The sequence below is a fragment of the Lynx canadensis genome, chromosome B1, assembly GCF_007474595.2.
Source record: "Lynx canadensis isolate LIC74 chromosome B1, mLynCan4.pri.v2, whole genome shotgun sequence".
NCBI classification, from domain to species: Eukaryota; Metazoa; Chordata; class Mammalia; order Carnivora; family Felidae; genus Lynx; species Lynx canadensis.
The window spans coordinates 127,905,945-128,050,123 of NC_044306.2; the positions used below are offsets into that span (position 1 = coordinate 127,905,945).

Sequence of the window (144,179 nt, forward strand, 5' to 3'; positions counted from 1 at the left end):
TGCCCCAGTCAATTGGAATGGTCAAAGTCCAAAGAGGACTGTACTGGCTTGGGGTGACTCATTCTGCCACCTCAGAAAGTCTGTATCTTGCATGTTGATGTGGGACAAGGAAAGGAGCTGGGCGGTAGAACACATCCAGACCCATTTTGAGACATATATATTCATGTGAGCCATGTGCAATTGCTTAGCACGGTGCCTTTCACATAACAGGTTTTCAGCAAACACTAATAGTATTGAATTAAATCTATCAAATATAAGAAAATTTATTTCTAATTTTTCAATGGCAGGTAAGTGGTTTCCACCCAAGGGATCTCATACAGTCCTTCATGAGAGGGCATTTACTAAAATTTGTTGAAATGGTAACTATGGTCATACTTGCTAGCCATTTATTAACATCTGGTCACAAAGACTGGAAACAGGATTTGTTTTTAGAAATAAAAACTTCTAGAAGGAAGTCAATTTTTAGTGAGGCCATTGTATTTTATCAATTATCATGAGATGTGTGCATAAGGATAACACGTACGTTTACCTGTACAAAAGTTCTTAGCTCTGCCTTATTTACTATACTCATAATCCAGAATGTGTTTTTCCACTCCAAATGTCTGATTATAAAGTAGTAATAATTTGTTATCCAATTTTGTGGCTTGTAAGGTATTATGTAGGGTAAATGGATCTTCTCATCTTTTTTTTTTCTTTTTAATTGATGAAGCAAAGTACCATTCAGCAAAGTCTATTTTTAAAAGTATTTATTCAGTTGACAACCAATCCCAAATTAAAAGAGATGAAAAATAACATAATTAAGAAAACAACAAATTGCCTGTAGCTTGATATGTATGAGAGAAGAAAGGAGGTCTTACAATTTTCTAATGTTTCATTGACCCAAAACCTGTGCATAAATTCTGAGGTGGTTGAAAGTGACAACCGGTTCTTTTAATGATTCACCAAAGGAAAAAAAAAATCAACATCTGAAAAGAATAAAATTATGTGGATATAAGGTATTTGTCTTGTTTTGAAATAGCAAGGTTGTTGTAAGTGGTGCGAACCAAGCAAACAATGGGGTAAATGAAGTACCACTGGACAGAAGCTGGGTCTGGCATGAATTCAGCCTCAAGCTATGACCTTGGGGAAGTAGCCTGAGGTGTTCACTTTCCCATCTGTAAAAGGAGCAGTGATTCAGGTGTTCTAAGTGGCCCCAGGCAGGAGGGAAAGTTCCTAGAGATTTGCATCCTAGGCTTGAGCAGAGGACTCCTTGGAGGCATTGTCTCTGAGCCGTCCCTGAACTTACAACCCATGATGACCTGTGGCTATAACTGAAGCATGGCAGAGTTAAATAATAAGACCCAATATTAAGCCTTAGATTTGTCAAACCTTTGGGCAAGTCACAGCTTCTCAGCATCTTATATTGCGAAACCAGAGAGTCTAGCTCTGTATAGTTCCTCATAATCCCAACATCAAAAAAAATCACTTTTAATAGAAATTTAGAGCAGCAAAGATTTTGGTCTAATTAGATATGTTTTCAGATATATATTCATTGAGTGAGTTAAATGCTAGACAAAAATATTGTTGTTCAAATGAGGAAAATAACACTGTATTAGAAATAATCTTGGAGTCAATTTTCAAATTAATAGATTCAGCACGATGAATATTTCCCTAACAGCAAAGCAATTATTAATACATAAATTCTAAGTTTAATAATTACCCTGTCTTTTCTCTCTCTCTCTCTCTCTTTCTTTCTTTTTCCTTCTTTTTCTCTATTTTCTTTCTTTCTTTCTTTCTCCTTCTTTTTCTTTCTTTCTTTCCTTTCATGTGACAAACCATCATCCTGCTATTATTATAATGGTTACGTTGTTTACATGGCCCAGGATAAATCTCTCCCCAAAACGTGCTCACAGAGACATCACAAATAGAAATATATGTGAAGAAAAACAAATATACTGTCTGTTCAAATTGTCTCAAATAGCAGAAAGGCAGTCCTTTATCGGTTTAGGACATCACATAGTGTTGTTTCTAGAGAGCCATTCATTTTGGCATAGTACTGGTAGTAAAGCTTAACGTGTTTTATGCTTGAATTAACTCAAGATAAGTGTTTAGAAAACTTCAGGTTGATCTGTGAGAGAGCAGGCATTTTCTAATCTTATAGTTAAGACTTCAATGGTATGAGAGCAAGTTTAGAAAACGTTTTTATTAGACAAATTATTTAGACAAATTATACACAGAAAGCTCTGCCACTCATAACCGAGGCCTCCAAAAAGTGTCTTGTGTATTTGTATAATAGGCAATACATCAAAATAGGCCTATTTTAAATATTGTACATGGTTAACAGTTTGTCGATAGCTAAAAATCACTGCAACATCTGGTATGCCCCTATATAGCTTGTTGTAAAGTATCATTTTGTTTTGTTTTGTTTTCAAATCAGAGTTGGGAATGAGATCATGAACGTTACAAGGGAAAACAAGTTGTGCATGCACTTAGGTACTTGTCACCCTGGAAACAAAATGGTTTTTGCATGATAAGAAATTTTTCTGCCTTACACAGTAGACAATATTTGAAGATTTAGTACAAAAACAGTGACAGTACAAGATGCTCCCCAGAACAGAATTAGCATCAAAATATAATATACCTTAAGAATATACCTTTTAATTTCTCCTAAAGCAAATCACATAGGTTGGTTCCTATATCAATCCTAGCTACGGAATGAATTAGATTAAAATAAGTGTATGGCTGCGTAAAAACACAGGATAAGTTCTTGCTTCCTACTTACCACATTTTAATGTAAGGATTACAAACAAAGTTCATTCTATAGTTCTAACAGGTAAGAATGCTACTTTAAAAGGGTTGTGCACAAAGAGGCACTGTTTTTGCTGTCATCCTTCTATACACTTGGCACTAATGTAAAAAATACATAACTCCTCCAAATAGAACTGAATAAAAAGGGGGGTTAAGTCGAGAGCCCGGTATGGTCATTATATTTTCTTCTTTAGGATAATGTAGGACAGTAATTAAGGCCACATCAATATTTCTTAAGGGCTCCCACCTCTCCCCAACTACAGTTGTATTGATTGGCTTTCTGCTTTGGAAGAGGATTTATTAACCTTCGATGATCTACGTTTAAACTCTTATAGAGCTCTATGTGCTGCTGTGGACGTGGTCCAGCTAATAGCATTTTCCATTGAGATAATTAATTAAAAGTAAAATTATCAAGGTTAGCTTTATACACTGCTGAATAACAAATGCAAAACCTATTCAAATGAGTTACATCTAGGAACAAATAGTAAATCGCCCTGGATGTTTTAATAACAAAAGTATAAAATATTCTCTGTTGGCAAACAATGCGAGTCAGAATAACATTAAAGCAACCTGCCTTTTCTAACTGAAAAGACCCCCTGCACTATACATAGTTCCTGTATACAATACTGTTTTTTTTTTCAAACTAAAGCTTTATTAAATGAATTGCAATAGCAATGGCCGCCCTTTAATATATATACACATTATATAGGTGCATATATATGTATATATATATGAGATACTAATTTATTTAACACAATAGAGGCTTCTGCCATATGATAAAGTGTACTGTACATAAGAAAAAACTTGTAATACTGTACAATCACATAAAGGTCATATGCACTGTTGCAGTGCGAGAGTAGTTTTAACTGTAGTCTTGACTGGCATATTAATGGCTTTTTTTGTAATCCTACAAAATTGCATTCTCATATTATGTGGCCTGAATGGTCTTTAAGTTATTTTATAAACACTGCAGGGGTTGCCTTTGGTCCACAGTTAAAGGACACTCAACAGCAGTGGAGCATTGTATGGATGCAGCAGAAGAATGTAAAAAGACTGAAGTTATTGCAATTATATTTTTAAAAATAGAGAAATGTTACGTAAGAGGCCTTTATGTGAAATTAATCCTGCATATGCTTTTAGTATACTCAGTGCACATTTCCTATACTTGAAGTACAGTATATGAAAAGCGGACTAATAGGATCCTAGTATACTATATTCTGGGGGAACAAGTTGAGTAATGAAAAAAAGTGGAGGGAAATGTACAGAAAGAGAGGACAAAGGAGAAAGAAATAGAAGAGAGAGAAGAGGGAGAAGGTGGCGAGAAAGAACTATAATTGTTACTAATAATCCTGATTTTTCTCAAAAAATAATGTTACATCCATGTTAGTCCCACAATATTACAGTCGCTCCTTGCAAAGGGAGTCCTACAAAAGAAACAGTGAAGAGATTCTGTTTGATGCTCATATGGAGGTGCCTCGGTCTGGATCATTACCCAGATTGAGCCCCAGGGTAGGAGTTGGTTGATAAGGAATAGATGACATTGTTTTTATAGGACTCCTGAAAAAGCCCCCGTTAGGTGCCCTGTGCCTAAAAGGGCCAGTTCGGTGCTCAGGCACGTTGCCAAAAGCGAAACCAGAGGCAGCTTTAGCTGATAGTGTGCGGCTAAGAGTCTGGATCTGCTCTGGGATAAAGGTTGTTGTGGTAATATGAGTGTTCCTGAAATCACTGATTTGCTCCAGTGCTTGTCGTGTTGGCAAAGTGTCAATGTCCAGAGGGGTCAAGTCAATTGACGAGGTGGAAAACTGTTTATGGGGGCTGTCGTCATCTGTGCACAAGCTATTTACACGTCTATGGAGGTGCTCCAGGTCAATTTCCTTGTCATCCTGGAGATGAAGAAAAAGAAGATAAGGTTCTCATCAGTACTAGCTTCCATGGTTAAAAAAAAAAAAAAAAAAAAAAAGTAGTTCAGCAAACATGATATGTAATTAACTGAACTTCGGGGTTTATTCATTTAACATATATCTATTGAGCACCTAATATGAGCCAGGCATTGTGCTAGATTCTGGGGGTACAAATATGACTCTGAGATAAGGTTACCTATCATAAATCTTTTTCTTTCATTGGAAGTTCTATAAATGTCACATGCAACTACAAAACTATGGGAACAGTAGATGGGTGATTGCATTCTATAAGATCAGGGACAGACCCAGGCAAAATACAAATAAGAAGTATGGTTTTCACAACTCACTTCCCCACCACACCTCTTCTTTCCACATGCTTCCTCCTTTTTCAGGGTGTCTTATTTCAAGCTGGATTTTTGTTCTTTTCCACTATTCACTCCTAATCTTAACTTTCCTTTCTTGGAGCTAAGTGATACGATACGCTAGTTCAAACTAAAGTGTTAGTGACTGTTAACATGTTATTTCTCTTTAGGCCAGAGAGATGTGAGATTATTTAGAAAGAGCAACATTCAACACAAAAGAATCAATTTCTCGATTCATACCACGCTCAAGCTATCTAGCACCTGAATGAGGCAATATTGTGAGGTCAGTGAGACCTTTAGAGACACCTTCAAGTCATGAGGTGTGAATGACAGCTTTGGTTTTGGGCCAAGTTTTTGCTAAATGGCCTCTAGATCAAAGATGCTTTGAGCTAACCTAATGGAGTCTTAGTAAGAAGGTACTTAATAAGAAAAAGGAAGTAAAAATCTCATTATTTCTGATGTTGAAAGCAATTCATAAATCCTTTAGGATTTTCGCTAAAAGTGAGCATTAAAGCCCAATGTTTGAAAAATAAAACTGGCAAGAAAAAAAAATTGTCTTTTATCAGTCTTGTTTATAGCCAAGTTCAATAAATTAATTTCGTGAGGGTTTAAAAATACCTATTAATCATAAGAAGAGAAAATATTTGTTCATAGATCTGGATTAGCTGTCATGAGTTAGAATGGAGTATGTATTTTTTTCATTGTGCTATTATAGTGCTCCTCAGTGAAAAATATTTTGATGTGCATCACTGTTTTTCCTTCTCCTTTCTCATTTCAAAATCCAATAAAAATATCTATTAATGCAATATTATCACTGAGACTTTAGAGGGTTGGAGATATAATTTTATGGTTCCCACAGCAACTATAATGTAGTCATCCATCAACAGATATAATAATGCAAAAATTTAATATTATATATAGTAATTCAAAATATAAGGAGCTTGGGGAGTCCTTAATTTCCAGATTTTTGAGAATATGAAATCTCAGCTATAATGTTGCATTAATGTGGTCTTTTGCATTGAATCAATGTCAATAGAGATACCAGAAGCTTATTCCATAAAGAAAACACTACAATAAAACCTGATTAATTTTTAGTTCATATTCCACTAACTGAGAACGTATGATCATTTGGATAGGTAGGAAGCTAAGTTTTATCTTTGGTAAGTCAAGCTTTTCCTTATAAATGGTGCTGATCAATTTTGCCTATAAAGTGGTAGAAAGGAATTCTCAGACTACTTTAGAAAAAAATCTGTTTGAAAGAATACACTAACATGTAAACATTCATATGCAAATTGGAAGTCATTTTTATTTGTGCATTAAAGCAGATCTTCTCAAGATTCGCTCTAACCATCAATTAGTCAAAGTCTAGTTACAGAAAGTTTAAAAATGTCCTTTGAAACTATCCAGCAAATCAAACCATGCAGCAAACTCAGGTTATTTTTCATTTCAATTTGTGAAACTTTAGTGAATATAATTTCATTATTTAAAAATTTTTCACCTTTTACATCCAGTGGAAATATGATAAATTAATCAAGCAATTTATTTTAACTTCCTAGTTTCTCTGATCATTTATAAATTCCATAATTTTTGATTTAAACAAGGCACATGCCACTTTCAAAGAGATACTGTGTATAACTCTGCAATTATTCTTTCAGATCTCTGAAAAAATTTTAATTTTATTTTATTAAAAATTTAATTCTAGGTGATCCACAAAATGGATTTATTAAGCTTAGAGCCATCAAAGAGTTAAAAGCATATGATCATTTCTATAGGTCTATATACAGACAGAGAGAAGGAGTCACTGGTGGTGAAGAGACAAATTACGATTATTTTGCTGTGGCGCTGTATTTCTTACGCTGAATCTTAGAGACACAAGTAATTTACCTATAAGTTCCACAACCTATTGAGATAAAATGTTAAGCATCTTTGTGAACTGGCCAAGGGAATCACAACCTTTAAGAAAATCACTGAATTAAAGTCTATCTTGAGATTTGGCAGAATGTTAAAGCCTTTCATGGCACATGAAATTGTCAGTCTTTCAAACACTAAGCCTCCTTTTCATTTATCTGGGATGTCCTAAAACGGAAATTGGTATTGGCATCACCACTTTTTATATTTCATAAATTTATTTTCAATATTCAAAGAAAGAAGAAATAAGGACCGCCCCCAACCCATTACCCTCTCCCTGGTGATTAATCCTGCCTGGAAAGACAACCTGCTTGTTGGCTCAACTTAGTGCTGAAGCTCTCAGTCAAGTACCTCTTTTGATGGGACCCGGGAGCCTTTCCTCTTGTTCCACCACGTCTCCAGCATAGCTATAAAGCAGGAGAGGACAATTCCAGCAGCCAGGATACAAAAAACTCCTGCAAAGCTCTTTATGTCCAGGGCGCCTCCTTTCTGCTTTGTGTCCACTGAGGAATACAGGTCACACTGGCCATTCTTTGGCCACCATTTGTGCTTCAGGATGTCCATGTCACCATTCTGCTGAAGCTCCAGGATCCTTGGGGTAAAGAGCACAGTCATGTGTTACTGCAGACATGGTTATTGCTTCGGTCCACAACACATCCATTTATAACCCCACCTCTAAAGGATGGTGGTTGTCAAGGGGAAATGAATGTATAGAATAGCCTGCAGAAGGAACGTCAGGACACTGAAAACGTTATTGCTTTGATTTTATAGACCGAGTTGGGCCACAGGCGTTCCTCTCTCCCCTCTCTCCCCTCCCTTCCTCTCCCCAACCTTCTTCTTTTTTTGGTTTTATTCTATAAGTCTAAATATTCCCCTCCTGCTTTGTTGCAATGTGTTTTTACAATTACATTTCAGAGGCACTGTTTTTATGTGGTTTCAAGCTGCTGCAGTTCTGTGTCCCTTCCCTACATGCAGAATGACGCTTTGGATCTTAATGCTTTTATGAAGAACGTTTTGCTGCTTAGAGCAAGATGCTGGCATAATGTCGCCCGGCATATGCTACACACAAAGAAATTCAATTAAAAAGTCTTCTATTATTTAACACAGTGTGGGAGAAAGCCTTGGGACAAGTTTGAAGTTGATAAAATACATCATTTTTGGGTTTTCACACAACTGATGTAGTTTCCCTTTCAATGCCAAAGGGGAAAATAATCTTACCTTGGAGAACAAGAAGAAAAGATGACCAGAGGCTTTTAGAAGTAGTTAAATTCAGATAAGAAATACCCTTCTTCGTCTTCCCCCCCCCCCCCCCCCCCCAGAATCTGGGGCTAGCTGCAAACACTGAGGCTTTTTTTCAAGTGTGATTTTCATAGAGGTTTTATTCTCATTTCCAAATACTCTTGCCTACCTCTGGCCTTTCTCCAACTGTGTCCCCTCTCACAGGGTGAGAATGGTCAGGGCCAAGGCCATGAGCTGGTCGAGCGTGTGTACCATCCTCACGGTTGCTAGATTTCCCACCCAAACAGTTCAGAGTGCTTCTCCAGGAGCTGGGAAGGTTTGTCCCAATATTTCCTCCTGAGAGCGAATCTCATAGCCACAAGGGTATCATCGGTCTATAGAGTGGTGTTTAGAGAGTGTGGACTGAGTTTGGATGTACAAACTCAGGGTTATATACCTTTGTGTGGGCGATCCTTCACTGTGCAGGACAGAGCTGGAGGTGGAAGAGAGGGGGCCAGGGACCAACTCCCTGGGCCACTGGGTCAGTGTAGTATAACTAGCTAGCCACAAACTAGAAATTCAAACCTGGCCTCCTAAGGGCCATGGAGGTGTATTTATCAAGGTAAGAGGATTGAACATATTTTATCTAAGCATTTTTAGCTCAATTTATAATTTTTATATAGTTAGCCTTAGGATATGTGGACCTAAATAGTACTCTTGCCTTGGGTCTTGGTCATTTGGGGAAAGACATCTTAAAACTTTAAAGAGAAAAATGATGTCTGTCTGGAAGGAGTAAATGCTCTTTTGGTGACACATTGCCTTTTTATTGGTTTCATGTCATCCAGGGGTTTTTAAGAATGAGCTAAAAGATAATGGTTGGGGTGGAGTCAACATTCCACTCGAGTCAAACAAGAGTAAAACCAGTCCGAAGGGCTGTGATGGAGACATGGTCTTATCATTCACCTTTGGCTGTTCCCATAGCCTCACCCCCAGCACCCCCAGGTGACACTCCAGGATCGACACTGCTCTGGAGTTTCCTTCACAACCTGGACTTCTCCTTTTTTATGATACTGATCTGTCTAAAGGTCTGTTGCTTCAGGGTGTTGCTCAAAAAGTGCAGTTAATTTGATTCATTGAATTTACTAAAATGATTGTGAATACTAATGGATTACATTTTCATCCTTATTCTTCCCTCTTTTCAGAGTCATTTGTATTTTCCAGACTCTACAAATGTGTTCTATGGGACACTAGTACCTAGAGGGGTTTCTGCAAGAAAAGGGTTCTGTGGTCACTAACTTTGAGAAACACCCTCTCAGCAACTTACAGAGAAGTCAGTCTATTAAAGGTTCTAGGAAGACCCGTAGAAAAGAAAACTTGAATGATTTTGTTTAATTTAGCATTTCCCAAAGTTCTCTGACTTTCCTTCTTTTTTTCCTCATTGTATTCTTCCCTAATAATATATATTAATAATTTGTGGAGCTAGAGTTTTACGGAATACACTTGAGAAACAGTGCTTTCACCCAAAGAAACAACTACTCATGGGAACTGGTAGCATTGTGTGAGGTATCACACACATCTGCAATGACAGCATCAAATTTGCTTGCTTGGCCTATCCACAAAATACATTCAAATAATGTTGGCAAACCCATTAGCTATTTGCCTACCTAAAGATGCTAGGTAGTCAAACACCATTGAATACTTTGAGGGAAAAATTTAGTCATCTCTAACAAAAATATTCTTAACTTTGACATTAGAGGTATCTGTAGATACCTTCCTATTCATCTATCTCTTCAGTAAGTATTTAAAGAATGATCTCACACCAGGTATTTCTTTGGGTCAAAATTTATATTAAACCACAACTGCACATTCAGCCAGAATGGCCTGAACAACATTGTGATATTGTTTCTTTTCAATGCCCTCAATTCATGTTAATTTATCTTTTCATGCAGTCACATGTTCATTCGGGAACCAATGATTGCCTACTCTTTCTCCTCAGTGGTATCTTTATCACAACGTGTCCTTATTATTTGCACACCTAAAAAATAATTTGGTTTTAAACATAATCATTGAAGTATACATGAAGTATACTCTATGACACCCATTTTGGTGGTAATGGGGCAAAAGGCCTTAAATCCAAAGAATGTGTTTAATTATAGAACTTTTAGGTTCAGCAAGCTGGGTGGTAAGGATTACCGTGGGCAAAGAGTGAGCAGACTCCTCTACTTGCCTTCAAGGATGATCACACCACAAAGATCTCTTTATCTGGTTGATACCAGGAAGCACAGGTAACTGAGGCATTTCATGGACACCCCGTTTTGGGGGATAGACAGAACGACTGGATAATAGGACCCCTCAGTTAAGCCCACAACAGATTCTAGGATTATAGGCTGGCATGGAATAGAAATGTTGGGAAGGAAGGAAAGTGTTTTCTAAGCTCAGGGTTCTGCCATAAATTCTTGCTACATAATCTGATGCTCCTGGAAATTCCATTAGAAAAGTGTAACTATACCTTTCTTTTTGTTATTTAACAAAAGTCCATTTAAGGATTAAAGAAAGTTTAGCAAAATCTAATGCATTGCCTTAAAGACAAATTGGATGAGCCCGTTAATAAATGAGGAATATATATATATATATATATATAATATTCAAAGGCACTGGCATCTTTAAATGAAACTTGAATCACACATAAAGGAAAGTTTTGTATTTAATTATAATTAGCATTGATGTGTGTGTGTGTGTGTGTGTGTGTGTGTGTGTATGGGTGTGTATAACAATGCAAGAATCTAGCTGCACAATCCTTAACATGTTCAGATCTTTAGTCCCACGGAATAATTGTTTTTGTTGTATTTGTAATTTCCACAAGATGGCAGTCTTTGCTCACAGACAGCAATGTGTTCTTGTCATTCTAGTTAATTGGTGGGTTTGAAAGGTGTCAAGTATAAACTTAAACTATTAGAAAGAAAGTTGGATAATAGACCATGATGAACAACTGGATAAGTAAAACCTCTTCTTGGGAGTGTAGTCCAAAAAATTCCTGCCATTTTTACCCCAGAGTGATGAGAGCAGTACTTCGCACTTTTGAGAGTTGTTATGGTGAAAACTCATGAAGCCATAAACAAAAGCATTTTGCTTGTTGTTTGGCACTTAGTAGGCTACCACAACTCAAATGCTAGAATTATTATTATCCGCATGTGTGACAGCCATTCTTTCTTTGGACCTGTTCCGGTACATATTTCTTAATGGAGAGTTATATTCCCAGATGAATCAGTGAATGATTGATTCACTGACAAGAACATTGCATTCCTTTCTTTTGTCCAAAAGTATTAAAACATTTGTCATCCCCTTGAACAGAAAAATTTTAGCAGTCCATAAAACCGAGCTTCAACTTGAAAATGGTTAATAGATCAATTCTGCATGCACTGAGTTCTTTATTGGTATAAATGAGCAAATTTCAGGAGACATGAGTGGGGAAGCAGAAGATTCTTCTTTCATATTCAAATAAAAATATTCAACAAATTCGAGGTGTTCATCTTGAAAAGCTTTTTACTTACTTTGAAGATACAACAGCCTCATTTGTGTGTGAGAATTACACTAATTATTGATCACTTACAATTCTTAATCACTGCTCTAGAAATTGATTTTCAAATTATTTATAATGAAACAGGTTGCTGAAAGATGAATGCAAATTTCTGATCTCACGTAAGTAGCTTTGATTTTGCCTTTGAATACCATAGCAGTCTGTGGATTCCTTTCTAATTTTCTTACCCGTGGGTAAATTCCTGCTGAGCTGTACAAAGATACTGGTTATCTGAGAAAAAGGACACCTGACTTTTCAGTTGTTTCTGCTGGGAACAAATTTAGAGGTCATCAGAGAGTTTAAAAAATTAAGTGCAGGAATTTTGATTTCAGGCCATATGTGTGTGCTCTGACTGGCATATCCAATACCAGTCTTTGAACATAAGAGTTGTGAAAACGAATTTTATCAACTTCCTGCGAACTAGGCATCAGTCGTTTTTATTTTCTTATTCTCCTCCTGTGATTCTTCTTGCAATTAGAATTTTCTCCCTACGTTCATAGATGCATAAACTACTAGAACAGAAGTGAGAGAGGACATCATCTATTCTCTTCACTTCCCCCTCCACTCACTCTATGGAGGAGAAACTGAGTCACTTAGAACAACAATTCCCCCAAATTATCACACTCAACACACAAAAAACCAATTTATATAGCACACTGGAGTAGCCTGAGATGAAAGGTAGGGGGACATGCCTTGTCTGTTTTGAGGGCTGAAGGGATCAATATTTTAGCAATATTCTAGTACATCATCTAAGATACACCAATTGGGAAGCACTGTTGTAGAGATGGGATGACTTTTTTTTTGTGACTAACATAGAGTAAATTGTTGAGTGAGGGCTACAATTCAGGTCTGTCTTCCAGCACATTTCCCCCTACACAGCCTCTGATATGTAACTATTTAGAGAAGAACGCTGTCAGTTTCAGAGATTTGTTAGACCTTAAGTAAAATTGTCACCAATAGGTTTCTTCTAAATCTATTGAAAATGTAGCTTTTCTCCAGAACTTCATCGATCTTCCTCAGGAGGAGTAGGCCTGCTGAGCAGTGGGAACAAAACTAAAATTAGCTCAATATGATTTAAAATTTAATCTGATCTAATAAGTTAACATGACTCTAGCTTTAGCTCAATTTACTTGAGAGAATTACTCAATCCTTCCGTTTCCTCCCCTTTTCCTTGCTTTTTTCCAAGATGGCATCAGGGTTTTTAAAGAATGACATTATATCCCTTACATTGGAGGCTTGGGAGGAGGGAGCTGCTGGCTTCTTGTTGGTCCTTGGCTTTGCTCTGGCAGCAATCCTTTTAGGTATGATGGGCCTGGGTTCAGTCCTTAGATATGAACTGGTGACGACTGGTGAAGCGGGCAGAGGCTTTAAGTCCGCCAATGTTGGCTAACGTCTTTCTTAGTTCCTTTAAGGCATGTGGGCTCCTCTCTGCTGACTCAGCCTCTGGGGTGCTATACACCTTTCTCAGCTTCTGCCATTTTGTTCATGCAGCCCCTAACTATTCTTTAGCTTTCAGATAGCATTGTCATCTTGTCATCTTGTCACTTCACTGTGGAGGGCTCCAAAGGTGCTCCATGTGCTCTAACTCAACATTCACACCACGTGGGAGCAAGAGAGGCCTGGGAATAAAGACCTAACCCTTGTTTTTTCCTGACCGCAGCTCTGGCTTTTCCCACCACCCGAGGTCTCCTCTGCTGGTGAAGAGCTTGGTAGGCCCCATGACTCCTGTCAGAGACTCTAAGGTAAGGAACCCTCTACCCCCTGTGGGCATGCATTCCGGTCCAGCTAACGCCCCTTCACCTGCCCATCTCCTGCCCCCTGCCCCGTGCTGGAAACTTCTGGCTAGAGGAGGTATAGCTTTCCTTTTCTCTTCTGGATATCCCTCTTATACCCAGGGTCTTCAGACTTCTTGGCCTGTCATAGTGGAAGGGAATTGAAGCTACATAATGACAGAAAATCTATGATCTGAGACCTCCAGCTGGCATTTCTTCAATCTGAAGTGTTGAGGCAATGTGACACTAGAAGTTGGTGAGGGTGAAAAACATCATTTTAATATCTTAAAAACATTGATCTGACCTGTTTGTTATATGCTTATGCGCTGTATGTAACCAAAATTTAAAAAAGATATGTAGGATAGAGTCTCATTACTTATTAATGTTTAATGTCACTTAACACTGAGAAAGAAATTTGGGAATAACTGAACAGAAGTATTTTTGACACTGAGCGGATCTATTTTGGCCCAGAGTACCCACATTATTAAATTCATTTGCTGGGTTCTCACGAAAATGTCTCTCCATGGTTACTGAGAAAGAATTAATAATAGCATGCACACGATTTTCAGAAAAATGTCAGCTCAATACGTTTTTCATTCATTTGTCCTTTCTTTCATTCTGGGCTGAAGAAATGCTGGTAAACTTGGATTGAAGCAAAAGCATTTCTCAAAGATTCAGGTTTACTATTCAATTAAGTGTAGTGGTGCTCTGACTGGCATATCCAATACCAGTCTTTGAACATCAGAGTTGTGAAAACGAATTTTATCAACTTCCTGCGAACTGGGCATCAGTCGTTTTTTATTTTCTTAAGCAAAATGTCTTAATGTCTGGTTAGTAGCATTAGATACAACAGATATTTCTTGATAACATGTAATACCTCAGTAATACCAAATAACTGAAGACAGACTATTAGAAGCTATTTCCTTTGTTTAAATTGGACTTTTAACTAATTAATTCTTCCAGTTAGTTGAGCCAGACGCCGTTGTTTCGATCCGGTCCACTAACATTATCTACCATCTCACATAGATGAATATGGCATTTCAAATAAGCTTATAAATATCATTCTTTAGGCCAGAGGACCTTTTTATAAAGGTTTAGGCAATAACAAACCTTTTTGTTAAGGGCCAGACACTGTTGCAACCATGTGACTCTGCCTTTATAGTTACCAAAACAGGCCTGAGCCAGCTTTGGCCTGTTGGCTGTAGTTGCTGATGTGTGGAGCCCCATAGCAAAAACTCTATGAAGTCAACAAATTTCCATTTCATTGACAAAGATATTGAAGTTCAGAGGGCTTAAATGACTTGGCCGAAGTCACATCATGAGAAAGCATCAGAGTCTGTTTTAAAACCAAAGATTTTGACTGTCATACCAGTGCTTTTGACCATGTATTAATAATATATAATAATTAATATGTAGTAATGCCTGTTGTTAATATGTGTGTGCCTTTAAGTGAGTACAGAGATGAATTTGAGGTAATACTCTATATTCATGATGGCACTATAATAGTTCAAGTGAGTTTTGGATTTCCTTGGTTTTCTGATTATCCTGGAATAGACATCTGGAACCTATACCCCGAGACTGGGACCACCCATGTTACAAATGAATGACTGCCTTGATTATTTGAGATCAGATTGTATTTGTCTTCTGAGGTCTGTATTTGCTGAATCGTTTTCTAGGCAATGGAGGCTTTATCTTGAGATAAAAGGGAGGTGAACAAATATTATACTAAGAGAATTTCAGGCAGTGACTATGATTTACTGAGAATGGGTAACACAATAGATTGAAGCAGAAAAGGCAGGTTTGTTTTAATCAAAATATATGAAAATGGTTTCTAACAACCTGTGACTGGAAGTACTATAAACTAACGAGAAGTTTTTCAGGGTTGGTAGAAATTACTATGGACGATTTATGGGCATGACAGCATGTTGGTACTGGAAGGGGTCTGGGAGATGAGATCATATTTGATTCCTGCTTAGTGATGTGGAGTGACTTGCCTGGCTCCCCACCACAGGGCGCAATCAACAGACCTGGACTTAATTATACATTCAGTTATTATTGAGGACTGCTGTATGTCATAGACCTGCATGAAAAAGACGAGTTTCCTGCATGGCTTCAAACCTGGTCTCTCACTTTCAAATTTAAAGGAAAGACAATTCAGTAACATCTTTAATTGGTCACATCTGCTTTTCTTATTAAGAAAACAGTGTCCATCCTTGTGTAGTAAGTAATGTCTTCTTAAGGCACCCATTTTTCTGTGTAGGGGAAATAAGCTGTAAACTTTCTCCAGACAATCTATTTTCCACAGGAATAGCAATAGTAAAGGCATGTATAATGCTGCAAAGTTCATGAAGCACTTATCAAAAACATTACATATCATGTGATTTACTGCTTAAAATAATTTCGTGAGGGAGGAATTATATTGATTGATTGATTGGATGACTGATTGATCACACCCCTCTCCTTATTCCTATAAGAGGCTTAAGAGGGCTGATGTTATTAAATTCTCATTTTAAAGCTGAGGAGATTGAGGCTAAGAGGTGAAGTGAAATTTCCCAAGGTCACAAGGCTGGTGATTGATCTGGCCAGCTCTCAAACCAGGTCTTTTGGCTTCTGCTCTTTTTTTTTTTTTTTTTGAATACATTGTCAAGATCTTTATTATCCTCCCCAAAACCCCCCATGATAATGGAAGCTGCCTCCTTATTTCCCGCTGCTTTATTAACTGAGGATTTGATGACTCAAGTTCCTTGGCTAACACATATTCCATTGTATCCATTTACAAACATTACACTTTGTGTTACACATCCTGATGTCTCCAGAGAGCCACATGAATATCGCATGAGTTCATTAATCTCTGTGCGATTAGAATAAACGTCAGATGAATTCATTCTCATGAGGCACTCAGGGGACTTTGCCAATGTTATCAAAACAAGGCAGTGTGTTCAAAATAAGGAAGTGGTGTTTCAAAACCTTATCCTTACTCAGTGTATGTCAACCTATTGTGAAGTTTCAATCTATGTGATGCAAACTTCCATAGTTATCCTAATGAAAATTTTCCTTAGAGTTTAAACAGTAGCCCATAAAAGGTAAATATTTATTTATTAGATAACACTTAACTATTTTGAAAAATGTGTGACACTTAAAACAATTTTTATGTTCCAAGTTTGATGACAGTTTTTGTTGGCTCTAAGAATCGTTATACTTTACAGATATGTCATTCTTTGAAGATGAACCTGAAAGCTGCAGTGAATGGTACCCAATCAGATCAGTCCTTCTAGGTCAGAGTCAGCCTCTTGCACCACAGTCTCGCTTTGCCTCAGGGGGCAAAATCAACCTCTTTCACAGAGAAGCAATTGCTTGAAAAATCAAATTAGCAACATGATGGATCTCAAGACTTTGGTGACTAGTGAACTTTAATTATTATATATTTTATGTGTTTATGCTGGCAGTAAAAGTCAAGCACTCATTATAGAAATGGCAGACATGATCTTTCATAAAATGAGTGCTGGGCGGCAAATGAAGAGATAATCAGGATAATGAAGGCAAGCCAGAAAGATGCTGGAGAGTTGAAAAGACCCTGACAATGGCTCCCACTGAGATGGAGGGCATAATTGCAATTGGAAAGAGAACACTTTTGGTGATCTTTAAAAATGTCAGCTTCATCCTTAAGCTCAGTGTGATATTTGGGTTATAGGGTAAAGGGGAAAAATTCTTTCATTCTGCAGTGAGAAACTGGCAGTGACCATCTGGGCTTACAGTCACCCTTCAAACAATACAAGATCTTCTCGTGCAGACCTTTCAAATGCATGTTTATGAAAAAGGGTCATAAAGTCAAACTTACTTCGCTTAGCATGTTATATGCATTTTATGATTTTAATATCTTTGAGTCTGACAACTAAACCTTAAAATAAGTGGGATCTTGAAGTGTGTACTATGTGTAAATGGATAATGATTGTGATATGTATCTTTGGCACAGCGTTAGGAGACAGAAGATTATGGAGAAGGAAACTTTTGAATGCAAATATATTCTCATGAACATCTGCATAAACACTGAAGTTTTCATAAGTTGACTAACAGTTTAAATATGTGGAAGGAATTTATTATTTCTAAAAGCTGCTACAGTAGTAGGTACTTCACAATGAGAATTCTTTCATAATGCAAACATCTTCTAGATTAGAGGATGTATATTGATACATGTTTTAAAAAAAACCCTCCAGGTATACTTATACTAAAGATGGTGGACAAATTCGGTGTAATTATTTAAAATTCTCAAGCAAGAGTTAGATCATTTGATAATAGTACAACTTTATGAAAACAATTTTACTTTGCTTAACCCATATTTTCATAGATGGTCAGTGTAAAGTACTTTAAAAGTTATATTCTAACTTTTTAGGTATATTGCATTATATTTAGTATTATTCCACTTCTGCTGGAAAAGTGTTTCAAAAAATTTCTGAGGTGCAGAGAGAGAGAGAGAGAGAGAGAGAGAACCCCAAGCAGACTCTGCCCTGTCAGTGCAGAGCCTGATGCGGGACTCGAACTTAAGATCCATGAGATCATGACCTGAACCAAAGTCAGACATTTAACTGACCGAACCCCTAAGGTGCCCCTCAAATTTTTTAATATAGATGGTAACATAACGTAAACTTTCCTTGAAGTGACTAGAATCATTCAAAAACAGAGTTTCATTTTAGACATTTTAAAAAGTGAATTCAACTTTCTAACTTCTTTCTATTATGAATCTGAACATGCTATATTTCTCTCTCCTTAAAAAAATTTTTTTTTAACATTTTCATTCGTTTTTGAGAGGCAGAGCATGAGCAGGTGAGGGGCCAAGAAAGAGGCAGAGCCCAGCGTGGGGCTCGAACCCACCAGCTGTGAGATCACGACCTGAGCCTAAGTCAGATGCTTAACCGACTGAGCCACCCAGGTGCCCCTGAACAAGCTATGTTTCTATAAATGGGGGGAAAAACCCAAATGGTCTCTTGGACGATTATCTGCAATTACGTTACTGTGTAATTCTACTGCAGTGTGATGATGTGTTCTGCCAGGGGCCGTGCAATGAAAGGCGCAAAGGGTCACCAAACCTTGGATTTGGAACGATGGACAGTTTAGGAAAGGTTTTTGGTGTAAGTGTTGACATAGTTGCCTCCTAATGAAACTTACCTTCTGGATTCTTGATTTTAGACTTGTGGCCTCAGCACTGTGTGAACTAAATGTCTGTGGTTTAGGCCACCCAGGCTGCGGTACCGTGTTATAGCAGCCCGAGCTGATGGATATACACGGACTGCGAAACACAGAGCACAGCAGCAAGTGTCGTGGTTTGCGTATAGCTGTCATTTAGGAGTCATTTTCCTGTTCAGTACTTTTCCAAACCTGGAATGTCTCTTCTGAATGTCTTCTTTCTCCCTCTGGATCATGTTTGGGATAGAACTGGTCTTAGACTCAGAACCTGCAGAATTTATGCTTCTTCTCTTCCTTACCAGTATTTAGGATGTTCTTAAAAACTAGGATGCATACAAATATAACATCTTTCTTTTTAGGATGTCACTTTATAATTTGCAAAGCATTTTATTGTCATTGTCTTGTTTTTATTACACAGTCCACAAATTAAACCAAGAATCCTTTACTTTATCATTTACTTTAATAAGCAAAGTCTTCATTTATAAACTTCATTAATTTAACTCCTGTCATGTGAAATTTCTATAGTTGGCATGTTACAGCCATATAAAAACTTTTTCTAATAAAAATTAATTATGCAAACGAGAATGTGGGAGAGATGTTTAAACTACTTAAGAAATGAAATTGTTTCCAAACACTTCACATATGATAACCTGATACAATAACCTACTTGAAGTAAACTGATTACGAATCATTATTTAACACAAGATCTCCAATGCTAATAGTTAGCATTGGATTATGAATGCTAATAGTTAGCTTTACTTTCATTGGTAGGACCCAATCTTCATTAAAAGTGTAATATTGTCAGATGCGTAGCATTCGTGTTTAGGCTAATACCAAACACCCACTCTTTGGGCATATGTTAATAAGTAGGAACATAAGGTTTAAATAGAGTACCTGGATTCCTTAAGTAGTTAAAAGAATAGGTCTCACTTGGCAATGAAATATTGGCTGTCTTTTTTTTTTTTTTATGAGGCAGCAAACTGAGGTACTCTGACATAAATGATTATTTATAAAAAATGACATAATGTGGTATAAAGTAGCAGTGAGACTTATCTAATTCCATGCAGAAAAGATAATTGATGTGTTACTGCTGTACTTCACAATTTAGTTTTCCCACGCATGGGAGATATGCTGGGAATTAGTCTATTCCATCTTCTTAATGAGACTTATCTATTACTTCAGATAATGTATCTATTTTCTTCAACCAGCAGGACTAACTGCTTACTGGAGTGAAGTTTTCAACAATTATTAGAAAGGAACTTTACCAATAGACATAAAGGGGAATAGTTTATCTTTCCATGTATCTATGTGTTGAGATAAAATGAACTGGTACGGCCATGCTGCTGTTATGAAGGGGATGTTGACTCCCATAGTTCCTGTGCAAGCTCATGCAAGCTGCTTGCTATTTTCTATGATAATAGCAATAGCTATATGCACGGCAATGTTTACTTACTTGATGATATGGTGGGAGGCTTCAATAACTCGAGAAAAGGCTTGATAAAAATTGAGTGTCATTCAGCCCTGATAACAATTGTCAGAGGGACTGAGTGGCTAGTTTCTTTATTCAGAAATAGGTCTGATGATACCATATACGTTTACGTACCAAACGGAGGCATTTGCAAAGCCTGCTATTTCTCTGCTTTACCCCAAACCTGACATAATCAGCATTTCAAATCTGTTCCAAATCTTGATAAATTAGAAATACAAGCAATCTAGCTAAGTGATCAGATATATTTATAAGAGCCTTGATGAATAATTGTAGGAGAGCAATTTGCCCATGTTTAGATAGCCAGTTATATTTTTCAGTAACTGAATTGTCCAAAATATTGGTAAACTATGAAGAATCTTTACCTTGTATACGGTGGTAAACAATAGTGGACACTGTGCTCTATTTGTTTCTAGGTGAGTAAAAAAGGATGAAACCCTCTAATAAAAGTAGCACTGAAGTAAAACTCAAGTTTTACTTGAGTTGCTTCCAGTAATGGCATATTCCATACACAATAATTAGGCACACTACCTTAACAATAAGGGTCATGTAAGAAATAGATCCGCCTTATAGCAAGAGTAACATTCCCCATGTTCGCTTACTTTCTAGAAGAGACTACAATCTAGGATACTATAGTGAATGTGCTTTGAAGTGATATTCCTTTAGTTGTAATGAAAAAAAAAAAAAAAGGACTTATGCTCTTATCCAGTTCTTGCAGTGCGGCATGACTTGCAACATGAATCAGAGGAAATTAAAATATAAGGATTGCTTCTAGATTCTTTGTCATGTTAAGCATCAAATTATTTCTCAGTGAGTCTCAGTGATGGTCCACAGAGCTCTGGAGATCCCCAGGATATTTCATATGCAAGAATTGGTCTGGGGCACCTGGTTCAGTCGGTTAAGCGTCCAACTTTGGTTCAGGTCATGATCTCACGGCTCGTGAGTTCAAGCCACGCATCAGGCTCTGTGCTGACAGCTCTGGGCCTGGAGCCTACATTGGATTCTGTGTCTGTGTCTGTCTCTACTTCTCCCCTGCTCACACTGTCTCTGTCTCTTTCTCAAAAATAAACATTAAAAAAATAAAAAAAAAAAAAGAATCGATCTAAGACATATGAACAGGATATGCTGGAACTGGGGTGAACATCTCTGGTGGAGTGTGCAACAAAAAAGAGAGAGGGTGGTACTGTGTAATGCCAATAATCACAGCCTGAGAACAGTGGACAGAGTTCCTAAGTTTCTGAATTTTTTAACTTTTTAACATTTGGATTCCCTTTTCCTTTAGTTCTAGGCAGTGGATGTCTGGAGCCATGCAGCTGGGAAACATGGCAAACAAGGTCAATAGAGATCATATCTAGTAATTGATGACAGGGCCACTTAAGTCCTAGCAGCCCCTACTGAGAATCAAAGGCAACTATTCGGTTTCTCTTCCATCATCTTCTCTTACCCTATGTTACTCTTACCACTTTCACTTATTATAAATCAAGATATGATCCATATAGGAAATTAAGGACACAAAGGGTCAAAGGCACAACCCCAACATCTTAGGTGTTTTAGTGAGCAAAATATAGATGATGTGAATTCCACTTACTCACAAAACTATTTGCAAGTATGTGGGTGGATGGAAGGCATTGACATAATAAATGATGATCAAAGAGAAGTCAAAGAATGACGGTGAGGTACAGATAAGGGGAAATAGTTTAAGGATTGAGGTTTTTGGAAGGGGAGAGTATAGCAGTTAAGAATGTGAATATAGAGTTAGACAAACTTGGGTGGAATCCTCATGGCATTACTTCCTGAGTCTGTAGTGACAAAGGAACATGACCTTCTGAGCTTCATTTTTTTCTAATCCATGAAATGGGATCATACTGATTTTCAATTGTAGCATGCCTTCAAAGAGCTCAGCATGATATCTGACTTACATGAGGTTCTCAGTACCAGGTAGCTATTATAATCATTATAAAGATTAATGTGGTGCATCCATGATGAGATGGTAGAGTCCATTTGCTTACAGGTTTCCAGTTTCTCTTTTCAGAACTAAATACGGACATAGACATGGGCTAAGTCCAAACCCATGATGCTGCCTAAGGGAAAATGTCCATTCTGATAGTTTAGTCAAGAAAATAGAGTGTTAGACTGTGGAGTATTGAGACTGTGGTGGTGGTGGTGGGGGGAAGCAGACAGCTGTGAAAAGCCTAGGAAAACATCATGAAGCTTTTAGGAGGCCATGCCAGGGGCCAGAAGCCTTATGAAGACAGCAGAACAGCCTCCATTTCAGTGTCATCATTTACTATCTTCTTAACCATGACCTCTCACTGACCTGGATTTACTTTGAGGGACAGAATACGATTTGGGGTGAGGACACTACATTTCAATAGAGCTAGCTCCTTCTCCAGATTTCTTGTCAAGTTGAGACTGAGAAGGCCACCGAAGGACCTGTCACTGTACAGCAAATTCACAGCTGCCCAGGAAGCAACACAGTCAATCACTGTCTTTCCCATGAAGGCTGCAATCAATAATGCCACAGGAGCATTTCCCCCCGAGAACCAATAACTGCCTGGAACTGTGGGAGCCCCATTACAACCCTGAGAATGTGATGTGGAAAAATGAGACAAATAAAATAGTTTACTCACCAAAAAGAAAAATGCAAGAAAAGCAACACCAACATAAGTTTAATTATGAAGTCTTATTCTCACCGTAGGGGAGTTCCTATGTTCAGAACCAGCCACAGATCAAACAAGAGCACAATGGGTAGATTTGTTGTTATTTATGAGAGTCTGACTCCTAGACATTTCATGAGATCAAATTTTAAATTTTGTATCAGGCAGAGGAAACAAGGGTGTCAGCTGGTACCCAGAATTTACCTTCGTTGATTTTGTTACGAATAACATTAAAAATTTTCTTTTACTGATAGTATCAGTGCATTTTCAATTATATGAACTTTTGGGGACTTGAGAATGACCTGAACTCAGGTATAAACTGGACTTGGAAATTCCAGCAAGAACTACTGATTGCAGCATAATGGACCCTCAGTTTAAGTCACCTCTAGTTTATCCGTGTAACACATCACCATAGCAACTCTTCTGATGTTCTCTACGGTTCCCAACTTTTGCACTGTACTTCCGCCTGTCTCATTCTTAGCAGAGGATCTTATTTCCTACTTTACTGAGAAGATTAAGCCACTGGGTAGAAACTCCCTTATGTCTTTTAAATGACATCATTCTTTCTTTTATCCTAATTCTTGCAAAAACCGTGCCCACTCCTGGTCAAAATTAGCTTTTAACAGAAAGCCTTTATCCTCAACTATATGTAACTATTCCAGGGACTTCCCCACTCGAGTGGTTATCAGCATCACTTGCGTTTCCTTGGCTATAAACCAGAGATTCTGACTTACTAGTTCAGAATCCTCTCCCCCAGGGGATCCTAATAATCAAGCTGGTTTGGTGAAACTATAGATATCTATCTTTAAACTCTCTCCAGGAATTCACTTATAGTTTTGTAATAACTGTTTTGTTCCTTCACCAAAGTGATTGGTTTGACCTCTTCCAAAGGATTGGGAGCTCCTAGGGTCAGGGAATGTTGTCTTAGGGATCTATGTGTGCTCTGCGGTACTTACCATAGTAGTTTGCTCATAGGGTGACATCAATGTGCAGAAGGTGGAGCTTAGGAAAGGAAACTAATATGTGCTCACTAGGTGGCAGTAGGGAGTAACAATACCTAATAGTTTCTGACATTTATTGAGCACCTACCTATCTTTTCACCTGTATTAACTCACTTTCGGTGATTCACTTACGTAATTCTCAAAACCACTCTGTGACTTTACTCATTTTATCTCCTTTTTAAAAATATATTTAAAAACTCGGGAACAGAGAAGTGAAGTAGTTTGTGTAAGATCATATGGCTAAAGAGTATTGTTTTTTGGTTTGTTTTATTTTTGGCAGGGAGAGGGAGAACAGAAAGCCTAGACAAATAGAGCATTGCAGAGATTCATGAAAGAAACATTACTTAGTTCTGGAGAAGGAGGGTGAGATCACTTTGTGAAAGTGATCAAAGAAAGTGTTACAAAGGAGGCAGCTGTTCGAATCGAGGCTTTGAGATATAGACCCAGAGTGCACAGCCGTTTCAGGAAAAGGAATAGTACGCATGGGTGTGTGGTGGTGGTCGGATAGAAGCTTCGGGGTGCCTCGAAGCCCCTCGTCATCTGAAGGAAGCTCAGTGTCGTACCTGTCTCCTCCCTATATACTCAATTCCAAGGGTGAGAAGGACAGAGAGTTGATGGACAGGCCAGTTCTATGAAGCATGGAGAGGAATTGTGGTAGTTTTCCCATCAGTCACTGAACTTTCATTTTCCCCTCGAAAATCATCCCAACCACATTTCTCCCTCCTTCCTAACCCATACCTTATTTTGCAAATGATCATTTCCCTTGTATCTTGCAACTTTGATAAGCTGTCTTTTAACTGAACTTTCTAAAAGCCCTTGTGTCTTAGAGGATACTAGTACATTTTGAACACCAAAACTTAAACTTACAACAAAACTGAAAACAATTTTTAAAGTTTACCAATCTCTCTGTCTCTGGTTTTGTCTCTGTCTCTCTCTGTCTCACACACACACACACACACACACACACACAGTGAAGGAAGAATAACAGTTTGGCACCACCAACCCCTTGCCCATCCAATTTACCTGACCTACTTAATAGAATGAAAAAAATCACCAAGACAAAAGTAATACTTTCTGTTGAAACCAAATGTGACTACAGCTGAAGTATACCTGTACCCATCCAATTGTTGCTCTGCTTTACTCAACATTTATGACTTGGCAAGAATTCTGACAACCACAATGAAATATGAAGATACAACACATTTATCACGATGATCTATGTTTCCTTTTGGCCTTATCTTTAACATGAAAAAAAAAGCAAGAAAAGTAATTCAGTGCTCCTCCTGCCTGTGTCCTTATCTCCATCAGCTTCCTCGTCATGTTAGACCTTGCAAGTAGGGCGGATCATTTGGCACGCATTAAAGTTGTTTTTTAGGGTTAAAAATAATAGAAATGGAAAAACTCTAGGGCATTTTGATGGGAGTATGCTTGCTATCTTATGTACATGCCTTTAAACAAAATCCTGGTTTAGATTCCTATAATCATTTGGTGCCCTTAGACGTTTTTCTCACTAGTGGAAGTGGCTCCGGACTCCCTTTCAGGGATAAGTTCCAACTAATTAGTCCTGGCCTCCTCCAAACTCTCCTAGGAGTCATCTGAATGATGCAGAGAGGTTCTTGTTCCAAAATTCTATCCTGCCTTTAGTCTGTAGAGTCTTATGGAATTTTTCTGGGTAAAAAACAAACAAACAAAACAAAACCAAAACCCCAAATCCCTATATTCTACAGGTGTTACTGTTCACAGGGGTAATTTACATTAAAAAAAATCACACACAAATTAACTGTTGACCACACTTACAACTTATGGGGTTTTCAGAATGACTGTCCATCCTACTTTATATGTAGATATTTACCAAGTTCTTAGATGACCACTTACTCTTGGACCCACACAGCATCTCTATACAATGTCTCAACTCAGTTAGACTTCAGAATACACTCAAAACCTTTTTAGGTGAAATTTTGATTAATTTTATAGATCATGTTTTCTTGATGATAAGTAAATAATGTGTTTTTGGATTTAACACTTTTTATACTTATTAATCTTTCTAAACACTAATCAAAAATGTCCTTGATTTGGTAGGCATCACACACCCAAGGAAACCTACTAACCCCAAAACCAATATAGCCAGTCTTTTCTTTTGGGTAGAGAAGGTTTCCTCTGCAGCTTAAAAAAAACGTACTTACCTCATGGTGACATTGTGAGAATGAAGACATCCTAATTTTTTGAGTGTCTTTAAGATAAATGATTTCAAATACCAGAGAGTATTTAATTAATTAATTTTGCCCTTGATAATCTAACAAATTAGCTTTTATAATTAGTATGCTATTTCTCTGAATGACTCAAAACATTTTACATATAATACTTGACTTGACAAACAAATAGGTACTGCAGTGTTTTTTGTATATAAGGTGATTAGTCTTTATAAAAAGAATAAACCTGCATCATAGGGTGATTACTTACTTTTTCCAAAGTGCCTTCTATGGCATAAGAAACAATTATTGCTCAACAAACAATTATTGAGCAGTTACTATATGCCGGGCAGTCAGCTGGTGCTGAGAACAAATTTCAAGCCATAGGAGATGATCCTTTTCCTCACCAGTGAGGCACACCGGCATTAATGAAATAATCACATGAATGTAATATTACAGCTAAGAGAAGAGCTATACTGTGGAGTCTATAATAATGAGACTTGATTCATCCAGAAAATGACAGGGGTCAGAAGGGGATACATATATGCTTTGGAAGAGCTTTCCAAGTCTTTAAAAATGAATTGTCCTTTTTAAAATTAAAATTAAAATTAAAATTTATTATTATTATTGTTATTTTCAGAGAGAGAGAGCAAGCATGAGTGGGATGGGGGCAGAGACAGAGGATAGGGAATTACAAGCAGGCTCTATGCTGTCAGCACAGAGCCAGATGCAGGGCTCGACTCACAAACTGTGAGATCATGACCTGAGCCAAGATCAAGAGTCTGACACTTAACTGACTGAGCCACCCAGGCGCCCCAAAAATGAATTGCTTTTATCGTGAAACTAAACAAAGCAGAATGGAAGAAGAAAGTTACTTATAGACAGGCATTTTTTGACTTTGTATTAAGTTACATGTGCTTCAGTGGTTTTATTTATTTATTTATTTATTTATTTATTTATTTATTTTTAGGGTGAGAGAGAGAGAGAGAGAGAGTTGAGGAGGAAAAGAGAGAGAGAGGTAGAGAGAGAGAATCCCAAATAGACTCTGTGCTGTCAGTGCAAAGCCCAGTGATGTGGGGTGGCCTCAAACTCATGAAAACCATAACATCATGACTTGAGCCAAAATCAGGAGTTGGACGCTTAACCAGCTGAACTACTCAGGCACCCCAAATTACATTTACTTTAAAACAATTCCTTTCAAATTTGTTTCAGTGGAGTAAGAGGACAGCAAGTGTTATGATCAGTTCTAATGGATGTCATGCCACTGTTTTTTTTTTTTTTCAAAGTATTATGTATCTTTTGCTAGATGTAGTTTGAGATGGAATACACTCTAATCTTATGTACTATGCATACATACACGCAAACAAGGTAAGAGTGAAGAATGTTCTCTTTCATCTCCTTGTAAAAAAATCTGTGACTTTTTGTCAATACTTGCAAACACTTGCTTCTATTGAAGAGAATTGTATTTTGGGGGAAAGTTTCAAGTGAGAAACAGAGTTGACCAATTAGAATAATCACAATGAACATAACCACCAGAGCTACAAGTCCATTTTAATGACTAGACTAAGCAAATGAAATAGCCACACTGTGTTACAGAAGAGGTCTGAAAAAAATGTTCTTTTAAAATGACACATTGCAGAGGCGCCTGGGTGGCTCAGTCGGTTAAGCAGCCGACTTAGGCCTAGGTCACGATCTCGAGGTCCGTGAGTTCGAGCCCTGCGTCGGGCTATGCGCTGACAGCTCAGAGCCTGGAGCCTGTTTCAGATTCTGTGTCTCCCTCTCTCTGACTCTCCCCCGTTCATGCTCTGTCTCTCTCTGTCTCAAAAATAAATAAACGTTAAAAAAAAATAAAATGACACATTGCAGGGGCACCTGTGTGGCTCAGTTGGTTAAGTGACCGACTTGGGCTCTGGCCATGATATCACAGTTCATGAGTTCGAGCCCCCGTGTCAGGCTCAGTGCTGGCTGATGGCTCAGAGCCTGGAGACTGCTTTGGATTTTGTGTGTGTGTCTCTCTCTTTCTGCCCCTCCCCTGCTAGCACTCCATCTCTCTCTGTCTCTTAAAAATAAATAAAAAATGTTGGGGAAAAAAAAAAGAATTCAGCCTTCTTTGGGGAATTAAAAAAAAAAATGGCATGTTGCTGGGCGGGGAGGGGGTGGAGGGTAGATTAGGCAAGATAACAGAGCAGCATGGAAGTTCTTAGCTTGTCTCATTCCTGAAATGCAGCTAGATCAGCACCAAACCATTTTGCACACCTAGAAAATTGACCTGAGGATTAACACAACAATCTGCATAACTTGAGCCACAGAATTTGGCAGGTATACTGTGCGGAGAAGTCAAGTGACACATTGCAATATACTATAGTGATTGGCTTAAATCACTACCACAGTAGGCATGACTACCAAAATGTTTTGGATCTTTTTTTTTTTTCATTCAATATTTCATACTTTGTCACATCTTGGTAGTCCTGTTGAGACCAAATCCACGAGTGACAACATGCCCTGAAATAATTATTCCTGAGAAAGAGTGCAACCCGAATGTTCAACAGAAGTTCAAGAATTTGTAGAAAATAAGGTATATTGGCTTGAATATGCTGGGAGAGTTGACCATCCTGCTTTTGTGACTGGTATTTAACCACATTGCCAGAGTAGCCCAGCTGGTTTCCATACATAAAGTATGAAATAAAGTATTCTTATGCCATAGTGTTGTGTGGCCACAACAGCACTATTCTTGAAGAGCAGGTACCGCATTGTGTTCACTTCTGTAGCTTTTTCCTGGCACAAGCACTAGGCACATTGTTACACAACACACATTTGTTAAATGAGTATTTGGTAACTTCCCCTTTCCACCACAACATGATTTTTATGATTCATGACCTTGGGATATTGCTTGCCCTTTATTCTTTCTCAATTAAAAAAAAATAGCTTTTAGAATATATCAAAGACCTATATATTTACATGGAGAATTTTCTGGTTCTTTGCCATAGAATCACCTGTTGCTCATTGTTACACAATCTGTAGTAGTTCTGTTTACCTTGGGGTTTCTTTTAGAGCTAACAGAATCAGACAACCAAGCCCTGCTGCAAGCACAGGGTGAAGCTAACTGGGGACCACTTCAGGGAGTCCACTAATAATCATTGTTCAGTTTTTTTCCCTTTGCTGAAAGAATTAACTCTGCAGCAACAGCAAAAACAAAGAAAAAAGAAAAAGAAACATACCATAACTAAAGCAATTGCAATTTTCATCTTCCTAATAATTGAAAATATAATTAATTTCATTTTTAAACAATATATTTAATTGGATAGTTAAGCCTGGCTCCATATTTAGCTTCTGAGTCAATACAAAAAAGAAAAAAAAAGAAAAGAAAAAGAAGCTCAAACCGACTTAGCTCATGTTTTGCACTATTTAAGATCAAGTGCAAATGTAAAGACAAGTCCATTTCCCAAGCTTCCTAAACTGTGGGTTCCACTCATAGGAGTATCTGCTATTGGGATTAGGGGCCACTCACTGCCCTTTGATAATCTTATCTCCAAAAGAAATTCCTCATGCTCATTGACATGAACAAAATGTTGTGTATTTTTATGTGTATTAGCCTCTGCTGTGTAATCTATTTTGTTAAACCTAGGAAATTAGAGATCTGTGGCTGAGGGAGTATTAAATAACCAGGAGACAATATTCTTCCTTTTATTGATTTGACTCTACTCTTTTTTTCTCTACTTAAGATGAAATTTAGTTTCTGTAGGTTTTTTTTTTACCCCCAGAAAATTCACATTGGATCAAGCAGTTGTTCATGACAAAATGATGATGATGATAATAATAAAAGTTATTGCAGCTTAGAGTTTCTGAGCACTTCTATGATACTAGACTATGCTGAGGGCGTTACACACATTATTTTATTTCATCCTTAGATAACCCTATAAGAAAGTAACTAATGTTATATCCATTTTACAGATACAGGACTGAGGCTAGGACAGTTAGGATGCTAACTCCAAGAGGCCAAGGTTTGTAGCCTAGTTTGTTGTCAGTGCCTGGAATCATGCTTGGTACCTGCTGGGCACTTCTGAATGCTCAAAAGCACTCAGTATATATTCATAGACTAGATGAATGAATGAATTAGTAGTTAGGATATATATTGGAAGAGACTAGATGAATGAATGAATTAGTAGTTAAGATATATATTGGAAGAAAATTCAGGAAGATTCTAAATGATGAAATTGACAATGAAAAAATGTAGAATATCATATATAATAGCTTTAAAAGTTAACTATAAGAGTAGTAACGAAGAAGGCCAGATAGAGGAAATTAACGTATTTCTTAATCAGTCATTGTTTTGGACATGACTGCTCATCAGAATCACTTGGGGATCATCTTTGAAAAAAGTGAGATACATTTATGCTATAAGAAAAAAAAAACCACTGTAAAAAGAAACGTGTAAATTAAAAAGCTCCACATTTCCTTTTTTCTTACTCTTTCCCAACCCTATTTCTCAGATTTGCCCACAGTTCAGGGTGTGTCTTTTACCCACTCACACATGAATACACATTACTTTTTACTTTTCACTAACAAGACCATATCATTAAACTTATGTATGATTTGCTTTTTTTAAATTAAAAAATAATGTATGCAATCGATACTTGTCAATATCAATATTACATTCAACTGTATAGACACACCATCGTTTATTTAGTCTCCTACTGATTGTACATCCAAATGTTTTTTTAAAATATTAACAGAGCTGCAGTAAAAATCCTTGTATGTATATCTTTCTACACCTAGAAGTAAAATGACCAAGTCTAAAGGATAAAATGTTAACACCCATTGCCAACTTCCTCCAGAAAAGCTGTAGCAATTTACTTGAGAAGCTTTTACAAAATGCAGTCTCCTGGGCTGATATCCACATCCACTGAATCAAAGCCTTGGTAAGTAGAGCTTGAGAATCTCTCTATACATTTTAAAGCTTTCCAGGGGAAATCAGTCAGGTGTGAGAACCACTGATCTAGATCATTCTCTTCTTTTTGGGCCAAGTGTGCTTGAGAAAGGAACTAAACTCAGTGTTAGCATAATAGATGTAGTTTGTTGAAATTATGTAATCTTTCAATGATCAACAATCAGATATAAGTGATAATTTTCTTTTTTTTCACCCTTATTTACTATTGAGAGACAGAGAGAGTCTGAGCATGAGCATGGGAGGGGCAGAGAGTGGGGGAGACACAGAATCTGAAGCAGGCTCCAGGCTGTGAGCTATCAGCACAGAGCCCGACGCAGGACTTAAAACCACGACCATGAGACCATGACCTGAGCTGAAGTTGGACACTTAACCGACTGAGCCACCCAGGCAACCCTATAAATGATAATTTTCATTGCTTTCAAAGGTGATATCTCAATTCAGGCTTATAATCACTCCTTTTGAGTAAGTAGAACAGAAGAGAAAAATGAACCAAAGTCCAGAAACTGAAAAGACCATTCACATATGATATGATAAAACCAAGTATGGAATTCAGGTCCTTAAACTTTAAATCTTTTCCCCCGTGACCCCTCCCATTATACTTTATGGCAAAGTGGATTATCACTGTATTGTTCTATACGATTAGAAATATATGTGTGATGACTCTGTGGAAATGGGATTTTAGATTTTAAGAAGAAATTTCAAGTATCATTTTGGGTTGTGTCTTGCAGTTCTGTAAAAGACAAGGAGACAAGCAGCTGTCCGATGTAACAAAAGTAATCAACATCTGTATCTAAACATGTCTGAAAAGATCTGAGGTTAGGACTATAGCAACTTCAGCACACAGATTGGTCCTGATAATATCTCTAAATCTTTTTCTTAAAGATAAATGATTGGGACCATAGAAGTGACCAAAGGAAGCAGCTGTTCTGCATGGATTAGAGAACTAAGTCTAACCAGGATGCACAGAATGAAGAAGCCAGTTCCCAACAGCTCCCCAGGGTTCTGTCTAGCTTATTGCACAGTGGGGCTGCTGCCCTGGGCTCTGAAGTATTTCAATCAACAAAATTCTGTATCAAGAGTAACTTAAAACTTACCTCTCAAGACAATTCCTGCCTATACAAAGGGTAGAATGGCATTTTCATGATGATGAATTTTATAGTTATTATTCTTTAAAAAATTTTTATAATTAAAAAAAAATTTTAAATCTATATTTTTGAAAGACAGAGAGACAGAGTGTGAGCGGGGGAGGAACAGAGGGAGAGGGAGACACAGAATCTGAAGCAGGCTCCAGGTTCTGAGCTGTCAGCACAGAGCCCAACATGGGCTGGAACTCATGAACTTCAAGTTCATGACCTGAGCTGAAGTCGGACACTCAACCGACTGAGCCACCCAGGCGCCCCACAGATATTATTACTCATAAATGAAATGGTGGATATAAGAATGGCCCTTATTACTACAATGTAAAATGGGCTCAGAATTAGGAAAGTAATCAGGTCAACCAGAACCTGAGATCCAGGCTTGTGGATAGGAAGAAAAGGAAGGAACTAATATCTATTGATCTCTTGGAATTTATTAGATACTATGACTTTGACTCTCTGTGGTTCTTGGTTAGGGCTAGAGGTGAGGGCAGACTGTGGCAGAGAAATGAGTCAGTATAGCCAAGGGAAAATTGTAAGTATTCATGCAGTATCAGATAGGCAATCACCAATGTATTTCCTAAAGGGTGAGTTCCCTAAAATAAGTTTGTTACCAGATGCTGCCACCTTAGGTGAGTGGGGTGGAGAGGTGGCATCATTTTGGGGAACACTGACTACTTTTCCTCCAAATTAGGAGTCCTTGAAAGGATGTACTCTATATCAAGTTGGGGACAGTTAAGTGGCCAGACCAGAAACAATGTGTCTAATTTGTTGCCCTGTAAAAATGTGATAATCCCAAGTGTTTTCTCCCCCTTCAGGAATTTTTACACTCTTACTGGGAGGGCCATTCTGCAACTATAAGTAGTACAGTGCCTGCAGTTTGAGGAAGGCAAAAGCACCCGCCTCCATGTGGAATTAAGAGGGAAAAGGTAAGATGATTTCTATATGGAGATTGGGATTGCTTTTTGGACCATGGGTCTGTAGTTGAAGAAATGGTACCTACTTGGTCGAAGTGACCCAAAGTGCAGGTGTAGCTACTAGAAGGAGATAAACAGAATTTAAGCATACTAGTGTGTTAAATACAAACATACAGAGTGGCAGTCAATGCTTTTGTACAGAAGAAGCATCATGGGAAATAAAGATGGGGAGGAGCAGAGAGAAAGGGAGACACAGAATCTGAAGCAGGCTCCAGATGTGGGGCTTGAACTCACTGACCACGAGATCATGACCTGAGCTGAAGTCAGATGCTTAACCGACTGAGCCACCCAGGCCCCCTATACTTTCTTCCTAAATAATCTCACTCATTCTTATGGCTTTAAGTACCACCTACGTGTTGATAAATCCCAAGTTTATGCCACCTGTACAGATTGTTTCTCAAAGCACCAACTTCCCAGTGGGCTCTCCACATTATGTCCACAGTCTAAATATATTTGCTCTTGTTCTCCAACTGGGCACATCTGCAAGTTATTCCCTTCACCATGGATGGAGTCTCTTTTCATCTGATTGCTTAATCCATAACCCCAAAGGCATCCTTCACTTCTTCCATCTCCACATTCTATCATTAACCTGTTAGGCAAAAAAATACATTCTGCATCTGTGAAGTCTGTCCTTGTGTGTATTTAAAATCCATCCACTTCTTGCATCTCCAGAGCCACTGTTCTGGGTTAAACCATTATCAATTCCAGCCTGGATTATCACGTTAGCTTTACATCTGGTCTAAAAGTTTCCATTATCTCCCTTTCCCATTTGTTCTGCACACAAAATCCTGAGAGCTCTTAACATGTCTAAATCCTATCATGTCATTTCCATGTTTCTATCCCTTATATGCACACTGCACTTGGCATAAAATATAAAATCCTCGGTATGACCAACAGGCTTGTGCAATCTGACTGACCTCTCTTCCTACCAAAGTAGCCTTACCCCTCATTGCTCTCCAACTGACTTTCTACACTCTAATTACACTGATGTAGAGGTTTGAATTTTACATTCTCTTTCCATAGGCTTAGTACATGCTATTTCTCTGTATATAATAGGTTCTCTCCACTCTTTGCTTGGCTTTTATCTACCAATTCTCTGGGTTTCAGTTCAAGGTACTTGTCTGGAAGCTTCCACCTGGAATTGTCACACTCCAGTCTGTTCATATTTTTGGCCAAAGCAAGTCACAAACTGAGGCTTCCTACGTTTAACAGGACTGAAATGTATAATCGTCCCTTAGGGATATTAATGTTGATAAATACTAATACAGTCTACAACAATTAACTGCAAGAAGACTATAAAGTCTTGATACTTGATACTATACTATAAATGTATCAAGTTTCTTTGTTTTTTATTGGAATTGTATCAACTAAGTGTGGGAACATTAGTGGCTTCATGTTGATAAGAAACTTGACTATATGTATATACAATTTCAATATAGGAAAATGAGAACTAAATTAAGTACTACTGGATAAATTCAGTTTTCCTGAGAGATAAAATCTTTCAAAACAAAGGCCAATGGTGGGGGAACATTAATAAAAAGTAACTTTGTAGGGTGACATTTACTATTTACTGAACTAAATAATCTGAAATGTTTCACTAATGTTTAATATGCTAATGGAAATTCAAACATTTTACATGTGACCTGCTGGTGATAATGCCATTTATATTTTTGTCTAATTCAAATCTATTGGTGGAGATTTGTTTTTAAATTTAAATCCAAGTTAGTTAACATATAGTGCAATAATGATTTCAGAAATAAAATTTAGTCATTCATCACTTACATATAACACTTACATACAACACTTACATATAACACTTACATATAACATCACTTACATATAACACCATTCATCACTTACATATAACACCATTCATCACTTACATATAACATATAACATATAACATAACATATAACATAGCTCATACCCACAAGTGCCCTCCTTAATGCCCATCACCCAGCTAGCCCATCCCCCCACCCAACACCCCACCAGCAACCCTCAGTTTGTTCTCTGTATTTAAGAATCTCTTATGATTTGTCTCCCTCTCTGTTTTTATCTATTTTTCCTTCCCTTCCTCCATGTTCATCTGTTTTGTATCTTAAATTCCACATATGAGTGAAATCATATGATATTTCTCTTTCTCTGACTGATTTATTTCGCTTAGCATAATACACTAGTTCCACCCACATTGTTGCAAATGGCAGGATTTCATTATTTTTTATTGCTGAGTAATGTTCCATTATATCTATATCTATAGGTATCTGTATATGTATATGTATCTATGTATCTATCTATCTAGTGGTGGAGATTTAAGATGTAGAAGGTAGAATCATGACATACTACTCTGTCCCCTCTCTATATATGGAAAACACACACACACACACACACACACACACACACACAAATCAAATCAAATATCCTTTCCATTGGCAGAGAGAATCAGGTGAAAGGGGAGATAGAAATCCACTGTTATTTTAGAATCTCCACTAGACTATCTCAAATTTTGAGCAACTACCAATATAATTTTAGGGAGCCTAGTATAAGTAAATCAAACTGAAATCTGAGCAAGATTAACTCCTGCAAAACACCACACGGAGGTAGCATAGTTAATGGAGATTAATGCATGGGGTCAAGAATCAGAATTCCTGGTTTCAAAGTCTGGCTCCATTATTGTCAGTTGTGTGGCTTGGGACAAACTTCTCTTTGCTCTAACTTCCTTACCTGTAAGATGAAGATAACAATAGAATGAATCTGCTGTGGTTGTTACAGGGATGATGAGTTAAAATTCATAGAGTGCTTAGCGCAGTGCCTAGCACCAAAGTAAGTGCTATGTTAATATATTAGGTCTTGAAAAATAAGCAACCTTTCTATTAAGCCATGTTCACTGATTAATTTATTGAGTATCTACTGTGTGCTAATCATTGTTATGTGTAACTCTGGCCAAAATAGAGAATTCCAGGAATTTCTTAAAAAGGTAATTTTTGGAGATATAATTATGCATGTTTAACAAACATGGAAGTTTTCCCGAGACAACCAATGCCTTTCATCTTTTTTTAAAAATAAAACAAATATGATTTCAGCACTCGTGATATACTACATTGCAAAAGGATTTTTCTACCCTTTCTTTTTCCTATTCTTTGCTGAGTTTTGTTCTTTCCATGCATAGTACACACATGGTAGGTGTATATCAGTGGATGTCATTATGAACAACAACAAAAAAGAAAAATGGAAAAGGAAAAAGTTATTGTTCCTCAATACTTACTTGAGAACACAGTAACAAATTTTAAGTTTTCACTATAGTGGTCATGCGGGTTGGCCCATCTGAAACTTGTTTCTACCAAATGAGTTAATAGAGAAGAAAACATTATTTTATTGACCAGACAATGACAGCATTGCTCTGAAGAAAATGTGCCTATGTTCTCTAATGGGAACCTATCATTTAATGCCTTTTATATTTTAAATCATAATTTGAGCTGGGAACATTTCCATCATTTTTATAAAGAACCCAAGTTATACTGACATAGGAAATGTTACATTAACATAGGAAAAAGTGTATTTCCCAAAGGAGGACTATCAGGTGTTTTTTTTTTTTTTTTTTCACTACAGGGTCCTAGATAAGAAATAAAAGGACTTAAATAGATGGTGATTTTCTTCTTCCAACAGTAGATTTAATTTTTAAATGAAAAAAAAAAAGTTATATGTGGAAGTAAGTTGTTGTTTATATATATAACACTTTCTGCAGGGTGTCTAAAGCATTGGAGCTTGAGATAATGACTGAAAGGCAAAGATTCTATTTGAATCACTAACGCTCAAGATTACCAAAAAACACAGGATGAACACAGTGACTCCTTTGAATGTGTACCTAGAAAAATGCTGGCTTGGTACACTGCTTCGATCTGCTTTGTTAGAGATCAACATTCGTTTTTCTTTGGTTTTCTTTTCTTTTTTTTTTCCTTCCCAATTCATTATTCAGGCTTTGTCCCTTACTGAGTCAGTAGACCTGGATTCCGAGGTGGCAATGCTTGCTTACAGTTTGATAATGCATCTTGGACTCAAGAGTCCAAATACACGGGAGTATTCATGAACTCAGACTTTATTGGTATTTCTAAAAGTTATATGTACACCTGCATATTGTAGCATCATTGTACTTGGATGAGTATAGTTCAAAATGGGTTCGTCTATTTACCTTTAGTGTTGCTTTTGTAGCCACACAAAATTTTTTTTTAAAAAGCTTCAAATTTATCCTGGTACCTTCTGAGGTTGAAGGTTTCTTTGTCAGGACAAATATTAATGGTTTGCGATGTTTTCTGTTGAATCCTCCTCTGAAGCCTGCCTTAAAAAAAGATTTAAAGGATACTTTTCCTGTAGAATATTCTGACATCTTTATTCGTTACAGTTTGTGTTTTCTTACTAGCCTGATACATTCCCATCACTGAGATAAAAAAAGGTCAGGTCATAGTCATTGGTATGGGCTGTCAGTGATGGGATTCTCTAAATTCATTCCTCTGCTGAAACTTGGTGAACCAGTTCAAAAAGGAAATATGGTGTTTTGTGACTTCAAGTTTAATTTTATGTGGGAGAGACTGAGGGATTTTTATGGTAGTGATCTTATGCATATTATCAAATTTTATAATATTTGATTTGATTAAGGGAAACCAAAACCTTACACTGACAATTTTGCAGTGTCTAGTTCCACTTGTTTCACCTTTAGCAGAAAGCAAATAATTGTACACATTTTCAAAACTGGTTTATAAAATAGATGCTCAAATGAGGAATGTGAGCCTTATCTCGTGACTCCAGAACAAGAAGAGAGAATCAGAAATGATGGGGAACATGGGAAAAACCATTCATGAGTAATTTGGTTTCTTCCAGTTGCAGAGCTGGGTGTTCTCATATGTGTTAAGCCAACTCTTCTTCCCAGCTGTCCCCTGAGGGAGAACTATTATCAGTCTGGTTTTACAAATTAATGCCTTGAGATTAAGTTAGTTTGAGTAACTTGCCCACCTTTTCCCAGCAGAAAGAAACAGAGCTTTGATGCAAATCTTAGGAGGTTTAACTCTTAAGCCTATCCATATGATTAGAGAACTTCTGTAGAGAGAAAATACCTTAGGGAAAAGTTAAAAAAAAAAAAAACAACAAATAATTTTGGGCAAAGTAAAATTTAAATGGTTAGTGGAAATTAACTTTTCTGCTTACTCTATGGGCTGGGATATTCCTAGTCTTATGTCAGCCCTATATGGACCATTTAATTCTGAATACCTCAGAGGGAGATGATTATATCTACATTGATGAAATGTACCTGATGTCAGTGTTGAAGGCATCAACAAATCCTGCCATACTTGGAAACCTTATGTGGGGTTCTTTTTTTTAAATTTTGCATATAATATCTTTATATTTTACATTTACATAACAGCTTTACAACATTTTATTTTTATGCTTTGCTTCTTTCTTTTGAGTTATCGTTTTCACACATTTTACTTCTATACCTGTTATGTGCTTCATAGAACACTGTTATTATTTTTACCTTAATTATTTTTCTTTTTTAAAAATTTTATTTAAATCCAAGTTTGTTAACATATAGTGTAACAATGGTTTCAGGAGTAGAATTTAGTGATTCATCACTTACATGTAACACCTAGTGCTCATCCCAACATGCCCTCCTTAGTACCCATCACCCATTTAACCCACCCCCCTCCCCCCAACTCCCCTTCAGCAGCCCTTGGTTTGTTCTCTGTATTTAAGAATCTCTTATGGTTTGCCTCCTCTGTTTTTGTCTTATTTTTCCTTCCCTTCCCCATGTTTATCTGTTTTCTTAAATTTCACATATAAGTCAGATCATATGGTATTTGTCTTTCTCTGACTGACTTATTTAGCTTAGCATAATACACTCAACAATAGTCAAATTATGGAAAGACCCCAAATGTTCATCAACTGATGAATGGATAAAGATGTGGTATATGTATATACACACACACACACATATATACATATATATATATATATATACACATATATTCCATATATACAATATTCCATTATATATATATATATATATATATATACACACACACACACACACACACACATACATACAGTGGAATATTACTTAGCAACAAAAAAGAATGAAATCTTGCCATTTGCAACTACATGGATGGAACTGATGTGGGGTTCTAATCTGTGCTTACTTAAGTGATCACTATTGATAATTGAAGGTACATCAAAAAGGAAAACAAAATCTTCAAGCTTTGAGTTCTCTGAGATATGGGGAAGTTCCTTTTAATAAATATATATTTATAAACAGGTAGATAAATAGGTAGGTAGATATGTCTGTTATTTCCTTAACAAGAATTTAAATTAGAGGGGCACCTGGGTGGCTCAGTTGGTTAAAACGTCTGACTCTAGATTTCGGCTCAGATCATCATCTCCTGGTTCTGGAGTTTGAGCTCCGTGTGGGGATCTTCACTGCAGTGTGAAGCCTGCTTGTGATTCTTTCTCTCTCTCCCTCTCTTTGACCCTCCCCGGCATTCTCTCTCTCTCTCTCTCTCTCTCTCTCTAAGTAATTAAATAAACTTAAAAAAAAGTAGAAAACATCTTCCTTTGTTTAATAGGCGGGCTGCTCCAGAAGCAGACACCCAGGGAAAGTTTCTACCATGGAAACTAATTTTGGTCTACCTTATGAACAAGACAGCCAGAGCATGTTTGAGTGTCTGATAGCAGGGCTCAGGCATGAATTCCTGTCACTTGGCACATGGGGGGATGCACATAAGGAGGGCTGAAGGATCCACATGCTGATCCTGCTCGGGGGTTCTTTCAAGGGTATACGGGAGAGTATAAAAGTGTCTGTCTTCTGGAAACAACATAAATGCATATAGCTGCATTTCCTAAATGTGACCAATTATTCAGAGAGATTAATACTATGAAACTGAAAGCAAGCATTCTAGAAAACCTCCCTGGTTGACAGTGGTGGAATAACTGCAATAAAAATTCTCAAATTCTTAAGCAATAACGACATTGATTTGAGCTGTAAAAAGAGTAAAAATATGTTGTTAATGCTGCTAAGCCAGCAGCATCTTTCCCCAATTTAATGCTATGCTTTCTCTTTTATTTGTAATTTCTCTTCTACTTTCTTGATTTTTTTTAAAGTGGTCCCACATGTGCACCACAAAACAAATGTTTGCTTGGGATGTGTTGTTTTCTTAGCATCGTTATGGAGAAAAGGTAAGAAAAGGACATTTGTACTGCAGCCGTGTGAGAAGCTGTCCTTTTCAAAAGCATTTTTGCAATGTGGCCATTAGCTGCTGATGGAGTTGCCATGGTTATAAGAGGTCCACTGTGGGAGAAATCTTCATTTATTATCAGATTTTGACAGCAGCGGTCAGAATGCTTGATGTGGGGAAAAATAAGAACAACAACATAAAAGAGGCTTGGCCATTTTAGCCACACAAAGAGTTGAGTTATAACATTAAAAAATATTCAACGAATAGTCATGGGTGAGTTGAGTGCCAAGAAAAATCTTGCTTTTGAAATAAAATGTATTCCTGTAAACAGCAGAGGCAGAAAATGATAGTCTACTAAAGAAACAGGAAAGAAACGGCAGCAGGCATAAACCTACTGAGTTGAACGTGATTAAATTATTGCATGTAATGGTTTCCAGCCATTGTGCTGTTTTCTTATGCACTCCTTCTCATGCAAAAATCTGGGTGATCTAAGCTACAACTTTAAGGGTAACTGAGCTTCCTGTGTCTCGGTGCTTTAGTACATGGAAAAGCCTTTTTGCTAAATGTACCTGAAAGCCCTGGAAATATTCTCACATAAAAAGTATAATAAATCCCATTACATGGGTCTCACTCTGCTATGGCTTCACATCCTCCATGGAAAGTCTATGGTATGCATATTAGCTTTCTTCTTTAGTCTTAGCACTATAATATGAATTTGATGTTTTTTGCTGCTTTGGAATAACAGCTGATTTCTCTTGATGGGTCAGTGTTTAGAGATAAAACACAGCGTGTCCCTAGTCTCAGAGAAATATAAACATGTAATAGATTACGTTGAGTTTACTTCTGGCTAGGGCAGGAGGAGAGGAGAGACCATTCCCCTGTTGGACTGCGATGTGAACACCAGTCTGTGATGTCTCTGGTCTGCTGAGCAGAGGCGAAGCTTGCTTATTCGAGAAGGTGAGCTGACAGGGATGAGGATTTGGCTCAGGCTTTGGGGATAAAAGTCGGAAGACGCACAGAAAGAGGGCTAGTGGCAATGGGCGGTGCATGGTCCTTCAGGCAGCATAAGGGCTCAGTGAGGGATCCTGAGCGGGAGGCTGCACATCTGGCAGGTGTCTTCGTGTGGCAGGCTCAGCGTTTATACCTGGAGCTGTTGCTTCTGCAGGACTCAGAGCTGCCGCCACCCAGGCTTCCTCTCGGCAGGCCTCAACCTCAGTCCTGGGCTTTTTCTCTTCCCTGCCCTGCCACACTCACCCTCTTCTCTGAAACGATGCACTCCATCAGCTTTAGAACCCATCCTAAGAATCTTATTGTGGGTTTAAGGCGTTCAGGAAACGAACTCCTTACAAATTAGAAGGCAGCGCGTGTATCGGCTGCACACAGGTCCTCACTGTCATCGGAAGCTTCACAGACTAGTGGATACCTGCTGTCTCCTCTCCCTTACCTTGGGTTTGCTGGCACTGTTTCCCACTGTGATTTTCATCATCTTTACTCCATGGAAACTACTCTCCTGAGGTCACTGATGATTTAGTTGTTGACTGCGACAGATAGTTTTCAGGCGTGACCTTCTTTTTTTTTTTTTTTTAATTTTTTTTTCAACGTTTATTTATTTTTGGGACAGAGAGAGACAGAGCATGAACGGGGGAGGGGCAGAGAGAGGGAGACACAGAATCGGAAACAGGCTCCAGGCTCTGAGCCATCAGCCCAGAGCCTGACGTGGGGCTCGAACTCACGGACCGTGAGATCGTGACCTGGCTGAAGTCGGACGCTTAACCGACTGCGCCACCCAGGCGCCCCTCAGGCGTGACCTTCTTGACAGCTTCTCTCTGAGCCCAAGTGGCGTTCCTCCCATCGAACCTGCTCCTGTGAAGCTGTCATTGATGGAGCACTGCATATACGTCAAGCATGTAGCTAAGTTTTTGTAACAACTCATGAGGTAGGCATAGGTCAGGAAATCGAGATTTAGAATTCAAGTAGCTTCCTTGAGGAGTCTGGCTCCTGACACGATGAGTGACTTTTTTGGGGCCAACCATAGGACATTACAAAGGCCTTACCTCACAGGCCTCACCTAGGAGAGCTGCTCTCCCCACCCCAGACTTGGTGCGCAGCCGATAGGCTGTAGTCTCTGAGGGCAGCTGCTCTCAACGACTCCGGCCCCCTCCGGCCGGCCATGTTCTTAGGCATGTTTGCATTCTTAGCCCAAATGCTAATGACTGGCCGTCAGTGGAGGCCTTCTTCAGGCTCCTGTGCTGGAAGCCTTTTTTTTAGGGAAGAAAAGGAAAACTTAAAGACATTTTTCCCTACTCTAACTCACCACTCTGCTTTTCCACTGCTAGCCCTTTCCCCTTGTCCCCTCCCAGCATCCCTCAGGTGTATAAAACTGCAGCAGTCTTTTATCTGTGGATCCCTCAGCAGTAATTGGATCCGAACGACGTCTGTGCTGATCTATCTGATCCTTGACCAGTGTGCCACTCCACGAGGGAAAGTGGGACAGAGCCCAGGATGGGGGAGGGTGTAGTATTTTCTCCAGCTTAGCCTCTTGCTTATACAGTTGCTGTAAGTGCTTTTAAAGGCTTGACTACTTGACTGTTACTTTCGTTTTTGGCTCGTTGCTTCAACCAGCTATTCCAACAACTGGCAGCTCAACTCCCTCCCACTCACTGAGCTCCTGACACCTATCTGGTTCACACAGTAAGAATCGGGGCTGAAATTAAAAGCCAGCCTGTCTGACTAAAACAATCTGAGCTCTTAACCACTATCCAGACTGCACCATACTTCCTGAGCAAGTTTTCTGAATTACTTCCATGGGCTCCACATCCCTTGTTTGTCTTCAGTCTTGTGCAATTTTACTCTTCCTGGGAGATTTATTCTCTCCTATGAATTTCATCAGCACTCGTGAGCTGGTGTCTCTTCAATCTTTAGTGCCAGCCCTAATCTTTCTTCTGAACTCAGAATGATAATTCTAACTATCCACGAGATATATCCTCTTGGATGTTCCAGAGGCAATTCGTTCATTTATTCTTTCATTCATTCATCATTCATATATTTAATAGACATTTCTGGAGTACTTCCTACGTGCCAGGCTCTGTATTATTCCTTAGAGATATGGAGGTGAATAAGAAAGCACACTCTCTGCTGTCCCGGAACTTGCTCACATACAGTTGTGGAGAAAGATGTCGGACATGAACCCTGACTTATACATGCATGTGTTGAGCGCCAGGAACCCAAATGCAGGGTGTTATAGAGTGTGTACAAAAGAAGCCCATAACCTAGCTTTGCGCTTCGGAAAATGCTTCTCTGAGAAAGTGATATTAATAGAAGTCACCAGGAAGGGGGAGGGGAGGAGGAAAGAGTGTCCCAGGCAGCAGAAATGGTATTGAAGGAAAGAACACGGTTGCATTACAGAGATAGTGTGATTCTGGCAATACCTGGAAATCCAGAGGTGTTTTTCATTCCTTTTCGAAACCCTAGCTTGAACTAACAGGTGGTCGGTCTCGTTCCATCCTGGACCTTTAGCCTATAGATTGAATCCACCAATACATCTTGATATTTTACTCAGTGGATTTTTAAGCCTGTGGCTGCCTAAAATGCCCTCTGCTTTAGCTCTCAGACATTTATACTGGGGACCCTGTAACATCCTCCAGTGATGACTTCTCTCTCCCCACTGAGAACTAGACAAACAGCAACTCTTCTGTCTTCACCTGTTCCTCTCTCAGCTTCTTCTTTCCTCTCCTGGTAATTACAAGGCTTTGATTAAAGGATTAACAGACAACCCAGTATGGCCTATAGAATACAGAAATGACATATAATTTTGGATTGTTTTGATGGTTTACAAATAATGTATTTCACAAGTTAGCTATATAATCTTTAAAAAATAGTTATTATACAATCTTTGATTCCTACAAAAGAATATGTACGTGTATTTAACTTAAAAAGCATAGTAAGTAGCCACCTCTGACCATCTACCACCCAATCTAAAAATTGTAGGCCAAGTCATGATTTTAGTTCCGTAAGGGAGGCTGGCTGCCTAGTCTGCATTCCTTCCCATTGCAGGGATGGTCTTTATGCTACCTCCAGAGATGGCAATCAAGCATCTTCCCGAACACTTTACCTAGCAGACATGCTTCTTGGAAGTAGCATGAGGGCTTTAAAGTCAGGGGGTATCTGCCCTTTTTGAATATCACAGAAGTTTGAGAACAAAGTGAATTTGGATGATAGCCAAACCTCCATAGGGCCCATTTTGGTTCCTTTAAAATATACCTTGTCCTTACTGTTCACATTTCAACAGTAACTCCTCTTACTACTGAAACCACTTTTAACAAGGTGGCTTATTCTAGCAGTGAGAATATTTATCTATTGATAGAATGTCTTGGAAGTGGTGGCAGTAAGTTTTTATAAACAGACTTTCCCTTCGAAGAGACAAGTCAAATCACAGATGTTGCGAAGAAGGTGGCCTGTCTTCAATTGGTTGCCAGAATTATTTTACTTGATAGAATAAAAATTGAGAAGATTCGGCACAGCTGAGTGGCTCGGTCAGTTGAGTGACTGACCTTGGTTCAGGTTATGATCTCATGGTTCGTGAGTTCAAGCCCCACGTCAGGTCGTGCACATTGGGCTTTGTGCTGACAGTGTGGAGCCCGCTTTGGATTATCTGCCTCCCTCTCTCTCTGCCCTTTCTCTGCTTGCATGTGCATGTGTGCTTTCTCTCAAAAATAAATGAACATTAAACAAATTTTAAAAATTGAGAAGATGCTATAGTTTATGATTCCTGGAAGACACTATTTATATCTTGTTCAGCGACGAATCCCTGGTATTTCAGAGAGTGCTTGACAAGTAGGGGGCAGGTAGTAAACATTTGCTGTTGTTAAGTTGATCCACTAGCCAAACTACCTAATTTACTCAAATGGTACATATTGAGGGTAACTTTATATCTCCTAGGGAAAACCAATGTTCATAAACATCACTGAAAATAAGTATCTTGAAAGGAATTATATGACATGGGCTGTACCTCAGGCTAATATTTAGTCAGTATGGCTCTGGTTAGAACTAACATCCTTGCCAATGGGTCCATGTCCTATTCTGCTTGGTTTGTACTCCATTTTGGGGGGGGGGCGCTATGTCTTCATGCTGATATGTCTGTGCCTGTAAAATACAGTTGTTAAATATTTACAATATCCATCTTCAATATCAGTTGAAGAAATTATTTCACCATTTATGTATTTAATCTTTCATTTGTTAATTCATTTATCAAAAATTATTGAGCATCTTCTATGTGACGCTTTCAGTAATACTAGATTCTTAAACCATGGTCCCTATTCAAAAGTTCTTTATATGGTAATGACTACGGTAATATCATAGGACAAATGCTTTATCAATAGGTGTAAAAACACTATGGGGAGACAAATGAGGGCATCATTTTGCTGAGTCCTTATGATGAACTTTTATTAAGTCCTCATCATTTGATTTTATTAAGTCCTTTATGATTTTGTTTACTATGTGAGGTATTTTATGTACATTATCTCATTCAATACTCACAGCAACCATACAGAGTAGATACCGTTGTTATCCCCATTTTACAGAGAAAGGATCCAAGGCATACGAGGCTTGCTAAGATCAATAGCTGACCAGTGGTGGAACTGGAAGTTGAATCTATGCATCCTGACCCCAGACTCAGACTAAAAAATATCCCCTTCATTATATCTGAACATTTGGCAGTTGCTAACCTAGATTTTTCTGAAAAATAAAAACTTTTAGTGCATAGTGACTACTACCGGGTATCCCAGTGATCAAGTTCCAACCATCCAACACAGATAATTTATATTTATAAAAAATGTCTTCAATTTTTATTATTACTTTGATCCATCCATCACCTAACTTACAAATTTTTTGTTGCTGTTACAGTCTGTCCCATCTGATTGTGCTAATTTTAAGGGCTACATGAATCATTTTGTTAGGTTCAGATATACCACCTCAATGTGCACATTGTATTGAGAAAGACCTCTGAAATACATACTAAAATGTTTAAGACTCAACAAAGTTTAACTGCCATCAATCATTGAAAACAAAGTCTGTGAGGTTGCATTGAATAATCGAGGGTAATCACAATGATCTGAACTCCAGAAAGTGGGGATTAATAAAGGACTTGAAGTTTGCTTCACTGGCAAATCTCAGGATGCAAACATTACATCTTGTGCTCACCCTGTAAATCCCACAGGAAGACAGTTCACTGGGAGGAAAAAAAAAAACAATTATGTTGCTCTTGCTATGGTCTGTAAACACCAAGCATTTGAAGAAGCCTATTAACCCACCAGAGGTATCATTTATCTCGGCAGCTGTAGACATGTTTGAGGTAACTTAAATTTAAGCAGAACTCTGTCTTAAGAGGTTATTATGAAGTGGTTAAACTTTCCTCTTTTCTGCCCTTTTGACTTTGAGCCACAAAGAAAGGTCATGTGTGGCTGATTCTTATGTGGCTAAACAACATCCTAAAGGAAAGCTTTTGGAGTTTTATCTTGCAAGCAGGGTTCATTTAATGATAGCAGTGTGTGAAGTGTCCAGATACCTGATTCCAGTCTATGGTACATTCTCAGCACAGTGCCTGGTGCCTAGAAAAAGTGTCTGTGACCATTTTCCTCTCACCTGTTCTGTATTTTTGTCCTGGGCATTTCACTAGTTATTATTTTATTCAGAGGATGAGCAGAGGAAATGAAAGAAGATAAAATTAAATTAGCAAGTTATACAGGCATGTGGGGTTTAAAATTTTGGCAGAGGAAGAAATAAGGTTTTTGGACCCTCTAAGGACTTGACTGATACAAATCATTGTTCTCCATCCTCACTAATACTGTACCACAAGTTGATTGAGGTGCCTATTATTTAGGATAAGATAGAGGGCTAGCTACTACTAGGGGATAGACTGCCTACAATGGAAAGTTCTTTTTATGTGCTCTTTTGTCTTCCTCTTGCAGTCATTTTTGCTGCGATCTAACTCTCTGAACCAACTATTGGACTTTGTTCTTTCATATCATTAAAATCAAATGCTATACTCAAAAGCCAGGTAGACTTCCTTCTAAGAGATTTTGTCTTTAATGATCTTGTAGCAAAACAGACTTCACCAAAGAATAATGTGGGATGGTAGGAAGTCACACATGTGGTTTGGGGAACAGAGACAGCAGCTGAGGCCAGGGGGAGAACTCTGCAGTTTTGAATGATAGAGGGAAAGAGCAGCTGAGAGCAAATGGGAAACATCAAGAAGGCAATCAGATTGCACAGGAATGGCCAAGAAAAGATGAATTTTCTGTTCACTGGAACTTTGCATAACATACTAAACAGTGTACTTGGGTTAGTAACCTGACTTTTGTGTCTTACCCGGATAATTAGAGCCACATGGAAGGTATCCCAGTTAACATCTGTTTTTAGGTCTACTGATGGATGGGTATGACATCCTCATTAATATTCCTTGCGTCTGTTAAATGTGTGGTAAAACTATAGCTCTCGTGGCAGAACCTTAATCTTCCTATGGATCTGTTACTTTATAATTCTTTACTGTCTGAGGATGTATAATATCACTGCCTCATGAGTGGAACTATACCTATTGTGAATAGAGAATGAAAATTCAGAATACCATAATAGCTGTGATATAGGCAAGTAAAAAAAAATTTTGCTTTATTTATAAAGGGACTAGGCTTTAGAGAAGCCAGCAATCTTTCACATTAAAAAAAAAACAAAAACAAAAACAAAATCTCTTAGATTGAAATAAATTCCACCATTCTCTTCTGGTTTTATTCTAACCTAAGACTAGGAAAAAAAAAACAACTTGTCACAACCGTGCAGTCCTTAATCCACATAAATTTGAATCACATTCTTCTGTTTATCTTGTCAAACCTATAAGATTGGGTTGAGTAGGTTGAACTCAATATAAATAGAATTTAGCTAGATCTACACAGAGGAAAATAAACATTGAACATTCTTCTCTTTTTTAAGTGCTTATGGTAATCTGAAATATTTGCAATGTATTATCAAAGTTGAAAACTTATGGGAAAGAAAAAAATATTAATAGCTGGATGGAACTGTCACAGTTTTCTTCAACTTTATATAAATATTATCATTCAAAGGCTTTCAATGAATTTTTATATTTCTTCATTTAATCTTCCATGATCAGCTATGATTTATATTTAGCACAAGGTCTATTTGATGTACGAAAAGCTTGGGTAACCTTCTATGAATTTTTAAGAGTTATGAGTAGGGCTGAGAATAGATTCAGAGAATTTAAGAACCAGAAAGGATGTTAGTCAGATAGAGATATTAGAGAGATTGAGTGACTACCATCATTTTACCGCTGGCTATTTGCAGGGGGACCTGTATTCCTTCTGCCAGTTTTGAGTTTTATCCTCTGTACTACCCTGATTCCTACAGATCTATTTTTAAGAATTCAGTCCATGACTCTGACCAGTTGTCTTGGTTTTGGTTGATTGACTCTGAAGCATGAATTGAAACTGAAATTTGTGCCTGTAATTTCAAAATTTGTCCAGGAAGTATTTATTGAGTACCTACTCTGAATCAGGTGCTGTTTTAAATGCTTTGGATGAATATGTAAATAAAAGAGAAAAGGTCCCTGCTCTCATGGAAATTGGGATGAAGTTAAAGCAAACCATAACATCCAGGAAGGTATCCTTGGTTTTTCTTATAATGCATCAACTTAGGATTTCTGATCACCAAATTACTGGAACTTATCTTCAGCATGGAGTACTGTCCAACTGTTGCTATTTTATTTAAAAAAGCCTAATCTCAGAGGTCTGACCGAACAGTTCCTTAACTGATACAAAACCACTAGAATTCTAAAATGTCTCTCTTCCTTCTCCATGTCCAAACATCATTGAAAATGTCCTTTTTTCTCCATAACTTTATTCAGGAAGCATGGGAACTGCATACAGGACCACACATATAAACACGCTTCTGTATGTATTTTATCAGAAATCTTACAGAAGACTTTCATGGGTCAACTACCAGGCACTGTGCTTCTGAAATGCTCTGTTCTGTATTTTAACAGCCATCATATTCTTTCTTATATTGTACAGTCACTTGCATATATGTCTCTTAATCTATAATTATAACTCCCTCAAGAGAGCAAGCAGCAATGCCCAGAATGTTCTCTTTGAATTATGGTTGAATTGTTTTAACCTTTCAATTGCCTTCCATTCTAACAATCACAATATAACTTATTAGGTTTCCTTATCCCAGAGTTTGGTTCCACAAACAACCTAAATTACTTTTTTTAGAGATATTTTCTGGCTAGAACTTATAATTGGAATAAGGACCCCAAACACTGCAAACCAGAAAGAACATATAATTATTATGACCTTAAGTGTATATGTTTGTGAATGTATATAGAAATAGGCACAGAAAAATTAAAACAATTGTGTCAGGGAAGTAGGAAAATGACAGACTTTTTCCCTTCAAATTTCTTTTAACACTGACGCAAATTTATTTTATCTATTTATTTATTTATTTATTTATTTTTAAATTTTTTTAACGTTTATTTATTTTTGAGACAGAGAGAGACAGAGCATGAACAGGGGCGGGTCAGAGAGAGAGGGAGACACAGAATCTGAAACAGGCTCCAGGCTCTGAGCTGTCGGCACAGAGCACGACGCGGGGCTTGAACTCACTGACCATGAGATCATGACCTGAGCAGAAGTCAGACGCTTAACCGACTGAGCCACCCAGGCGCCCCATGGCACAAATTTATTTTTAAAAGATAGTGTAACAGTGTTTAAACAGTGCTCACAAGGGGAATGCAAGGGCTCTGAAGTGTTGAGTTTCAATCTTCACTAGTTGGTTATTCTAAGAAAACTATTATAGCATCACTACAGGCATCAGTGAGGAAGTTATCTCTATCACATCCATTAACCCCAAAGATATTTAAGACTGAAAAAGTGACAATAAGAAACTAACTTAAAAAATGAAAACTGGGAAAATATACCTCCTCCTACCCTCCCAACGGACAGGAATGAGGAAAGAGACAGTGTTGTCATTTAATTAGTTATTTTCGTAACTACACCCAGTACCGCAAAAACGGAATGAATAGAAACAAAAAAAGACTCCCACTTTAATTAGAGTTTTCAAAGGAAGAGATAGGAAGAACTGACTATGTAAAGCAGTGCTCCTCAGAAGACTCAATAGTTCGCAGGAAATCTTTTAATTATGGAAGCTGATAAAGCACTTTGTAAAGGCTCCTTTATCTAGTTGATACGGAATGTTTTTCACTGCTTCTTAAGTACAGGTGAAAAAGAATTTATTTTATTTTGACCCTAACTAGAATTTATTAGTCATGATCTAAAGGAAAGAAATTACATGATCCAGCAATCTTTATGTTGAATACGTTTATAAAGGTCTGTTGTGCACACGTAACTTACTGAGTTTGAGCAATAACTTTTTTTTTTTAACTTATTTATTTTGACACAGAGAGAGAGGGAAGCAGAGAGAGAGGGAGAGAGAATCCCAAGCAGGCATCGTGTTATCAGCGCCGAGCCCTATGCAGGGCTCAAATTCACGAACCCATGAGACCATGACCTGAGAGAAATCAAGAGTTTGATGCCTACCTGAGTCTCCCAGGCACTTCTGATTAATAACTTTTAAATTCATATTGAAATTGAAGAGAAATTCAGTAGATATAAGGCATAGTAGAAAGACTAGTATTAGAGAAGCAGGGGAGCTAACCTGATAATATCTAAGTATGTACTTGATTTTTTTTACTTTTTTAAAAAATCTTTAATTTTTTTATTGTTTATTTTTTTTAAATATGAAATTTATTGTCAAATTGGTTTCCATACAACACCCAGTGATCATCCCAACAGGTGCACTACTCAATGCCCATCACCCACTCCCCCGCCCCTCCATCAACCCTTAGTTTATTCTCAGTATTTAAGACTCTCTTATGGTTTGCCTCCTTCTCTCTCTCTGTAACTTTTTTTTCCCCCTTCTTCTCCCCACTGGTCTTCTGTTGAGTTTCTCAGGATCCACATATGAGTGAAAACATATGGTATCTGTCTTTCTCTGCCTGACTTATTTCACTTAGCATAACACTCTCCAGTTCCATCCACGTTGCTACAAAGGGCCATATTTCATTCTTTCTCATTTCCATGTACTTGATTTTTAAAAGATAAAAATACTCATATATATTGTAAATAATGGCGATTTTAAACAGATAGAATTTAAGAGCTGCATTAAATATGACCATTAAAAAATTGCGCCTATTATTGTAATTATTGTGTTTTTAGCCAGAGTTGTTTAAGTACATAAAATGCTCACTTGACAGTAGTGTTGAAATATTTACTTATGTGTCTGGAATATGTTGAGGGATTTATTCACAGATTATGGAATAGCCACAGCTGACCCAGAGGAACATTTCAGAGCTCTGGCCCCAATTGTGTTTGGCTCTGGAATGATAGCTCAATTTTAATAAGTAATTCTTTTAGAAATATCTAGCAATGCTCAGCATATTTTTTCTCTTCATTTTCTTATCTCTTATTCCTAATTCATGTGTGTGTGTATGAAGTTCTGTCTGTTTTGCTTGTCTACGTGTGTGTGTGCACATCCTCACTCCTGTACACCCAAGTGTATGTATACTTTAATAGGTCCAGGTATATAGAAACATACAGTATATGCATATGGACACATACTTAAGAAAGAAGAAGTTTAAAAAGAGGGCAAAACATATGAATGCCAACACAGATTGAGGATTCAGTATTAACGTATAAAAAATACATAGATGTAGAAAATGGAATTGTGTGAAGAGAGTAGAGAAAGAACAGGAAAGAATTAATTAAACAAGAGCTTTGAGTGGAAAGCTTCAATCTGAGTGCATAGAGACTGCTCACCAGACTGGCTCTTGAGCCTTGTACAGTAAAACAGAGGAAACCGCTTGTTTGAAGATTTACCATTCTCTGCTGTCTTTCTGGGTAGCCCTGCCTAAGACAACACCCTTCTTGTCACCCTCTATCCCATTACCCTGCTTATTTTTTCTTACTACCTGTAACCACTCTATAATACAGTCATTTTACTGCTTTTAAAACGTACCTCTCTGGAACATACAAACCTCAACAATGATTGGATTTTGTATCTCTTTTTCACCATTTTCTGGTCCTGACCGCTTAGAACAATGACAATTAAATGTTTGCTGAATGAATGAATATGTAAATGAATTCCATATTTAAAACCTCAGTTTGTTACAGTTATGAAGGCTACCTCAACTGCCCAGCTATTTTTAAAAAGGCAGGAAATGAAAAAGAAGAAGCACTATCAAGGAGAGGATTTAAAATGTCCATAACATGCCAGAATTCCAGAAACATTAACATTCCTCCTGGTTAGAGGTAAGTAACTGGTTCCAAAGTGAACTTATACCCTTTATGGGAAAGGAAAAGATCATTGCACACTCGATTTCAACTCTAAAGAAGTAATGCCCCTGGAATCATTAGAGAATCCTTCCAGTCTTGTTAAAACTCAAGGTATAAGACATTGACGCAATTTTAATCTCAACACATTTCATTACTGAAATGAATTTTGTTTATGTATTAACTGAAGAAATAAGTCACTTAATAGCCACTTATTCTGAAACTGAGGTTATAGTTCTAAGTAAGAGATCGTTTATATGCTTGTGAAGTTTATAGTTTTGGTGGGGAGACAGGGTGAAACCAGAAATTAAACAAGTAATTACATGAATAACCAATTATTTAAAATCATTTTAAATTCTAAGAAGAAAAATTACAGGGGGTGATTGCAAATATAATAGTGATACACAACTCAGTGGTAATTGTCAAGAAATTCTGCAAAGGACACTGAAGTGGAAATATAACCTGTACTTTAAAAAAGTAATAGAATAACTAATTATCCACATGAAAGAAACTTAAAAGGGGATCACTACTTCACACCACATACAAGATAGATTCTAAGTATCATACAGATCAAATGCGGAAACAAAAATATTACTATTAAGAAGAAATAGGATATGGAAGGATTTCTTAAACAAGGCAAAACAAATACAAACTATACAGGAAACGATTGATAAATTCAATAAAAGAAATGACAATACAATTAGAACTTCTGTGCATGAAACGATACTATGAAAAAAGCAAAAAGTTAAACCACAAAATGGTGGGAGATATTTGCAATAAATTAAAACAGCAAAGGAATGGTATCTCTAAAATATGAACTCTTCATAGGAAGATAGGAAAGTAACTTGGTCTAAAAATGGGTTATTAACAATTTATAATAGAGAAAACCCAAATGGAAAAATAACATGAAAATATGATCAATCTCAGAAAAAGAACAAACTAAAAATTTCAAGGAGACATTTTTTCACTTCCTTATTACTTTAATACAAATTAAAAAGTATGATACTAGCAAGTATCAGTGAGGACGTATGGCTTTCCCTCAGCGCCTTTAGTTCTTTGTTCAAATATCACTTTCTCAGTGCAGTTTTCTCTGATCTTTGTTTAGAATTGCAGTTCTTATCCTAGCAGTCTCTATCCTTATTCCTTGCTTTATTTTTATCCGTAGCACTATTCCCATCTGACGTACCATATATTTTATTTATTTCTTTTCTACCACATTTGAATGCAAGCTCCACTTAGGCAGAAAGTCTCATATATTTGGCTCACTGTTATATACTCAGTGTCTAGAATAGTGTCTGCCACATGGGACACAATATGAATGAGTAATTTGTTTCCATAAATCGCTAGAGGCACTACCTATTGATACACTGTGGGCAGCTATTTGCCAATAATGTTGAAGATGTGCTTGCCATAAACTCAGTGTTTCCAATTGAGGCATATTCTTCCAGATAAACTCTTGGGCACTTGCCAAAGGAGATATGTACAATACTGTTCATTTCAGCATTATGGTAATGGCAAAAAGTTGGAAGCAATACAAGCACCCATCAATCAAATCATAAGCACATTTTAATGCATTCCTACATTGGAATACTGCACAACAGTTAATGCAAATGAACTAGATCTACTTGTATATCAACATGGATAAATTTCAAAAACATAATGTTAAGAAGAATACACAAGTTGTAGAACTGCATATACAGTTTGATATCAATTTGTAAAGGAGCAAGGTATTTTTATGAATACATTAATAAATAGCACAAGTTTATAAACATGCATGGAAATTAAAAGCACCAAATTCAGGAAAGAGGTTACCTCTAGGGAGAGAAAGGAGAGGGAATAAGGTAAGAATACATTCAAGTCTTTTTATTTGTAATGTCTGATTTCTCAAGAGGGCTGCTGTGTGTATGGGTATTTGTTATTTGGTTCTCTCCACTTTTTGGATAAAGCTGATAAATATATATGAGGTTCCATCAGTAGGACTTAATGATGGATTGGACCTGGGAAGAGACCAAGATTTAATGATGGATTAATTAATGACCAGATTTAGATATTCTAATTCATTCAATTTTAGGGAACCACAAAAGTATCCAAATTAATAATTACTATGGAAAGGAATTACATATTTATAAAAGGACTGAATGTAGGATTCCTTTAAATCCAGGCACCCTTGGTGTATGGAATCTATTCACAAGAAATCAGTTTATATATAACTAGTTCAATTACATTGTGCAAGATATATCTAGAGGTGAAACTTTCTGAAATGTTTAATTATTAGTAATCATTTGAAGAAATAAGAATTTAATAATAAAAAGTCTAATAAAGCATTGATGTGGCACAGAATAACTGTTCTTGGGGAATCCTCTAATAAAGAATAAAGTTAATGAGTTCCATATAAAAGTTTCTTACAGTTAGAAATATAAGACCAAATATATGCCAGACTGCTTAATGCATCTTCTTTTTTTTTTAATATATATATTTTTTTTGAGAGAGAGAGAGAGAGAGAGCACAAGCAAGGAAAGAGCAGAGAGAGAGAGAGAGGCAGACACAGAATCTGAAGCAGGCTCCAGGACCCGAGCTATCAGCACAGAGCCAGATGCAGGGCTTGAACTCACAGACCACGAGATCATGACCTGAGCTGAAGTCAGACACTCAACTGACTGAGCCACCCAGGCACCCCCTAAAGCATCTTCTAAATACGCAGGTTGCTTTTGTAGAATATAAATTAATAAAGTGTCTTAAACTTGCAGAGTTTTTATATTTTTAAAAGTAAGACCATCTAGGAGTTTTTATTCAGGAAAAAACTTAATCTTGAATTTAACAAAATGGTAAATTTAGAAAATTTATCTCTTGTCTGTTCAAGATAATAAAAATTGTAATAATCATCATAGATTGAATTCCCATATTCTCTTTTCTAAATCAAGTCACAAAATATAAAGTTCTTTTCTAAGCATTACTCATTCTAAATTAGAAAGTGAGTTCCTGGTATAAACTGATTTTTACAAAAGGATTGAAATGATTCCTTTCATTTGAAATGATTCATTTAGATTGAAATGATGCATTTTAGTTACTATTTTACTAGTATGTGTTCTTAAAGGGTTTGTAATTTTTTTCCTCCAAATACAACTGATTTCAAGGAAGTTCCCATGGAAGTCAGATCTTAAATCTCCTCCAGATAGCACTGTAAGTTTAGCTCTAAGACCATTCATACTCTTTCAGAAATAAAGTTCTTGATCTCAGATCATTCCTTTTCCAATTTTCTTGGTAGATGGAAGTAGAGAAGGCATGTGATATAATTGCTCAATAGAGCAAGGAATAAAATATATTTAATACCAATCAAATTACTTTTTATTTCTTATTCCTCTTAGCATGCATTCAGTGAAGGAAGCTTCCTTTCTGGGGGATAGGTCTATATCTAAATGTCAAAAACTATAACTCTCTGTGAGGGTTGCTTATTAAGAATTTGCTATGGTTCATTTTACAATGACACCTTCATATTCAGTGGTGTCAGCGTTTGGAACAGCAATCCAAGATCAATTCATCTTGGCATTAAAAGGAGAAGGAAAAAAAGCAAGAGAGAGAATTGGTAGCTTTACAAGAGCATATGGAGTCATTCAAAGATGAAACAGATTCATTATGGTGCACCCACGCAATTCCCTTCCAAATAGCCCTTCCTACCCCCATCTCAAGCAGCAGGCACTGGGGAACTGTCAATATGAACACTGATCACCCACAGGAATACAAAGCAGCCTTAATGCATAATTTGCTTAAGCAGCAAGACTATTTTATATCCTTAGACCATGTGCTGAACTCTTGGATAAATTGGCCCGAGGGGCACTGAACATAGGGTGAGAAAAAGAATAGAGGAATTGCTTCAAAAATACTTTCTTCCTAGAATTATCTCTTTTAAAACTATAATCAAACCCTTGGAAAGATAGTGTGAATGTAGCCTGGAGAATGAATGATGAAGTGGGTAGTGAGCTGCTCTTTGTGGGGGCGAGCTGTGTCATTCACAAATTACAATAGCCATCTTTCTTATTCGGAAGTTCTCTAAGGTGATTAAAAAAATGACAATTAATTGGGTTAATTGAAATATTCAAGACTGAATTCTTTTTAGTGGAATTAATGTTGCTCAAGGGATTATTAATGAAAAATTACCAAAAAAATCCGTACAGGGTTAGGATAGGCTTACTTACATATGGCCATGAAGCTATGTATAATATAATTTATATGTAGATATCTCTCCACTTGCCTATCTGGGAAAGCCCAGGATAATCCCATTCAATATTAGAGTTATTCATAATGTCAGACACTTAGCAAGAGGGTTCAGGTATTCAAATGTAAAGTGAGGCACTAGGGAATTATAAGAGGAAAGATTTTGGACTATCTTTGGATAATTTTTTTAAAAAGTGTATTTGATGCTGTTGATTTCTTCCTGAAAATCTCTTAGCTCCATTGTGTTATACACTTCTGCCTGACACATTCAATTCAATAAAATAAGGACTTATATCTAGAGATTCAGTGAATGTGAGTTGGTTACAGTTTCTGAGCAGATACATCACACTTCAGAATGTATAGCTCATGGGTGTTAATAATGCTGGAATCCTGGTTTACAAGGTTTTGTAATACATCAAAAGAAAGTTTGAATATCATGTAATGTCTTGAACCTCACATAATAAATTATAGCCAATTTTTGAGGAAAAATTATTTGAATAAAACATGAAAGCTTTCTTCATTTCTTTACTTTTTCATTATTCCAGGAATTCTCACACCCAGGGTTTTATCACACAGCTAAACACAGCACTATAAAAACCTGGGTTTTAATTCCAGCTTCTTCAACCGACCAGCTATGTGATATATGGGCAAGCAACTTGGCCATTTAGAACCTCAGGTTTTCATTTGCAATATAGGTGGTAATATCTTATGGGACCCTCCTGAGGAAACGATGTCCAGCATAGTTCTTGCTCAATAAATGCTCAGCCCCTGTTTCCTTCTCACAATTTCACTTAAGAAACTTTAAGGGGGCGCCTAGGTGGCTCAGTCGGTTAGGCGTCCGACTTCAGCTCAGGTCACGATCTCGCGGTCCGTGAGTTCGAGCCCCGCGTCGGGCTCTGGGCTGATGGCTCAGAGCCTGGAGCATGCTTCCGATTCTGTGTCTCCCTCTCTCTCTGCCCCTCCCCCGTTCATGCTCTGTCTCTGTCTCAAAAATAAATAAACGTTAAAAAAATTAATAAAAAAAAAGAAACTTTAAGAGAACATATACATCTCCCTCCATGAAGGTAGCAAATACCTTAATGAACCCATAAAAATGGTTACATTATGATTAACAATTTTGACAAATCCAAATTGTATCTTAGCTGTTGAGCTATCTTTATCTGATTCAAACTACTTAAATAATTCCAAATGTTTTAACTGTTTTTTCTTGACCTAAACTTATATATATATTTTTAAAAATAATTCTCTTTATAATTGTTTTGTAAGTGGGTTTCTCAAATACTTATTGCAGTGACAGTATGTCATGCAATACTTTCAAGTATTTATTGCAATATTTTTTATAATACAGTATTTCTTCATTGGTGCTGTATTAATAATAATAAAGGACAGTAATAATAGTAATAGATATCAACAAGTTGATAATAGTGACAGGGGTTGACAAGTTGATAAGCTGATATTTACGTGGGAGTCACTCTGTTTATCACTTTACTTTCTTTCTCATGTAATTTTCATAACCAGCATCAAAAGCAAAAACTGTTATGGTCACTTAATTGTGAGTGAGGAAATTCAGCCTTCCAAAGCCTCAGGGAATCTAGGAACTACCCTAAAGTTACACAAAGGAGTGTGGCAGGACTAGGGCTTGAACCCAGCTTTGCTTGCTCCCAAAGTATTTGCTGTTGACCGGTCATGTCATATATTACTTCTGTTAAACAGGATTCTCTTAGTGGGTAGTATACATGTGATCCTTAAATAACCTGGTGATAGACCCTTTTGGAGTTAAACAGAGTAACACAAAGTTCTTTAAACTTTAAACAAAAACTTTAAAATGAAAACCTGAAACTTAGCTTATTTTTAATAAGATCAGAATTTGCATTAATTTACCATTACAAGATTTTATGATGTTAGCCTATCATTAATTAGTCTTTAAGCATAATTTTGTTTCCTTAACAGACCTACTTCAGAACCCAAAAGCAAAAGTGCCTTTGGTTTTAATGAAACTTTGCTTCCAGTTATCATTTTAGTTTACAGATTTCACTCCTGTGAGTAGAAATAGAATCCATATCTACTTTTACATATTTATTTTCATGTACCTAGTATAAAAATAATAAATATATAGCAAAGTCTCTTCCATTTTCTCAGACACTGTGGATAAGCATGGTTTACTAAATCCTGCAGAGACAAGCTGTTGTGTTTGGTCTGTTAAAAATTTTATGTCAGTTAAGCTTGGACATATTTGTTAGTTACATGTACTAATTCTATGTATTGTTGGGATGTGAGTCTACTCACTATCTACTTTAATAGAATAAAACAAAAACACATTTAGAAATTCAAAAAAGATTTCTATAATCATTTGCAAGGAGGAGACAAGAAATGATTAATATCGTAGTTTATAAAGGCATATGGCAAAAAGTTGAAAAGTGAACGTGAAAAATTTGACTAATTGCTTTTCTTGGGATATGTACAAGAGAGTCATAAGTAAGAGTTTGAAAGTACTGTGACCAAAAATATTTTGTAAACTTTTATATTAAGCATAGATCTAGTATAAACAAACACAGCAATTGTTGAAATGGAAAATAGAAGAAAGATGTTTCTTTTTCAAGTAATTGACTCATGTTCTACAGCATTTGTCACTGTATCTTCCCCTTGATAGTTAATTCCAATATGGATAGTAATTGATTTCTGGAATTGGAGAAATCCACCTTGACTTACAAAGAAGGCACTTAAGTGCAAAATGAATTCAGATTCCTAAAGTCTCAAGTGAATGTGACAGTCATTTGCTATGTCTGTCTTTTGGCACTAGATTATAACCTGAGTTCTTAAACATAATGTGAAACCCATAAACTCTGTTTCTTGCTCACAAGGATCAAATGATGAGCCTGTCAATGTGTTTTCTTCAACTATAATGCATAAAAGCTTTTAAGACTAATGGCCAGCAAGCTAGTCAACTTTTCAGAAAATAATTCTCACTGGTTATGGCAACAATTATTTACTCTAATTCAGTCATGAGCTCATAAAAAATACTAGAAGCACTTGTACTTGCTTTCATTAAATTATCAGATTAAAATCTTCATCTCCAAATTCCATAAACCCAGGTTATTCAAATATCCAGACTTGAGTTGCTTCAGATTTATATAAACATTGATTCAGAGCTTCATTTACTTACAAGAACTGTTGTATTTATTGCACAACAGGATGTTAAGAAAGACTAAGGCACACTGGGTTAATGCACTCTGACATTCGTTCTTTCTTTACAAATCCATTCTTGAATATTTATAGTGTGGAAAGCATTTTGTTTGCATGATCGCTGCATAAGCCTGTGAAGGCAGTTTTATACACAATTAAAATGCTACATTTCTGGGTATGATATAAATTGCAATAACAGTAAAAATTTGGGATTATGGGAGAGGGAGTAATTAATGGGAACAGGAAAAACTTTATGGATGAAACTGACATTTGAGGAGGACTTTGGGAGATGTTGAGGACTTTAACGGGGGATATGGGAGAGAATTGCACTCCTAGTCTCAAATTTGATATGAAAAGTGGATTTGGAATTTGGCAATTATTTGAAAGCTTTCACTAACATTTTAAGGCAATTTCAAAGATTTTTAGTCTTATTCATTCTTCTATGTGAATGTCAGTTCAGTTTTATTCAAGGGTTCAGAAAACTACAAGAAGTTGAAATGGAAAATAGAAGAAAGCACATCCTACAGCAATGTCAAATAGCATGAGTACGAGGAAGAGAGTATTGAGTGAGACAATTAGGAAGTCACTTTTATTTTTGCAGAAAGAAGTTTTAGAGGTGTTAGAAGTGATGAAGTTGGTTATTGAGAGTGAAGGAAACTGAATGTGAGGTGAGAGTATGATGACAGCTGATGCAGAAGCAGAATGGTAGTTTGAAAGAAAAAAACTAAGCTAAGTAAAGGGAATAAATTGAGATTCAAGGCTTGAAGAAGGAAAAGACTAGTTCCAGCTGAGGTAAAGGATGGGCAATGTAGAAGGGTGAGAGGTGTGGTTAGCGTATAGATCTTAAATAGGTTATGCTCCATGAGTTGAGCCTTTGGCAGCAGAATTTAATCATTTAATCAGCATTAGTACAAAATGGTTATGGTTATTGATTTCTATAAGAAGCCCACCTTCAGTAATGTTATATAAGTATATTCTTTATGAAACTAGAGTGTTGTCTTACTGAGAAATCTCAGTATGTTCTCTGGCTTGGAATGTGTTAAATATGTATATAACCATTTCATAGAGCTTTGCAATTACAGAGCATTTTCAAATACATTATGTCATTAAATGGCCACATAACCAATAAGAGGAAGATGGCAGCAACACCTTCTTAGATTTGAAGAGAAGGTTAGTGTCTTGGAGAGATTAAATTACTTGGAAAGGACACACATCAAAGAAATGGCAACATGGGTGCTTCTCCCTTTGCCCACTGCTCTCTGGCTGTCTCCTAATCAACCGGTTTAATCCCTTCTCTTGCAACTGTCTGCTGAAGAACTGACATACAAAAACAGAGAAATAGAGCCAAAGAATGATATCACATTAATGATTTTCCACATAATTTAAAGTAACATTACCCTGCCCATAGAACATGGCTGGAGATGGGTATTCTAAACTATCCTAATTCCATTGTGGGAGTCACTATTGCTCACTTCCCTCTTCTGATTCCTCTAGTATTTATAAACTATACTTGCAGTAATTATTTGACTTGTATAGAAGAAAACATGCATTGATAACTGGACATAAGCATTCTGCCTTCTTCTATACTTCTCAATATAAATTTATCTTCTTGCATTTTTTTGACTCCATTTGGATTGTGTTAGTATATTCCAATCTCACGCAAAGTGAATGCTAGGTAAATTCTGGATGAACTTTTTAAAAAAATGCACAAAGAAGAGGCTAAGTGCCTCATCTATGAAAAATGCACCAATGTATTTCCAACCTCCAATGCCCTTCCATAGCACTCAATCGCCATTTTTGACATTTCTTTGACACAAATATTTGGAATTGGAGATCTTGAAGGTGGGCATCTCTAGATAATTACAGATTCATGATACTATCAGTGTGTGTGAGTACCTGGGGTGAAATGAAAAGGAAGGTCACCAGATATAAAGCGATGAAGTTACTCTGAAGACTGATGGATATCAACACTAATGTCCAAGAAAAATGAATAAGGAGAAAGAAAAATTTTGATTCAGTAATATAACCATTAACTTTAGGATATGGAGGGATGTCTGGAAGGTGATAAGGACTGGGAAGAAACAGTAAAACTAGATATTTGTATTTTAAGTTCATGGATTTCAAAAATTATTAAAGCCAAGGAGATAAGTCAGTGGAAGATTTGTAGAGGATTAGAACTATACCTAAGAGAGCTTCAAAGGAAGAGGTGTTTTATGTAGGAAGTAAGTAAGCTTTTAATCAGTGTGAGGAGGTGCAAGACCTACTGGAGTGAAAGAGTAAAGATATGTGGGACCTTGGTAACAATAAAGTAGGGGTCCCATGGGCTCTGGGGAAGAGACAAATGGGGAAGTTGGTGGTGGTATGTGGCCAGAGAACCAGACAGGTTTAAATGGAGATGAGCACACAACAGAGTATGGGAGAGCAGTATCACAGAAAAGCAAGTGCAATTAAGAGGGAGGGTAATGAGCTGAATAAGAAGACGGGAGATGTGTATGGTGATTGGTGAACACAAAATCAGGTGTCTTGTGGATTGTGATTCACATTATCTTCTCTCTGTGATATTCAAATTTCAGCCTTCCTCTTTTCCTTCTTGCTCCAAAATTCCCCTTCCTTTTGACTAAATTCTTTCAGTGCTTCTCATATCTCTCAGGGCATTTCCATTCTTGATCTGCATAGTTCTTTGCTCTTTGTTTTCCAATCATATTTCCTGTCTTTATGTTTCTTGGATCCCCTGGGATTGATGATCTCTGGAAGACTGATTTATAGCTGTTTTCTACTTAACATACATATTTAAGAAGAAGTTTGCCTTTATAGTAGGGAGGTCATTCCCACAATAGTTTTTTCATGTCCTTACAGTCTCAAATGGTTGGTGGTCCTGTCACCATATTGCACATTACCACGGCCATTGACCAGTGACAAAAAATTAAATCTCTGTTTCATAGAGCAATATGGTTTTAATAATAATTTGCTACAGCATTTCAATTTTTTAGTGTGAAATTTTAGGCACAGAAGAAAGCATATGCCACTGCTCCTAACCATGCGCAGAGCAGTACCATTAAAAATGTACACATTCTACCCCCCCCAAATTTTTAGACTGTTTCTTAGCTTTTTGCTATCTAAAATGAAGACTTTTCTGATGTCAAACACGTTAAATAGAAAGCAAAACAGCTGTAAAGGGTAGCTTTACAGAGGAGCTACCCTTAGGGGCTAGTTTTCGTGTCATAATTCTTCAACCAATTTTCATTTGAGTCAGACAGATCTATCTCTGCCTTTTTTGGATTCCAACATCATATTAAGAGGGTCTAGTTGGGTGAAGCAGATGTCAAAGATGTCAAACAAATGTTCAGTTTACTTTATCCAGATAGTGCTGTAAATTATGCAGTTTTTAAATGCAACACTAATCTTGGCCTTCTGAGTTTTCCTTTGTGTCTGGAAGATAGTGAAAATAGGTAAAGTGCTTCAAAACGTTACACATATTCAAGTCTGTACTTTTAGAATTTCTTGTTATTTCAAAATCAACCTTTTGAAATATTTGGCATGCCTATTGAAAAAAAAATAGTCAAACTCAGGGACAGATGGATTGATTTGTTGAATGTACAGCATAATACTGCAGATCTTAATTCAAGTAATAATTGTGACCGAGCTGTTTAACTTATAACTGCTTTTCCTAAATGAAAAGCATCTTTTCACTGTATTTTTGTTACACTAAGTAATGATCACTTGTAGACAATTGTAAAGATTAACAAATGAGTTAATGAGGGCATTCCAAATTATAATCTGCATCAGAAAACAGAGTTAAAAGTGGTTTAGTGAATGGGATCAATCTGCAAAAACTGTAAATAGTTACTGAAAAAATAACATGTCCACTCCCTCATTCAGTGAAGGAACTCTATAAACTCCATGAACATGTGTCATGTGTAAGATACTGCTCTGCTGGATATAGGAGGAATCAAGAACTTTAAATGCAGCAGGGAGAGCCTGGGTGCATTTGGTGGCTCAGTTGGTTAAGCATCTGGCTTCGGCTCAGGTCATGATTTCATGGTTCATGGGTTCAAGCCCCACCTCAGACTCTGTGCTGTCAGCTCAGCTCCTGTGCTGTCAGCTCCCTCTCTCTCCCCCACCCCCCACCCCACTCATGCTCTTTCTCTGTCTCTCAAAAATGAATAAATTAAAAAAAAATAAATGTAGCAGGAGAGATGGAACATGTCATTATGTTTCATATATGATTAAAACTAGAAATTATTTATATAATGGCTTAAATGGTATGAGACTGAGTATATGTGATTCCAAATCCTTGAATAAAAACTGAAAACTTCAAAACAAACACAAAAATTTTATTTAATGATTACTAAATAAAATGACTAATGCCAAGCACTCTGAATAATAACTAAAATGTACTGAGTTCTTTTTATGCAGCAGATGCATTCCTCGATGTGTTACATGAACTAAACTCTGAATTCTCACAATATCTCCATGAGGGAGTTTTAGGGCTTCTTCCAGGCATGTCCTCACTACTGTAATTTTGCATTTGAAAGTTCTTTGCTACCCATGTGGCTTGCTCACTTTCTTCAGATCATTCCTCAAACAACATCTCAGTAAAGCTTTCTTCCCTGATCCCTATTCTAAATTTGCAACCTACTTCTTACCTTTGTATCTCCCTCTTTTTGGTCTGTTTTTATTCTTAGCGCCTATCACCTATTAACATACTATATATTTTATGTATTTGTCTTCTTATTGCCTTTCTCCCTCATTTGAATGTGTGTTTTGTGAAGGTAAGAATTTTTGCCTCTTTTTCACTTCTATATCCACAGTTGCTAGAAAATACTGGACATATGGTAAGTATTCAATAAATATTTGTTGAGTGAATGAATGTAGTCAGGGAAGAGGCCAGTTTTAGGCAATCAACTTGAACAATGGAAACCTGAATAAGGTAGAAGGGCCCACAGTGATCCTGAACCCCTTGGCTGAATACAAACAGGCAACCCACCTCAAAATATCCATAAGTCCTAGCTGACCAAGGGTTACTTACACCTGGACACAGGTACCAAAAAAGGAAAATTCCATATCTTCCAATATCTCTTCACTTTCCCCCTTCAATTACAGCCCCTCACCATTGCCTTGTGGCTGATAGTTTCAGCCTTGTCCTGTCCTGCCCGCCAATCTCTTGCGGTGAATTCAATAAACTTCTATCTCTTTTGTTCTGTCTTGGGTGATTTCTTTCACTACCTGAGCCATCGGCCTCCACCCAATTGGGTCGCCCATATTTGGTGGCTTCATCTGATAGGAAACCCCCACATCAGGGCTGTTATCATCACACCCATACAGAGTTTACATGTTAATAAAAATCTTTATATTTTAATATATAAAATTAGATAAGATATATCCCAACATGTGTATATATACATACACATACATTCTCGTTTTAATATTTTGGGATCTATATTATGTAATATCTATCTTATATTAGATAAGATATAATAAAATATATATTGTATATACTTTATTTATTTATATATATCCTTATGTGCAAATGAAAATAAAATAATTTCTAGTATGTAATCATAGGCATCAAGTTCAGGAAATAGATATTATGATTTATTTACTATTTTAAAAATATTAGCATACTTTTTTGATAGCTGCTACTTATTAAGGATCTATAAATTACAATGCTAAAAATCACTGCAATTATTTCCCTTACTTATTTAATAGATGCAAAATACCAAAACTTAGGGGGGAGGAGTTAAGATGGCAGAGAAGTAAGGGGAAGGGATTTCCCTCATCCCTCAAACACAGCTGTACTGAAGTCAGAACATTGGGAACATCCGGAAAATCAATCTGCAGAGTGGCAGAAGAATCTCCACAGGTGGAGGGAGACAGCTTGCTGGGATCCAGGTGGAAGTATCTGAATTGGGGGGGAATAAAACTGCATAGGCATGGAGGGGAGGGAACCCCTTTTGTGGAGAGACAAAAGAGAGAAGACAGAGGGCTTCTTTGTCTAGGAATTCCTCCCTGGACCACGGACTGGGGAACAAAAAATACGGGGAGTGCCAGTCTCTATTTTACCAACAGTCTTAGGAGCTGAAACTTGGTTTTCAAAAGTTTGCGACTTTCTCTGGACTGGAGTTGGCCGTGTGCGCATGCGTGGGGCATAAGGAGCCGCCCCAGGGCTCTGTAGTGATCTCAGGGGAGGAGTGGGAGAGAACAGTCCCCTTCCTGAAGTACTGTGAGGTGGGAATAGGGTTTATTGCCTCCCCGGGGAAAAAAGACCCTGCAGGTGCCAGCCAAAGGCCTTTTATTTGCAGGGCTGAGTGGCGCTACCCCAGAACAGGGTGTGAGGGTGCAAGGCCCTTTAAGACATGGGGTTTTCAATCCCAGCCAAGCGCCTAGGAGACACTTGAGACTGTGGAGGAGGACAAACCCACAGCCCTCACTACTCTGTGAGGGCTGCCTGGTCTGGGGAGGAGACATTGGGGTGTCGCATTTTTCTTCCCTCACCAACACTGTGGGGCAGGACATGGGAACAGGAACAGCAGGCCCCAGCGGAGGCAGGACCCACTTATCCCACCCCCCCAACTTTATCTACTGGAGGAAGACTGACACTGAGCCAACCTGACGGCCTCTCCTCCAGACCAGCACCGCCAGGGGTCTCAGGCACCAACAGACAACTGTCTTGTGTTTTTGTCTGTCTGTCGCTTTGTCTGTTTGTTCTTCTCTTCTCTTTCTTTTCTTTTTGTTTTTACCATCTTCTTTTTTTCTTTTGGAATCAGGCTCATAGTTTCCGATTTGTTTTTGGTCAATTCTATTATATATGTGTTATATATATATATAGTTCATATATATATATTCTATATATTCTCTCTCTATATATTCTATATAATACATATATTCTCTGTATATATTTGTTTTATTTGCTTAAACAGGCATTTTCCCTCTATTCTTTTTATATCTTTTCTATATCTTCTTCTTCTTTATTTTCCTTCTTATCTAGATTAAGTCTAATAGTTTTCTTGACTCTCTGCTTGATCTTTTCTCCCCTTTCATGTCTCTCTTTGTATGGGATCAGGTCCCCTGCCCTTTCCTTTTTTCCAGGGTTACTTCAACGAACAAATCAAAGCACACCCGGTTGAAGGTCCAAACACTCCACCACTACAAGCAATGAGGAGTTTTGCAGAGGACTGACCAGTGGAAAAGAGCAGTCAAAATGCAGTAACAGAGTGCACACAACACACTCCAAAAACACTTCCTGAAGTGCCAGGCCCTGAACAGTGTATGGCCCCTTTTTACTATAGTAGTACTTGTAGGTGAAGGACGCATCACAAGCTACTAAAACACGTAAAAGACAGAAACCTAGCCAAAATGACAAAACGGAAGAGTTTTCTTCAAAAGAAATTCCAGGAAGAAATGACAGCCAGAGACTTGCTCAAAACAGGTATAAACAATATATCTGAACAAGAATTTAGAATAACAGTCATAAGACTAATGGCTGGGCCTGCAAGAAAGCATAGAAGATAGCAGAGAATCTATTGCTGCAGAGAAAAAAGCCAAAACGTAGCAAAATTAAGTAACTTGTTTTAGGTTACAAAACTCAGATTTGAACTCACGTCTGTTTGTAGTCAAACCCTACTTTTCACTATACCTTGCTACCCGCCTTGGTTTAACATTTAACATGTGATGAACTATAAATACACATTTTGACTATTTTCTGTTTTTTTTTAAACTTCTGTACCCAGACCAATTGACCACATTAGAACAAAAATAGCACATCCATAAAATGCTTTGAATTTTCTGGTGTTTTTTGAGAAAACAGGAAAAGAAACATTTAGTTATTTCATGCTCTGAATAAAATTTGTCCTAATCAATTTGTTAACATTTAAAAAAAATTTTTTTTAATGTTTATTTATTTTTGAGACAGAGAGAGACAGAGAATGAACGGGGGAGGGTCAGAGAGAGAGGGAGACACAGAATCTGAAACAGGCTCCAGGCTCTGAGCTGTCAGCACAGAGCCCGACACGGGGCTTGAACTCACGGACTGTGAGATCATGACCTGAGCCGAAGTTGGACACTCAACCGACTGAGCCACCCAGGTGCCCCTAATTTGTTAACATTTAAAGATCATCCGCAAGTGACATTTTGGAGATTTTATTTTATTTATTTTATTTTTAGAAATTTTAAAGGAAGCAGTTAAAGTTACTTTGAAACCAGATATATGGGGACAAATGAAAGATTACACCCATTTGTATTTCACATTTGAAACCCACAAAATAACTCGACATTAAAAGTTATTGAATAAATCTTTCATAATTGGAAAAATATTTCCACCTGTTTATTAAAAGCCAAACAGGTTAAATACATATTTCTGTAAAAAGCTCTTATACATTGTGATATTTTTAAATGAAAGGTTATTACATATACTTAGTACAGTCTATTGGGATGATTATCTAATTTAACTTTCCCAGTAAGAGAAAAGACTGGAAAGAGTTAAGGGCATGTATTTAGAATTGAACTTTGATGAGTCAAGCTCATTTAAATTTATGATGAGAAAATTTCTTTCTGGTTCAATTGTTTACTATTTTCCTCAAGAACTTACTCATGACAGCTCATTAGGAAAGCAATTTGCCAGTTTTTATCAGAAGGCTTCAAAATGTTCAGACCTTCCGATTTAGTAGTACATTTCTGGGAATTTATGCTGAGATAATAGTTTGAAATTTAGGAAGAGTTTTATACACAAATGTGATCACTGCAGTGTTGTTATTTTATTTTAGGATACTCTAAATTCCAGAAATAATGTATACTCCTTAAATAATGCAGTATACAGCAGAGTGGTAGGGTTTCTTCTCAAAAGCCCTCTCATTCCCACCCTTCCTCAGAAGTGACCATATCAAACCATTTGTTTTTCATTAGCCTTGAGGGATTCATTTGAAGAATGTCTATTATATACATTCATAGCCATAACATAAATGGGACCATTTCATATGACCAATGATTTTTATGAAAGCACAAGGAGGAATGCTTACATAAGGCTTGGTATAGCCACTAAAAGAATTGTTATATTGGTTTTAAAGTGTTTGCAAAGAATTTGTAACATAAAATAAGATTATTCTATATACTAAAGAAAAGCAAGATATACATTAAATGTGGAAACATACATACACATTCAGAATGAAATAAATTCAAATACTATCAGTTATTTTTGAGGTTATTGGGTAACTATTTTTATCTTCCTGATTTTTTTCATATGTTTCAAGTTTGCATGGCAAAATTCATGTTTAGTCAGATTTTTTAAATATGCTAATTTAGAAAAAGGAGAGGAAGAGCTCATACCTTGTCCACACAGTCAAAAAACAATTGTTTTATTTCTTTATCCAGAATCAGAAATTCTGAATTTTAATCTTTTAAAAGAAATTCATGTGTCCTGCTTTTATATTACATTTATATGAGATAACTTTATTTTGAGGTTTTTTTTTTTTTTTGAGGGGACAAGGAAGAAATGCTAAATTAATGAGTTTGACTCCTATTCTCATGGTCAGTTTATGGATGGGTGTAGAATCACTCTAAACCTTTTCTTAAGTTCAGGGTAGATTTGGAACAACTGGATATGTGTTTGTTTGCTGTGCATTTATCCCCAAACTACTAGGTGCTTATTATATGACAGTTATTGTGGTACAACTGGATTTTTTCCCCAGAGGCTCCTTTAGGTAAGTCTTGATATTTGTATCTATGGATATCTAACTCCACAGGTGGAAGACAGTAGTCATCCAATAAGCATTTGTTGAATGAAAGAATAAAGAATGGAAAGGTCATATTTAATCACTATAATAACATTATTCTATCCATCATACAGATGAGAAAACAGGCTAAATCATTAAGTCATGGCCTCACAGCAAGTGTAAGTGACCAAAATTGTTATACTAACTCTATAGTATAACAAATTCATATGCTGAAGTCCCAAACCCCAATACCATAGAATGTGACTGTATTTGGAAGTAGGATCTTTAAAGAAATAATTAAGCTAAAATGAAGTCATTAGGCCCTTAACCCAATATGACCGGTATCCTTATAAGAAGACAGACATGTGCAAAGGGAAAAACCAGGTGAAGACATAGGGAGAAGTTAGTCATCTACAAACCAAGGAGAGAGGCATTAGAAGAAACCAACCCTACCAACACTTTGATCATGAAATGTTAACCTCCAAAACTATAAGAAAATAAATTTCTGTTGCTTAAGCCACCCAGTCTGTGGTACTTTGTATGGCAGCCCTAGTTGATTAACATGTTACCTCTCCCACTATTGTAGAACAAAACATTCTACCTCTTTTCTACAAGGTATCAAGATGTTGAATTACTGAGTCAGTGTATTAAAACTGTGTTGAAAAATCAGGATAAAACAATCTACCTTTCAAGGTTATTATAAAGATTCAGTAAGATAATATATATAAAATGCTTCTTGTAGTGCCAGGAATATAGAATTATCAATTAATTCCAGCAAATGTCAAATAGCAGTGGGGACATACGGGAAAAAGTAGAAGAAAATTTCCAGATGTGCAAGGCCTTGCTGAGGGAGAGCAGTCCAGGCAGATGGAACTGATGAGTCAAGATGTGGAAGCATCAAAGACAGCATGATGTGTTTAGAGGAACAGATAATAGTACAGTGTCACTGGAACTAATAGTAGAGAGAAGACTGAAGACACATGTTTGGGTAAAGGAAACTCAACACAACCTTTCTTGCTATTCCACCACAAGGTGAAGTACTATTCCATCAAGTTTAGAGAGCTATGCTGTGGCTTTATAGCCAGAGGAGAAAAACCCTGCACTGGCTCCCCATTTCACTCAGAGTAAAAGTCAATGTCCTTCCAATGGCCTACAAAGCCCCCAGTTCTCTGGCCCAAGATTGCCTCTCTGACCTTATCCTCTCCTTTTCTCCCTCCTTGCTTTCTTCACTCCAGCTGCCCTGGCCCCTTTGCTGTTTCTTGGGCATATTGGTATACGCCCACCTCATGGGGTGAGCCCTCTGAGGCTTCTGAGGCTTCCCCCAGATATCTGCAGGGCGCATCCCCACATTTCCTTCAAGTCTTCATTCATATGCCATCTTACCAAGAAGACCTTCCCTGACTACCCTTTTTAAAATTGCAAACTACCTCCCCTACTCCCTAATTCCTTACATGTTACTTCTCTTTTTAACAGCACTTTATCTTCTAATGTTTTATATAATTTACTAGTTTGTGCTGTTCAAAATTTATTTCTTTCCTCTCCTCACTGAAATGTAAGTTCTATTAAGGAAAGGGGTTTTGTTGTTGTTGTTATTTGGTTCTTGAATTTAATGTTTTCACATTTCCATTTTAGTACACGCTTAAGAATTTTATACCTTTACAAATACTAATTTACTCAACACATTTCTCGGCATTAAGGGGATGGTGAACATAGAGAATTAATTGATTTGTCCAAAGTCATAGGTTTTCAAGAACCATTTTCATGCATAAGAATAAAAGTTCCATTGGTCTACCAAATTGCTATAGCATTAGTAGCAATCAATACTGATGAATTGTGGTGTGCAAGGTGGTGAACAATTTATTTTGAAATACGGTAGTTCTTCTGTGGTGTATTCACATTCTGCTTACTTCAAATTACTCTTGAATTTCAAAATACTGTCCTGTCTTAGGCTATTAAGCGCTAATAAACATTAGCATTATTCAGTTGAAGGGAGCTATTTTTTCAGTGATGCGTGCAAAGTGTTCCAACCTCTGGTTAGGAAGTGCTTTGGGGTGGAAAGTATAAGCCATTATTATTGCTTGTACAATACTGTTTTTACTTTGCAATTTAACCTTGAAAAAATAATAGGTAATACACAAACAAATGTACAATACTTAGAAAAGCTTAGTGAGTAATGCTTGATATGAGGTGGGAGACATGGTCCCCCACCCTGCTACCCACTCTGTCTCCTAACAGTGAAAAGGAAAGTGAAAGCAAAAGTGGTTAGAAGTATGAGCTGTAGATCCACTTAGCCACCTCTGAGATAAGTACTATTACTATCCTTATCCACAAGAGGGTAGTAATAGTACTTATTTCAGAGAATGGCTGTGAAAATTAAATTCCTACATAAGAAGCACTTAGAAGAGTATCTAATATATAGTAAATGCTCAATAAATCTCACCTATCAGTATAACTTCAAAAGCCAGATACCTTTTCTTATTAAAAGACTTACTGAAAGGCACTATTATGGTATAAGACACTCTTAATAACTGTTATCTACAAATTATGCTTTAAGTGATTGTCAGGTGACAGGCTGTCTGTTAAAAGACTATTAGATAACGTGATATAATTTTAGTTATTTGAGTTAAGGTCTTTTCCAAGTTACTCCAGACTTCATTTTTTTCTCTAAGCAATTTATTGATTTTGATATGTAGGACAAACACACACACACACACACACACACACACACACACACAGATACACACACACCATGCAATAGGTCCATGTTATCTGAGATGCTTAAAAGAGTTGAAAAATTAGTAAAAGATCACTTTGACTTTATTACTTATATTTTACATATATAAGACCCCATGTTATCAGTCATAATAGTGTAATAAAATGTCTCATGTGATATAGTAAACATACTGATAAACTGAGATAAATCTATGTGTCTATCCCTCTATCTTTCCTCAACATTCTTAGGGAAACTTTCAGCATAAAGAAGCTCTAATTATGTAGGAGATATACTTAGTGTATAGCTGAATATTTTTTAAAAATTATGAATTCAGTTTTTAGATCCCTAGTGGGATAATCTTTCTTTAAAGATTATTGAGATATCATTTGTACTTTTTTCTTTAAGTGAACCCAATTTCCTATGTAAGAAAAGATAACAGTGAAGTGACCTATAGTGCCTTATAATATTTAGAGGATTCTGAAAAAAAAATTCACCTTTATACCCTGAAAGGTCAAATGTGATCACTCTGTTTATAATCCATGATGGGAGGGTTTAAATTCAACTCAAAACAAGGAATGGAATGTTAATGAGTTCTTACACATTCATACTGATCACTGATTACAGAAGAAGGGTTTGAAGTCTGAAATAGAGCAAATTCTGTTGCCCATGAATTTTTTTAAAGAAAAAGAATCAATCTTGGAGACTGTAGACCATTGTAACTCACTGCTATACACTAAAATACACCATTCAAACATAGTCTGACATTCAAATATAATTAATTGAAAATACACTTGAATACTTAAATTAGTGATAGATTTTAATTAGGGTTGTGATGATCTCTCTCTCACAAGTGTGGGTGGTGGACAGGGATTAGAGCATAGGACAGAAACCCTGTGGGGCCTATGGCTAAGACAGATATAATTAATTTTGACTCTATATTTCAGAGCGTAACATCTAGCAGCAAAAGCAGGAACATAGCCACAGGGCACTTGCAAACTTTATTTGAAAGGTAGAGCCAAAGTGTCAAAACTGTGCAAGTCAAATATTCCATGGGTCGAAGGAGCAATTCTGGGGTCCAAAATGGAAGATAAAGTCAAAAGCCATGAGTTATAAAAAAGGCAGGGTTGAAGAAGAAGGTGCAGAAGAAAGGCAGGAACAAGGACAGCTGGGGGGGTGGGGTTACGAGTTGGTGCTCTGAGGGGTGTCTATTACTCACAGACTTTAAAAAGCAGTATAACAAGGCAAATGTGGAGTTCGGTCACACAAAAAGAGCCTAGGAAGAGCCTGGGATTTTATGGTGTACTTCTTAAGTTTTAACTGCTACCCCTCGAAGGCATTTGAGTTTGTAACCCCTGGGGACTATTGCTTGACAAAGGATTAGGATATCCACAGCTATTTTTAATCCAATGTCTGTGGCTTGTTTCATGTATGGGTTGGTCTTACTTAAAGGACAGCTCCTGGGGTTTGGCCAAGAAAAGATCTGTTTATATCTATTAAAATTATTTGGGATGGCTCAGTTGTCAAGGAATAATGGATAAAAAGAAAATAGGAGGTGGTTAGTGAAAACATTAAGGTAATTGTGAAATGTTTGCTTTAAGTTACTTAACATAGGGGTTATCATGATGCAAGACGTGAGAAAAGAGATGTGAAAGCACAATCTTGGAACAAAAGGGCTCTGCAAATGCAGGATATGGTAGTGATTGATGTTTTTGCATTGAGATGGGAAGGTATTTAAGGTTTTGACATAATCCTTTAAGTCTACTTAAATAATAGGTAAATAAATATTTTTTTTCTTAACATAAAATATTGATAGTAGACTTTCCACTTTCTTTGGGTGCTCCTAGTATATAAAGGACTTCTCGATGTAATGAAGTACTGAAGCATGAAAATGATAGTCTCAACTTTAATGAAAGAAGCTGATGAACAGACATCCTGCTTTGTTTAATATCTCATGTTAGTAATTTGTATGATGAATGTAGGTCGGTGGATGTTGCTGTTATTTATTTGCCAAGCCACCACTGGTACAGAAGCCAGTGTGTGGTGCACTTCAGTCTCTTCACATTTGCCATCAAAGCAGAAAGTAATTTTGACTAGTTCTTCTGCTGATAAATAGCATTCTATGCTATTTGTGGATATTGTACAAAATCATTACAGAGATTCCGTACAGAGACAATTTCAACTGTGGAGCTTAAACTATATAATCTCCTTATCATCCTTTTACATTCAACATGGACTATTTTGTAAAGGGTTTATTTTTGGCTACCAAAGAGAAAAAGAGATGACAACTTTTTATTATTCAAGCTGATGTAAGAAGAGGAGTGTGCCTATTAGGCAACGCTGTCCTGGTATGAAACACTGAATACCTACAAATTGGTTAGGTAGCCATAGTGTATGCAAAAGCACAGCGGGTGGCATAATAGTGGAGAAATGGTTGGGATTTTGCCCAGACTAAATAACTCAAAAGAGATTTCAGTCCACAGTAGTATATTTTCCTCTCCAGGGTAAAATATTTAACCACAATAATTAGTCCTAAAATTAGAAAAAAATATTTATGGGAATAAGTTATAAATCCACAGAATGATTTATGATGGCAACTGTGAAACTGTTGATATTTGGGGAGCCCAAGGCAAAAGTAGAAACAAAGGCTGGCATCTTGCATTTCTAAGTGTTTGAAACTGTAAGTCAAGCTATAAAATTTTAAAATAAAATACGTTCTTCAATCTCAGCTACATGACTCTCTTCCCTTTCCACTTCCAGTTCTTTCCACTTCCTTGAGGACCTTGCATATCCACACTCCATCCATACCCCACAGACAGCTTTCCCTTAGTTACCCTTGGGCCTAGGGAATTTTACCAGTGATGTATGGTTTCCCCTTCGAGAATGAATTGGGGATAAGTTCGGGCCCGGAAAATGGGATCAAGACTGTTTATGTGTAGAGAATTACAGGGCCCGGGACCTTGGAGTATGGTACAGGAGTGCACAGGTTCATGGTGGAAGTGACCCTTTGACTCTGCAAATTCCCCAATGGGTGGGAAGGGAAGCAGCACAAACAAGGCCAGAAGGGGGACTTCAAAGAGCAGAGCTCAGGGCAGGGGTCTTTCTTGCTTATGTTTAAACTCTGATGCATCTTAATAAGAGCTAATGTACACAGTGTTTTCTATTCACATTTAGCTTTCATGTTCCTAATCTCATTAAACTTTGGCAAACATCTCTGTGAGATAGAAAGAAATTATTACTATAATTTTACAGATAGGGAAACTGAGTCTTAGAGATTAAATGATGTATCAAGGCACCACAACCAGTCAAAGAAGCAGTTGAACTCACACCCAGGTATTCTTAGTGTAGGATTCTCCCCATTGTACTGTCTCAGGCAGACGTTGGCCAAGTGCACAATGGGTTCAATACCATACCGTCAATGTAGAACTCATTTCCTAAGACTTCTGAATGTTTAACATGGGGGGAAAAGCCTTTGGATAACATATTTAATTTTCTTAGGCTGGCACGATTAAGGGAAAATCCTTCCATGCACACCCAATTATCTAGCTCTAAAGTTGGGACCTAAATCATTCTCATTAACATACAGGGTTTTAGAACCTTGCTCTACTCACAGTGGTTTCTGTCCTGCCTCAGCAAAACATAGCAGGGCACTTTGAACCCATTTCTTTTATGTCCTCTTGCCAAAGTCTCAGCATCCTCCCTGTTGAATTACTCAGAAGTATAGTTTCAAATTTGGGGTGTATTTGCCTTAGATACTTTGATTCCTTCCCCGCGAGTTTCTATCGCAAAATCAGAAATGGGTGCCTGGGTGGCTCGGTCGATTAGGCAGCTGATTCTTAATTTCAGCTCAGGTCATAATCTCACCATATATGAGATTGGACCCAACGCCAGGCTCTGCACTGGGCAGGGAGCCTGCTTAAGATTCTCTCCTTCTCTCTCTTTGCCCTTTCCCTGATCAATCTCCTGTGCTCTCTCTGTCTGTCTTTCTCTCTCTGTGTCTCAAAAAGAAATAAGGGCGTCTGGGTGGCTCAGTTGGTTAAGTGTCTGACTTTGTCCAGGTCATGGTCTCACTGTGAGTTTGAGCCTTGTGTTGGGCTCTGTGCTGACAGCTCAGAGCCTGGAGCCCACTGCAGATTGTCTCTCTCTCTCTCTCTCTCTCTGCCCCTCCTTTGTTCATGCTCTGTCTCTCTCTCTCTCTCTCTCAAAAGTAAATAAACATTAAAAAAAATTAAACAACAACAAACCAACCCAGAAAGAAAACCAAAGTAACTGCCTTCTATTCCTATCTTATTGGCTCCTCTCAGATTTTAGTACTCATAAGCTCATACATACTCTTATGGAATGTTTGATTATAAAGTAAATACACAGAAGGTTACCTTCATCAAAGTCTGATCTGCCTGAAAGACTCTGATTCGTTGCTAGTTTTTTCATATTGTTTGTTTTAAACATGGTGCCATTGGATGGACTCGGTGATTTTCAAATGATATTCTTAGTGGATTCTTTTAAAAATGGGGCACCTGGGTGGCTCAGTCACTTAAGTGTCCACCTTCAGCTCAAGTCATGATCTCATGGTTCGTGAGTTCAAGCCCCACATCAGGCTCTGTGCTGACAGCTCAAAGCCTGGAGCATGCTTCAGATTCTGTGTCTCCCTCTCTGTCTCTGCCTCTCCCCCACTCACGCTCTGTCTCTCAAAAATGAATAAACATTTAAAAAAATGAAACCTATGTGGAAAATGAGTATACCTACAATAAATACAAATAAACTTGCTTTTAGTAGAAACATGGGGATGAATTTCCTAGAACTCAGTGTAGCCATCTGTAATGGTTAATTTTATCTGTCAACTTGACTGGCCACAGAATGCCCAAATGAAACATTATTTCTGAGTGTATATGAGTATGTTTCTGGGTGAGATTAGTATTTGAATCTGTGGACTCAGTAAAGTAGACTACTCTGCCCAATGTGGGTAGGCATCATCCAATCTACTGAAGATTTGAATAGAACAAAAAGGCATAGGTAATGAATTTGCCTTGTTTCCTGCCTCATTGTTTGACTTGGGGCATCTCATCTTTACCTGTCTCTGGACTGGAACTTACACAATTGTCTCCCCTAGTACTCAGGCTTTTGGACTTGAACTGAACTATACCACTGGCTTTCCTGGGTCTCCAGCTGGAAATGGCAGATACTAGAACTTCTCAGCCTCCATAATTGGATGAGCTAATTCCTCATTCTCTCACTCTCTCTCTCTCTCTCTCTCTCACACACACACACACACACACACACACACACATTCATATATAAGTATATACACATTCCATATATATCTGTGTGTACACACACATTCATACATAAATATATATGTACATTCATACACACACATACACAAATAGTTCTGTTTCTCTGGACAACCCAGGCAAATACACCCAGACTTCCCTCGCCTCTACTGTGTGGCAATGTGGCAGACACTGATGTAACCTAGAACTCTTCTGAATATTGTGTGGACGTATCAGTGTAGCCCCTTGTTACACAAGCAAGTAATTCAACTTCTGGACATTCAAAGTTCTGTTTTGATAAATCATAAAGCTAGGGTTCATGGGTCCAGGATTTTTTGTGAAAGGCAAATAGAGTTTGGCCATGGTTTGGCCACTACTGATAGTTGCTACTCTCTTTATCAATATGTTAGAGGCCATATAACTTCTGTTGCTCCCTGTTTGGTCTATGTTATTTTACAGGAAACAGTTTTAAGCTAAAAGACATGAACTCATTATAGGATTTTAGTTTCCTTAAATTCAGCTTAGTATCACCTTGAGTTTCACAGATCCCAGAAATGGTCTCCTGACATAATCAGATTATCAATGCTGAGAAGTACAAAACCATAGCATCATTGACTCCAAAAAATAATTGTTCCAGAACTGTAACAGCTCAAGGGAAGAATGACTTAAGATAATTGTTGCAAATGTGAAAAATAATTATTTTTGGCAAACTTCATTGATTTATATGTAAAAACTCTGTATGACTCTAATGACCAAGGTCACATTTTGCCTTGGGTTCATCAAAAAACTATACTTCTAGAAATTAGATGTTTCAAGGTTTATCATTGGGATTTTAAAACAGTCACAATAGCCAACTACTAACTGGCACTTTGAAAACGGTCCAGTCTCCAATCATCTTCAAATTTTATTATATAATTTTCTCGTGTGCACGTATAACAGAGGTGGTTCAGGAAGAGTGGGAGCCCAGTGGAAGAAATGTGGAGTACGAATGTAAAAATTTTGAGAAAGAATGACTTCAAACTATATATAATACCCGGAGAAACCAATGTGTACCTTCTCCACCCATTCCCTTGAAAATCATTACATGGAGTAAAAGATGTACTTGGTGGGAGTATATTATGTGAATATTATGGAAGGGAATAGGCCATGTAGACAGAAGTCTAACCTTGAGGTTAAATTGAAATTCAGCCAGCTAAAGACTGACTGTATTACAGAGAGTTTGACAATTTTTTTTTTTACTTTACTGACATCAGTGTAATTAATTTCATGTATATCATTAAAATTTTTTTCCAAATGTGTAGGGATTTCAATAGGGTTCCAACATAAGTCTGGTGGCATATTATTTTTAATGATAATGATGATAATACTAAATAGCCAATATTTAACCAAACTATGCATTGTGCTAAGAATGCTATTTTAAATATGAAAAGACAATAAATGTGTTTGCCACAGAAATTTTTGATAGGTTGACTAATTAATGTTCAGAGACATATTTTCCATGCCTGATTATACAATTCCATCATAAACACAAACTATCACATACAGAAAAAATATTTAGAAATATGGCTCCACATCAACTCAGAGGTTACCTGCATATCTAATACTATGTTTGAAATTTTTTTCATTAGAAAATACTAGCTAATAATGCAAAGGTATTAACTAAGACATGATGTAGTATAATAAAATATAACTTAACAAATTATGTTGATACAACATAAATTCTCATAGTAGATGCATTAACACTTCACTCACTGGAATGTAATTCATTAAGCACTTAAACCATTTTGTATCTGTTACAGAAAGAGAAAGTTAGCAAAATAAGATGCTAACTATTCAAAACAGATGTCACAAGTAAATATGCAAAGCTCATATACTAGGATAGTGTCCTTGGTCTTATTAAGAATAATTTCTTCTTATTTTAGATAAAATTTTTACAAATGTGTTTGCATTTTATAGCATATATTTTTCTTTATGAGAGATGAATTAAAAACAACTCTGCTCTGAATTCTTCCCTAGTCCACTGACCCCTTCAATCCTGCCTTGGGCCATACCATGGTGACAAAACCAGGGAAAAACCAAAACACATTGTCCATAGAATAAAATCTTATTGATCACAATTAGTACAGAGAATTGTAATTACTTTTTTATATCTCTATTTCTTTTTTGCCTGCTAGTTCTTTAAAGGCGGAGATCACGTTTCATTTATCTTTGAATCCCTAGCACTTAGTACAGTCACTAATACATGGTATAGCCTCAATTAATATTTGCTTAAATAAGTTTGACTTGAAATAGCATTTCATAAAAAGGGAGCACTGAAAGGAAGGTGATAAGAGCAATTATAAAATTGAGAGCAAAGTGTCTGATAGGAAAGAAAAGCAATATGGAAGTCAAATAATAGAACTCAAAGGTCATTGAATGTAGAAGAAAACATGTATATCTCAGTAATGTCTAATGATATCATAGTATAAAGGCACATTAAAAGAATACATTTTCATAATAATCATTCAAGATTAAAATAGTCTGTAAAGATAAGGAAGGGTATAACATTTGAAGGAAAAGCTTTAGGTATATTAAAAATTATACAGATTACCCAATAGTGACAGAAAACTAAAATCTAAATAGGAAGCTATTGGCCATAGTTAACACATAACAATCATTATATCCCTGATTCATATAAAGAGAAAAATGCTAATTTTTACACACCCACAGATTAAGAAAACCTCTTAAAGATAATAAAGGTGAAAGGCATGATACACAGATCATCCTGAAAAACAATAGTGCTACAGTATACTACTGTTTTAAAATTTCTCAGTGAGAATTATTTGGAGTCCATTTCAAGGCACTGTGTTGGTCTTACACTGTATTATGTTAAATCTCATTTCACTTGATGAACTTAAACAAAAGAAACAATGGTTATGTGGTTTAATAAATTCAGTCGCTTGATCTCATCTTTATCAGAGAATAAAAAATGTTATGATATTTGTATGAAAATGTTACTTTGTAAATTTTATGGCTAAGATATTAATCAGTACACTCACACAAACCCTGGTAAAAGCACACATTTTTGGGAAATAGAAGTAACATTGATTTATTTTCATAGCACTTTTGTGACAAGACAGGATGGTTTATCCTTGGACTTGTGACTTTGAAAGCCACGGCTCTCTATGAAACCCATCTCAGTAGATTTCTCTTTTGATCATTTAAGCCCATAGAAGGTACTTCATGTTAGAATTATACTTCTTCAAAGGCAGTGGAGATAAGCCTTCTCTATTGGCAGTGCCTCTTAGTTATCACTAAGGCCATAAAGAACATAAATTAAAAAAAAAAAAAAAGAGGAAAATCTAAGTTGCCATGGGAATCTACATGTACTTGGTCAAATGGCTCTACTATTTAGTAGTTTAGCCTGTATTTCCCCTTCAAAATCAGTTTAAACACACTATTCTTTCAAGAAACTCCCTTTGCTTACCAGTCTGATTTAGATTCTCTTCCTTGTTTTCTTTAAAAACCCACGTACACCTCTGAGTTAACCTTTCCTATGGTATACTGAATTGTTCTATTTATTTATTTTTCAGTCAGTTCAAACAAACCAGTTGGAGGTAAGGGTCATCTTATTTGTCTTTGCATCTCTGTACCCTAGGAAAAAAGCCATCACATAATAGGCTTTCAATAGATGTGGAAAGTTTTTATTTCATTATAAATAAAATTATAGCATCTGATATCAACCTGAAATTTGACAATCACTTGAAGAAGTGTCCTTGTATTAAAAAACAATCTCATAATGATTTTGTTTCTTTCCTTTTTTACATTAATGCTATGGGTCCATTCTGAACGATAGCTATGCTTTTTAGGAAGAATCTGGAAACTGCTGTTAGGATGCCATCTTAATAATGTGGGAAACTACTTGGTCTTATTCTTTTCATCACCTTATTTATGTGAGACCCAGGGAGTCCTCTGATGAGGATACAAGTGACTGAAAGCTTTGGTCTACAGTAAGGCAGGAAAACCATATCAACATCATAGTGCACTTAAAGTGCCTTACTAGCAACCTCACCTGAATGTTGTTCTTCAGACTTCCATTCTAGCTGCCACCATGTAATTAATTCAACAAACAGCAATGATAGAGTGCCCTGCATATGCAAAGCACTGTTTTAGGTCCTTAAAATATTTGTTGTACTTCTCAGTTGGCCAAACCGCACATAACAACACCCAAGACAGGTCTTCCTCTGAAATTCTTCAGCTGCTCAAATACCACTCTGAAAACTATTACTTCGATTCTAATATATATGATGCTATATATATATATATATACATATGTATGTGTATATGTGTATATATATATATATATATATATATAATGTTTATTTATTTATTTTGTGTGAGAGAGAGAGAGAGCAAGCTTGAGCAGGGGAAGGGCAGAGAGAGAGGGAGACAGAGAATCCCAAGCAGTCTGTGCGCTGCCAGTGTGGAGCCTGATGTGGGGCTTGAACCCATGGACTGTGAAATCATGACCTGCACTGAAACCAAGAGTCTGACGCTTATCCACCTGAGCCATCCAGCACCCTGCTGCATAATATTTTAATTATTTATTCATCAGTTATCAGCATATGTTGCACAACATATTGATTGATTATTTACTTGCCAGTTTCTCCTTCCATCTTGTAAGCACCTCTATGAAAAGAATTACACATTAATTCATGCATTCCTAAGTCAAAATTCATTAAAAGTCATATAGAAGATGCTTCAATTTGTTGAGATAAGAAAATTGAATTTGGCAGCATAAAACTCACCTGGACTGCCAGTTATGCTAGAACAATGCTGACAATGAAGACATAGCTGATAAAAAAAAAATGACAATATGAAAAAGAAGTGTATTATTTTAACAGACATTTACAGACCACTTGTTACATTCAAGGCATTTAGGGAAGTAAAACATAAGCCAGTTATAGTGCCTGCCCTGCAGGGGCTCATGGTCAATTGAGGACATGCACACAAGTACTATAAGATCTCCTCTGATGAGTATAGTAGGGATGAGTCAGTGCAGAATGAAGTGACTTCAAAGAAGAAGCAATATCAGAACTGAATCTTGAAAAAAAAAAGAACTCAATCTTCAAGACTGAGTAAAATTTCATATGGGTGAGGAATAGAGATATTTCAGGAAGTGGCAAAAAATATGGTGACATGTAAATTCAGGGATTTCTTCAGGAATACTGAATGTACTCCAAAAATGGAGGCAGGGGTGGAATAGACGTGGCCATGGTGATAAATGAAGTTGGAAATTTAAGAGGGAAAATCTCTAAGATGATACAAAAAGATGTGGTACATTCAAACAACTTAGTAAGTGTGAAACTCAGAACACTTAGTTATCAAAACAGGCTTTATTTTTTTTAAGTTTATTTATTTTGAGAGAGAGAGCAAAAGAGAGAGAGAGTGAGTCGGGGATGGGGAGAGAGAGAGAGAGAGAGAGAGAGAATCCCAAGCAGGCTCCACTCTTTTAGCACAGAGCATGATGTAGGGTCAGACTCATGAACCATGAGATCATGACCTGAGCCAAAACCGAGAGTTGGACGCTTAACCCTCTGAGCCACCCAGGAGCCCCTCAAAACAGCCTTTAAAGATACTTGACTGGCACTTGACTTAGGTGCCAAGTATAACAACAAATAACCTATTTTGAGAAGGCAGAGCACACTGGGAGTGAAGCAGTTCTTACTGCTGTCTGTGGACTAGCTTTGTGACAAGAATGGAGGACACGAAGCCCCACTTTAAAGTGGGCTTAAAGATGTCACATCAGGATGCAGGAAGAATGACTGAAGAAAGGACATAGTGAAGTGCAGTTTGGAGAAACTTTTATCTTGGGAATGTAGGCAGCTGACAAGCCCTGATGTTGAGGATGGAGGGACTGAACTGGAATCAAACCCTATAACTGCGCATCAGAGAAATATGTCAGGTCAGTCTGTTCTGAGAACAAAGCTATTTATCTTGTTTTTAATCCAGACCAATTATACCAGAAGCTATCCCACTTGCAATAATCTATTAGGAGTAAACAAGATGTTCAGAAAGGAGAGTATGAATTAGAAATTTTGGAGAACAGCATGAGGCAGATAAATCAGAATAGTACTGTGATGGCTTGACGATCTGAGGCATTACATAAATTCCAAAAGAATAAAGCCAAGAGTATATTTACTGGTTTGTACCTAAGTCTCCACCAGACTGATTGATGATTTTGCTTTCTGGCTTAAGTGATGAGAAAACAATGAAACATCTATGAAAGAGCACAGAACACTGACAGTAGTACGACAGGAAAAGGAGTTACCAAGTAAAGGATGAATTGCTAGCATGAACATAGAAACTAGATGATATGAGATGAAGATCCCCCTTCTTAAGTGTTTAATTAGAATCCATCTCTTTAAAACACAATCTTAGAACGTTTTCTGCAAATAGATTTCACAGTGCTCTAAGAATCCTCACACGTAATCTCACGGAGGAGGTTATAATAACTCCACTTATTAATCATTTATATATACTTGATTTTATTTCATCTTATCTTCCATTACACGTTTTGTTTTATGTACTTTACACTTCTCCTTTTTGGAATCCTCACAAGTCTATCCTACGTGTTGGGTTCTGTTATCTCCATGAAACAGATAAGGAAATGGGGCCTCAGAAGAGCTGAGTTAATGCCAGAGATTGTATAGCTAATCAGCTGTAGAGCAAGGGCAAATCTAACCCAAATTGGGTGAACTCCAAAACCTCACAGGTCTCATTTTCCAGAACTGATTTCCCAATTTTCACATCCCCACCTACCCTGACATGTTCCTCCTATAGGTTTCCCATCTCATTAAATGCAATTCTACCCTCCCAGTTTTTCATACCAAGAGACTTGGAGTCATGCTTGACTCTTCTCTTTCTTTCAAACCCCGTAACCTTTTAGCAAATTCTCTTATTTATTCAGAATTGGACCACTTGACATACCCTTCGCCACTACCATTAGGGCCGAGTCACCATTATATATTGCAGAAGCCTCCTAATTGGTCTCCCTGCTTCCACTTTGTCCACCTCAGTTTGCACACAACAAAGCATTCACTGTGATGTTTTCAAGCCTGTATTCAGGTAGTACCATTTTTCTGCTCAGAACTTTTAATGTTTTTCCACCTCAATTAAATTAAAAGCAAAGTCCTAACAAAGTCCTTATAAAGTGTTATGTGATCTGGCCCTGGGCCACCTCTTTGACTTCAACTCCTACCACCTTTCTTCTTATTCATTTTGCTCTGCTTCTTCCCTTTACCTTGAGCACACTGTCAATCACACCCCAACTCAGGGACTTTGCACGGCTAGTCCCTCCACCTGGAATGCTTTTCCCCAGATATCTGAATTCCTTGCTCCTTCACTGCCTTCATTTTTCTGTTCTCATGTCACTTAAAGAGTCTATCCTTGACCATTATGCACAAATTAGTAATCACTGACCCACAACCCATGCCGTTCGTTTTTCTCCTTGCCTCGCATTATTGTCCTCTATAGCACTAGAATGCAGGTTCCATAAATGCAGGATATTTTTGAGCAGAAATAATTTTGAAACCACATTTTGTCTGAACAAGACCACCCTAAATAGCACAGACCAAAGCATAGATTCTAATACTTTCTCAGTGAGACACTGTATATAACTACTTTCTGTATGAGAGATTTTTCAAGTGAGTCCAGTAATACATTAGAGTTTTAGATTGCCTTCTTGAAATATAGGAATCAGGAAAAATGAAGAAGGGAATTTTGTAGCCCTGGATTAAATGATAAGAATGATGATACATATAGACCTCCCATCAATTGAGGTCTATATAAATGCTTCTTCCATCATGAGGCCTTCCCTTATAAAGTCCTCTATCACCTTCATATTCCAGTAGCACTTTGTATCTTATGGCTCTTACCCCAGGGCCATATTACAGTTATATACATGTATGTATGTGTGTGTGTGTGTGTGTGTGTGTATATATATATATATATATATATGTGTGTGTGTGTGTGTGTGCTTCTGACTCTGTCAAAATATATTACTCTTTGAGCCCTTTACACAGAGAGGTTGCCAGCAGAAACAGACATAAGTGTTGCTCTCACAAATTGTCCAAGTGTGACCCAGCTCAGGAGAGCAGAGTTCTTACTTGGGCTGTAGCATGGCTTGAGCTTAATGGGGACTATGGGAAAATGGGCTCTGCTTTGGCCCCCAAGTGTTTGCACCCTTGGTACATATGTGTGTTTTTATGATGCATCTTGAGTAGACAAAATGCTGCTCTCAAATGGTTTTGGCGGACATGAGCAGATGGAAAATCTTGAGAGGATTCTTCATGAGCACCCAAAATAACCCACATATAATAAATATGTAAAACACTGAAGGTAGGCTGGAGGTCCTATGTTCTGTTGGGCATGAGCCAGTATATCTGAAGCTCTTATAGATGATGTGGCTCTGTTTGCACTCCCCAAGTGTGAGGAGTTGGAGAAATTTTGATTAAAATAGCATAAGAAAACCACCTGATGGTAAAACTAAGAATTAGAGTTAACCCCAAACCAAATGTCTGTTGCAAAGCTTGCTTGGTATTTGTTCCATTTATCTGTGGTTGTCTGTGGCAACGTGCTGAAGCACAATTAGTTCTCTTACTATCTGTTTAGGTGCAGTGAGAAACATGCATGTAGGGGACCTGCCTTCTATTAATGGAGATTGCTTCTTTATTTAGGAATTAAACATGCTATGTGTTCTCGGTTAGTTAAATGAAAGCGTTCATGTTTTGTGGGCAGTTTAGCTAGACTCTAATTGTTTTGTTTTCCAAAGAGAAAGCACTCTTTTTCCTTCATGAGGGATATGTTCGATCTGATACCACTGGACATAGAAATTATAGAGACACAGCCCTTTTTTTTAAGTAAGCAGCGTTTAAAAAAATATCAGTTATTTTGATGGTCTAATATCAACTTTCATGCTACTGAAGACATTGCTGTCAATGTAAAAAATGAAAAGATTTTCCATTCCTCTCTTTTCAAGACAGCTTGAAAATACTTTGCTACTTTTTTCCTAGTAAGCTTTCTAGCCTTGCTGAGCCTGAGCAAGATTTTCAAGCTCTGCTTCTCTCAATGCTTATTTATTTGTTTTGAAGAAATGTTCTTAGGAACTTTCTTTAGAAACAGATTAAGGTAGAGCTTACAGTACTGCAAAAAGAACATCCCTGAAAAGTCCAAGAGATTTAAAAATTTCATTTATTCAACAAATATTTGTGAAAAATCTCTTATGAGGCAATCACTGTTCTAGGTTCGGGATATGCAGCCATGAATAAAACAAGCAATAATCACATATTTTGCAATATTCCCACATATTGTGGGAAGGATTCAGATAAACAAATATATACATAATATTTATGCTATGTCAGATGGTGGCAGCGCTATGAAGAAGAAGAAAACAGGGATGGCTAATGGGGAGTGTGAGGGTTGGGGGGGCAGGTTTGCAACTTTAATGGGTTGCTCAGTGATAGCCTCAATGAGAAGATGACAGTTTTGCAAAGACCTGAAAGAGATGAGGAAACATGTCATTGAGATATCTGGACAAAGAGAGAGCTCTTTTATCAGAGGAAAAATAAGTGCAGGGGTCTGGAGGCAGGAACCTGCCTGGAGTGTTCCATAAACAGCAAGGAAGCAGGGGGGCTGGAGTAGAACGAGGAAGGGGACAGTGGAAGAAGCTGAGACCAGAAGCCACAGAGGTGACATGAGGAACTCAGCTGCTATAGAACCATTAGGATAAGTTTTTTTTAATTCTAAGAGTGGAAAGTCATTGGAGAACTTTGAACAGAGCTGAGTCATGATTAAACTTAAGTTTTATAAAGATCACTCATGCTGTTTTGTTGATGATAGGCCATGAGGGAACAAGAGTGGAAGCAGTGTTGGTACCATTTGTGGCTGACTGTACAGTTAATTCTCATTACTCATGGCAGTGATCATCTGTAAAGTTGCTGCATACACTGAATTACTGAATACTGAATCATTGCTCCTAGGGGAAATATGGGGTTAGGTGCCTGTGAGTCTTTGGTAATAGTATTTTCATAAACATATCAATACATACCCTTACTTTATGCCTGTTTCTGTTTAATGATATTGTATTTAATATATATTTTTGATTCGCGAACTTAACTCACAGCCAACAGCACTGTAACTTTAGCCTGAATGAAGCATGTTTTTTTTTTTTCAACGTTTATTTATTTTTGGGACAGAGAGAGACAGAGCATGAACGGGGGAGGGGCAGAGAGAGAGGGAGACACAGAATCGGAAACAGGCTCCAGGCTCTGAGCCATCAGCCCAGAGCCCGACGCGGGGCTCGAACTCACGGACCGTGAGATCGTGACCTGGCTGAAGTCGGACGCTTAACCGACTGCGCCACCCAGGCGCCCCAGAAGCATGTTTTAACACACACATTTTTTCCTTATGACACACCACAGCCTTCCTGCATTTAGGAATACTAGACAGTACTTCAGCACTATTCAGGTTAATTTTAAATAGCAAAATTATCCACCCCCCCCCCAAAAAAAAGGACACAAAAATGCAAAATACATGACAGTTAGTAGACTTACATGTGAGCTAGAAAAGACGTCAGCTAGTCCCCTTGTTTGACCTTATCAGGGAACTTGAGTGTCAGAAAGATCTGCATGTGTCTGCAAATGACTGGAAATACTGCAGGTATTGATTTTAGGCTCACAAATAAATTTCAGTGAGTAAGTGAGTTCTCAAATACATAATTGTAAATACTGAGTTTCTATTACAATATTTTGTTGAAGGGTAATTCTCCATTTTGTTTCTACATGCCTTGTAACAGCTTTTGTCTTAGACTCTTTTCAAGGATGTTTGCTTAGCAAACAGCCTTAGGGGATAGAGACAGATTTATTTTTTCTTTGTCTGGATAATAGAGGTAATGTCTCCCTCTTGTGCAAAGTTTGGGCAGGTTTTCTAGTAGACCCAACATTAGACTGGGGTTTCCTAATCCCACTCTATAAGTAGGAACCATCTGGGCTTGCCCCTGCATTATTTCCACTGGACTTGAGAGCAAGATGATCTTGAAAGCATGAAGCCCATGCTGTTCATTCTGCCATGAGTAATAAAGTCCTTCATTTCTGGTCCAGGAATCTCATGTCTTCTGCCAGCATCTATGAATGGTGGCAGGCTAGTTTGGTACCTATAAGTAGTATAAAATCTCAGACCCTTCATAGTTCTTGACATAGTCTTAATTTAAAAATTTGACTCTTACATCTTTAAAACTGTTGCTTACAAATTGGGGGGGTGGACAGGTGTGTGTCTCATTTAATGAAAGTGCTTCTCACATTTCTTGATAGGAGTTTCAACCAAAATAATAAAATAATTTCTAATTTCTAATTTCTAATACACAAATATCCACTTGAATTAAATAGTCTCCCTTTTACTTTTTTTCCTTGCTATGAAATTATAGAAAGTGTTTTTTCTTCAAGCACTGTCTTGTAATATAAAACTCCTTTAAGTGACTACATGTGTCTACTGGTAAGTCAAAATAACACCATTTAAATGTGGTTTCACTTGAAAAAAACCGTATAATTTGAGAAATAACCATAATTTTACATATATAGAAGCTATTTTGACTGGAATAGCAATCTGACTGACATTAAAACACTGAGTAAATGTAGCTGGAAATACAGGATTCCCCTGCTTGTCACAAGAGAATACCCTTTGTTAGAAATAATTCATGTGGATAATGTTCTAAAATTCAATTCTAATTGTTCCAGAATCCTTTTTTTTTTGTTAGACCTCCAACTATGGATCAGAAAAAAAGAATCACTGATAGTGCTTTATTTTTGACACTATTATCATAACAATGCAGATATTGTAAATCTAAAATAATGAGTCATATATTAAAGCTATTTTTTTTAGTAAATCAGAGATTCTATTATGCAAAGAGACTATTAAAACTATAATGCAAAATCATATAGTACAAAGCGGTCAAATCTCATATCTTGACAAAGTTTTCAATTTGAGAACTAGCTCTTACATCCTCAGTACTGAGTCTTTTTAACAGTAAAGTCAATTTAAAATTTAAAAGAGAATGAGAATGGAATGGAAATTCTCGCTGATGACTCAGCTGTGTTTAGGTCTGCAATCTGCCTACTTTATATCTCTTCTTCCTGATGTCTTACTCTCGCCTGCCAATCATCTAGTGCAGAGAAATTTATGGCAAAATGCAAGCTCTAAAAAGTCGAAAAAATGGAATGCAAGCTGGCATTCATCACCACTTCCTAAGGTATGACATCTATCCAATAAAAGTTTTTTTCTTTTAACATCAAAACTTTCTATTTGACAAAGTGAATTTCAGTATGTATTTTTTTAAATATGACATGATGACCATATCTCCAAAACACCTAAAAAAAGATGACTAGTGATTTGTGGATGAATATGCAGTCTGCTGTTTTCAGCTCGTACCTGCCCACTTTATTTCCCTTATACCCAGTGAGGGAGGTGCGATGACAGTTTTGGAATCAAGCAGTATTCATCTTGCTTGTCCTCCCGCTTCTTTGTTTCTTTTTAATTAGTTTTGGAAATCCCCTGTGGAAGTTTTATAAGACCTCTTGGACTTTAAGCTGCGATGTGGCTCTTTTCCTCATTTCTTCAGTTCTTGGCACCTCTTGCCCAATCCAAGAACCTTCAGAACCATGGAAGTCTAACGAATGTTGCTATTGCTGCTGGTGTCTAAGTTGTGTTAGAATGTCTTCCTGCTGCTTGCGTTACCACTGAAGCCAGGCAGGCTCTGCCTTATGCCCATTATGGTCCCTGTTTCAATGCACACTCCACTGCCTGGGGTGTCCATAGAAGTGTGAGGGTACTTTATCCTTTGTGCCATTCTCTGTTAATTGGTTACAAAGCTTTGTTACCAAGTGCTCTCCTGTTCTTACACAAATTTTGGATAAAAACAGTTATTTCAGTTGCTTTGTTCAGTGTTTCTATTAAAACAACTCACTAGAGATGGAGCGTGATCAAATACTAAAATTGTTCCTGTCCCCGATGATGAGGATGTTGCTATTCAGGTGAGCATCCTCATTACTTATGACTAATTCTTCCCCTGGAAGTAATCAGAATCTGAAGGCACTATAATCTTGGTGGCCCATTTCCTCAGCCCTCCAGACGTGATAGAGTCTCGAAGTTAAAAGCATGAATTCTGGAGCCAGCCTTTCAAGGTCTGAACACCAGATCCATCACTTGCCACTCATATGATCTTGGGCAAGTTATTTAACCTCTTTGTAACCTCCATTTTTTTCATCTGCAAACAGGATAGTTGTGAAGATTAAATGATAATACATGTAAAGCTCTTAGAAGAGTGCCTGGTTATAATATGCCCTATATAGGCTTTTGCTACTAAAATTATTAGAGTGGTATTATTTCAATACTCAATAATAACACCACTCTAAAATTTCCTGAAGTTTCTGTAATTTTATACCAACTTCTATTGACCATGCTCCAGATATATCTATTTAATTTTTAACCTCCCTTCTCCACTCTGAAAACTTTGATTCACCACAGTGTACCATCATCGTATTTCAATTAGCTACCAGCTGAAGGTGTTGGAATCACTTCCATGGGTTCAAGTTCAAAATGATAAGGTTCATCTCATGCTCTAAGAGTAATCAAAAAATCACATATAAATATTACCCGAAGATACAAGTGGTAAACATAAAGCCTTGCTTTCTGCTCCTGAAAATCCCTATCCCTATTAGTAGAAGGTAAGAGTAATAATCTTTTTGTACAGGATCCCAAAGGAAGTAGGAATGAATGGCCCATTTCAGCTCAATACTCATTCTGAAAACGATCCAGGTCACTGACTCGGTACAAATGAAGTTCCTTTCTGCTTCAATTCAATTACTAATGAACATCCTGATTGCCCTCAAAAGTAAATTGGCAGCTATATTAGCTTTTACAAGAAATTTGTACCTTAGGCAATCCAACTATAGATTTCTGCCTTCAGTGTAGCTTCCAGATAGTCACATAAGGAGAGACTTGAGTGGAATATTTTGCTTTCTGAATATGAGTGCTGGATAATATTTTTTGTTTGTTTGGTCCAAGTCTTCATTATTTTGCTAAATGTAACACCAAAGTAAATCTTACAACTACATAGCCCCATGCAAGAGTCCATTCTATTCCATTAATACTGTTGAAAGTTTACTAGATGCACAGTACTTTGCAAGTGCAGTTATCTCAAGAAGACATCCAACATATTACAACTCTGAGGGGTGATTGGTTATACCAAATGTATGAAGTCAACAAATACTGAACTGAAGAACTTGGTAATATTTGACTTCAGAAAGATGATGATGGTCTTTATGAACCCTGGCTGATATAGTCATGCTCTTGTTACAATGTTGTCAAGAACAGTACGGTTAAATGTTAGCTGAACCTTGTAAGAAGACTTATTCTCTGTCAGGACCGAAAAGCTTCAGTACATATAAACTAGAGCTAATGAAATATCAGAATATAGTGAAAAGCCATAGAAAATTAAACCTGGAATGGTTAGCACTTATGGTATTTGTATCTAAAATAATAATACTTAGAGGAAAATAGCACAAATTCAGATATTTATTCAGTCATTCAAAAGAGTATTAAATGCCAGGCATATGTGAAGAATATAATAGTGAATAGAGCAAACAATAAACAGACATCTCTATACTTCTAGGCCTACATTCTAATGGGGATGAAGGGATAGAAATATGAATAAAATACTACCTGAAGGCAGGACTAGCTAAAGAAGAACTTATCCTTAAAGACATATTATTATGTATAGGCAGGTAGAATTACTCAGATACCAGACTTCTGTACATACCACAGGCCCAAAGCATACCAAGGATAATACATTGATACCTGTTTTTCCCCTGGGCAGTAGGACATCTATGAGAACAATCACACATTCAAACCTACTTGAACAATGAACTTGACCATATAAGCTTTTCTGAAACAGTAGATAGTGTAAAAGGATCCAAGAAATACTGACCTTCTTATGGGATATTTTATTGAAATGATAGTTAGAATTGGTTGTCTTCTTGTCACAGTGGTCCTTTTTGGTATGGTAATTATGAATCAAATATGGGGATGGAAATGTGTGATTGAGAATGTGGAATGACTGAGAGCTGTGTGTGTGTGTGTGTGTGCGCGCGTGTGTGTATGAAGGAGGGTATATGAGTTTGTGTAAAGTATGATGTGTATATGCAGATGAGGAACTTAATTTTGTAATGAGAAAATCTACTAAAAGTATCAATTCTCTGTTTTGGGGATTTATCTTAAGATTTCCACTGTGTTTACATATACTTTACTTGATGAGGGTACTTGTATATTGGTGAACAGATTAAATTTATTTTATTTAGTAACTTAGACATAATCATCTATAGTAGTTCTAAGCTGACACAGTGATTTTTCAAAAATACTAGCTGGGTTAATTAATACAAATAATTACTTAATACATATTAGGGGTTTTTTTTGTTCCCTAATTCTAACACTTTATGGCACTTGTTAATTTTAATGTCTTCATAGACGGGGGATATAATTAAGGTTGAAAATATTTACTTCTTTAATGGGAAATAAATTTAAATTGTTCTCACATAGCTAGAATATATTTATCCCTTCTAACACATTAATTAGGAAGAAAAACACTTCACTAGAATGACTACTGACTCCAGTAAACAATTCTTTTTTTTCCCCTCAGAGAGCATTAATTGACACCTAGAAACAATTATTTTTGTTATTCTAAAATAAAATTGATATTTTAGTAAAATTCTTAATGTTTTACATTTGCTTGGATGTAGTGATGATATGTAGTTAAAATATTTTTGTGATCTATTCTGCATACCTTCTGAGTCATAATGATTTTGTAATTTAAAAAATCTCAAGAATTATTTTAATATTCCACAGGGTATTCTTTTAATAAAAAACTTGCCTATGAATATAAAAATTATGCTAATAAACATATTTCTCACATTTTTTTCACATTTTTCTGAACTCTATGTATATTGGTAGAGTAATGCACTGGAATGACTTTTTTTGCCTGAATCTAGAGTTATGATAATAATCAGATGGTTCACAAAGAATCAATAAACACCAGAAAAAAACTATTAATACTTGTGAAGAGTTGATAATAATGAGTAGGTGAGATGATGAGAGACTCAGAATAATTTAATCTGCCTAAAGTTTTCTAAATGTGATTTTTGACATTTTATCAAGCAAAATTAAAGTAACAATCCTTCACTTCAGAGCTTCTAATAACATTTTCATTGAAGATAATTTCTTTAAAAGGAATTACATCTTATTTCTGGAAATAGAGTAAGCAAGTATATGACCTAAATCTTTTGGTTTTTGGAGAAGGGGCTCTATAATTTCTTCTAATTTTGGGCTTCCAAACTGTGTGTCTGTTGGATGGAGGTTTTCTACATCTTCCCTAATTTCTTGGATATTACTTTAGAAAAATACGTTGAGGAATATATTGGCTGAGAAAAATTATAAAGTTATATAAACGCCCCAGAGAAAAGAGCAATACAACTATGCTTTTTCTGTTTTTCTCATCTGTGACATGAATAAAAATGAATCAGATTTCTGTATTTTATTAATTTTCTTGTAAGAAGGGATGTGACAAACTAAATATTATGGTTTGTTTCATTTTCTTATCTTATTCTTTATGCAAGACTTCAAATTTAAGTGATTCTAAAGGAGATCCATCCCTAGAGGCACTAATGTTCTCAGATTCTAAAATTGACTTCTATGGTACTTCCCAAGTGTGCAGTTCTGAAATACGGTTATGGTCAAAAGGTGGAGCAAAGAGCAGGCAAATGGGACATAGGTCTTTTGTTGGGTGATATGCTCAAGAATGATAAAGGGGTAAGGGGTCTGGAGGTCTGGTTATTTTCTTACAGCTTTCATTAAGTTTATTTTTGTTCAAAGCATGTGTTTTTATTATATTCTTTGTTGTTCAGTAGTAGATTTCATGCTAAAATTCAATGACAGCATCCATTAGTAGAGTCTACTTGAATCTCTGAACACTGGAAAGGAAGTATGTAATATCCACTTATTTGCTGACATTGGGGCAGTGGAATTTTCAATTGGCTCCTTTATCTTCTTCAAAAAAAATTTTATTACATTTTTCTTCATGGGTTTTTGAATTCTATATGCCTGTTTTGTAATCCTACATTTTGCTGGTCTTTTAAAGCATCCATTTATATGCATTTATTCTATTTTTATTCTCTTGTATCTATTGTTTTATCAGGCAGTTTTAATATTCTGGTACTACATATGCTTTTTCTCCTTACTCAGGCACTGTAGTCTATAATAATAGCAATCAAGGCAGTTCATTCTGACAAATGTGTGTCAGAAAAAGCCTGCTGTGACTTTGAAATATTGAAAGTGACTGATAACATAATGTGTGAAGCAGAATAAATGCATACAAATGGAAGTTTTAGCTGAGCAGTCAAAGAATGAACTAAATACAGTGTCAGAACTCGGCCCTGAAAGCTCTGGGTGTCAGTGGTTACAATGGCAAATTACTAAATGCACTTTGCAAAGTGTTTTATGAATAAAGCAGGGGCTGGACCTTTATCATTTCTCTTTGTGCTTGGGCTTCTGCAGGAAGCACAACCAAGTGATGTTCCCTTAAAAACTTCCTGGTTTGGGAAGTCACGTAGTGTTTAAAAAGAAGATAAAGGCCCTAACGGGCAGTTGGGAAATATGATAAGAAAGAGGATGTGATCCCTAAATGTAGAACATGAAAAATTTGGCTACCGGACAGACATCTGGGCTACAATAAATCTACTTATTAAGAAACACCCGGGACATAAAAGAGTAAATCTTGATTGGCGATTTGCTGAAACCTGTCCTTATATTTGAAAAGCATACTGACATTTGAAATGGAGTGCTTTGAAGAGAAGGATAATAAAAACAAATCTTTCTAATATTTGAACATTGCCTGGATGGCAAATAGAGTTTTTTCATGTGTGAGACACACTGACTTTACCTATTTCTTGCCAACTCCTGCTTGCCAGCATGCACAGAGCTTAACAAAATCAGACTTTGTACACATTCAGCAGGGACTGCACTCTCATCCAAGGGAGGAACTTCATTCGTTTGCACTAAAAGTAGGTTGTTTAGAGAAAGAGATCAGCTAAGCACTCCAACTAGTGGGGGAAAAACAATCTCTCTCTCTCTCTCTCTCTCTCTCTCTCTCTCGCTCTCCTTCTTTCCCTCCACTTCCCCTCCTTCCTCCTTCTCGCTTCCTCCCCCACTCCTTTCTCTTAGCTAACTATATTTAGAAGGCAGTTTATTCTTCCCCAGGGATGTCAAGGCTGGAGGTACAAGTGAAGAGAGTCTGTGAGTCCTCTGTTGGCAATTTTCACACATACAAAATAGAACACTTCTGGGCAGTGTTATAAATATAGGTATTAGAGAATATGCCTCAACCCATGTTCTTTTTAGAAGTGTGAATGAATTTAGTGTCTCTGGCCTCAGAGTTCAAGGGAATAAGCCTGAGATACACTGGTGTTGGCAGGTGCCTTAGGAGATGTTGCCAAATATATTAACGAATAAAAATGGACTGTGCCTTCTCTGCCATTATGAATGTGCTACTTTGAGAAAACTAACCACTGGGGTGGAAATGTGATGGTGTGGGGGAGGCTCAAAGTTTGCTCAGACAACTTTGTTTTCATCTTTTGTTCTGTAGCTTTGTTCGCTTTTTTCCACATTGTTCTCTTGTGTTTCAAGTTTATTTTTTTTCCCTCATTTCCGTTGTATTTTAGACTTCTGTCATCTCTCATCTGGATTACTGCCATACATTTCTGATTGGTCTCTCAGCTGCTAGAGTCTTGCTTCCAGATAATCAATAATCAACAGTGCAGGCAGAGTAAACATCATATAATGTAAGCTTTTAATATCTAATCTCCCTTAGAAGCCTCTGATGGTGTCCTTTCAGTCTCAGGAGCAAGTCTGAACACTGTGACCTGGTAGCCTGGGCCCTGTGAAGCACGTGGAGGTACTCCGCTACAGCTCTGTGTACCTCCCTGGGGTCATTTTCTGCCACTCCCTGGCTTATACTCAAAGCCACATAGTGCTTTCTCCTCCTGTTCCTTCCGTTTAGAATGTACTTTACTTGGTGGACTGCATTAATCTGCTAGGCTGCCGTAACAAAGTACCACAGACTGGGTGGCTTACACAACAGAAATTTATTTTCCTCCAGTTCTGAAGGCTAGAAATCCTAGATCAAGCTATCAGCAGGGCAGGGCTAAGTTCTTCTGAGGCCCCTCTCTTTGGCTTGTAGATGGCTTTTGTCCTCTCCCTGTGTCTTCACATGGTCTTTCCTGTGTGTATCTGAGTCCTAATTCCTCTTCTTATGAGGACATCAGTCAGATTGAATTGGGCTTGCCCTAATGACCTCAGTTAGTCTTAATTACTTCATTAAAGATGCTATTTCCAATTCACATTTGGAGGTACTGGGGGTTAGAACTGCAGCATACGAATTTTAGGGGCACAATTCAGCCCACAACATCAATCAACTTTGCTCTTTATTTTTTTATTTTTTATTTTTTTCAATATATGAAGTTTATTGTCAAATTGGTTTCCATACAACACCCAGTGCTCATCCCAAAAGGTGCCCTCCTCAATACCCATCACCCACCCTCTCCTCCCTACCAGCCCCCATCAACCCTCACCAACTTTGCTCTTTAAATTGTCTGTTCAGGGGCGCCTGGGTAGCTCAGCTGGTTAAGTGTCTGACTTTGGCTCAGGTCATGATCTCCAGGTCCATGAGTTCGAGCCCTGCATTGGGCTCTGTGCTGAAAGCTCAGAGCTTGGAGCTGCTTTGGATTCTGTGTCTCCCTCTCTCTCTGCCCCTCCCTGACTCGTGCTCTGTCTCTCTCAAAAAAAAAATTAAAAAGATTTTAAATTGTCTGTTCAGATCAATTCCACTAGGAAGCCTTCCCGATACTTTTCATATGGGTTCTATACTGATTCCTTCTGTTCCCAGAACACATATCACATTGAACAGAAAATAGCCTATTCATTTGTTTGCCTTCCCTCCTAGAGACTAGACAGCTTGGAGACTGGGGTTATATGTAATTCATAGCTCTAAATCCACTGTCTCATAGACTGTCTGGCACATAGTAGGTGGTAAATAAATACATGTTGAATGAAATGAAGTATTGCTAGTTTGTTTTTTCTTTCTCTTTTCAAATCAATTTACACTAACTTGAAACACAGTAAGAACACTATATAGGGTTGATTACATTGGTTTCAGTAGAAATTTCCCTTTTAGGTTGACCATAAAATTTTTATTGCATGTTTAAACTTATTTTTCATATCGGTCCTGTGGTGTGGATGTATCAAAATAGGCATACAAATGGGAATATTGAGGTAATGCAAGGCTCCACATTACATGTTCTGCCTAAAAGCAGTTGCATGGATTTCCAAAGGGTAAAACTAAAGAAGAAAGGAAAGCTTATGAATTCAAATATGCTCTTTACCGGGTGTTTCATTCTGTAGCCTATCTGCTGTGTATAAGTTCACGCTACACGAAGTAACCAAATCCTTTTAGAACACTTCCTGTGCATTTCAACAGTTCCGAACTGGAAATCCTGTGTTAATCAAAAGAATGAATCCCGTGTGCTACCTGCAAAACTGGCTATGTACATAAGGTCATTTTTGGTGGCGAAGAAAAAGAACATTCTAACCTGTGGGAACACATCAACTAACTGGTTGTTAAGATAGATATTCAATGTTGGCAAAGGATGTGAGAAACTTTAAAAGTGCTGTGCAATGGCCCATTATTTAAATCTTTCCTAAAGGGATTTCCCTACCATGTTTTGTGAGATTATGCAGAATCTGTACCTTAGAGGTAGCCAGCTTTCAGAGAAATGATTTTATAGATGGTGGTCACAATGGCTATTTGAGACCCTCAAATGGTCAGCTTCCCATGAGTAAGACCCAGGGCCTGACCATTTTTGTATTTAGTTAAGGTGTCTCTACAAGCCTTTGTTTCAGAATAGAATATTTTTGTAGTGTGTATATAAAAGGTTTAAAGGGACAACTCCTTTTAAAGCTTTTAGTTTGTTACTCTTTTTATTTTAATCAATGATAACACAGAAAAGCTTTGCTTGAACATTTGTTCAAAAGCTTCTTTTTGAACAGGCTACTTTCTCATTTATTTTTTAGATTTTTCTACATGCACAAAGGTCAAAAAAGTTCTTAAAGTAGGACACAGAATTTTGCATAAACCATCCCGAAGGACTTACGTTTTTAATATAAGGAATTTGAAAGAAGAGTCAGCAGCATCAGCTGAGAAACTCGTGTGTTTCAAACTCTACATCAAGCACTGAGGTGCTTAACAAAGCAAGCAAGACTTCCTTCTAGAGCAAGTTGCTTACATACTCATGTTTCTTGGTTCCTCCTTCTCTTCTCTATTCCTCCACACTCCACAGTAATTCTGAATAAGGCATATGCAATTCCAAGACTTTTAGAATTCAGGAAAAGAACAACATATTTAGGGGATTTGATTGAGGTTGCTCAATTTTTGTTTCATTAAGGAAGGGCATTAAGAAGTTCTTTACTAATTTCCTGAATGAAAAGATATTTAATTCTCCACATACAAGACAGCTATAAAGTCAGAATAAAATATAGTTGTTTTTTAAAAAAAAATTTTTTTAAAGAGAAGACAGAGGGGTAGAGACAGTGGGAGACACAGAATTCGAAGCAGGCTCCAGGCTCTGAGCTGTCAGCACAGAGCCAGACAGGGGGCTCAAACTCACCAGCTGTGAGATCATGACCTGAACTGAAGTTGGACTCTTAACTGACTGAGCCACTCAGGCGCCCCCAAAATAAAGTTTGTTTGAACTGAATTCATTGAGTTAACGTCTGACTACATTGTCCTTCTTTCTCTCTTTTCTCACTTGACAGTGGGCTGGTGTACATCTTCTTGGAGCTGGTATCTGTCTGTGGAAAGGTACTGGAAGCTGGCAATAACAATGACTGGACTTTCACCAGTCACTTCACATGGAAAGGTTATTTAAACTGAGGTGGGAAGCTGAGCAGGAGTCAGCCAGAGGAAACATGAATGCCAGAATGAAGCCCTGAGGCAGAAGCAGTCACCCTGAGCAGGCCAGTGCCTTGGAATGCAGTTCCTGGGGAAGAGTGGCAAAATGGAGAGAGACCAGACAAGAAGAGTCTTGTAGGAGTCTTTTTATCTCTTCTGTTTTTCTATTTGTCTGCATAATATCTGATTCAAAACTTACATCTACTTCAACTTTGGACGTCTTAGAATCTAGGAGGTGGACTAGGATTTTAGGGTTGTTAGTTCATGGTATAGAACGAAGTACACAAGATTGATAGTAGGGAAATCTGGACTTTGTAATCTAAACGCTGCCAGCATGTAACTACATGATTATAGCTCACTCAGCTCTCTGCTCAGGCACTGTGTTTTTCTAAAGTGACCTGGATAAGACTGGCTATGAAACAAAAGACAGTTACTGTTTAGTTTCAAGAATCTATGATTCTTGGATTTTATTTATTTATTTATTTATTTATTTATAATGTACATCCAAGTTAGTTAGCATATAGTGCAATAATGATTTCAGGAGTAGATTCCAGTGATTCATCCCCTATGTATAACACCCAGTGCTCATCCCTACAAGTGTCTTCCTTAATGCTCCTTACCCATTTAGCCAATTACCCCACCCACAACCCCTCTAGCAACCTTCAGTTTGTTCTCTGTATTTAAGAGTCTCTTACATTTTGTTCCCCTCCTTGTTTTCATATTATTTTTGCTTCCCTTTATGATTCTTGGATTTTAAGTTAACAAAGGTCCTATAGACTTTATAATGTAATGTAGGGGAAGCCACTAAGAATATAGCCTTAACATTCACAACTCAGGCAACAATAGATGTTGGAGAGGATGCGGTGAAAGAGGATCTCTTTTGCATTGCTGACGGTAATGCAAACTGGTGCAGCCACTCTGGAAAACACTATGGAGGTTCCTCAAAAAATTAAAAATATAACTACCCTATGACCCAACAATTGCACTACTAGGTTTTTATCCAAGGGTACAGGTATAACTGTTTCAAAGGGGCACATGCACCCCGATGTTTATAGCAGCACTATTGACAATAGCCAAAGTATGGAAAGAGTCCAAATGTCCATCAATGGATGAATGGATAAAGAAGATGTGGTATATATATACAATGGAATATTACTCGGCAATCAAAAAGAATGAAATCTTGCTATTTGTAACTACGTGGATGGAACTAGAAGGTATTATGCTAAGTGAAATTAGTCAGTCAGAGAAAGACAAACTTCATATGACTTCACTCATATGAGAAATTTAGGATACAAAACAGACGAACATAAGGGAAGGGAAGCAAAAATAATAAAGAAACAGGGAGGGGGAGAAAACATGAGACTCTTAAATATAGAGAATAAACTGAGGGTTGCTAGAAGGGTTGTGGGTGGAGGGATGGGCTAAATGGGTACAGGAATTAAGGAATCTAGTCCTGAAATCATTGTTGCACTATATGGTAACTAACTTAGATGTAAATTAAAAAAAATATATAAAAAAGAATATAGCCTTGAGGATATAGTAGGAAACTTGATTCTTTCTTTAGGCCAAAACAAAACAATACAAAATGAAGAAACAAAAAAACAGCAACTTATTTTATTTGTAAATTTTTCTTCACCCTCCATGAAAGCCAGAGATATAGTGATGAGAGACAAAGTTTCTACTTTCAAGGAATTGTTTTGCTAATAAAATAAAAGAAATATATATTTTACTGGTATAACAATAATGGCCAAGTAGAAAGTAGGTTGAGGTAAAAACCTCAAAGACTTCTATCCATTACACTAGTTAATACCATTTTTTTAAGACCCCCATAGACAAAGAACCGTTTGAGACTAGATCAGGTTACAGAGAAACTGATTATAAGGATTCTATAGACACAAAAAGAACAACTACCACCACAAAAGGATTTGAAAAATAATGTGATACCGTCTATATAGCAGTTATGGAAAGTGATGTTAGTTGTTGAAGATCTCATGGTTGATGAGGTGGAAGAAATTAGACAAGTGGAATTGAGGAAAAAGTGCAAAAGGACATAACTTTAACTGCTTAGCCCTGTAAAATTTAGGTTCATAGAATCAATACTAAAATATTTTTCCCCATTATCCTCACTAAACCTTAGTTACTTAATCTATAATGAGGTACAATAATCCTTCCTTTCATGATGTTTTACAAGAATTAAAAGAGGTAATATAGATTGAGAATAATCCATACACGATTGAGTATGAAGATCAAGATATTGAAAACAAGGACAAGAAGCAGGAAAATGGATGCTGGGAGAGAGTGAGAACAGTAAGTAGCAAGGAAGTCAAGACCATGTATTAGAGCAGTGGCTCTCAAAGTGTGGACTCCAAATCAGCAGCATTCGACTTCATCTGGAACTTGCTAGAAATGCAAATTATGTTCACATAATCAGGAACTCTGGGGCCGGGCCCTAGCAATCTGTGTTTCAGCAGCCCTGCCAGGTGATGCTCATACTGGCTCAAGTTTGAGAACCACTGAGTCAGAGTAAACCACAACAGAGCTGAGGCAGTCCAGAACAGCAGTTCATGAATTTTTTTAAGAAACAGCTTTCACAAAACCCAGATCAACAACAACAACAACAAAAGCGAAATAGCTATCAAGCATCAACTCTGTTGCAACGATTGCTCTAGATCCTGAGGATATAGAAATTGTGAGATTTACGGTCATTACTTATTATGTACTTTCCCAGGCATTTCTTGACTAATGCCTCTTCCTGTTTTTCCTGTAATATCAGTTCTTGGTGCTGGGCTCTCTTCTCACTGCACATATTTTCTCTTGATTCCCCCCGCCTTTGTAACTTTGTATTGATAAATCCTAAATCTGTGTCTCTCTCCCCCAACTTACCCCTCTCTAGTGTCATACTTTCGGTAGTTTTCAGATAGACCTCTTGATGTCACCACAAATTCAGTGTGTGCAAAACCAATAGCACATTCTCCCTTTCCATACCACCCTCATCCCCATGTTCCTATTTATAACTTTCCAACTGGGTATATCGTATCATCCCTCTTTCAATTTTCATCCTTTAGTCAGAGTGTATTGGTTTACAGTATGCCTTCTGGAGTGAGGGTTCAAATCCCGGGTTAGCCACTTGTTAACTGTAGCTTGAGAAGTTGTACTAGCACCTATCTCTTCGGGTGTTGTGAGGATTTAAAGAGTTAGTCTATGGAAATCTTTAGAGGAGTAACAATAAATGTGCCATAAATGATAGTATTATTATGGGTATTATTCTTCCTCCTTTGTTCCTTATATTCTCTAATACCTATGAATTCCTCTTTCAGATTTGCTGTAAGGGACATTGTAGTGGACTCTTCAATATCTCTTCCACACCATAGACTGACGGCTTGAACTGTAAGTGTATATTCTCATGGCGTCTGCTCAGGCCAGGGGTACACATAGGACCTACAATGAACTAATTAAGCTGAAGAGACAGATTTATATTCACGCTTTAGAGGAGAGAGAACTCTCATTTTCTTCTCCTTAATGGAAACAGGGGAGCACATCGCCCCTGTTGCTGCTGTAAGCATCTTCTTGTCACAAGGCAGGTCAGCCTGAGGACAGGCCCATCTTACTCACCAAGGATGGATGAGTAGAGACATGGAAGGAACTTGGTTTTTGGCCAATGTCCTGCAACCAGAGCCCACGTTTCATATAACTAGCCCCTTCTACCTATCAAATTGTAACTCTTATTATATTGATTTCTATCCTAAATTTCACATTTATATATTTAAGTTCCTGTCTAATAAAAATGCCAAGTTTACCAAACCCAGGCCAAAGTCTTAATTCCCCTGGCTCTTAACCTGTTTCTGACCATGCTTGACCAACTCAGATAGTGGAATCACCATACACTTATTTGTTCAGAAGAAAAAGTTATCTTGAATCCTCTATTTACCATCACATCCATATCACTTGCCAGTCCTATAAGTTTTATAGCTACGAGAGACTGGAACTTGTCACTTTTCGCCATCTTAATTATACCGCCCTAGACCTAGCCATTATTGCTTCTTCGCTTGATTATGGAGCTAGCTTCCTAAATGATCTTCCCACATTTACTCTTGCTCACTGCTTCTATTGCCCTCCCTCTTTTCTACCATATTCCTTCTCTACCTTAACAGTTAGAGGTAACAAATATGCCTCTTTTAAAAACTTCCAAAAGCTTGCCTTTGTTATTGAGGAAGAATCTACAGTTTGTATTATGTTTTTCAAGTTTCTACCATACAACACATCTGGGCCTGACTAACTCTTTCATTTCCTTTCACACCACTCTCTTGTTTGTTCACTCTGTGCCATGCTGGACTCCTTGCCATTCTTTAAACACTCCCAAGCTGGTTTTCATTTCAGAGCTTTTACATTTGCTGTTGCCTATGCATAGAATACTCTTTACCCACATTTTACATTCAAGATTGTAATCAAATGTTGCTTCCTCAGAAGAATCTTTTGTGACCCATCCCAACACTGATCCATCTTTATTCTCTGTCCCACTTGCATTTTCTATATTGCATGTTTTTCAATGTGAAATTATCTTACTTGTTGTCTTATTTATTGCATGTTTTCTCCTCCAACTCTCCAGTATAATGTAAGCTCCAGGAAAGCAATAACCCTGTCAAACTTGTTCTCTATTTTTTTCTCTAGAAAAACAAAATAGTATGAAGTACTAAGTAGCTCCTCAACAAATATTTGTTGATTAAATGAATAAACATGAATCTTATTCTCTAATATGTTGCTTGCCTTAGTAATCAGAAGGGAGAACAGGACTATTTTCCCCTCAAACATTTAACAAGAATTTATTGAACACCTAATAAATATGAATAATATGTCTACAGAAGATTAAAAAGGAGGAATAAGATAGATTTGCTCTTCTTTTCAAGCTAAGAATTTAGAACATATTGGACATGTCAAGGTATAAACACAAGAAATGAATAAAAAAGTGACATACATCACTACAGTTTAGTACAGGCTTGAGCTGTTTGTAGCAAAACAAGGAAAGAGAGGGAAAATAACTGCAGTATCTTCCACAGCTTTCTATTTTCAATACATTTATTGTTTACTTCTGATCAGCTGATATAAGACAGCTTCAATTTCAAATGGATCTGCCACCTCAGTATAAAGGAGGACTTTGGCTGTTGGCATGATGTTTAAGTTTCTGAAAATCACCTGAATTGCCCATAGGCATTTTAGCAGAGAAGAAGGTGGCTACTTGAGCGGGCCTGAAGACAATTTGGAAGCTTGTTATTCTAGTGAACACTGGTGCATGAGCTTAGACTTATTTATAGCAGGAGGAACTCTCATTGCATAACGTTGGACAGCATGGGTTCAAGCCTGGCTCTGCTATTTATTAGCTTTATGACCTTGGAAACTGAAAATATTTTCCTTGACTCGGTTTCCTCATCTGTAAAATGAGGTGAATCATAGTATTTACCTCAAAAGTTTATTGTAAAGATTCAATGGCCATATGGTTAGGGCACTTGGAACAGTACCTGGCACACAGGAAATCTTCAATGATTGTTAACTATTCTTTTAGGCTACAGTGTAGTTTCTCCATAAATTGGGATAACACAATCCATAGCACTCTATTATTTGTGCTACTTTTTCTATATGTCTATAAAGTAATGACAATTTTTATTTATTTTTTCATTTTTATTTATTTTTGAGGGAGAGGGACAGAGACGGAGCATGAGTGGTGAGGGGCAAAGAGGGAGGGAGACACAGAATCTGAAGCAGGCTCCAGGCTCCATGCTGTTAGCACAGAGCCTGGGGAACTCACAAGCTGTGAGATCATGACCTGAGCTGAAGTCAGAAGCTTAACCAACTGAGTTACCCAGGTGCTCCAAAAATGACAATTTTTTTTTTTAAGTTTATTTATTTTTGGGACAGAGAGAGACAGAGCATGAACGGGGGAGGGGCAGAGAGAGAGGGAGACACAGGATCGGAAACAGGCTCCAGGCTCCGAGCCATCAGCCCAGAGCCTGACGCGGGGCTCGAACTCACGGACCGCGAGATCGTGACCTGGCTGAAGTCGGACGCTTAACCGACTGCGCCACCTTTTAAACAGGTGTTCTATTCATGTTTATGACTCTGTTTAACATATTTACTAATATTTCTGCTCCTTTATAGAAGATATAGCTATGCTTCTGAAAACATTTATTTTAGTAATGAATTCTAAGGATAAAAAACTGATTTTTTAACATAGAGATTGGCAGAACAGGGTGGGGGTGGAACCCTGGACTGAGAGCCTGGATTTGTGGTCCCCAGGGCATGTTCCGACCTAAGTTTTTTTTTTTTGTTTGTTTGTTTTTCCTGATCTAAATTTAAAGTCTGGGCAGGTCATCCAACTTCTCTTCTTAGTTTCACATTTGTAAAATAAGGGAATTCTAAATGCATGCTGAGGTCATATTCATGTCTCATATTCTATGGTTGTTCCTTCTATCAAGGTAATTATCATGCAAGCCCACGTGCTTATTCCCACATTGTTATTCTTACAATATTTTACGGGTCTATAAAAAAGCACCACATTCTTTGATTATCTTCAATGACATCAAATTTTCCCTGTGAAAAAATATGTTGGGGCTAAGTCTGGTGCATAAGATGAGTGTTTTGAATGGGAAAGTATGACGTAAGTATAATGGGATAGAGTATTTTTGAGAGGCTTATAATTGCTTCTCAGGTGCGCGTGTGTGTGCACACATGTGTGCGCGTATGTGTGCTTTCAAGTGCAATACACATTTCCAATTTTAAGTTCTTAAGTGTTTTGTTAAAAATTCAGCCTTTAGGGGCGCCTGGGTGGCGCAGTCGGTTGAGCGTCCGACTTCAGTCAGGTCACGATCTCGCGGTCCGTGAGTTCGAGCCCCGCGTCGGGCTCTGGGCTGATGGCTCGGAGCCTGGAGCCTGTTTCCGATTCTGTGTCTCCCTCTCTCTCTGCCCCTCCCCCGTTCATGCTCTGTCTCTCTCTGTCCCAAAAATAAATAAACGTTGAAAAAAAAATTAAAAAAAAAAAATTCAGCCTTTAGTCACACCTAATTTATGCCACTATAATAACTATGCTTTTTGTAAAACAACTGCTTTTTGAATGAAACAATACTTCCTGAGATCTAGAAACAGCCCAAATCTTACAAAATAATGAAGGACTGATCAGATTTCTTGCAAAGCAGCTTGGTCTAATGTCATGGGCTCATTATCCAGCTGAAATATTGCTCTGCGCTTTGCACTAGTCATTTATCTTCCCTGTGCCTCAGTACTTTTTTTCAGAAAATTCTAATAAAGACGCTTGTTCATAAGGGCTACTCTTGTACCTTGGATGAAGTATTCCCCAAATGCTGTGTGACGTAAGTGCAAGGAAAATAGAATCTTGCAACGCTTCAAAATCTACTCCATGGGATTGCACTATCTGATGGTTGGGTTTATGTTCAGCCTTAAGAATGCTGTCTGCTTCTTGAGAGTAAAGGCTGGTAATTTTCTTAAAATTTGGCTACTGCTTTACGAGATTAATAAAACTAACCTCTAATCATATGGTGCCCAAATGATGAATATTTTTGAAGTATCTCCATATGGGAAATATCACCAATTGTACTTATACTCTCATTTACATAGGCCAAACACTGAAGCAAATGTGAATTACTTAGGTTTTCCACCAGAAGCAGCAGTCAGGGTGATGGGTAAAGTCCAGAGAATATTACGCACAAAAATAGATTTATGCAGATTCAGGAAACAGAAAAAAATCACTGACTAAGCAGCTACTTCATTTTTTCTCTTTTGCCAAAGTTCCATAAATTCGAAATTCTAGGTTTAAAATAAATGTTTTAAAAGGGATAGCTCTGAAATAGGAATAGTATATTATTTTATGGTTTCCAGAGGCTAATCCTTATTTAATAAATGCATATAATATGAGAAGAGACAATAATTTCCTTTAACACTTTATTAGTTAAAGTATGTTGTTATTTTAAATGAAAACGCATGTACAAATGTATATTATTATTTTATTCTACTTTAGTCTCTATTTGACAGTGAATCTTTCATGCCCTCTCTCGCTTTTGTTTTGCATCCCCTGAAACATTTTTCTTTCTTACTTTGTATAAACATGACCATCTAAATTATCTTGTTTTCTTGATCCAGAACAGAAAATGTGGATGTGATGAAACCAGTTGGTTTCAGTGGTGTGTGTGAATGTATTTTGTAAAATTTATTTACTTTTTTATTTTTAAAAACAGTACCTGATGTGTGAGACAGAAGACTACCACTAGGGATATGTAAATGTAATTTGAGCAACTGTAGAATGAAAGTCTGTAAGCTGGAAGGCTGTTTAAAATAAATATGCACTGGGTAGTGACTTACATTTTTAAAAAATAATCTAGAAATCGTTTTTCCAGTTGATTTTACCCAGAGGTGAAACTGAGCTGATGCAACACTTGCAATAAATGGTCAAAAAAGAAGAATAAGAATTGGAAGGAGAATACAAGAGAAAGCTGTTGTGACCACTTGAACCTGCACATTGTCTCCCTTTCAGATTCCTGGATTATATGCACTCCTCTGATTGCCACCAAGTCCTCTCTACCCCTCTTCAAACGATATCTTTTTTTTTCTAATCTTTTCTCCTCAATCTGAGAATACTCTCCCCACTTCACAGCTGGAATACTACAAAAGTCTTGTAAATGGCTTTTCTCAATTAAGCTTTGTCTTGTTTAACCCAACACCTTGGATTCCTCAAATACTCCTGTGTCCAGATATTCTCCTCAGAGCCTCATGGAGCTGGTGTGGGGTCCTGAGTGAGGACATAAGCCCCAGCCTGGGCTTGAGTCCTAGTTCCATTTGTAATTATTGTGTGACTTTGGTAGGATACTTACCTGAGTCTCAATTTCCTCAGATTTATAAAATGCAAAAAAAAAAAAATTAATAAATGCCCAATTTACAGAGTTGTGGTAAATACTACATGAGACATATCAAATGTTTAGCACATACGTAGTTCATAAATAGCAGCTGTCTTCAGTACTCTGGTGTAGCACACTTTCTGTTAGCTTCTCTGCTTCTATTCACCTGTCACTATCCTCTTCAACCAAATTATTCCTCCTCATTGTCTTTCAACATGCGGTGACTTTTTCGTTTTGATACTTTCCTCATGTTTTCCTGAGTATCTCACCTAGACTTGTCCCCATATCCAAATTCTACTTATTCTTGAAGCTTTCTAGCTCAAGTCTAGTAAAATAGCTCTATTCTACTCAGCAATGATCTCTTTTTCTCTAAAATTTTTCAACATTTATTATCCATACCAGTGTAATGTATAAATTCATATTGCTAAATATTTACACATGTATCTTGATAATGTCACTCCTACTCTCAGAGCCCAGAGACTGTATATATTATGTATACCCAAAGGGAAAACAATTCTTTAACTTCCGGTTATAAGTGTCTATGTGAGAGCTCCTTCCAGCCTTCTGAGTGCAGAGGTTAATTTTGGAATTGCTAGCTGGGCAATCAGCTTTTTTTCTCTTCCTGAAAACGGAACAAAGTGGTTTAAGAGTACCTCATTCTTATTGGTGAATAAAAGGATTAGGGCTCTAAGCTTTCAAGTTAAAGGAATATTTCCTACCTTCCTTGTGGGAATGAAAGTATATAAGTTCTTAATAGCAGGGAGCTGGAAAGAAAGGTGGACATGTGCTCTGTTTATTTTCTTTTTTCTTCTAAGTTTTTATTACTCATTATATGAATAATTGGAGAAAGCCAGAAAGAAAAAAAAATTATTATGGTAACAGAAAATAGAAGACTTTTCCTTCCTTCCTCCCTCCCTCCCTTCCTCCCTCTTTTCCTTCCTTCCTTTCTTCCTTCTTTCCTTCCTCCCTCTTCTTTCTTTCTTTCTTTCTTTCTTTCTTTCTTTCTTTCTCTTTCCTAACAAACACAAAGAATAGGTATTTAATTTATTAGAATATAAGTAAATGGGATAATCTTTGATCAAAAAGTTAGGTAGATCTTTTGTTCATTCATCAAATATTTGTTAAATGATTACTCTATGCTTGCACAAAGGTAGCCACTAGAGATGTAGAGACATATGCCTGAACTCAAGGGGCTTACCAACATGAGGCAGGACCCAAGAAGTAAACTGTAAGAAATATTAAGACAGAAAAAGATCTAATGTGGTTTTTCTGAATCCAAACAACAATCAGACAAGGAAAAGAAAAAAGAAGCATTCAAATTGGTAAAGCAAAGTAAAACTGTCACTTTTGGCAGATGACACAATACTACATGTTGAAACCCTAAAGATTCCACTAAAAGGGTGCCTGGGTGGCTCAGTCAGTTAATTCAGCTCAGGCCATGATCTCATAGCTTGTGAGTTCAAGCCCTACGTTGGGCTCTGTGCTGCTGGCTCAGAGCCTGGAGCCTGCTTTGGATTCTGTGTCTCCCTCTCTTCTGGCCCTCCCTGGTTCACACTGTCTCTCTCTCTCTCTCTCTCTCTCTCTCTCTCTCTCTCTTAAAAATAAATATAAACATCACAAAAAATAAAAAAAAGATTCCACTAAAAAACTAATAGAACTAATAAATGCATTCTGAAGATACAAAATCACCATACACAAATATTTAGCATTTTTGAACACTAATAATGAACTAGCAAAAAGAAAATTAAGGCAATAATTTCATATGCAATTGCATCAAAAAGAATAAAATACTTAGGAATAAATTTAGCCAAGGAGGTGAAAGACTTATACTCTGAAAACTATAAGAAACCGATGAAACAAATTGAACATGGCACAAATGGAAAGATATAGCACATACAGAGATTGGAAAATTAATATTGTTAAAATGTTCACACTACCCAAAACAGTGTACAGATTTGATGCAATCTCCCAAAATGCCAATAGCATTTTTCACAAAACAAATAATCCTATAACTTATAAGGAATCACAAAAGACCCCAAACAGCCAAAGCACTCTTGAGAAAGAACAAGGTTGGAGGTATCACACTCCCAGATTTCAAACTATACTACATATCTTTAGTAAGCAAAATAGTATGGTGCTGGCACAAAAATAGACACACAGGGCAATGGAACATAACAGAGGGCCCAGAAATAAACCTATGCATGTATGGTTAATAAATCTACAATAGGGGAAAGAATGTACAATGGGGAAAAGATAATGTCTTCAATAAATAGTGCTGGAAAAACTGGACAGCTACATGCAAAACAATGAAACACAACCACTTTCTCATACTATATACAAACATGAACCCAAATAATGAAAAACCTAAATGTAAGACATGAAACCATAAAAATCCTAAAAGAAAAACATAGTCAGTAAACTCTTGGGTAATCAGTCTTAGCAATTTTTTGGTTGCTTGTTTGTTTTTGGATCTGTCTCCTCAAGCAAGGGCAACAAGAGTAAAAACAAACAAACAAACCTGGAACTACATTAAACTAAAAAGCCTTCCAATGAAGGAAAAACAAAACAACATGGCTACTTACTAAATGGGAAAATATATTTGCAAATGCTATACCTGATAAGGGTATTCGAAATATATAAAGAACCCATACAACTGAACACTAAATAATTTGATTAAAAAATGGGAAGAGGACCTGAACGGACATTATTTAAAAGAAGACATACAAATGGCCAACAGACATGACAAGATGCTCAACATCACTCATCATCAGGTAAATGTAAATCAAAACCACAATGAAATAGCACTTCATACCTGTCAGAGTGGCTAGTATCAAAATGTCAAGAAACAACAAATGCTAGAAAGGATGTAGAGAAAGCACTGTTGGTGGGAATGTAAACTTGTTCAGCCACTGTGGAAAACAGTATGGAGGTTTCTCAAAAAATTAAAAATAGAAATACCCTACAACCCAGCCATTCCACTTGTGGGTATTTCACCAAAGCAAAGAAAAACATTAAATTCAAAAAGACATATGCACCCCTATGTTCACTGCAGCATTATTTAAAATATCCAAGATGTAGAAGAAGCCTAAGTGGTCATTGATAGATGGATAAAGATGATGGGGTGGAGATATATATATATATATATATATATATATATATATATATATAAATATTACTCAGCCATAAAAAAGAATGGAATCTTGCCATTTGTGACAACATGCATAGACTTAGAGGCTATTATACAAAAGGAAGTAAGTTGGACAGAGAAAAGACAAAAGCCATATGCTATCACTTACATGTGGAATCTAAAAAAAAACAAAACAAATAAGACAAAACAGAAATAGACTCATAAATAAAAAGAATGAACTGGTGATTGCCAGAGGGGATGTGGGTGGAATGATGGGTGAAACAGGTAAAGGGGTTGAAGAGGTACAAACTTTTAGTTATAAAATAAATAAGTTATTGGGATGGAAAGTGTAGCAAAGGGCATATAGTCAATAATATTGTAATAACATTGTATGGTGACAGGTGGTAACTATGCTTACTGTGGTTAGCATTTTATAATGCACATAAATGTAGAATCATTTTTAGTACATCTGAAACTAATATAATATCGTATGTCAATTACACTATACTTCAGTTCAAAAAAATTATGCCTGGCCTATTCAGGCTATTCTGGAAATTAGGGCACTGGTAAAAACAAAAACAAAGTGAAGCACAGATATTCTAACAGTTAACAATGCAAAGGGAAGAAACAACAACAAAAAAGAGGCTATATTCAAGAAAATTAAAAGTAATTAAACAAATAAAAGTGGTCATTTATGGACCAAAAATGAAAGTATGTCATGTGTCAAGGATTATGATTAATGCTATTCTGTGCCCCCAAGAGGGAGAGGAAGGCGGGCAGAGAGAGAAAGGGCAATCTGTAAGTATTTATTTAAAACACAGATTGTTAAACGTCTATGACAATTTTTGGAGCCATACTGTTTCGATTTGAATCTCAGCTCTCATACTCAATGGCTTTGTGAACTAGGACAAATTATGTTACCTCATTATGTCTCAGCTTCTGTGTCTATAAATTAAGGATAATACTAGTACTTACCTCACAGATTGCTACATTTTGCAGACTACATTTTGCTACTCAAAATTTGGCACATGTAAACATAATATAGTATTATTTTTATATGCTTTTAGAAGAAAGTTGAGGGAAGATAGGGTGCATGATGATGAGAAAACTGGACATGGAATTAGGGTTCTTGAAAATTTTCTAGCTTTATTGCTTTTTGTGATTCTGAGTAAGTAATTTATGCCTTTGAACTAGTTCCATCGTTGATAAAAAGGGAACTACCGATTATTCCGTTTGTAAAAATTCTGAAATTCTGTGACTAGATTGAAATATTATTTATGCATCTGTACCGATATCATGAATCCAACAAAATCATTCTCCATACAATTTGAAATATGTCCTTGTTTTTGTGTGACTAGGTGGTTCATTCCTAAAGTTTAGAGATAGAAGCCAATAGGCAAAAAAGGGACTTTTTTTTATTGATGAAGTATAACATTAAACTTATGAATTAATTACTCCTTGGTATCTGCTAAGATTTGAGAACAGAGATGAGCTCATACTAAATGCTCAATAAATATTTTTAAATCATTTTTTAGTCTTATGAATGGTTAAGATTCTGAAATCAACACTGGAGTTTATTTTATTAAAAGAATAATAATATCACTGAAAAATTCAGCTCTCTTCTACTCTTAAATGTTTTTAATGTAACAGCTTTTGACTAAATAATTTTTGTACACAAAGACCTATTACAAGACAAGGGCCACATAGGCATTTGATGAAATGGTGTCAGAGAATTCACTGCAAACATCACTCACCCACTAGAACTCTGGCCTGATGAGATTGCATAAATACTTCAGCTTCTGCTGCCAAGTTATCTATTATTTGTGCAGACAAGGAAACAAAACTCCTCAATCTGATTCTATGATTATATATACTGTAGCATTTACTGGTCCTTAACAGTCATTCCTGAATGTGTCTACAATCATACAATTGTAAAGTGAGTAGATCCCTATAGCCTGTGTTTCTGATGCTTAACCTAACATTTGCCAAAGCTCAGGCCATCCATTCAGCACATTCACTTGTAGTATAAGAGTTGTGCACTAATATGCAAACATACAATAAGCAAATGAGCATTTCATATGATTGTTTTGAAGTGTCATTAAAGTATAGAAGCACATAAGATTCTTGGCAGATAGTGCATAATATATGTAGTTACTATATCAATATATAATATTTATTAGATATTAATATTTATTACATATTTGAATACTTTGGTATCTTATAAGTCATGGTATAGGTGTATAGATACCTGAGAAGAAATTAGCATTTACTTCATATAAAAATCACCCTGAATGCTATCATTTTCATTGAAAATAATTACAGTAGCAATCAGTAATCTAGCATAATCAAGAGCCCAGGATAAGTTGATGTATTAAAGTTGTTTATAATAATTTCTAAGGTGTACTACAATGATTAAATTTTATGGTCTATAATTTTTTAAATCAGTTAATAAAAAAGAGATATCTTTTCCCTAATGGCCACAGCACAAGAGAATGAATGCACATATTTTCTGAATTCAGGGAGGGAGTTAGGGTAATAGATTAATGTGGCACATGTGTATAAAAGGATGCATTGGCACATCAACAGTCGTAGATCATGTTTCTTTCCTAGATCTCTCTTCTTTCAGATGTCCAGGAAACCAGGATACATAGGTCATTATTTAGGAGCTCCACAGAAAGGGACAATTTAAATTGCCAACATCCATAATGCAAATCAAAGGAAAAATAATGCTCAATGCTTAGTATTGTTTTTCAGCAGTTCACTGGATTGTATTTTCTCGGAATTAAAAATCTCTCTTAGGTAAAGCGCCACAGGGATAATAAGAAATGGAACACTTAGTGTGATTTATTAACTATTTCTTTAGTTGCCATTATGTTTGTGTATTGATTTTATTGGCTTCTTCTTTTGCATAAAAGACCCAGAAATCAGTTCGGGAAACAAAAAGAAAAGCCCAATTAACTACAACTATGGAATAAATAATCCTTTTCTCAACTACATGGTTCATGGTAAGTATCCATTAGACTTTTCATAAACCTCGGCATCTCCTTCATTCTATTACGCTTTCCATCCTACTTCTAAATTAGTAAAAACAACGGTGTGCCTCTTTGCTTAGAAGTATCTCTTCTAGGGGCACCTGGGTGGCTCAGTTGGTTGAGAGTCTGACTTTAGCTCAGGTCATGATCTCACAGCTCGTGAGTCAGAGCCCCGTGTCAGGCTCTGTGCTGATAGCTTGCAGGCTGGAGTATCTCCCTCTCACTCTGCCCCAACCCACTCACATTCTGTCTCTGTCTCTCTAAAAAATAAACATTAATTTTTTTTTTAAGTATCTCTTCTATTTGTTCCTTCCTCCTCATTCTCCATTGCCCAGTTATGAACTATGCCTTCCTTGTCTCATGCTTCCAGGTTTGCTCTAGTTTTGTCAATCCTAATCCATCCTTCAGCTCAAAACTAGATTAACCCTGCCTTAAATACCCCTGCTTCATTTTCCCCCCGGGCTCTAGAATGGCCTATAGGTTTTCACAGCTGCTTGTGGTCTACAATACGACTTCCAAACTTCGAATTTCCTTTCAAATTAACTTGCTGCCCTTGTTGCTTCTCAACATATTCTCCTCTCTCCTACTTCTACCCTGTTGTCTTCATCATTTCTCCAAGAATTATCTATGTTTTCCTTTCAGCTTAACTATTCTCTACTAATCCTTCAAGGTCAAATTCAGAGCTCACCTTTTCTGGAGAACTTCCATTCATGTTTCCTTTGATTAACTCTTCATTCTGTATAGTATTCAATTCTTTCAATATCTCAGCTACACAACTTAGTGCAATATAAAGATGCAATACTGATACTGTATATATGTAAATGTCAGCACACAGTTCTAGAAATGTCTCTATTGTTCATTGTTTCATGTGCATGGGCCATGAATCTCCAACTAGACTGTAAGTGTCTTCCAGGTAAGATCTCTACAGCATAACTGATTTCCAGTTTGTTCCCCTTAGAATCTACTCATCAATAAAGGTGTTTTAACTGATTAATCATTTTTTATACATAAGTACTTTACCTCCTAACTTATTCTTATTTCATTTTTGTCATTTTTGACATTTTCAGAGCCATAAGGGGCCACTGGTAGGTTGTATGTTTGGTCATAATTATTTACTTCTTTCTTCCCTTTATGTGAAGTACAGTTCCCCACCCCCGTCGATTCTGGGCTTGGCCATGAGACTCTTTTTCTTGAGTGGTTTGTGGCAGATGTGGTATATGCCACAACCAATTAAAAAGCACAAGCAGCACTGCAGGTTTCTGGCAGCCCCTTCTGCAACTTCTCATTGCTGTGAAAACAGGTTGTCCCAGATAGGGCCACGTCTCCAACCTGGCCCTGGAATGAGAAGTTGACCTGCAGCCCGCTGCAGACCACCCAATCACAGCCTTATGTTTCATGAATGCAAAAAGTCACTGGTACTCTGGGGCTTGTTTATTACACAGAAAAGCTGTCTAACACAGACCTTGGAGTTTGTCAAACTTCCTCTTCTGTAGATAAGGAGAGAGGCCTAGATTTTTTGTCAGCTGATGGGAGAGTTTGGACATCAATTCTGGACTCCTGACTTAATTTTGTTTTTGTTTTTGTTTTTTTAATGAAAATACCTAGCTTTTTGTTATCCTAAAATCTGGAGGAATGCAACCCAGATAGTTTGAAATTTGGGGCCATAGTACTACCTGGTACTGCCCTCTTGGTCTGGCATTGGTTTTTAGAAAATAGGTAGCAAAATATCTAGAAAATAAACAAAATGCAGTATCAATGTCAAATGAAATATACTTCTACCCAAAAGCTACTGCAATCTCTTAGGTCCACACTTGTTTGATAGTAGATAGAATGAAATGCAGTGATCTTTGGGAGTGCCTCTCAGGCCCAGGTCTTTTAATACACACTGTTAATCTAAAATACACATTTCAAAATCTTTTCTTTTAAAAAAAATTATAAAAGAAAACTTGAATTTGAGGATGAATATAATTTCTTAATTTACCATCTCCTTAATTCCGTGACAAAGTCTCATATACTTTGATGCCAAGTGAGGGAGTCTAAAATTCTTATTCTTTTCCTTTGTGAAATTCAGATGGAAAGATCCTATCATTATGTGCTTCAGTACATCAGACTGGTCCTAAGTACATTTAACTTTGTCCTGAAGTTTACTTTATGGTTTAGTATTCATAGGAATGAATTCATTTTGCTACAACACTTAGTCCTTAAAAATTCAGAGACTAAACTGCTAATTAAGTTCTAAAAAAATTATTAACATACTGCTTTCTTTTGCATATCAATTTTTAAAGAGTAAAACCAGTCATATGCAGCAATATTTCTCCCTTTTTATGGAAAAAATAATACATCAGTACATGCTTTAGGAAATGAATGTGTCATTTAATAACATTTATAACTACCTTTTATTATTGTTGTTTATTATGCTTTTCCAAACAAAGAAAACAAAATGTAATAAAACTAAATGGGTAATCAAGTAGATTTTCTTTTTCTATTTTTTTGTCTCTCCTTATTTGGACCACACACAAATCTTACCTTTGTGAAAAAACATCCCTGTAAGGACTGCCATGTTGCAATGCAATTCCATATCCCCGATCAGCAACGGTGTTTCCAATGGTGTAAAATGAACAATCTGGGTCATTGATAGCCACATATTCCAATACAGCTGCATCCCATACAAACGCATAATTTCCATATTTTACCTGTGAAAATATGGAGAATAAAAGCAGACAATAGGATTTAAGTTTGGAATTTTAAGTTATACAGACAAGGTAAAAAATATTACATTTGTGTATATTTAGTTGTATAAAAACATGGTAGGACCTATATTTCTACATACATATTCTGAATGAGAATTTGGCTTTTGGCTAATTTAAAGCTCTGTTCTCTTGGAAATGAGATAAAGTTAGAATGTTGTTTATGTTTCCAGGCAACATAGCTTATAGTAGTAAATCTCATCTGGACTGGGAAAACAATAAATATATGAAAATAAGCCAGTCTTTGAGCTTCTCTGAGTACAGTAATTCTTGTAATTGGACTTGTCTCTTTGGGGACCTGGAAGTTACACTTTTTTAGTTATTATGAGAGATATTGGCTTCTAACACGAGGTTATTAGGCTTCCTAGCCAGGTAGGTTTTTCTACTCACTCGATATAGGTATTGTCTCCTTGCATGTGATCTATATTCTATCTTTTTAAATGTGTTTTATTTTATTTTTGAGAGAGAGAGAAAGACAGAGTGTGAGTGGAGTAGGACAGAGAGAGAGGGAGACACAGAATGCAAAGCAGTCTCCAGGCTCAGAGCCGTCAGTGCAGAGCCTGATGTGGGGCTCCCACTCAGGAACCCTGAGATCATGACCTGAGCCAAAGTCCAAGGCTTAACCGACTGAGTCACCCAGGTGCCCCTGCATGTGACCTATATTCTAAATGAATGTTGTAAATCAAACTCTCACTGAAGAAAAATAATTAACACTACCCTGCTGGCAAGACATATTTCCTATCTTATGTTATTCTAAGTTATCTGTTGCCAAGTGTGGTCTATGGAAATTTTGCAGCTGGACTTAAATGAAACCCTTTTGTTGGGCATTGAAATGAGGAAAAAATAATTATACAATCTTCCCTTTCATCATTTAGGGAACATAACTTGATCCTGGGTTGTTTACAACACCTTTTAGTGATAATCTTTTTTGTATAAGTGTGACTTTTCCCCTAAATTACGAATTTATCAAAAATAAAAGGCAACCTTAATAAAATTAATTTAAAAATTATGTATAAATATAGAACTTAAGTCACAAAATAAACAGAACTAATAATTAAATCAAATATTCAGCTGGTTTGTTTGTTTAGAAAGCAATTTCTTGGTAAATCTGACTAGGGAAAAAGAAAACTTTTACATATAAATACAGATAGAGGAAGTGGTATCAGCAACATGAAGGAATAGGAGGTCTTCTCATAGAAACAACAATTTGGCAGCCATCCATGAACAAAGTAGCTTTGTGGGAGCTTTGGGATCCTTGTTGTGTAACTGTGACAGAATCTAAGACTGAATAATACTTTCAGGAGACAGGGCTGTTCTCAGTGATTGGCTAACCAACTGTTGTCCTGTCTACATTCCTGAAAGCAGCCTATCCCCTTGAGGACTTAACTCCAGTACTACAAAGGTAGAAGACAAAGATGCCCATTCTCACCACTTCTATTCAACATAGTACTAGAAGTCTTAGCCAAAGCAATTATACAGGAAAAAGAAATAAAAATATCCAATCCAGAAAGGAAGAAGTCAAAATATCTCTGTCTGCAGATGATAAGATCATATATGGAGAAAATCTTAAAGACTAAACAAAAAAAGCTGTTAGAACTAATAAAGCAATTCAGTAAAGTTGCAGAATACAAAATCAGCATGCAAAAATCAGTGGCATTTCTATACACAAACAATGAACTCTCTGAAAAAGATATTAAGAAACAATGACATTTATAATAGCAATGAGAATAACAGAATACTTAGGAAGAAATGTAACCAAAGAAGTAAAATATTTATATGCTGAAAGTTACAAAACAGTGAGGAAGGAAATTAAAGAAGACATAGATTAATGGGAAGAAATCTTGTGTTTGTGTATTAGAAGAATTAACATTGTTAAAATGCCCATACTACCCAAAGTGATCTACAGATTTAATGCAATCCCTATGAAAACTCCAATGGCATTCTTTTTTTTTCCAATGGAATTATTTACAGGAATAGAAAAAACAATCCTAAAATTGACATGTAACCACAAAGACCCCAAATAGTTAAAGCAATCTTGAGCAAGAAGAACAAAGCTGGAGGCATCATGCTTTCTGATTCCAAAATATGTTACAAAGCTACAGTAATCAAAACAATATGATAGTGGCATTAAAACAATTAGATCAATGGAACAGAACAGAAATTTCAGAAATAAATCTATACATTTACAGTCAATTGATGGTCTATAAGAGTTCCAAGAACATCCAATGAGGAAAGGATAGTCTGTTCAATAACTGGTGATAGGAAAATTGGATAGTCACATGTAGAAGAATGAAATTGGACCTCTATCTCACACCATATACAAAAATCAACACAAAATGGATTAAAAACTTAAATGTAAGGCCTAAAACTTAAAACTCATAGAAGGAAACATAGGAAGAAAGTGTCTTAACAGTAACCTGGGCAGTGATTTTTGGATATAAGACAACCAAAAGCCAGGCAACAAATGCAAAATTAGATGATTGAGATTGTATCAAATTAGAAAGCTTCTGTATATAGGGGCGCCTGGGTGGCGCAGTCAGTTAAGCGTCCGACTTCAGCCAGGTCACGATCCTGCAGTCCGTGAGTTCGAGCCCTGTGTCAGGCTCTGGGCTGATGGCTCAGAGCCTGGAGCCTGTTTCAGATTCTGTGTCTCCCTCTCTCTCTGCCCCTCCCCCGTTCATGCTCTGTCTCTCTCTGTCCCAAAAATAAAAATAAACGTTGAAAAAAAAAAAAAAGAAAGCTTCTGTATATATAATGAAATAATTAACTGAGTGACAAAAGCAAGCTACAGAATAGAACAAAATATTTGCAAACCACATATCTGATAAGGGATTCATATCCAAAATACATAAGGAACTCCTACAACTCAAAAATGGCAAAAAAAAAAAAAAAAAAACCTGATTGAAAGATGGGAAAAGGACATTTCTCAAAAGAAGATATATGAAAGGCCAAAAGATATATGAAAATGTGCTCAACATCATTGGTCATCAGGTCATCAGGAAAATTCAAATAAAAACCACAATGAAATATCATCTCAAACCTGTTAGAGTGTCTGTTACCAAAAAGACATAAGATAACAAGTATTGGTGAGGATGTGGACAAAAGGGAATTCTTGTACACTGTTGGTGGGAATGTAAATTGGTATAGATATTATAGAGGTTCTTCCCCAGATTAAAAGTAGAACTATAATATAATCCAACAATCTCAATTCTGGTTATTTATCTAAAGGAAATGAAACCAGTGTCTCAAAGAGATATCTGCACTTCCGTGTTCATTGCAATATTATACACAATAGCCAAGATATAACAAGAACCTAAATGTCTGTCAAGAGAGGAATGGATAAAAAATATACAATGAAATATTATTCATCCTTATAAAAGAAGAATACTCTGACATCTGTAGCAACATGGATGGACCCAGAGGACATTACGCTATGTAAAATAAGTCAGACACAGAAAGACAAATACTGCATGACCTCATATTTATTTAGAATCTAAAATAGTTGAATTTACAGAAGCGCAGAGTAGAATGGTGGTTGCCAGAGGTTGGGGGTGGGGGATAGGGAAAATGAAGAGATATTGGCAAAAGGACACAAGTTCCAGCTATGCAAGATCAGTAAGTTCTGGAGGTTTAATGTATAGCATGGTGACTATAGTACAGAACCTGGTGAGTGCATGGTGAATATAGTTTATTGTGTACTTGAAATTTACTAAAAGGATAATTCTTAACTATTCTTATGACAAGCAAAAATAAAGGCAATGATTTGAGGTGATGGCTATGTTATAGCTTTATTGTGGTGATCACTTTACAATGCATATATGTATCAAAACATCAAGTTGTACACATCAAATATATAGTACAGCTTTGTGGTCAACTATACCTCAATAAAGCCAAAAAAAAATACAGATAGTTAAAAACTGGAAATGAAATAAGTTATTTGTATGGAGTAAAAAATAGTATGCAATATTCTACAGGAATAAAATTAAAATATCGATAACTTTGATAATTTCCTGGGAAAAGAGAAATTATCAAATTTTCTCAAAAGTAGTAATTTTACTAGCACAGAGAAAGAGCTAAATAAAGTTGATACTAAAATATGAGAAACAGCCATAAATTTGAGTGTTTTTTTCTCTCTAAAATATCAGCAAAATGATTTTAATGGTATAATAAAAGAATAATGTATTATTAAACAGGAAAAAGTAACACTGATTCAGTATTTGGAAGGTTACTAGGATAATGTATCTTACAAATGAGGCTTTATCAAATTTTTAAATAATCTTTAAAAGACACCAAAAGACATTTGACCAAATTGAAAACCATTATCATTTATCTACATTCCTACCTACCTAATAAAGTAAGAACAGAAAGATTCTTGCTTAACAAGGCATAGAATAACTACTTCAAACTACCCCCAAAATTAACATAGTTGTTATTATTATAGCCTATGAAATAAGTAAGGAAGCAAAAATCTGATCAAGTATCCCAACAAAATTATCATTATTTGATGACATAGTTATGAAACCCATGAGAATCACATGAAAAAATATTAGAAAAATAAAGATTTCAACAAAAAGATTGGTTATAAATAAATATACACAAATCAGTTGCTTTTCTATTGTTATGTCAATTAAGAGAGAAGACATAATTTTAGTAAAAATATCCTTTTACAGTAAATATAAATGCCTAGGAATAAATTTAACAACAAATGAAAAGGGACTATATAAAGAAAACTTCAGCACTTGATTGAAATAGACTTGAACTTGTTTCTAGATAAGACATAACATATTCCAAAAAGAATAGACATATAATTGCAAAATAAATGCCGATTTTACTCAGTATTTTTGATATTTAATGAAATCTAAATAAAATGTCAAAAGAATGTCTTAGGACTAATTAAAATCTTTGCATATTTACTTGGAAGAAATCAGATGAGAATAGCAAAGAAATTAAAAAAAATTTTTTTAACGTTTATTCATTTTTGAGAGAGAGAGACAGAGACAGAGAGACAGAGTGTGAGGGCAGGGAGGGGCAGGGAGAGAGAGGGTGACACAGAATCCGAAGCAGTCCAGGTCTGAGCTGTCAGCACAGAGCCTGACACAGGGCTTGAAACCCATGAACTGTGAGATCATGATCTGAGTTGATGTCGGATGATTAATCTACTGAGCCACCCAGGTGCCCCACAAAGAAATTTTGAAAATAAAAAGTGGTTGGAGGGACACCTGAGTGGCTCAGTTGGTTAAGCATGAACTCTTGATTTTGGCTCAGGTCATGATCTCACGGTTTGTGAGACTGAGCCTTGTGTTGGGTTCGGCACTGACAGTGTCGAGCTTGCTTGGGATTCCCTCTCTCCCTCTCTGCCTCTCTCCCCTGCACTCTCTCTCTCTCCTCTTTCTCTCTCAAAATAAATAAATAAACTTAAAAAAATGATTGGAGACTTAGAAAATCAAGTAGTAAAATATGTAATAAAGTTTAAAGATAAAATAGCATGGGATTTGTTTGAGAATAAAAAATCAGTGGAATAGACAAAAAACATACAAAACTAATAAAAGTATGTAAATATTATATACAGACTGTATTACAAAGGTCATAATTCAAATCAGTGTGGAAATATGAAATATTTTTTTTATTTGCATTTTATTTGAAATTTATTGACAAATTGGTTTCCATACAACACCCAGTGCTCATCCCAAAAGGTGCCCTCCTCAATACCCATCACCCACCCTCCCCTGCCTCCCACCCCCCATCAACCCTCAGTTTGTTCTCAGTTTTTAACAGTCTCTTATGCTTTGGCTCTCTCCCACTCTAACCTCTTTTTTTTTTTTTTCCTTCCCCTCCCCCATGGGTTCCTGTTAAGTTTCTCAGGATCCACATAAGAGTGAAACCATATGGTATCTGTCTTTCTCTGTATGGCTTATTTCACTTATTATATACACAATGGAATACTACGTAGCAATGAGAAAAAATGAAATATGGCCTTTTGTAGCAACGTGGATGGAACTGGAGAGTGTAATGCTAAATGAAATATTTTTAAAATGGTAGCAAAACAGGTGATTATTTCAAAAAGGTCAATATTAGAGTACTATGTAACACCAAAATAAAAATAAATAACTATAGTATAACAAACTAATTATAATGAAAAAAGAATTTAAGTTAAAAAAAAGCCCACAAAGCTAGAAAACATTTAAGAATATATTTTTCTTATATTGGAAAAATGAAATATCTAAATATAAAAGGAATAAAATATAAGTAAATATTTGATACATTTAATTACTGCATTTTTAATATATTTGCTTAGACCAAGTCAACATTAGATATTTAATATAAAGTGTTTCATGAAATATGGTCTAAAACCTATAGGTCTATTTACTGTGCTCAGTGAATACTTACCATCTTTTGTTGGGGTGAACCCCAACCAAACTATGAGATGATGAAATAGAGATAAAAATTCTTTCCTTGAAAAAATTATTCAATGCAATAATTCAATTCAATTTAATTCAATCTTGACAATTTAAATTTAAATTAAAAAAAAATTTAAATGTTTATTTATTTTTGAAAGAGAGACAGATCGCAAGCAGGGGAAGGGCAGAGAGAGACGGAGACAGAGAATCCAAAGCAGGCTTCAGGCTCTGAGCTGTCAGCACAGAGCCCGATGTGGGGCTCAAACTCACAAACTGTGGGATCATGACCTGAGCCAAAGTCAGACGCTTAACCGACTAAGCCACCCAGCCACCCCTAAATACACTTTTTTTAAATGAAAAATGAGTAATATAATCAGGAAAGGTTTTATATACATGAGGTTTGATGTACTTATAAAAACTAACAGATTCTTGGAGTGTTGGTATGAGAAAGGGGGAAATACTTGGTTAGATTTCCTCTACACTGATTATTCATATCTTCAGTCTTATACCATATATACTCACAAGCAGGATTATACTCATGTCCCACAGCCCTTCCTCCCCTTTTCTGATCTTTTGCAAAAATAATTTTCCCTCTAATCTTTGGAGTTCTTAGGTGAGACCCCTGTAATAAAAGACAGATGAACAAGAGGAAAACAAAAAGAAGTTTATCAACATGTCATACCTCATGTATACGTGAGAGATACTCTGGGAAAAATGAGTCCCTCAAAAAGGTGATTTTAGAATTCAGCTATCTAAACTGGAAAGGAGAGGGGGGAAGCAAGCTTTTTATGAGAGAGTAATCATATTTATGAAAGGTGAATGGTCTTTTGTAGAATAGATGAGAAGTGTGATCTTTTATGACAAAGTTTGTCTAGATATGGTGTTCACTTCTAGTTACTTCTCCTGTGATGTGAGTCATTCCCTGTTGATGAAATCCCAGGGAGGGGATTTATGACACTTGAGTTCTTTTCTGAGAATTTATCTTTAGGTAAATAAGGGTTGTTTAGAGAAAGCTCCTCCCTGCGTTTGCTGTTTTTCAAGTGCTTACAGCTCAAAATCATCAATATACTAAGGTAGTATATTTTGGGGTGGCATATTCTGTTACCTTTAATTACCAACTTTCATATCTACTTTTAGCTTACTAGGTCTAAACATACAAGTAACAGAGATAGCAGTGACCCTGAAGCCTCCTCTAACAAGCTACTTTGACTTCTGCTTTTCTCTTCTTGCAAACAGCCACTCTGGCCTCCTAGATTTCCTTGCACTTCTTTATAACTCTCAAGGGACCTCCCCAGTTGGGGACATATTGCTTTGCTATTAGAAAAGTGTTCTAGCATGGCTGTTACTGCTTTGTGAACTGTAAAGCTCGAATTAAATGTATATTAACATTATCATTGCCATATATACGTGTTTCTAATAATTCTAATGTTACAAAGCATCATGAATTCATTTTTAAAGAGAACCATTAAAACAGTATGATTATAGCCTGTAGCAATACCAGTGAAATGTTGTGTAGTAACCCAAACCATTTTAGCTTTTAAAAATATCCTTTTTTTTCATCTACTAAAACATAAAATCATTGTCCTTTGGATAGTTTTTTACCACTAGGTTAAAGCTGTCTAGAAAATATGCATCAACAAAACCTAAAGTCACTGTTCAACAGGATAACAATGGAAGGTTTGAAAATTTTCAGTCCATCTGACTAGGTGATGGGATATTACTTAAAAATTTCAACTAGTCTTGGGGTGCCTGGGTGGCTCAGTCAGTTGAGTGTCCAACTTGGGCTCAGGTCATGATCTCATGGTTCATGAGCTCAAACCCCACATTGGGCTCTGTGCTGACAGCTCAGAGCCTGGAGTCTCCTTCAGTTTCTGTAACTCCCTATCTCTATGCCCCTCCCCCACTCACACTCTGTCTCTCTCTCAAAAATAAACATTAAAAAAATCTAAAACAATTTCAACTAGTCTTTGCTCTTGAAGTCATATTTCGATAAGCAGCTACACTGTAGGCCATTGACTTATTTACCAGTGGATTCCATGCCAAGTGAGTGCTTCATACAAGTTTAAACAGAGGGCAAAGTGCATCCAGAAGCTTTATGTCATCAAATTCCAGGCCCCATTTATGCTACAGGGAAAAGAAGCCAAAATGGCATCTACCTCCAATATTGTCAATCTCTGGTCCCTAAAATAGAGATACCAGAATGCTGTGGGGATTAATGGAAGGTGGTAGCTGCTAATGCTCAACACCTGTGTCCTTATAGTGGCACTGAGATACCAATAGTCTTGATGGATTTCTCATTGTTGAGATGAAACAAGGCTTAATTTCATTTCCATAGTATGATTAAAGTAATATTTCTTTGAATCCCACTTTACTCATAATCATTATGCATTAACTTGAAGATTTTGAAGGGATCTGTAAGAAATACAAAGGTAAGACTTGGGCTCTTGCCTTCAAGCTGCTTACAACTCAGTAGTGGAGATAAGTCAAGTACTACTTGTAACACAAAGCTTATGATGGTATGTATCATAAACAAAGCTTAAAATGTTAAAGTGATTTAAAGAAAGGGAAATTGACTTTCACTGAGGTAATCAGGGCAGACTGCTTAAATATTCTGGTAACTGAATTTGTTGTACAAGAAAACCCCAAATATTTAAGTTCCTTATGTTTAGTGCCTGATTAAACACAGATACTCTTTGGAAACCAGTTTTTGTTCATGCACACTTTTTGAACGTTCTAGTTTTCTGCAATTTTCCATCCATCAGGTGAAGAACTATAAATATTCAATGTTATTTTCTCAAATATCTGCATTTCTTGCCAAGTAAATTGAAGGATGGGAAAAATGTATTTTCAAAACCTGCACCTGTGCTTCTCATCATGTTTTGGATTATGGCATATTTCTTTTCTTCTGTAGAATCCTCTTGTCCTGAATGCCCCAGGTTTGAATCCTCTACTGTGACCTAATGCTAAAAGCACTTTTCTTTTCAATTCATTAGGCAGCCATCTCCTATAATAACTGCAGAAGTCCACACAATAAGCAAATAGACTTTCACTACCAGTTATCCCAATGACTTTGGTTTTAATTGGGAAGCCATATTCTTTCTCACACAAATCTTTAACTGAGAAAATTTCTTAAAAGTGCACTTCAAAATGTATAGCTACAGAGATATATCAATGATAATCTTTTTTTTTTTTACTAAAAAAATTAATGGGACAATTATGGAAAGATGACATTTAAACCAAAGTGTAAGATGAGATATCCCTTCACTGAAGGGATATCTGTCCTCTGATGTCTTCCTCATTTATAAAGAATTTTTTCCATTCTTAAAAAATGCCCTTTACACACAAGTTTATTTGTTCTTCCCAATACTGTGAGGCAGCTGATATTATGATGCCTAACTCAGATGTGGTAATGGAACTTGTTCTAAGTGTTATCAATGACTAGATTTGAAACTTCAGCTCAAGGTCCTCTTTTTTCCACTACACTAAAGATCAGTTTCTGGGAGATACTTGCTATAGGAATTTAAAAATATGTGGGATGGGGCTCCTGGGTGGCGCAGTCGGTTAAGTGTCCGACTTCAGCCAGGTCACGATCTCGAAGTCCGTGGGTTCGAGCCCCGCGTCGGGCTCTGGGCTGATGGCTTGGAGCCTGGAGCCTGTTTCCAATTCTGTGTCTCCTTCTCTCTCTGCTCCTCCCCCGTTCATGCTCTGTCTCTCTCCGTCCCAAAAATAAATAAAAACGTTGAAAAAAAATAAATACAAATATGTGGGATATGGTAGCCTTTGCCTTCAAGGCAAAGCCTACCTAATTTGAAAAATAATATTTATACAAATAAAAATAATGCACCATAGTATAAAGCAAGAGCCATGAAAAAAATGCAACTTGTTTAATGCTATGTGATCACACTATTAAGATAAGTAAAAGTTAAGCTTTTAAAAAACAGCTTGCCTATTACTCAGCCATACAAAAGAATGAAATCTTACCATTTGCGATGACATGGATGGAGCTAGAGAGCATTATGCCAAGTAAAATAAGTCAGTCAGAGAAAGACAAGTATCATACGATTTCATTCATATATGGGATTTAACAAACAAACAGATGAACACAGGGAAGAGAAAAAAAGGTAAACCATAAAACAAAAATTTTTTTAAAGTTTATTTACTTATTTTTGAGAGTGAGGGAATGAGTGGGGGAGGGGCAGATAGAGAGGGAGAGGGGGATCCCAAGCAGGCTGTTTGATGTGGAGTTCATGGGGGGCTCGAACTCATGGACTGTGAGATCATGACCTGAGCCCAAATCAAGAGCTGCATGCTTAATTGACTGAGTTACCCAGCACCCAAACAGACTCTTAACCATAGAGAACAAACTGGGCATTGCTGGGGGGGAAGTGGGTAGGAAGATACGTTAAACAGGTGATTGGGATTAAGGAGGACACTTGTGATGAGCACTTGGTCTTGCATGTAAGTGGTGAGTCATGAAATCCTACAGCTGAAACTAGTATTACAATACTATATGTTAACTAACTGGAATGTAAATGAAAACTTGAAAGAAAAAAACATAAAAATTCTCAACTACAAAGAATTATTGGGATGAATGAATATCTGGTTTATATGATTTTGGACGATTGAAGCCTGTTGATTTTGTAGTTATTGCTATCTAAGTATTTCAGGTTTTCAGGATTAAAACCAAAGCAGAGCTTTTTAAAATTAAAATAAAGGCTGCAGGATGGAAACTTATTATTTTTCCTCACAAAATAAAAACCAAAGGCCCGAGAACAAACTGGGAGAAATAAATTCTAGCTTTGCACACCAAGCTAACTTCTTTACAATTTAAACTAATGGTCAGTAGGGGATAAAGTGATTGTGAATTACAGGCGCAAAGAGTTATGATTAACCCAGAATCGATCTACGGTGGTCCTTATAATTCATTGCCCACATAAGTCCTTAAGATGGGATGGCTTTAATATTTATGACATATGGTTCTAGGTGGTGGCCTCTCCCACTTTGAACAAATTAATAATTTAGCATCATTCATCATTTCATCTGAATTTATCTAGCAAAATAAATCATGCCCAAGTCCATATTTTAGTGCTTAAGACTCACTTTTAAAATATATATGGCTTTGTTTACTGCTGCCTTAATTGTTGGCCTACTATATTTTACCTGCTATTATTTTGAAATTTGAATTTGTGCTCCAAGATAGTCATCACAGGAAATAGATTTTCACAAGGAAGATATGAATGTGTTTAAAATAGATATCAGCTATTTAGAAAATATCCTTTTTTAACCTGGAAAAGAAGCAGTGTATTTACTTATAAATTTTATCTTTGTCTCTCTTTTTTGAGGCCATTGGAATACTAATTTTTTCAAGTTTATTAAAGCATTATGGGAATGTGAAAAACTAAGCACAGCTAACTTTTCCACTGACAACTTTCTCTTGAAACAAATGGCTACTAGGGTCTAGAAGACAGAAGGGTAGTAAGGCCTGGAGTTCTGGATAATTCTGTGTGGGGAAAAGACTAAGAAATCTCTCCTTCAGGCAGGGTGAGTACCTGAGAAAACCAGCAGAACCTCCAGGGAAGGCAATGAAGGAATCAAGTTTGGGGCAATGCTTTTCTCACAATTTGGATTTCAAATCTTCCTGCTCTCTTTCCTTAGATATTTGTCCCCATGAATATGCCTGTTCTGCTGCCTTTATTTAAAAAGATTTTTTTAGGGGCGCCTGGGTGGCGCAGTCGGTTAAGCGTCCGACTTCAGCCAGGTCACGATCTCGCGGTCCGTGAGTTCGAGCCCCGCGTCAGGCTCTGGGCTGATGGCTCGGAGCCTGGAGCCTGTTTCCGATTCTGTGTCTCCCTCTCTCTCTGCCCCTCTCCCGTTCATGCTCTGTCTCTCTCTGTCCCAAAAATAAATAAAAACGTTGGAAAAAAACAAAAAAATAAAAAGATTTTTTTAAATGTTTATTTATTTTTGAGAGAGAGACAGAGATGGAGCACGAGTAGGGGAGGAGCAGAGATAGAAGGAGACAGAATCCAAAGCAGGCTCCAGGCTCTGAGCTGTCAGCACAGAGCCTAATGTGGGGCTGGAACTCACAAACTGTGAGATCATGACCTGAGCCAAAGTCAGACACCCAACCGACTGAGCCACCCAGGCGCCCCTGTTCTGCTGCCTTTAAATTAGTCAGGAAGGAGTTGAATAAGTGGACACAGATCTGCCCTCATGGAGCTGGGACACAGCAGAAGACTGGAGAGCCCCAGCTTCCTCCAGGTTCCTCAGCAGGGAGATTTGTGAATCACTTTCTTCTATACTACGGTCTATACTTCGGTCTGTAAGGAGAGTGACATTTCAACTTCTGTAGCAAGATGGACAATCCCTAGAATAATCCAACCATCAGATTTGAGTCCTCATAAACTGATAAAGAAAAAAAGACAACCCATAGAGCAAGTGCCACATTTAGAGAGGGGAAGATGAACCTGAGCAAGAAGAACACATTCTGGGACAAGAGCATTGTGGTACTAGTAAGAGTCCAATTTTAAAAGAAAAATAAGCAGGGTATTTAACCAGATTCAATTGTGAGCCTAAAAAGATCTATGTGGCTATAAACTAACAAACAAACCTCAATTTCTCAACCAAAAAATTGAACAGATGAATTGAAGGAGAAAATGCTCATTGGTCCTACAGGCTCAAATGGAAGGACTAGGGTGACAACTGTCCCAGTTGGCCTGTGATATCCCAGTTGTAGCAATGGAAGCTCTACATCAAGGGGAACTTCTTGCGGGGTGGGGGGGGGGCGGAGTACAGGTTTTTGGTAATGATACAGAAGGTTGGGGTACAAAATCCATACCACAGGATAAAAGATAGGGGCTGAAAGTGATTTTTGTAGCAGATGGATATGACATGGGTTATTGGGAATTGAGTATGGTGGAAAAGGAAATGAGAAAGCATACAACAAAGACTGTATCTTCCAACTTGGGGATGAGGCAAACCAAAAGTTTTTGTGTCTTCCAAAAGGCACCAATGCTCAGCTGAAGAGAGCAACTACTAAATTAGTTTGGGCATCGCACAAGAACAAACACACATTATCGGATTGTTCTCCTCATAGCTCTCTGAAATGGGGTAAAGCTAGATTCCCTGATTCTGAGGTTGCAAATAAAATGTGCTGTGGTAAACAAAAGGAGGAAATTGTGATAATAGATCTGCTGAGACTCTGTAGTATAGACTGACTCTTTTGGACTTTACCTGAATGATCATGTTTTCTACAGTAAAGTTAGGAGTCACATAATGTCAACAATAAAAATAATCACCCTAGCTCTTAGGTATTTTGATTTAAACAGTGTAATGTTAAATTGTTTTCCTAATTTCTATGAATATGTTAATAAAACTGCATAAAAAAAACAAAAGTTGACTGATAATTTGTCCAAATACAAAGACAATCTACAAAGAAATGTAAACTTCATCAAATTTGATTCCATAGCTAAACTTCTTATCAAAGAAAATTAAAAGATCCTACCTGCGAAATATTCTGTATACCATGTATATGACACTGCAAAAAGGGACATGGTTTGCTTACCTGAGATAGTGAAGCTTTCATTATTTAAAATTTTTATCATTTTTTTGTTTTGTCAAAATGTGAGAAGCACTCAGGAGATTTTACTTAATAGAAATGGAAAGAAATGGCTTTCTTAGACATTTGCCTACAAGGTGGCTATTAATTTTTCAAATATAGATGGCCATGAAGTCGCATATTCTAAGTGTGAAACAAGAATGTTCTCTAGTTTGGAAATACATTAAGGATAACAATGAAGAAAAAGATGACCATAAAAGAGAAATTTCTATGCTGCTTTTCCCATAACTGTTTGATGATTTTTTTGAAGAAACCATAGTGTGCTTGGAAAAAGATGAAGTGACTACACCTGAGTTGTTCAATTTTATGTGGAGATTATGACAAAAAGCTGCAAAGAAAAAATGACACATTTTTTGAAATAAGATTAGTTAATAATAATAATAATAATAATAAAAGGTCACCAGAAAACAGAAAAGGCAGCTAAAACTATAACTTCTGCACAGCATTGATTTCACATGTTCAAAGTACCTCTGTGCTTTAAAATCATTTTGCCAAGAAACAGGACGCTAACTTAGGATAACATTCAGAATGTTTAAAAGTGGTGGACATCTCAGGTAGATTTAAGTCTATAGATTTGTAGATGCAAAGTTTATGATTGATAAAAAGCTGGTCTTTTATTTTTAATTCTTTTTATGTTTATTTATTTTTGAGAGAGAGAGAGAGAGACAGACCTTAAGTGGGGTAGAGGCAGAGAGAGAGGCAAGCACAGAATCTGAAGCAGGTTCCAGGCTCTGAGCTGTCAGCGCAGAGCCCAACATGGGGCCTGAACCCACAAACTGTGAGACCATGACCTGAGCCGAAGTATGACGCTTAACTGACTGAACCACCCAGGTGCCCCAAAAAGCTGGTCTTTTAAAAGCAAGCTTTTAGAATCGAAGTGTATGGAAGGCCAGAATCCAATCCCTACAAGTTAACACACCTGCTATTGCTGATAATTTTTAATTCCTACGTATTTCATGCTCAAACATTTTTGTTAACAGCATATTTAGATTGATACCATCCCATTGGGATGACACCAGAATCATTATAATGTGGGTTAGATAAGAGCAGATTTGCAAGTCAAAGTGAATTTTATGTTTAGTTATTTTCGTTTTACCACTCTATAAAAGAAGGATGTGCTAAAGGTTGCAAGCAATTCAGAGAAGTATTTTTGGAAAGGGAAACAGAAAGGGTAAAATCATCATACAGTATCACGTACGGCACTGAAAAAAAATATGCCATTGTTGTTACTTAATATAGTTAATGTTTAATTATATGTTTAAATCTACTTATGCTTAATTAGTATTTTTGTATTTGTTTCCCTTTGGAAAGTCTTGCCCTTATGTGTCTTAAATATAGTTAAAAATTTAAATCTCTAATACAGAGTTTAAAAAAGAACAAAAATAACTGCTTTACCAGAGGATCAAAAGAAAACTTAGTAAAATATTGTTATATTTTATCACCTATATCATTTGTTTAACTAGTAACTATCAGTTACTACTATTTGACAGTTAACCTAGTTCTATTGTTTTGTTTAAACAAAGTAATTTTTTATGTAAGAAATGAATAATACAGAATAATATATAGTCCCAAATAAAGGTCTTTTTTCATGTTTTTATGTTGAAGTAATAATACATCTATATAATTATATTATTATATGTTTTTGGTGTGGTGTAGCTGTGTTATGGGTTGTCTAGAAAGTTGGTAAATATATTAATAAACGTTTTTGGCATAATTAGCTGTCTGTTTGTAATAAGTAAAATCAAACCTTTTTCTAACTCCTCCCAAAATAATTTCCAGTTGGATTAATAGCTCAAAATAAAATAGTAAAAGCCCTGCAAGAAAAATATAGGAAAGACTTTTTAACCAACATATGGAATCTAGAAAGTATATATTTGTATAGCAGACTTTTTTAACATACATTTTATTTTTAAAGGCATTTTAATATTCCTTTGTATGGCTATATATATATATATATATATATATAGCTTTGTATGGCTATATATATATGTATATATATATGTATATATATGTATATATATGTATATATATATGTATATATGTATATATATACATATATATATATATATACACACAAAGTGAAGACCATCAGATTTACAAAAAAAAAGTTGGAACATGGGGACAAAGAATTAATATTTATAAATATATAGGTGTTCCTCTAATTAAGCATCCTTTATTCTAGCAAAGAATAGAGGATGCAAAAGAAAAATAGATAAAGCATCTGGAAAGGCAATTCTCAATAGAACAAATAGACGTGTTCAATGAGCGTATGAACAATACCCAAACTCATTAGTGATTAGGTGAATACAAAATGAAATAACAGGAGGCTACTACTTTATATCTATTGGTCTGACCACATTTAAATATATTGCTGGTGGAGATGCATTGAAAAGTGTATTCTCACACATTGCTAGTGGAAACGGGAAAATGTTATAGTCTTTTTCAAAAGTAACATCTGTTCAAATTTAAAAAAAAATATAGATGACTTTTGGCCCAGGAATTCCATTCCCAGAAATATATCTAAGAGAAATAAACATTTTAGATTAATGCACAAGGATTCTCAGTGTATCATTGTTTCCTTGTGGCACCACATTGGAAACAGTGGTAATGTTCATCAATCGTAAAATGATGACGTGTTCCTGCCATGAAACATTATGGAAATATTAAGAGGAATCTATTAGAGCAATACAAGGTGTCATGGAAGGATTTCTATGATGTACTTGCAGAATGGAAAAAATCAAGGTGAGAAATTATTTATAACATAATCTCATTTTAAAAATCAACAATGACCCCAAATTATATAACTTTGTGGGACTATATATATAAATATTATTATGTTATTAGAAATGTTTAGAGAAAAATATGGAAGAAATAATATGTCCTGTTGGTTTTCTTTTGAGGATAGAAAAATAAGGGTTATGGATGGAGGTAGAAGAAGAGAGACGAATGGGAGAAAGCCAAGCTGAAAAGTAAAAGGAAACCGAATGCTCTAAAAATGACATGTATAGATACATTTACACTTTTATGAGATACATACATGTGTAAATATGTAATTAAAGGAGGTTTTTTTTTAAAGTCAGGTTTATTGAGATCTAATTTATATATATAGTCAAGTTTGCCATTTTTAGGTCTCTAGTAAGAAATACTGAATAAAAACCCTGAATATTTTTGCTTTATGTTTAGAAGTTTTAAATGGCATCATTAACATATATAGTTAAATAACAGTTAGTTTTTGAAATCTATGCTGATTTATAAATTTATAGGTACTAGGGTATTCATAATTACATACTCACAATCATTTGCTATCATAACTGACTCATTTCTATTCATTCTGGGGGAGTCATTGACATACACTTAACTTTAAACTAAACAATATGTTGATAACAAATCAAAATTCTATGTTAATACAAAATGCTAATAGCAGAGGTTTGGAAGAAATCCAACATGCATATGTTAGATTTGCTGGGTCTTGCCAACTTTCTGTCTACATTTGCCTTCCCCAACCGCACTTTCTATTGGTGTGTGTGTACATATTCTAAAAGAATATTAAGTAGATAAATTACTTTTGAAGCTATATTGTAAAACAAAACAAATCCTAACACATACATCTCAACTTTTATAAGTAGTCAACTTTATCTCTAATTGGGTTTCCTTTTTGTGCTTTTGCTCTTATTTCTTATACATAATTATAATTTCTTAAATGGCTTATATGCTTTTTTTTGCCCTTGGTTCTTTGATATTCATTTTATTTTGCTAGGAATGTTTTCCTATCCACTCGTTTCTTTCAATCTCACTCTGTCCTATCTGCTTCAATTTGTCCTAATCCTTTCAGAGTTGGGATTGGTTTAAATGTCACTTATTCATGGAAGTTCTCTTTGACCTTCAGCCTTTGTGTCCCTCCTATATGATGCTATTGCACCTTGTATATACTCTTAGAACAGCATTTTAGCACACTGGATTATACTTGCCTCTTTTCATTCTGCTCAACCCCATGTAACTGGAAGCTCCTAGAAGACTGGGACTGCATCCTTCTTATCCAAGTACCATTGCCTCCCCTGTGCCTAGCCTAGGGTCTAATATTATCAGGAACAGGTACCTGATACATATTTCTTATTTAAGGAACATTGCTTCATTTCCTTTCTTTTGGTCACTAAGACCACCATACTTTTAACTTCCTATTCCTTCAACAATCACTATATTCCAATTCTCCAACATTGATAAGAAAGACCAAATAAGAACAGAAAGTTGTGACAGCTCAAAATTTCTGCCATGCACAAACAGATCATAGTGTCCTGTTAGGACAAATGTATGTGAATAAGGAAACATTATTACATTAAAGCATCTTCTGTGAAGTAGAATAGCTCCAGACTCACAAGTAGAGGTATGATTCAGATATCACTCTTCAGTAGACTGTTTTGAAAGATTGGCAGTGTTTCATACCTTTGTTGTCCAATACGGTAGTCACTAGCCACATATGGCTACTGAGTACTTGAATTGTGGCTACTGTGACCAAAAAAAACTGAATTTTAAATTTTATTTAATTTTAATCCACTTACATTTAAATAATCATATGGCTAGTGGCTATAATAATGGCATCACTAATTAGAAGTATTTGCTTCTGTGAAAGAGTATGACTTTGCACCCTTCTAGAATCATTAGAGAAACAGCCATTTTTGTTATATAACCATAGATGGCCTTGGATTTCTACTTAACTCTTTCGTATGTATGTATTATGATTCCCAATTACCTCAAGAGCACCTTGAGAGCAGGTAAGTTTTTCTAGACTCACTGTACAGACAATACTTAACTGAATTAATTGCTTCAAGAAGGAACATTTATATGAAAGTTAAGGGAAAATATCAGCACTTGACTATTGCTTAATACTAAAAAGGCCTGTGTAATGCCACAATCCTCCCTGAAAAACAAAACGGGAAGATTTTCTTATAAAATGAAGTGGAAAATGAGTAAACTAACTCTTAGATTAAGATTTGGTGTTGGTGATACCACTCACTGCTCATGGCAGGTTTTAAAATACTAAATTCAGCATTTTCACATTATGACTTTGTCATGTTGTGGAAACATGATGACATTTCAAGATGATGGTAGTTCACAGTCTATTACACATTACAGAAGAGCATTAAAAAGGAATTTATACGGTGATCAGTTGTCACAATTCAGTATCACATCAACTTCTTGGGCCAGCAGTGAGAAAATAAAGGTGTAATATTACAGGCTTATTCCTAATTATTTGGTTACCTAAAAGAGAATAGATGATTTTTACAAAGAAGCTGGAGAATTAGTTTTTGCATCAATTTGGATAAAATTCTGTAAGTGACTTGATGAACAGATTACCATCATAAATGTTTATGGACAGGTCAACAAACGAAGAACACAAATTCTGGTCAGAAATGAAACTGAATCCTAGTAAGCATTTTACAAGAAATACTTTTGAAGTTCCACTAAAACCTCAAAAATACAGCCAAAGATCATGTTTTGGTTGGTTTAATCTTATACAGATTAAATTACTGTTCTTTCTTATAGATGAACTTTTGGAAACTATCAGCATCTAAAAACAATTAAGCACTTGGGATTGGTGTTACAGAAATGCCTTAGCTAAAAATGGCCCTTAGTTATTAGAGCAGTTTCCAATTTATTTTTATTTTTTATTAAAAATTTTTTAATGTTTATTTATATTTGAGAGAGAGCATGAACAGGGGAGCAGCAGAAAGAGATGGAGACAAATCCGAAGCAGGCTCCAGGCTCTGACCTGTCAGCACAGAGTCCAACTTGGGGCTCGAACCCATGAACCGCAAGATCATGACCTGAGCCAAAGTTGGACGCTTAACCGACTGAGCCACCCAGGCGCCCCAGTTTCCAATTTATGAAAAGAGAAAAGAATGATAAAGGAAATAAGCCTGAAGAATAAGAATGAAGAATAAGGCATGAAAATAGGACATGGTCCAGGATACTCACGTATCTATGGTATGACAGTATGATGATAATATGTGTGGGGGAGGGCTGAGTCAGGTACTTCCTAAAGTAGGTATATACCCTGTACATACTATATAATCTATGCTATGCTATATTTAACCCAAATCATTTAATCCAACTCAAACCTTAATCATGCTATATTTAATCCAAATCCAATCAAAATATCAAATACCACAGTGCAACCACCTGTAGCATTTTTATTGACATAAAATTTACATATCATGAAAAGCACAAATTTTAAATGGCTAATTCAGGAAGTTTTGATTAAAATACACTTGTGAATCCACTACCCCTGTTAAGATACAGAATATTTCCATTGCCCTAGAAATTTTCCTTGCCCTCTTCCAGTTAAACTTCACCACTATTTGGATTTCTATCATCATAATAGATTAGTTTTACCAGTTCTTGAAATTCACATAAATGAAACCAAATAGTTGTACCCTTCTGTCTCTGGCTTCTTTTGAACAATACAATGGTTTTGAGATATAGCCACATTGGTTTGTGATCAATAATTCTTTCCTGAATATTTCTTGTAATATTGTGGCTTGAATAGACCATAATATATTTTCCTATTCCCCTGTTGTTAGATATTTGGGTTGCTTCCTGTTTGGAGCTATTACAAATAAAGCTGTTGTAAACATGACTGTATGTCTTTTATGGATGAAAATTTTCATCTCTCCTAGGTAAACACCTAGGACTGGAACTGCTGGCTCATGGGCTAGGTATATGTTTAGTTTAGTAAGAAACTGCCAAATGGATTTTCAAAGTGGTCTCTAAACAATTTACACTCTAATATCCTGCAAGTTCTATTTGCTCTGCATTCTTGCCAGTATTTGGTGTTGTTAGCCTTTTTAATTGTAGCCATCCTAGCGGACGTGAAATGTAAATCATTGTGGTTTACATTTTCCTGAAGACCAACAATGTTAATTAAGTATATTTTCATGTGTTTATTGGAAATTTGTATATCTTCTTTTATCAAGTAACTGTTTTGAGTCTTTTGCTAACTTTTATTGTGTTGTCTTTCAATTATTGATTTTAGGAGTTCTTCATATGTTGAGATACAAGGTCAGATATGTCTGTATGGCTTGTCTTTTCCTTCTCTTAATATTGTCTTTGACAAGTAGAAATAAATATTTTTATTTTGATAAAATCCAATACAACAGTTTTATTCGTTGTTAACGGAAACTGTATTTTATCCTGAGATATAGTTTTAATCTTACAAGGGTGTTCTGGAATTTTCATGGAACACTGGATTTGTTTACTTAGCCCTTCTAATTGGCCACATGTAAACTCCAAATTTTGTCTACTCTGTTGTGTATGGCAGCTAAATTATGATGAGCTTTTTTGGCCTTTTATAATATTTTTTTAATTTTTAGTTTTTAATATGAAATTTATTGTCAAATTGGTTCCCATACAACACCCAGTGCTCATCCCAACAGGTACCCTCCTCAGCACCCATCACCCACTTTCCCCTTCCTCCTTCCCCATCAACCCTCAGTTTATTCTCCATTTTTAAGTCTCTTAGGGTTTGCCTCCCTCCCTCTCTAACTTTTTTTTCCCCTTCCCCTCCCCCATGGTCTTCTGTTAAGTTTCTCAGGATCCACATAAGAGTGAAAACATACGGTATCTGTCTTTCTCTATATGACTTAGTTCACTTAGCCTAACACTCTCCAGTTCCATCCACGTTGCTACAAAAGGCCATATTTCATTCTTTCTCGTTGTCACGTAGTATTCCATTGTACATATAAACCACAATTTCTTTTTTTTTTTTTTTTTAAATTTTTTTTTTTCAACGTTTATTTATTTTTGGGACAGAGAGACAGAGCATGAACGGGGGAGGGACAGAGAGAGAGGGAGACACAGAATCAGAAACAGGCTCCAGGCTCTGAGCCATCAGCCCAGAGCCCGACGCGGGGCTCGAACTCACGGACCGCAAGATCGTGACCTGGCTGAAGTCGGACGCTTAACCGACTGCGCCACCCAGGCGCCCCCACAATTTCTTTATCCATTCATCAGTTGATGGACATTTAGGCTCTTTCCATAATTTGGGTATTGTTAAAAGTGCTGCTATAAACATTGGGGTATAAGTGCCCCTATGCATCAGTACTCCTGTATCCCTTGGGTAAATTCCTAGCAGTGCTATTTCTGGGTCATAGGGTAGATCTATTTTTAATTTTTTGAGGAACCTCCACACTGTTTTCCAGAGTGGTTGCACCAGTTTGCATTCCCACCAACAGAGCAAGAGGTTTCCCATTTCTCCATATCCTTGCCAGCATCTATAGTCTCCTGATTTGTTCATTTTAGCCACTCTGACTGGCGTGAGGTGATATCTGAGTGTGGTTTTGATTTGTATTTCCCTGATGAGGAGTGACATTGAGCATCTTTTCATATGCCTGTTGGCCATCTGGATGTCTTCATTAGAGAAGAGTCTGTTCATGTCTTCTGTCCATTTCTTCACTGGATTATTTGTTTTTCGGGTGTGGAGTTTGGTGAGCTCTTTAAAGATTTTGGATACTAGCCCTTTGTCCAATATCTTTGCAAATATCTTCCCATTCCAGCAGTTGCCTTTTAGTTTTGTTGATTGTTTCCTTTGCAGTGCAGAAGCTTTTTATCTTCATGAGGTCCCAATAGTTCATTTTTGCTTTTAATTTCCTTGCCTTTGGAGATGTGTCGATAAGAAATTGCTGCAGCTGAGGTCAGAGAGGTTTTTTTCCTGCTTTCTCCTCTAGAGTTTTGATGGTTTCCTGTTTCACATTCAGGTCCTTTATCCATTTTGAGTTTATTTTTGTGAATGGTGTAAGAAAGTGGTCTAGTTTCAACCTTCTGCATGTTGCTGTCCAGTTCTCCCAGCACCATTTGTTAAAGAGACTGTCTTTTTTCCATTGGATATTCTTTCCTGCTTTGTCAAAGATTAGTTGGCCATACTTTTGTGGGTCCAATTCTGGAGTCTCTATTCCAATGGTCTATGTGTCTGTTTTTGTGCCAATACCAAGCTGTCTTGATGATTACAGGTTTTTAGTAGAGGCTAAAGTCTGGGATTGTGATGCCTCCTGCTTTGGTTTTCTTCTTCAATACTACTTTGGCCATTTGGGGTCTTTTGTGGTTCCATACAAATATTAGGATTGCTTGTTGTAGCTTCGAGAAGAATGCTGGTGCAATTTTGATTGGGATTGCATTGAATGTGTAGATTTCTTTGGGTAGTATTGACATTTTAACAATATTTATTCTCCCAATCCATGAGCACAGAATGTTTTTCCATTTCTTTATATCTTCTTCAGTTTCCTTCATAAGCTTTCTATAGTTTTCAGCATACACATCTTTTACATCTTTGGTTAGGTTTATTTTATGATTCTTGGTGCAATTGTGAATGGGATCAGTTTCTTTATTTGTGTTCCTGTTGCTTTATTATTAGTGTGTAAGAATGCAACTGATTTCTATACATTAATTTTGTATCCTGCAACTTTGCTGAATTCATGTATCAGTTCTAGCAGACTTTTGGTGGAGTCTATTGGATTTTCCATGTATAATATCATGTCATCTGCAAAAAGTGAAAGCTTAACTTCATCTTTGCCAATTTTGATGACTTTGAGTTCCTTTTGTTGTCTGATTGCTGATGCTAGAACTTCCAACACTATGTTAAACAACAGCAGTGAGAGTGGACATCCCTGTTGTGTTCCTGATCTCAGGGGGAAAGCTCTGAGTTTTTCCCAATTGAGGATGATATTAGCTGTGGGCTTTTCATGAATGGCTTTTATAATGTTTAAGTATGTTCCTTCTATCCCGACTTTCTCGAGGGTTTTTATTAAGAAAGGATGCTGAATTTTGTCAAATTCTTTTGCTGCATCGATTGACAGGATCATATGGTTCTTATCTTTTCTTTAATTAATGTGATGTATCACATTGATTGATTTGCGAATATTGAACCAGCCCTGCAGCCAAGGAATGAATCCCACTTGATCATAGTAAATAATTCTTTTTATATCCTGGTGAATTACATTTGATGGTATCTTGTTGAGAATTTTTACATCCATATTCATCAGATATTCGCCTGTAGTTCTCTTTTTTTTGCTGGGTCTCTGTCTGGTTTGGGAATCAAAGTAATGCTGGCTTCATAGAGTCTGGAAGTTTTCCTTCCTTTTCTATTTTTTGGAACAGCTTGAGAAGGATAGGTATTATCTCTGCTTTATATGTCTGGTAGAATTCCCCAGGGAAGCCATCTGGTCCTGGACTCTTATTTGTTGGGAGATTTTTGATAAGTGATTCAATTTCTTCGCTGGTTATGGGTCTGTTCAAGTTTTCTGTTTCTTCCTGTTTGAGTTTTGGAAGTGTGTGGGAGTTTAGGAACTTGTCCATTTCTTCCAGGTTGTCCAGTTTGTTGGCAAACTTTTCTTTTTGAGAAGCCTGGCTAGAGGTTTATCAATTTTGTTTATTTTTTCAAAAAAAAACAACTCTTGGTTTCATTGATCTGCTCTACTGTTATTTTAGATTATATTGTTTATTTCTGCTCTGATCTTTATTATTTCTCTTCTTCTGCTGGGTTTGGGGTGTCTTTGCTGTTCTGCTTCTATTTCCTTTAGGTGTGCCATTAGATTTTGTATTTGGGATTTTTCTTGTTTCTTGAGATAGGCCTGGATTGCAATGTATTTTCCTCTCAGGACTGCCTTCGCTGCATCCCAAAGCATTTGGATTGTTGTATTTTCATTTTCATTTGTTTCCAAATATTTTTAAATTTCTTCTCTAATTGCTTGGTTGACCCATTCATTCTTTAGTAGGGTGTTCTTTAACCTCCATGCTTTTGGAGGTTTTCCAGACTTTTTCCTGTGGTTGATTTCAAGCTTCATAGCATTGTGGTCTGAAAGTGTGCATGGTATGATCTCAATTATTTTATACTTATGAAGGGCTGTTTTGTGACCCAGTTTATGATCTATCTTGGAGAATGTTCCATGTGCACTCAAAAAGAAAGTATAGTCTGTTGCTTTGGGATGCAGAGTTCTAAATATATCTGTCAAGTCCATCTGATCCAATGTCTCATTCAGGGCCCTTGTTTACTGATCCTGTGTCTAGCTGATCTATCCATTGCTGTAAGTGGGGTATTAAAGTCCCCTGAAATTACCACTTTCTTATCAATAAGGTTGCTTATGTTTGTGAGTAATTGTTTTATATATTTGGGGGCTCCTGTATTCGGTGCATAGACATTTATAATTGTTAGCTCTTCCTGATGGATAGACCCTGTGATTATTATATAATGCCCTTCTTCATGTCTTGTTACAGCCTTTAATTTAAAGTCTAGTTTGTCTGATATAAGTATGGCTACTCCAGCTTTCTTTTGACTTCCAGTGGCATGATAAATAGTTCTTCATCCCCTCACTCTCAATCTGAAGGTGTCCTCAGGTCTAAAATGAGTCTCTTGGGGTGCCTGGGTGGCTCAGTTGGTTGGGTGGCCGACTTCGGCTCAGGTCAAGATCTCGCGGTCCATGAGTTCGAGCCCCGCGTCGGGTTCTGTGCTGACAGCTCGGAGCCTGGAGCCTGTTTCAGATTCTGTGTCTCCCTCTCTCTGACCCTCCCCCGTTCATGCTCTGTCTCTCTCTGTCTCAAAAATAAATAAACGTTAAAAAAAATTAAAAAAAAATAAAATGAGTCTCTTGTAGACAGCAAATAGATGGGTCTTGTTTTTTTTAACCATTCTGATACCCTATGTCTTTTGGTTGGAGCATTTAGTCCATTTACTTTCAGTGTTATTATAGAAAGATATGGGTTTGAGTCATCGTGATGTCTGTAGGTTTCATGCTTGTAGTGATGTCTCTGGTACTTTGTCTCACAGGATCCCCCTTAGGATCTCTTTTAGGGCCGGTTTAGTGGTGACGAATTCCTTCAGTTTTTGTTTGTTTGGGAAGATCTTTATCTCTCCTTCTATTCTAAATGACAGACTTGCTGGATAAAGGATTCTCGGCTGCATATTTTTTCTGTGCATCACATTGAAGATCTCCTGCCATTCCTTTCTGGCCTGCCAAGTTTCAGTAGATAGGTCTGCTACTACCCTTATGTGTCTACCTTTGTAAGTCAGGGCCTGTTTATCCCTAGCTGCTTTCAGAATTTTCTCTTTATCCTTGTATTTTGCCAGTTTCACTATGATATGTCGTGCAGATCAGTTCAAGTTACGTCTGAAGGGAGTTCTCTGTGCCTCTTGGATTTCAATGCCTTTTTCCTTCCCCAGATCAGGGTAGGTTTCAGCTATGATTTGTTAAAATACACCTTCAGCCCCTTTCTCTCTCTTTTCTTCTTCTGGAATTCCTATGATACGGATATTGTTCTGTTTGATTGCATCACTTAGTTCTCTAATTCTCTCCTCATACTCCTGGATTTTTTTTATCTCTTTTTCTTAAGTTCCTCTTTTTCCATAATTTTATCTTCTAATTCACCTATTCTCTCCTCTGCCTCTTCAGTCCGTGCTATGGCCACCTCCATTTTATTTGGCACCTCATTTATAGCATTTTTTT

The 144,179-nt window shown here is 36.7% G+C and overlaps 1 protein-coding gene across 1 annotated transcript; it reads right to left on the minus strand.

Moving 5' to 3' along the window:
- Nucleotides 1-2,157: 2,157 nt before the first annotated feature.
- On the minus strand, nucleotides 2,158-117,623 carry LOC116738029 (glutamate receptor ionotropic, delta-2-like). The gene is made up of 3 exons (XM_032592936.1): nucleotides 117,455-117,623; nucleotides 7,310-7,550; nucleotides 2,158-4,670 (listed from the first exon to the last, which is right to left on the minus strand). The coding sequence occupies exons 2-3, from the start codon at nucleotides 7,520-7,522 to the stop codon at nucleotides 4,248-4,250; spliced, it is 636 nt and encodes a 211-aa protein (XP_032448827.1). The 5' UTR covers nucleotides 7,523-7,550; nucleotides 117,455-117,623; the 3' UTR covers nucleotides 2,158-4,247.
- Between the last annotated feature and the right edge of the window lie 26,556 nt (nucleotides 117,624-144,179).

What these genes read in the sequence shown, in the direction of transcription:
- LOC116738029 (XM_032592936.1), bottom strand. Translation starts at nt 7,522, where the DNA reads ATGGACATCCTGAAGCACAAATGGTGGCCAAAGAATGGCCAGTGTGAC. An exon ending in CCCGGGTCCCATCAAAAGAG is followed by an intron (nt 4,671 to 7,309) that starts GTACTTGACTGA and finishes CTTCATCTCCAG; the next exon opens with GATGACAAGGAAATTGACCT.